This window comes from Rhinolophus hipposideros (assembly GCF_964194185.1).
Source record: "Rhinolophus hipposideros genome assembly, chromosome: 11".
Classification (NCBI taxonomy): domain Eukaryota; kingdom Metazoa; phylum Chordata; class Mammalia; order Chiroptera; family Rhinolophidae; genus Rhinolophus; species Rhinolophus hipposideros.
In genome coordinates this window covers 66,550,103-66,694,281 of record NC_138057.1, presented here as the reverse complement: position 1 = coordinate 66,694,281, position 144,179 = coordinate 66,550,103, and the positions used below count along the sequence as shown (strand labels likewise).

Below are 144,179 nucleotides of genomic sequence, written 5' to 3'. Positions count from 1 at the left end.
ACCTCTGTCCCTAATCTCTGCTTTTACACCCTCCAGGTGGATATTACATAATGTACTAAAATAAGCTGCTCCCTTATCTGGCTCTCCCACTGTTGGTAAGTTCCTGAAGCTCATGAACCGTGACTAATTTATCCTTGTCTCTCCAATGTCTCACAGCACATGGTTGTTCACTGGGCTAAAGGGGAAAAAGTTTATACACCAAATACCAATAAGCAGCAGCCAGAAAAAGAGTAGTGGGATGAAAAGTGAGCTCTTAGGGTTTAGCAGATTTGCTTAGAAGATGAAGAGGCAGTACTGCCATAAACTGAAGTTTTTAAAAAATCAACCAGCAAAATATATTAAGTGTGCACTGAGAGCGATCTGCCTGTTCATAAGAGAGCATTTTGAACTGAGATTCAGCCAACCTGTATTCTGGCCCTGGCCTTTGTGTGCGTCTGAGCAAGGCACTTCCCTCTCTAGGCCCATTCCCTTCTGTACAGTGAGAAGATTAGATCATGGGTTGTCTAAGGCCCTTCAAATCCTGATGTTCTAAGATTGCACTTACCTGGGACACTGAATAGTGCAATGAAGTAAGAAAACTAGCTAGAATGCATAAGCCTGCTCTCAGGAAAGGCAACTAGACAGAATTTGGAGTCAAACTCACTTGATTTGAACCCAGACTACAGAACTTACAAACTTTGTGAATTTAGGAAAATTCATTCAATCAGTAAGCCTCTATAAAATGAAAATGGGAATTCCTAGTTCCATGCTCAGTAAATGGTAGCTTGCTTTGTACTTCCTCATATAGCCCCATGGCTAGCCTTTTAAGTCAAGCTGACTTAAGAACCAGAAGAGTCTTTTATAAACACCACCACCCTTGTGGGCTGGATACCTCAAGTGCCCCTGCAGCCTGTGCTGAGCCCAATGTGGGAGTAGACAGCCTCCCTGACGTTTTCCAGGATGCCGCTCTGGGGCCTCTGAGCAGACTCCATTTGTGTTAACCAGGAAGTTTCTCGTGCCGTTTCTTTTGCTAGAATTCCATGATAAACATTCTTACAGATGACTTACCGCCTGTCACAACACCGCAGCTCCCTTTCCAGAAGGAATTCCTGCAGAATGAGGTCAATCACTTACTAATCGTGACTTCCATTTTTTTTTTCACCCCATTTGGTCTTGCTGCTAAGATGCTGAGCAACTGCTTCTGGCTACATCAGTGGGTGGCTTCCAGCAGCTGTGGGAGCAAAATGTTCCAGCAGTCTAAGACAGAGCCCGGAAGATCCAGGGAGATGAAACACAGACACCAAATCCAATCACAAGGCCATGGGAAAAATTCCAAATGAGTAGATACAATAACCATGGAGTAGAGTTAATGAGAAGTTCTTAGATACGCTTCTAGAGGATTTGGAGATGGATAGTGTGGGAAGGTATGGGTCTTCCCATAGACATCCTTCATTCATCAGTGGCCCATGATGCCAGGAATGATGTTTTTGTTCACTTGGCTGCCAAAATATTGGAGACCCTTAGAAGAATTGAGTTATGCACACCGTGGAGCTCATATAAGTCTGTACTTGGCAAAGTGGCAGCAGCTCCCTCTCCCCAGGCAGGTTGGATCAGAAGCCAGGGGACTTGAGGTAGACATCTCCCCTCCTCTCTTCAAGAGAGCCATGAACGTCTCGGAATCTCAGATTGTGTGCATGTGCACACCCTTGCCTCATGTTCTCATACGCCTGTATCTCATGAAGAAATTTGATAAATCACTTTATTTTTCATGTCATGTAGCTAATGCTTGACACGTGATGAATAGTAAGGGTTAAATAGGTTGAACTAAAGACTCTCAGTGAACCTGAATTAGGAAACTTTTCCGATTTCTATCTCCAGTAGATAATAATTTCCCTATGACTTCGTATTAAAATAAGATTTCAGAAACAGCAACAGAGGAACTCAATTTTATTCACTCAGTCAATCTTCCATTCAGTTATTCAACAGGCCTTAATAGAAACACAAGGAATAGCATAGCTCTGAAGCTGTATTACCTGAATCTCAACCCCAGCCTCTTGAGCAATTTACCTAACGACTCTGAGTCTTGATTTTCTAAATTCTAAAATGGTGATGATAACAGAACCTATCTCCTAGCTTTGTTGGGAGGATTGAGTCAATACACAGAAAATAGTGCCTGACATTGAATAGGATCTCAAAAGGTATTAGCTATTATTTCTGGCAGCAGTAATAGTAGTGGTGTAGAAATAGTGGCTGTACAGCAGTAATGATGGCACGAGTAGTATAATAGTAGAGTAATAGAGTAGCATAGTAGTGATAGTCATATGATAATAGAAGTAGCCATGTCATAACAATAGTAGTATCAGTAGTATATTAATAGCAATAGTATAACAGTATAGTGGTAATAGTACTAAGAATGACATAATAATGTAGTAGTAGTTGTAGAAGTAATATTATGACAGTATAACACTAGAAATACTGTTATACCATGTTTCCCCGAAAATAAGACCTAGCTGAACAATCAGCTCTAAGGCATTTTTTGGAGCAAAAATTCACATAAGACCAGGTATTTAGTATAGTATAGTATAGTATAGTATAGTATAGTATAGTATAGTATAGTATAGTATAGTATATAAGACCCAGTCTTATATTACAGAAAAATAAGACCTGGTCTTACATTAATTTTTGCTCCAAAACACACATTAGAGCTGATTGTCCGGCTAGGTCTTATTTTCCGGGAAACCCGGTAGTAGTACTAGGAGAGGAAGTAATAGTATCAAAGTACGATAGTAACAGTAGTTGTATTTGCCAGGCACCAGGCACAAGGCACAGGCCCTCAAAAAGCTCTCACTCTCCTCCCAATTCTCTGAATGTCCAAGACGAAAGGGGGCTTCAGATATCATCTACCGTAGTGCATGGTGCACATTATTTGTATAGGTGAGAAAACTAAGATCAAGAAAAATGAAGTGTCCCACTTGAGATCACCTGAAGAGCTAATGTCAGAGCTTGGGCTCAAATTCTAGTCCCCTTATTCTCCCTCCAGCACTCTTTCCACTGAGCCATGGGGCATTTATAATTCATTTACAAATCTCCTCTTGTCATCTACCCATTCACACACACCCAGATTCACTCTCCTCCAACCACATGAGAAATCTCGGTGCCCCCCAAACACATAGTCCTGTTCTCTGTTACGTTTGTGCTTTTGCATGTACAGTTCCCTTGACTTTAGAGACACATTTCTCCTTGCCCTTCTTGATTACTCCTATTCATCCTTCAAGACTCATCTTCTCTTTAAAATGTTTCCTAAGTCCTCTCTCTATCCTGGTTTTCAGGCTATATTAGGGCAGCCCTCTTCTTTTCTTCTAGAACTCCTTATAAGGTTTAACCTAGCATTTTACACAGGGTTGGAATCCACTCTTTAGGTGCAGGCATTAATCTAACTACTTTACATACACCAGTTCCTTGAATTCTCGTAAGAACCCCTGTGAGATTCTTATGATTATTTTGTCTTATCTATTTTCCAGGCCACATGCTTGTTCCAAAAATAATTATTGAGCACTCACTATGGCCATTCATTAGGCACATACTTGTGATGAAGATGACTTATCCCCTGTCCTCAAGAAGCTTACAGTCTAGTGAGAGAAATTGGTGAGGAAGTAGCTGATTATAATGAAATATATTAAGTCTTATAATAGGAGTGGACCCTGAGATCACATTGGAGGAGCACACACCCAGCTTCTGAGGACCCTTCAGAGAAAGCTTCCTGAGGGGTATGACATCTGTGTTAGGACTTGAAGAATCAGTTTGTTGGATGAAGAGAAGGTGGGAAAATGTTCTAGGATGGAGAGAAGCTCATGATCAAAAGAGACAAGGAGAAGAACATAGGTAGGAAAAGTTGGGGAAATAGGATGAGGAGAACAGTATTGCCAGGAGATGAGAGCTGTCAAAGAGGACTGTAGAGGTAGGGTGGTCACAGTGCAGTGCTCTAGGAGCCATATTAGTCCATTGGCTAGTATCACAGACCATGAACTCCTGGAGGAATGGATTTGCAACTATGTTCTCCATACCCAGCACAATGTTTAACTCATAGTAAATTCGTAATGAGTATTTGTCAAATGACTGCTTGAATGAACAAACAGTTGGGTAAAGAACAGAATGCTTTGGAGAAACTGTCTTTCTTTTATTTTTATTTTTTATTTAAGATTTCAGTTTTGTTTTGTTTTGTTTTCCCTGAAGGACAGTTTCATCCCCAAATACTGCAGTCACAACCTACTTGGGATTTGCTATGTCCAAAACACAACTTATCGGGCTTTTTTCTAAAGAGTTCCCCAAAATTTTCAGTTTCACGGAGTTAGACTGGGGGAACATGTGTTTGGCATTTTGCAGATGGAAGAAAAACAGGCAGATTCCAGAGAAGCAGCAAGCTGAGCTCAAGTGATAAGAGAAATGACTAGAGAAGGAACAATATTAAAAGAAACTTTTTGAAAATACTTACAAGTACATAAATCATCCTGTAGCCATGCTGTCTTGATTACAAACCAAAAATAGAAAACAAAATTTCTTCTGTGTTAATATTTCATCAGAACTGGCAGCTCAAAACCCCTGGGAGCCTGGAGTTTGTGGATCTTTCAGTTGGGAGCTGGAAGGACTGATCTCAGAGCATTACCTTACAGCCAGTTCTCAGGGAAAACCACAGCACTGAGTGAGGGCTTCCGGAACCCTTGTGGAGACCTCTCATTCCAGCACCAGGTTGGAGGAGACAGGGCTCCCTCAGGGGGTTGGCCGACAAAAGAAAGAAACAGTTAAAGGATAAAATCATACCAGGCATGGCGCCAAACCTCAAGTAGCCATGGGGGTCACTGGCTTAGGACCAGGCTGTCAGGGTTCTGCCAGTTGGTCATTTATGCAGCACCCTCTGTGCCTATGACTGTACTTAGTCAGCTGAGACCACAGTCTCTGCTCAACACTCTGCTGCTGGCATGGTGGGTAGAAAGAGAAGAGGATCTATAGATACATAGATGCAGATTCAAATGCTCGCCCTACCACTATGCATTGCCTAACCAAAGTAAGCTTTCAAATATGTTTCTGCATATTAAGGAAAAGGGGGGGAGGGAGGGAGGGAGAGAGGGAAGGACGGAGGGAGAGGGAGGGAGTTAGAGGGAGGGAGGGAGAGAAAAAGAGAGAGAAAAGAAAAGGAAAGAAAGAAGAGAGAGAGAGGGAGGGAGGGAGGGAGGGAGGAAGGAAGAGAGAAAGAGAGAAAAGAAAACGAAAGAAAGAAGAGAGAGAGAGAGGGAGGGAGGGAGGGAAGGAGGGAAGGAGGGAGGGAAAAAGGGAGGGAGAAAGGGAAGGAGGGAGGGAGGGAGGGAGAAAGGGAAGGAGGGAGGGAGGGAGGGAGAAAGGGAAGGAGGGAGGGAGGGGGAGGGAGGTAGAGGGAGGGAGGGAGGGAGGGACGGAGGGAGGGAGAGAGAGAGAGAGAAAAAGGAAGAGAAACTTGTAAGAACTAAATGAAATCATTTATCTAAAGCATAGTTCCTTGCACACAATATGAGTGTTAAATATTAGCACCCTTTCTTATATTCATTCACCGTCAATGTTAGGCTCTTGTAGAATCCCTTTTTTACTCAGCTTAGAGGTCTCAAAATTTGTGCAAATGGATATAAATTAGCCCTACGCCTCGTCCCCAAACAAATAAGGATTGAATAAATACTTAACACTTGGGAATTCCTTACCTTGGGGAATTATAACTATTTCTAGCAATTCCCAAGTGTTAAGCGATTCCCCAAGGGTTAAGTGGCGAAGGCAGGGAGGAATAACTATTCTTCCTGAATGCATGATGCTCACCTGGAAATGTCTTTGATGACCATGTCCCTCACTGCTTTCAAAAGTCTTTAACAGTTGGAGTTTAAACTTCAAAAAATTAGAATTTTAGTGGTGTAGACGATAGGTTTGAGGTCAGTCAGGCCTAAATGAAAATCTCAGTTCTACCAATTACTAGTTGTGTGATTCTGGAAGTGCTAATTAATCTCTGAGACCCAATTTCCTTTGCCTTCAATGAAAATAATACCTGTACCTCATAAAGTTTAAATATTAAATGTCATTACACACATGAAATTGTGCAACTCAGGAAGTGCTCAATAACTTCACTCATTCATCCATTCAGCAAATGTGTATCAAACACCTGCCCTGTGCCAGAGGGTACTCTAGGGACTGACGACGAAGTTGTGAACTGAGCAATATACCTGCCCTCATGAGAGTTTTATTCGAGAAGAGGAGGCAGGCAATCAACAGATAAGCAAATAGATTTCTCTTAGCTGCAACTGATGTTATGAAGAAAAACAAATAGAAGAGTGATAAGAGTTGTACTGGGGAAAAAGCAGTAGATTTGTTTCCTCTGTGCTCACACCCTTCTTTTTATTTTGTATCCCAAACTCCCCCAGCCCCTGACCATGGGCCTCCAGGAAGGTTATAGTCTGTTAAACTGAGTCATCTGACATCCTTTAAATAAAGTTGTGAACCAGTAGAAGAGTACCTGGTCATCCACAGGATGGACAGTTTGGGTGTTGCTTTGGAGACCCCTGCAGACTGACAGCTATGCTGTTTCCAGGCTTGTCATCACGGACACTACAAAGGCAATTCTTGGGGAATGAAACTTCCCCCCAAAGGGGGCCATCCTCAATAATGCCATGTTTGTTGCAGCAGAACATCAGCGACCTTGTTCTGAGCTGGGTCCAAGTTGAGGGGAAAGAAGGGAACGGCCAGCTGTGAAAAGATCAATTTGTTTTCAATCCACTCTTTCTTACCGTCAGAGAGGCTGGCTCCCCACATTGGCTGGGTCTATCAGGGACAGACGCCAAGTAGGGCACAGACTGAAGAAACACCTCCTGTTCCCACAAAGCAGGGGCATTCGGCCTTCTGTGCAGAGTCTGTGGCATAAGCCATCACAGGTTGGGGTAGCCAAGATGGATGCCTCAAGTCCAATTCACAACTATATTCAAATTCTCCTTTTACTCACATTTGAAAATACCCAGTGTTAGCCTGATGTGGGAGAGCCGGCACTCCCATATGCCATCGTTGAGCGTGTAAATTGGTGAAATGTCCTCGGAGCCCATTTGGCAGTATCTATGGAAACGGAAAGTTTGGTTGCAGCCAGTCCACTTCCAGGAATTTATCTTTTAGATAAATTCTCAGAAGTGCACCAGGATGAATGTATGAGGATGTTTACTGCAGCATTGTTTGGACTAGCAAAAGTCTGGAATCAACTGAATATTAAGCTGTAGCTACCAAAAAAAAAAAAAAAAAAAAAAGTGAGGCATGTGTAGATTTACATGGAAAGAGTTCCAAAAGAAAAAGGAGAAAAACAATACGCAATTTTGTATGCATGGCAAAATCCGTTTGTTATAAGTTAACCCATCTATCACTGCCTGTGTCCTGTTGTACCTCTGCTGCTACCTCTGTCTAGTCCCACTCCAATTCCAAGATTTGATAATTCTCACACGGCGAAAGGGCTCCCGTCGGCCCTACAGATGTGCGGGATGCTAGCCATGAATGATTACCATAGATAGGTAGGTAGAAGAGTAAAAGGATGAGGTAGCATCAATAGCCAGATGAGTAGCCCATTGCTTATATGGTTTATGATTTTTCCTGAGCTCCGTCTAAATGGGAAAGTAAAACCATGCTCCTACTAGTTTCAGTTTTTCAGTCTCTTCATAATGGATGACCCATTTCCTCCTTTCAGCACAGAGAACAAATGGGAAGGAATCTAAGAGCTCCCTCAAAGAAAGAACAGTTGATGTTTGTGCAGTCAGAATTTTCTCCCCTCCAACGCTAAAGCATGCCAAAAATTTCCAGTAGCAAATGTTATCAAGTGCACAATGAGTACCAAATGTGGAAGAAAAAATAAGTAATTCTGCCCACCCTGCCACTAATTAGCTGTGGAATTTTGATTGAGCTTCCTGCTCTCACTGGGCTTCAGCTCTCCCTGTAGTCCACGTGATATGGACTGTTTGTATTTGGATCAGCTCGGGGATGGCAAATACAGCACAGCTGTGCCACTTCTCCCCCGCTTCCCCTGACAGGCATGACTAATCGATCACAGCACTCTTTCCAACGGGTCCCCAGCTGATTCCTCTGAATCTGTCTTCATATAGAACTCTAAGCAGTCACTAACAATCCCAACTGAAATAAAAGATAACGCTTAATTGCCTTCTCTGGAAGAGACGATGGTGATCTCTGAAGTTTATTCCAGGTTTAACATCCTGTTTCCATAATTCAAGGATCCATTTGAATCCCAGCTCATTTATGAAGTCCACCTAGACTGTTGAAACACAAGTTAGTTTTCCCCACTTCTGAGTTGTACAGTCTAGTCCATATATTGTAAGCTAATATGAAGTTGACTCCTGGCTACTCTGCACTGTTATCTCATTGATGTTACCGGCACAGCCACGCTGACCCTCTGGGGAGACTTACTTCAATGACAGCAATTTTCAAACTGTGGTGCCCTGAACCCCCAGAGGTACTGAAGGATTTCCAAGGGCTCCAGGTGGCAGATGGTTTTAAGGAAATTTTCAGATTTTCAACTTCCGATTGCATTCTTTCTCTAGAATCTGAGCATAAGGAGTCTCCTTTTCATAAATGCCTTCCTTCCACTTTAGAAAAGGAAGCCATAACTCTTACTCATCTTGAGTTCCCTGGGGGTAAAGAAAATCTCTGGGGGAATCAAACAAAGGTACAATTCAAAATTCTGTTGTAACTATTGAGAAAGTGAATGACTAATGATCTAGTAACAGGTCATTTTGCAAGTCAGATGACTTACAATGCTTTGGTTACAATAAAACTGAAGGGGAACCTAATTAAAATGTCAATTGAGAAATCATTAAAAATGCTTTTGGACGATTATCCCTATGTGATTTTTGGCATAATCTGGTCAGGGATTATAACAAAAGTCCCTCTTCCCTCACCCATTTGTTTCAGTGAATAGGTACATACAATCAGAAAATTAAAACTAGAAATAGAATTCATATAATACCATCTCATCCTAGTAATGATGAATATTCCTCAACAGATATATGATCTAATTGAAAAACTTTATTCTCATTCAGAGAAGCATTTTCAACAAAGCCTTGTTTCATGTCATAAATATTTATCAAAATTTTAATAAATGTATAGTGGATTGATCAATTGACTACTTCTAGCAATTGTTACAATAATTCGATCTGGAAGAAATTGTTTTGAGCTAGAATTTTATACTTACAGAATATTAAATAAAGTTTAATATTAATTATATACATGTTTTGTTTCAGAGGAATATGATAATATGATCAATGAAATGTTTTCAAAACCTGAAAATATATCACATTAGGCTAAACTCTTGTGGAAGAAATGGGATGGAAATACACATTTAAGGAGAAAAAGGAACTATGTAAATTTTCAATTGTTAAAAAGATCTTAGTCATATATTTCTTAATGGGTTAAATGGTAGCATCAAATCACAGTGAATTTAGATTTCATTAAATCCATTTAAAAGAGTAATAAGACAGTTTTATTTTTAAATGACTATATTTTCAATATACTTGAAGTTATATCCTTTGCAAGTATTTAAACATACAATAAAAACATTTGTCAACTTAAAAAGGTGTATAGTTTTCCGAGAGGATTTTAGAGGGTACAAAAGCAAACTCTTAAAGACTGCTCTATTTTACTACAGTGAAGTCTCTTCAGTAAGTATAATAGAACAGATCAAAGAGTAAGTGTTGAAAGGAATCCAATGTGCTGATGAGATCATCTGTGTAAATGACGTGAGGGTGACACATTTTCTAAGTATAAATGGTACCTGTCATGTTTGGTTGAGATTGGACTAGCATTGGGCCTCCTTGTGAACCCAGCCCAGTATTCCTAACCTTGGACCCATGTTATCCATTATAACTGGGTGCCCTAACTTGCATTAGGAAACTGAAAGATTTTTAAACCTTGGGTCTTTATTAAGAGGGGGAAAAAATCCCCAAAACTCTAATCTTTAATTACAGTATGCGTACCGTGTTTCCCGAAAAATAAGACCTAGCCGGACCATCAGCTCTAATGCGTCTTTTGGGGCAAAAATTAATATAACACCCGGGATTATTTTACTATAAGATTATAGTAAATACAGTAACTGTATTAAACTGTATTTAATACAGTTACACAGTAAATCTATGAGATTTACTATGTAAATCTTTAGTATGTATAAGACCGGGTCTTATCTAACATAGTATAATATAAGACCGGGTCTTATATTAATTTTTGCTCCAAAAGACGCATTAGAGCTGATGGTCTGGCTAGGTCTTATTTTCGGGGAAACAGAGTATAATGCTGGTACCTTAGAGCCAATGCCTTGCATGGGTAGCACAAGAAAAGCATAAATATTTGTATTGTTTCTTAGGATGTCCTTTTCTTCTTTGGTCAATTCCAGATGCTCTCCTTTCCAGGCAGATTGCTGAGATAGGGTGAAGGCAAGGAGGTGGTAGGAGGGGGGAAAAGAAAGCATGTTGGTTACCTACTATTGTCTCAGTTTTAAGTGGACTGTATTTATCCATTGACTCATTCAGTAAGCATTACCTAAATACCCACTCTATGCCAAGTTCTGTGTTAGGATTTCCAAGGCCAAGAAGACACGGCTCTGCTCTTGAAGATCTCATAGAAGCTCTCATAAGGAAGAGACAAACTTATGAACAAAGAATTAAGATACTCTGTAGTAAGTGTTATGTTAGAAAAACTATCAAGGTGCTAGAGATCAGAGAAGATGGAGTGATCGATCCTGCAAGTAGTGGTGTTATTTGAGCAGGATCTTAATTAAGAAGTGAGAAGTAAGGGCAGTCCCAGAAAGCACAGCACACACTTTGACATGAAAGCCCATATAATCATGACAATTGAAGAATGGAAAGTATAATGTGATTAATGTAGAGGGTAGAATCGGCATTTGGGGGGGGGTGGCAGGAGATAAAGTGCAAAAGCAAGCTGGGGATAGGTCACAAGGAGCCTTGAAAGCCCTGCTGAGGCATCTGAAGTCTGAATTTGATCCTTTGAGCAAGGGGAAGGAGCATGACTGGATCAAAATTTTAGGATGATAATGTTCGGTGACCATGGATTAGAAGAAATGAAAAACATCCAGCTCAGCACTAATACAGACAGATTCTCCAAAAACAAACAAACAACCTTAGTTGACTTCTGAACTCCTTTTCCTTCCTTCCTTAAAGAAGCAGAGGGGTAGTGGATTGGGGGTGGGGGTTTATCACTTTATGAGGGGTGTAAATGTTTAACTATTACATTGTTTTGTACACCTGAAACTAAAAAAAAAAAAAAAAAAAAGAAAAGAAAAAAGAAAAAAAAAGGAAGGCAGGGCTCTGAATCCATGACCTACTATGCATCTAGGAAGAAATGAACCAAGAAAAATGTAAGACTTACTCATTTGTTTTATCAATATTTATCAGGTGCCTATGCTTATTCCGTTGCATATGTGTCTACACATCTTTTTTTCTCTACAACAAATTAGTCAAGTAGGAACTATGATTCCCCACTTACTAATGAGGGCACTTAGTCACAGGTGGGTTAAGTAACTTGCCCAAAGTCATATAGCAAGAATTATATAGGAAAATATAGGAGAATTAGACTATTTACAAACCCAAGCAGTCTGGCTTATACGCACTTAACCCCTGCTCCGCTCTCTGTAGGTATCACAATTACTATTTCACTGTTGGGGAATGTGAGAATAAAACCAAATCAGTGGGGACAATACCTCTAGGGGTGAATTGGGCCTCCCCTTGGCTCAGTTTCACAAGAGAGGGTTCTAGGTCTATGGGCTCAGAGGCCAAGTCAAGAAGAACGGACCGTGGGTGCTGTGTCCTTCTGTGGCCGGGCTCACTAAGGAGTCCTTTGGCTGCTCTTGCCTCTAATCCTGAGCTGGGACTCCCAGATCCAAATAGTGGTCACCCTCGTTCTTCCCGGAATCCCATTTCAGTGCATGGTATCTTCATCCACATGGTCCCCCATCAAGGATGCTGCTTCTTTCTACTTCAGTCCCCATATCCAATCAATCGCCAAACCCTGGCAAGCTTATCTTTAATGTCATCAAAATCTCCCCACTTCCCTCCATCCTCACAAGTCCCCCCCACACCCCGGTACAAACATTAAGCATCTCTTGCTTAAATGACTATGACAGCCCTCACTGGTCTAACTGACTCCAATTTGCCTTCTTTTTAACTCTGTTTCACACTGCAGCCAGGACGATATTTCTAGAGCATGGATCTGTCCTTGTCCCTGCCCTGTTGACACCCTGGAATGGCCTCCCTTCACCTACCTGTAGGAGTGAAGTTCAAAATCCTTCACCTCGCTTTCAAGGTTCTAAGTGAGAAGGAACCAACTTTGCGGCTCTCACCATCCCAACCCCCACTGTCCCAGGACTCTCCCTCCACTGACCTCCCTGAAATTCCATATGCTCTTTCTTCTCTCCACACTCTGGTAAGGGCACATCCCTCTGCCTCTCTCCTACTCCCTTCCTCCTTCTCCTCCCCTCCACAACTTTAAATCATATTCAAAATTCTGTTCCAGTATAATCGTCTCTAGCAAGCCTTTTCTCCATTCCCACTCATCTAGGTGCTCTTCTCGCTCTATGATGGAACTTATCACATTGAATTACAATCTTCACTTTACTTGTCTTTCTTTTCTTCTGGGCTATAAGCGTCTTAAGGGCAAACCCCTTGGTTCATCTAAATTCCTCACTGCCAGGACTGCTAAACACAGAGCAAATGATCAGTAAATCTGTATTTAAAAAGTGAATAAATATCCCTTTTATCATCTTCACCTCATAATGGACGCAATATGTTCTCATATTGCTGTACATTTGTAAACAGGGTGATTGCAAAAGTTAGCTAAACTTGAACATTGTCATTAACTCATTAGGGCCACCCCCAACCTCCCTCTCCCAGGGATGGTAAAGATGGCTTCATCCTTTCCATGGAACCATGTTCCCTTCCACAGGGGAACCAACTCATCCAGCTAATTGAAAACAGGGGCAGTTTTAAAGGTCTGAACAGGCCTTCTGACCATGGATGAGAACATGATGGATTTTTCATACAGCTTTTCCAAAAACAGAAAGGAATCCACTCCAAGCTCTGCAAAAGAATTCTTGTATCATTTTCTTTGGGGGGGTGTGGATTTTCCAACACAGTGGGCCCCAGGTTACTGAGTGGAAACCATTTTCTCTTCTCTCATCCTTAACCACACACACACACACGCACACACACACAGACACACACACTCACACACACACACACACACACACACACACACACAGACTCATGAAAGCAGATGTTTGAAGGTTTTCTGAAATAAGGGATTGACCCAAAGAAAGGTTGTGTTTCATAAGTTGTTTCAAGGGAAAGAGACATTGCTCTTGCTAAAGGTCGAGCAAGATGAAAAGGGGCAAAACACAGACTGGTCCAGATGCCCAACACTTTCCCACAGTGTGACGCACAACTGCTCAGGAGAAGTTTTGCAAATCTGATTCTAAAATGTATCCCAGCATCACTGAATATTCTTCTGTCATGATGAAGCATAGAACAATATGTGTCCTGCGGTAAATGCCTGTGACAGAAGCCCACGATATTTAAAACTGTGACCCCTTGGTCACATCACTGTTGAGCTTTTCTAATATTTTAATTTTTCTATATATATAAAATGAGCCCTGGATGAATATTGAATTCCTTGGGTAGGGAAGAGGAGACTTCCAAGGATTTCAATAACAGTTATGTTGTTTCTGCTGTTTTCAGGGCCCGGTTATGTCATGCTGGTGGAGCACACAGAGCTAGGTAAAGACACATTTTTTTTAAACCCTCCAGGACTTAACATCTAGGAACCTCCATTTATTAATTTTTGAAATGGAACTAGTAACATCTGCCCTGAGTCAATTCGAGAAGATTTCATGAAATAGCATGTGTAAGCCAGTTATCCCGTGGCACATGTAAACTCATAATAAATGCTACTCACCTTATTTTATAATCTCATGAGAGACGCACATGTGGAAGCAATTATTTAAGATCCAAGGCAAAGAGCATAATCAAGGAAGACAGAGCAGGTGGCATTTGGGTTGAGCGTTGGAAGATGAAATAGCATTTTCGATAAGATAAGGCTGTTTTCCTAGAAGTCTGTGTAACTGAAGTGTGTCACTTGAGTGTGGAAGGAAACACTTCCTGGCTCAGCTAGTTACTATTGTGTCATTTGTTAACATTATCAAATCTTTTCCATGTGGCTCTGCTTCCTATCCAAAAATAGATTACAGACGAGAAACTGAGATTAGAGTTCCTGGCGCGTCCTCATAATTTGAATACTAATGAAAGGGGGTGTTAAGTCCCTGTAGAATGACTCTACAGTGACTCAATCTTCTTTGAAGAATGAAAACAGCCATCAGTTCCCTGGGGATCGAGGGGAAGGACATAATTTTATTGGAGAGACCCTGGGATAAAGAGAGAGCTCCCCACATGGGTAGAGAATCAGTGCCCTCTCTGGCACATGTTGTTGCTGTGACAGACTCGAACATGTAGCAGAGACTGTATGTGAACTACAACAACAAGGACACGTGCCTAGAGGAAGTCCCGAGCCCAATGATGTGCACACAGGGTACTGATGGTACCCAAATCACTATCTACAAGTATAATAGCAACATCTCACCAAAGCCAGCCATGGGTAGTTCCATGTGCTGTGAACTCCCTGTTCCCATGTGGATGTTGTCATTTTTGGAAGGTCAGAAAAGCTGAATAAATGCACACTCCTTAGTTGAGCACACAGTACCTGTCATGATCTAGTCTAGCCGTCTCTCTCCCTCATGGATCCTTTGCCCCGCCCCCCTGCCCGAACTACTCACTGCTCCTGAAAGCTCTTCAGTGCCTCCCTGCCTTTGCGCATGCGGTGCCTGCATCCTTCCTCAATTGCCTTGCTTTGAAGATGTTTCGAAACTCCGTGTAGAAATAAGTCAGCTGCTCCTCCCTCCAGCCTGGGTTGGATGAGCCATCTAGCATGTAGCTGCCTCAGTCACAGAAGTCAGACTGCTGGGTTATAACTGTCCTGTTCCCCCTCCTTTGCACACTTGTTATAAGCTCTTCAAGAGCAGGGACTGGCTATTTAGGTAGCCCTGCCCAGCACTGTATGTAGTTTGCTCAAATAAGTGTTGTGGAATAAATGAATCAAGGAATTCTGTACAATATGGGCAGATTCACATTGAACAGAGATAAGAGGGCCCAGCTGACTCTACTTCCCAAAGACCTTCTATTTTCATCCTTCAAATGGGTTGACCTAGTCTAGCCCCCAGGGCACTATTGCTCATCACCTTGTCCCTCGCCCATCGTTGTCACGAGGAGGGAGGCCTCTATGAAGAAAGAATTAGTCATCAACTGAAAGGTGCGATCTGAGGAGTACAGCCAGATCTGTTACCTACCAAAATCCCCCCCCAATTCCTGACTACCTCTTTCAAATTCAAGAACAAGCCCCAGAGATCCCCACTGTGCTAGAGACTGTCTAGCTATTCATAAAATTTGTCTCTTCACCTTTCTAAGAAGCCTAGATAAATCTGTATTTCCCAGATTTCCTTGCATGTTCTAGCCAATAGAATGTCACTACTGTATCTAGTCTATAATCTCACCCATGCAATTCTCCTTGCTCTTTCCACTTCTGCTGGTTGAGTGGTAAACCCAGTCTCCATGGAAACCAAGATGGTAAAGCCATCAGATGGAAACATTCTGGTATCATTGCTTGAAGGAGAGCCAACACCCTAACAAGGCATTGCGTGAGCAAGATGTAAACTTTCATTTTGTTAAGCCACTGAAGTTGTGTGTGTGTTTTTCTATTACAGCAACTGTTGTTACCCCAATAAATATACCCTCTATTTTCATATACGTCACCTTGATCCTGTGACATTATTCATCAGAAAACCATAACAGCAAGGATTCTGAGAGGAGGGCCCCAATGAGGCCAGGTAACATCCGGAGCTTGAGACAGAAGTCAGGAGCAGTGCGGTCAGGTGAGAAATGCATGCTCAGGAGAGAGATGGGAGGTACTAAGAACTAATTTCCCATTTGGAAAAGAGCAGTGCCAAACGAGGAGTCCTAGATCCTTCCATCATTCCTCAAGGCCTGGGAGGTTTCAGATTAGCCATGCTTTCTGCAAAAGATTAGGTCTCTTCTCACTAGCGAGAGGCACGCAGCAGAGTGGGGAGGACCCCGTCCTCAAAGAAAGTGAAACATGGGTTGGAATCCTGGCTTTGCCACTTAGTAGCTCTTGCTCTTGGGTGAGCCAGCTTCACTCACCCTCTATTATTATATCAGCTCTCAAGTGGAGATGCTAATCTACACATCACTGTTTTAGAATTACATGAGATAATACTTGTGAAACACATAGCACACTACTTAGCATATTACAACCGCTCAATAATTAGCCATGCTTACTCTTTCAGATGAAATACAAATGCCTTCACGATTTCTATCATATATATATATATATACACACACACATATATATATTTTTTTAATTACTGAATCCTTCCCACTTGACGTGATTCACACAAAAAATAGCCGAACAGAAATATCCAGTCGCTGCCTTCCATAAAGGATGCCAACATCCTTTTGGCTTTTTTCTATTCCTCAGCTTTCTTCCTTGTGATGGAACTGAGAACAAACCTCTCTCCTCGCCTGCCTTGGGATGAGTTTGGGTTCTGGAAGGTGAAAGGCCAGCCCAGAGGCTCCAGGCGACTGTGGGTCCCTCGCAGCCAGAGCTTCTGTCGGTGTAACCAGATCTGACCACAGAGAATGTGACTGAGCGAAACCCCATCTGCTGCGAGCTTTCCCTGAATTCCCCGGAGGGACGAGAGCAGGATATGAGGCGGCAGAAAGGGGAGGCGAGGGTCTGCACGGAAATGGTGAGATCCCCCACGTGTAATGTGTCTCACCGCAGGCCTGTGTGGGTCTCCCCCGGCATGACATCATCCTGGAGCTCAGCCGGGCTCAGGTCCACACACACTGCTCCCCCCACGCAGCAGGAGACTGGGCTGTGCGTGTGTGTGTGTGTGTGTGTGTGTGTGCTGGAAGATGTGAGCTAGGGTGTCTGAGTCTCAGCACTATGGACGCATTCGTACCGGATAAGTCTTTGTTACGGGGGCCTGTCCTGTGCACCGTAGGCAATTCCACATTCTCTCTGGTCTCTACACACTAGTTGCTGGTAGCACTCCTTCTCCAAGTTAGGACAATCAAAAATCTCCACTCATTTCCAGATGTCTCTGAGGGGCAAAATCAACCATAGTTGAGAAACTGGCATAGACTGAAGAGTGAGATAAATCAGATCCCTTCTTACTAAAGGCAGGGGAAGGAATTCAGGAGAAAAACAAAATACTGTAAGTTCTCCAACTCCAAATCTAGTTTTAGAAATGAAGTATAACTGGGCGGGGGGGGTAGCTTTGTTTGATAGTTCAGATGATATGTGTTCAATTAAGAGGAAAATCTAGAACTAGAAAGTATTAACTATTTAGCATTTTCCATGTCCTAAGCATACATGGTGCTAAGCACTTTTATCTCACTGACTCCTAACAGCAGACCTGAATATAGGCGTTCTTATCCCCATTTCACAGCTGCAGACACTGAGGCTCAGGGCGGTGAACAGTCTTGCTCAAAAGCATGCAGCTTGTAAGTAGCTGAGCTGGGGTTTGAACTCAGGTCTGCATGAGTTAAAGTCCAAACTCAGAGACATTGGGTTATATCCGTCCATTATTTTGGAGTCTGTATGCAACACATAAAAATTTCAAAGTCTGACTTAAACCAATGGGTATTTGATGAGAACTGCATTCAGCATCAGCCAAGACAGAAGGTGGATGGATTTGAGTGGAAGAATCAGACTTCCCATGACTTTACTGAAACCGCGCTAACCCACATTCATAAGTCAACACGTGATAAGTCCTCAGGTAACCCCTACGTTGGTGGTACAGATTAAAGGCATATAAAGTAAAGAGTATGCTGAAGAGAAAGACTGTGTCTTAATGACTGTATTTCTAACCGTCTGTCCCTGAATGGGGTGGCCCATATGCCATGAGCCTCTCCAGTGAGGAGCTGGAGTTGAAAACGTGTACTTGGCAGTGGACAGTTCTGGGTTCTAATCCCAGCCCTGACACTCACCAGCTACGTGGCTTTGGGCAAAGCACAACTTACACTCATAAGCCTCAGCTAACTCCTCAGCAAAATGGAAATTGAAATACTCACCAGGTAGGGGGGAACCAGTGTACAGTGTCTCACAGCTCCTTGGCTTTTCTTTCATCACACCCGTCACTGTTTGTAATTATATGCCTATTTGTGCGTTTATGTGTTTAATGGATGTCTCAGCCATGAGTCTGAAAGTTCTATGAGAGTGGGGACTGGTTTCTTATTGACTGCCTTTCCAGCACCTGACACAGTACGTAACCCATAGTTGATACTCATTTAAAATGCCTCGAGTCAATATAAAATATTAATGTGCTCTTTCTCCCTAGATTTTCTTCTAAGGCAATGAGTTTCCTGACACTGGAAGTATTCAAGCAATGGAAAAAATAGACTCTATCCCTCTGTGTCCCTATCATACAGTCCTCTCTCATAGTGACTTCCACTACCGCAAATACCTGTTTCTGTGCCTGTCTCCCTCATAAGGCTATAAACTCCTTCAGTGCTGACAAATCACCTTTTGATCCCCGTGATTTGATCCCACTACCTGTACCCAAGGTGTGCTACACGTCCAAGTCCAATCAACATGTGTAAAGACATTGATGCATTAGAGGGCATCTGTTGACCAAGTTAGAACTCAGACACAATGATCACTCTGATATCTTCCAACTCATCAGATCTAGGCTTTAGCTGCTCTCACTGCTGCCAGTTCTGCTCACGCACCATCCACCAAACAGGAACAAAAGATCGGGCTTGTTGTTTCTATTGCTCCAGACAAGCATGTACCATCAATAATTCCATATTGAATTAAATTGGCCACTGTTAGAAGGAAAATTTTTGAGACAATTTTTCATATCCAAGCTTGCACTTCAAAGATAATTAGATTCAACCCTTCACAAAAACTAATATCTATAGATGCCAGCCACATGTCAGTGCTGGTTACTTATTGTTGGGTCAAGGTGCTGGTTAAATCCTGTTGGGTCATTCAAGAACTAGAGAATGATTGACACTTTAGGAATTCTTCTCAGTTATCCAAAGGAAACCAGATGTTCCTCTTGGATTGTTTGGGTTAGCATAAAGGGCTCAGAAGTCTTGGAGACAAACTCTTCACCCTCTGGTCTCAGCACCTTTGGAGGAGGGAACATCTGTGCACAAAGAAAGTAGTTAATTAAGCTATAGGTACCTCCTAGCCAGAGGGTAGCCTCCAAAACAGAACGCTTAGGCAGTGGAAAGTTTGCCATACCTGTAGTTCTCATTCCCTAGCATCGAGCAACTTCCCTGAAAACAAGAAAAGCTATTACTTTATTTATGATTGTTTTCCATGAGAAGGAAAAGAAAACTAACATGTTCTGTGGCTGGCCATAAGCCGGTAGCTTGATTTCTATTGCTCAGTAATATGTATAATAATCTGCCATGTTGGAGGATTAGAAACATTGCATTTCTTTTCATTTCTCTCAATCATGCCATTCTACTCTTAAGTCCTCACCCAATTGGTACCTGATAAAATTTAAACAAATAAAATAGAATAAAAGTAGCCAAGTAACGAGTAAAATTCAATCTTGACTGTCTTGATGAGGAGTTATTCCTTTTGCCAACTCGTTTACTCAGGAGTCCATGGGTCTTACGTGGCCCGGAACCTCTGGAAACCAGTTGTATGCCTCATTCCTCCCTGGCCATGGCAGATATTATTCAATCCTGCACCCCTAGAAGTGACCGGCTCTACTCCTTCCATCTCCAACGATGGTACTGGGGGGTCTTAGCAAGGCCTGGGAGCCCACTCGGGGAACAGTCCATGGCCATGACCTGCTGAAGTCTCTTCACTGCACTGGAAGAGGGTGCCTGTCCTGTCTCGCTGAACGACTCCTACAACTCCTCCCCCGCAGTCCCGTTGTATGTCTATTGTGTTAGTTCTGCCCAAGGTCACGAATGTTACCATACAATTTTGGGTCCAAGTTGAGGTCTTACGTGTTGGGTAGTTGTCATGATTCCCATATCCCTACATCCTTACTGAATAGGCATTATTCGCACTCAGCACTACTGACATTTGGGGCCAAATAATTTTTTGTTATGGGGGATTGTCCTGGGCACTGTAGATTTTTAGCAGCTTTCCTGACCTCGGCTCACTGGATGCCAGAAGCACCCCCCAAATTATGACAGCCAGATGTCTCCAGACATTACTAAATATTCCCTGGAGGAGAAGATGACCTTGGGTTGAGAACCATTGTCCTAGAAGTAAGCCCAAAAGCAAAGGGACTGTGTCACATTTGCAGCAGTGCTCCCAGCGTCTGCTAGTTCTGGGCCTGTGTATCCCATCCATATGTACGGAGTGAAGAAACGATTGAGAGAAAGAGTTAGTCAATGAAAGTCTTACCATGCCCTCTTCCTTGTTCCCCCATTTTCTTTTCCACAACAAGGGAAGTAAAGCCGTAAAATATGTTCTTTAGGGAAACAAGGAGCAGAGGATCCTGCACACGATGAAAAGAGATCTGGGTTCTATTCTCACATCTGATGTTATGCCTCAGTTTGAGGTTAATAATAGTATCTATTCATAGGTTAGTTACGAAGATGAAGTGACTATGTGTACTATTCTAAAAATGGTATCCAACACACATGCTCAATAAAAATGAGCAACCATGATTTATAAGACAACCGCAGGGGCAGAAGTAAAAAGTCCTCTCTCCTATGAAGGTCCCTTTAAAAGGCAACTATCCAGTGTCGTCTCAAGAACACCATCCCTTTCACCCATGCTTCCTGCTCGTGTCCCTGGCTCTCTATTGGCCTGCATCTGTCCTATGACAGTCAATATCAGCTTGTGACATCTCCTCGACTGGGCATCTTCCTGCCCTCCCTGGATTCACACAAAGCTTTGGTATCAGTAGAATACCCACAGATGGGAGAAAGGAATCCATTGTCTAACCATGGTTCCCAGCACTACAGACTGGACTACCTCACTACCCTCACAAAGACCCTCCCCACATCAACCTGGCCAGTCTTCCTATGGCAAGAGTGACTGTGGATGAAGCCACTTTATATTTAGCCAAGGTCTGGTCTAGAGTGTATCTTTGTCACAGCTTTGGTGATAGAGCTTAGAATGTACTGTGTTGAATTAATATGTAAGTGCCACTTTTGTAGGTCAGATATAGTCAAATACCAGCAATTTCATGTAAGTCACCTATTAGATTAACTGCAAACAAAATTGTAACTTGCTAAAGAGCTAAAGTACTTCCACTTCTTTAAAATCAACTGTTTCCTACTGATTTCCTCTCACTCGACCAGGCTCCCAGGTCTCTACCAGCTTACAGGAGTTACTGGTAGAATATACTTCAAAGGGAGCCCCTCAGCTGGGCTCCAATGCAGCTGTCTCACTGATTCATCCTGGCCCCTACCCCATCCTGTCCATGGGGATTACCAAGACTGCGCCATCAATTCCTTTTAAAGTATTTCCACGGGGAAAGTCTTCCATCATCTGCCTCAAACGATGAGTCATGGACCTATAGTCACTGAGCACTCTCCTCATACACCATTCATCTGCAAGTCGAGTCCAATCCTGGCCTGGGCAGGTGTTCCAAAGAATTTAGAAAGCTTTTGCACTTCCCCTACAGAGGCCATTCTCGGAGACAATGTCTGAAAGTCTTGGCATCTCACTCTGGGGCTTCTTCGGTCCCCAGATACCACAGCTCCATCTGATGAGATCAGGAGTGAAAAGGAAACCAAAGGGAAGCTGAAAAGAGAGACTGGACTTGTGGTGTTTGCACTGAAGCAGGGAGGGAGTGGGGACTCTGGCGTGCATCCACTTGTTCCTCTCAGTCACCTTTTTATGTCTTTTCTAGGTAGAAAAAGCCCAATCTGTGTGAAGACCTTTATAAACAATCAACTCCTCTGTTTTTTGTGGCTCTTACAGAAATCTGGACAAGCTGCTTCCTCCGTGAGAAACATTGTTCCAGGAATAAGCAGATCTGGATTTGAGCCTCAGCTGACAATTTTCAATGTGTGGGCCTCCTTTTCTTATCTTATTCTTATCTCTCACTTGTGCACAATGATCAATTAGCACTTTGCACTTGACAAAGTGTGCTGTGGACGAATCCTCAGAGTTACAGATGAGCAGCTACCCAGATAAGCCTGACACTTATTAGAGTCGGGCTGCCTCTAGAGTGATAAGGATGTAACGTTTAAGTCTAGTTTTACTCCTCTCTCTGGGCTACATCACTCCACACTGCTAAGCTCCCACATCAAGAGGCCACTTCACCACTATCAGACTAATGGTGGAGGTGGCAGCTCCCTCCGATTGCTCTTTCTTTCCCTGTCTTCCAGCCAATACCTAAAAAGTCATATTACGGAAGCTGCAACAAGAAGGTATTTGGAAATCTAATGAGATCAAATTACCATTTTTACCTTGTTACACACAAAACAAAGACATCATCCCATTTCTCCTTGTATTAGTTTCCTGTGGCTGCTGTAACAAATTACCACAAACTCAGTGGCTTAAAACCACAGAAATTTATTGTCTTACTGTTCTGGAGGGCAAAGTCCGAAATGAGTTTGACTGGGCTAAAATCAAGTTGTCACAGGGCTGGTTCCTTCTGAAGACTCCAGGGGGAACTCGGTCCCTTACCTCTTTCACCTTCTAGTAACTGCCAGCATTCCTTGGCTTGTGGCCACATCTCTTTAACCTCTGTTCCCGGGTGATAGTGCCTTCTCCTCTCCGGTAATCAAATCTCCCTCTGCCTCCCTTCTAAGGTGAGTTGTGATTGCACCCAGGATAATTGCTTCATGTCACAATCCTTAACTCAATCACATCTGAAAAATCCCTTGTGCCGTATTAGGTAGACACAGGTTCTGGGGAATTAGGACGAGGCTATTTTGGGGGTTGTTATTCATTCTACCATCATCCTGTCAACTCTGTGAAGTGAGTACCCTGAGTTTCATTTTACAGACAATGGCACAGAGGGGGCTCAATGAGTGAAGGAATTTGAAACATTTCACATATTAATAAATGGCATTGCTGGGATTAAAACCAAGTCTGTCTAATTTCAAATCACGGGCCGCTTCTGTTATATGATTGTACCCCATAAGACTGATAAAATAACACTCGTTACTTATGGTTTCTGCAGTGGAAACCAAAGAGCCCAGTATTTTACAAGAAACTTTCTGTCAAACCATGCTCTGGCTATGTGACTTTACACACGTCTTTTGACCTTTCCTCACCTCAGTTTCCTCACCTGTAATATGGGCATAGCCTAAGATGTGAGGACTGAAATAATTTTAATGCTTTCTAATTTATCAGTAGTTATAAGTGGTAAATTTGGGGGTAGGGAAGAAGTACAGGTAAGACTGCTCAGTCAGGACCGAGGTTGGCCCAGGGGTACTGCCCAAGAAAGAAAGTCAACCCCATGCCTCTCTGATACCAGGTCCTCAACCTCTAGGCCCTGCAGGCAAGTGGCTCTGAGGCAAGTGATACATCCAGCTGACTCTGAATAGGGGAGGATTTTGAAGCATCACCTGAAGAAACAGAATATATAAGACGTAGAAAACAATGGGAGAACAGGGCCCTAAAGCCCTCTATTAAATGATTAGGCAAATGTAGTTACACTTTTCAAAGGAAGTTCATTTTTCCCAGATAAATAATCTCTCAGACCAACACTAAACATCTCTTTAGAAAAAAATACTCATTTCAATGAGCTTGTGTGTGTGTGTGTGTGTCTGTGTGTGTGTGTGTGTGTGTGTGTGGTGTGTGTGTGTGGATGGGAGATGAATGAAGAGTGTTTGAGTAAATAGAGTAACCAGTACACTCAATTTGGTCAACCTGGGAATGTCGTGGCCTGTAACAAAAGGAGCTATATATTTTTATTTGCTTATCCATTTTTTTTTTAAATTAACCCTTCTTATTTTAGTGAGCATATTTCTGGAACATTGATGAGATGATCTCTTTTCCATCATTTAAACATGAGAAAATAAATGCCCAGAGTAGAACAAATGACTTGCCTCTAATAGCCAGTAGTTACCATTTTCAGATTACTTAGAATTTGGCAAGCATAAACATTTGCCTAAGTGTATTTCCTTTAATCCTGAGACTAACTCCAAGAAGCATTATGGTGCCCATTTTACAAACGAGGGACCTATAGAAGTTAAGCAATTTGCCCAAGGTCCCACTCTTTTTCGTAACTAGTTAGGGGTTGAGTTAGGATGAGAACCAAATCCATGTCAGATACATTCACAATTCCAGCATTAGAGATACAGACTTTTCACTGAACCCTGCTGTCATAGTATCCAAAGAAACATCACTGAAATCCTTCTAGTTTCATTAGAGCTTTATGCACAAACTTTGTAATCGCTCAGGGTGGTTTATCTGGCCATCTCTACCTTTGAGTAATTGTTGAGTTAAATATACAAGGAAGCGTCCCCAATAATAAAAAGTTGGGGCTGGAGTCTGCAACCTGCGTTTGGATCCTCTTGCTGCCACTTATTAATCTCGTATTTTGGACCAATTTACTTAGCCTCACTATGTCTCACAACTGCCATCTGAAAAAGATGGAAGTAATATCTACCCAATGGGCTCATCATGAAGATCACAGAACTCAATACATGCAAACTCCTTAAATTGTGTTTACATCACAGGAACTACTCGACGTGAGCCAGGGTTCTCTGTCACTGTCCACAAGAAAAATCTAAGAAAAACCAAGGAGAGAAATTAGGAAAAGGTACAAATTACACTTCCTCACAAGTATCTAATGTATCTAATTCAGCTGTGGCAAATCCATCAAAAAAAAAATCAATCTGTGTTGGCTTTCAAGCTGTGTACATCCTCTGCGCCCTGCATTAAGCCCAAGATAGTTTGACTCACTTACATTTGTCACTGCAAACCAGTAAACATGACCAAAACCACATCCCCAGCCCTCTGTAGGGAATACACTTACTCCAGACCTTCTAACTTAGTGTTGGCCAGTGTGTATCTTTTGAAATTTCCCTCTTTCCCTTCGACCTCCAGATAAGAAGCAGTCTTTAGAGAAGGTTAGCAGACAAGACAGAACCAGGTGGCTTCAACTTCCTTCTCTCCCCTGTTGCCCCTGCAGAGCCCAGAAATACATTAGATAGAAGCTGGGACTCAAGCTTTCATAAGCACAATGCATCTATGCAAAGTGTGAACTTTCATCTGGGATTTGGGGGATAAAAATCATTTATCATTTTTAAAATCTGCATAGGGTATCAAGTTTACTGAGCACGTTCTCTTCTACTCTCCTACTTGGTCTTCACATCAACTCTCGGTGGTACTTCAGGTAGGAATAGTAATCTGTCTCGCTAATGAGAAATCTGAGTTTCAGAGAAGAGACTTGATTTTCTCCAGGTAATTCACCTAGTGAATGGTCAAGCTGATTAAACCCAAAACTACTTGTGACAGTTTTATGCCTTCTCTACCTTTTCTATCATTTAGCCAATCACTTGGTCTGTCATTGCATGGGAACCATTTATTGACTTCCTAGTGCTTTAGGGTAGAAAGCCCAGATCTCAGTCTTCCAGGAGCTCTCACAATCTCATGGGGGAAATAGATGAGTAAAGCGGTGATAACAATAAAGGCTCTAAACACCTAATAAATGATTTCAAGAAAGTTGTATTGTTTACCTCCAAAATCTACCATAGATCTATGCCATTCTAAACATCATAATATGCAGAAATACTATTCAAAATAATTAACAAGTGATATGGCACACAGGCAGCAATCATAAACAGATGCTGGCTCTAAACAGACCAGTGAATAAGCAGAAGCCTACCCTCAAAGTGTTCATGGTTTTATGGGGTAAACCGGCAATTTATGCAATGTGCTAAAAATGAAAACCTAACACCTGGATGAGCATGGAGGAGGGGCCCTTTTCTCTGAATGTAAGAGCCCGGGAACTTTTTTAGAAGCCCTATCGGGTAAATCTTGAGAAATAATACAGGAATTTGACAAGTCAATAAAATGGGAGGAGGGTTATTTTAAGGAAGGGATTGAATGTGCAAAGTCTCAGAGGCCTCTGAATTGTTTCTCTGAGTTTTTTACTTAAAATATTGAAGCTGCTAGGATCCTGGGGATTGCTCATTGGGTAGCCAGTGATGGGAAGGGATTTGCTTGAAGTCACACAATACGTTGATGTAGCATTGGGACTCCAGCCCACTCTAAACAAAAACTCTTTCCACTCTGCCATACTGACCAGAAGATCTACTCATTGGTCCATTAGGCAGCTGATTTGCTCTGTTCCATCGAGAGGGATGCTGTCGTGGATCTTGCCACTCATTCGATGACCAGTGAAGGGTTTGAGATTTTTTTTGACCTTGTTGTCCAGGGAAAAGCGAGAAGAGAAGAAGAAGGAGAGCATTGAACAAAATCTCGCAAACAGCAAGTTGGGGAACCTTGATTCTAAAAAAATGCATCTGATTGAATGACTAGCCCATTGTGTTGGACCAGAGTTCCTTCATTGCTTTGGGAGAGAATTCTGGCAAATACAGAGTCACATGGGACTTTTGGACAGGAGTTAGCACTAGATGAGTTCCAAGAAGAGGAGGAGGAGGTTGGGAACAGTGAGGGAGTGGGTAAGCAAGGATGGGAAGCAAGGGGTCCCATGGGAAGTGGATGACAGACTTTTGAAAGAAAGGGACACTCGGTTTCTTCAGATAAGTGTTTGTCCTGGCCAATATTCCACTCATTGGCTGAGCTAACGGAGGAAAAACCTGCATTACATTTAACAGGCCTTCAAGGAAATAAGAATGATCTCACCTGAGGCAAATCCCCAAGCCCCTCCTTGGCCTGCAAACCACAACCTCCATCAGCAACCGGTGAATGAGAATTGCAAACAAGTAACAACAAAGTCAGCCTTTGGCTGAGAACTCCCAGCAGAGGTGGTGTTTACAAGCATAGTTTGTCCTCTCACGTGGAATAAAGTGCTTACAGTACTGAGAAGGATGCGATGGTAAGAGATGGGAAGCCAAGACACGAGGCCTCTGGCCAACAGGAGGATGAATGGTTGATTACGAATTCTGTAAACATCCTCGGCCGTAATGTCTAGTGTGGTTTGGTTGCTCAGTTCTGACTGTGACGGCCATCTGCATGGAAAGCAGACATGGTGGCCTCGAGTACGTCATTGCTCCTCTTTGGGTCCCCTTTCCTCCTCTGTGCAATGGATGTGTTGGATACGATAATCTAATTTCCCTCTTGTTTTATGGGTCAAAAAGAAAGGGTTTAATTAGAAAGCACAGCATGTCCAACACTCATGTTCCACCATTACTTCATTCATTCAACAAACACGTACTGAGTTTCTCCGACACCCAAGGCTCCGTGCTAGGCACAGAAAAAGCAGGCATGGTCACTGTCCTCTGCTAGCCTCGCATGTAGGAGGAAAAACTAGACGTACATACACATAGCTGTACCACACAGAAGCCATGAATGTCCTAACAGAGGTACACAATGCAGCGGTGCGTAAAAGCCTTTATGTGGAAGAAATCTAGGAAGCTCCATGATGTTAGATCAGAACTGGATGATATAAGTGGATGTGAGAAGGCGCAAGTGAGGATTCTAGGTAGAGTCGAGCTTTAGCAAAGGTTAGAGAACACACGGTGGGTGCAGACCCATTTGCCTGGAACAGAGGCTGTGAAAGGTCCAGGGATGGATGAAAACAAGTCCTTGTCTGGACCCCTCTTCCTTAAAAGCCAAGGTATGACTTAAGCCAAGGTATCTAGGTTTTGGAGAAAACTCTTTTTACAAGTAGCCTCTTTTAAAGATATACCGTGTTTTCCCGAAAATAAGAGCTAGCCAGACAATCAGCTCTAATGCGTCTTTTGGAGCAAAAATTAATATATGACCCCGTCTTATATTATATAAGGTCTTATATAAGACCCAGTCTTATATTATAGTAAAATAAGACTGGGTCTTATATTAATTTTTGCTTCAAAAGATACATTAGAGCTGATTGTCCAGCTAGGTCTTATTTTGGGGGAAACAGCATAAATAAAACTGGTCATCTCTTATGTTATTGAAATATACTTCTATGATAGTCAACTTCATGCTTAGTAATATTCTTGTTTGTTTGTCCCACTGGCCTGTTTCCTGCCGAGGGCCCACGTGGTCATATGTGGCTTTGTTTTCCCTGTGATTGGCTAGTGAACTTATAGGAGACCCCAGTGATTGTGGGGATACTATGAGGAGGGTGGGGTGGGTTTGGGACATTCCTAGAAGAAGCCATATTTATCACCCGGTCTTCCAGCATACTCCCTTACCTCATTCAAAGCACATATAATTGCAAATACAAATTGATGGTATATTATGTGTAAATGTACTTTACATGCCATCTGACATGCATTATATACTATTCTAATATTTTATTCCCTAACCGAAGAGATACACTTGGTAGACTTTGGAAAGCCAAGAGGCCTGGAAACATCCGCTACGGGCTGAAAGACACAGCCTCGTGCCACTGCAAAATGCTTTAGCTAAACCACAGAATTAAAAACTTCCAAAACAACTAATATTTGAATTAGTCGAAATGATTCAAAAGTTCAAGTGAGCTGTTTTATGACATGACTATTTATGGGCTTTCTTGCTGTCTGGGATGGTCACTTAAGCAGAGAATACTGAAATACCACGGCTAGAGTGACCACAGGATGACCTAATCTTGTCCCACTTCTTTCACATGGGGAAACTGAGGCCCACATCAATAATAACAAGTGTGGGGATGATGACATTCAGTATGGAAAACGGGTCGATAATTGAAACCTCCCTTAGTAGTTAATTTTTAAAAATCAAGGACCTCTAAACTAGCTCTACAGAACAAAGAAACATATCTTCCATATTCAAATACAGCAGTGATTTTTATACAAGCAGTGTTATAATCTAATATGGCATAAAACATCCTTTAATATCATCTCCCAAAGTTCCTGGGCAGTAATGCGTAATAGTAACAATTATGGAGCCCAGTGTTATCATCTCAATGCTTCCCAGGTGGATTGCCTTCATGGAGTTCCGGTTCTTCTCTGAACTTCAGTTTCTTCATCTGTGAAAAGGGAACGAGCACTTGGGCCCTCCACACATGATGGTTGCGAGGATGTAATGAAACAATGTCCATAAAGCACCTTGCACAGCGCCTAATACAGACTTCACAAAGGAAGGCCCAACAGCTGCTACAGGTTACTGCTCATTTTCCCTCACTATCACAAAACTGCTATGTGCTGTAACAAGCTTAAGCATGGGTGCCATGCCCTGGCTTCTTCCCCACTCCCTCAAATGCCTGCGTGTGCCCTGAGGATAGTCAATGCATGTTAACCACCAAACTAATGGATGACTCAGAGCTTGGAATGAATCCACAGCAGGCTGGAGAGTAAAGGCGCAGCTTATGTCTCAAAGATTAAGTTGTTACTGGAGGGGAGCAGGATTTTGCCACCCCAAAATATGTCTCTTTGGCATGAGGATATTTTAGGCTGATTCTTTTTAAGAAACAAAAGACTCAGGCAGGGCTTTTACAGCTCCCCGTGAACTGCCTAGAAGAATTTAGATAAGGGACCTAGTCCAGGAAAAGCAGTATCACCAGAGATACCCAGAATATGGAGCCTCCTGGAAACCAGAGTCCTCTGTGTGTTCCATGGGCTCTGCATGGCCCAGCAAACATGTGTTTACCAAACATTTATTTTTCCATCGTCACGTAAATTGCCTTCCTCCCGTTTGAAGCCCTACTCCTGCCCATTCTCCTTAGTTCAGAACGGCATATAAGCCCCAACTGCCTGAATATCTGTGGACCATATATACTTATGGAGCCCCTCATACTATCAAAAGTACGTTTGTTTTCCTCCTGTTAACTCATCTCACGTTCACTTAATACTTAGACCAGCCAGAAAAATTTAGAAGTGTAGAGAGTAATTTTTTTCCTCCCTGACATTACCTTTTTTGTTCTTTTCTTGTGGTGGACACCTTTCAGCGTTGAGGATAAACCTCAGAGAACTTTCCCCAGGAGACACAGCTTAGAGGACAGGACCAGGCCCTGTGGACGAACAGTGTCAAAAAGCTGCTGGGACAAGGAGCCCTCCAGGCAGCGGGGCATAGCTCTCTCCCACAGAGGAGAAAGGGGACTGATCTGTGCCCCCAGCGCTGTCCCCACCTCCTGAGAACTAATCCAGCGCTATCTCTGTGCTTGCTGGCCCAGAGAAACCCAAAACTCCCCAGGCTTTCACAGGGCTTTATCTCCTCTCTCCAGGAACTCGGCTCAGCCCATTTGCTTTCTCAGAGGTGCCACTGAGCAGCTGCTGCCCAGAGCCCAGGCGAGTCCCGGTTGCGTTTCCAGCCTAAGAGAGGTGCAGAGCCAGCCAGACCCACTGATCCTGCTCCCTCTCCCTCCAGGGCTTCTGTCTCCCAATTAGAAAATCCGTTTGGGGAGCAAAGCGAAAATCACACTTCACTAACAGCTGCTCCGCATAGGGAGCAGGAGGGAGAAAAGCAGGCATTCATCCTTTCGCCATAAATTGTATGCAAATGGGTTCTTTTCCTGGCGGAGGGCAGGGAGCGAGTGCGTCTTTCATGAGCTAACCCTGTTCCTCCGCTGGGAGGGCTGTTCCTTTAATTCGCCAACTGAAAAAGTGGGGAAGGATGTGTGGAGGCGAGGCGTCCCATTACAGAGGAAGGAGCTCACTATATAAGCCAGCCAAAGCTGGCTGCGCTGGCCACAGCCTGCCTACTGTCACACGCTCTCCGGCGCAGACACACACCCGCCTCTCCGCACAAAGACAGCTCGGGGTGGGGTGACCCTGGGGGGCAGCGCACGTGGGAGCCCCGCTGCTGCTCACATCCAGGTACTTATTCCATGGTGCTGGTGCAGTCAAGGACCCAGGTCTTTCCAACTCCGGAGAGGTAAGTCTGCTTCACCCCCATCACCAAAGATCATTACAATGTACTGTTTGCCTTCCTGGTACCAAGTGGGTTGTGTGCTCATAATTATAAAACTTTTGCTTTATCTTCACCGCTAGCAAAACGGGGTGTTGGTCTGGTCTGGATGCACCTTGACTGTTTTCTATCTGCCCCCTTCCAGTCTTGTAGATTTCTGTCTGTTTGTTTAAGTTCTATGAATAATCACACATGGAAGGAACTTCTTGTAAAGTTTTGTGTTTGTTTGTTTGTTTGTGCCGGTCTTCAGAAGAAAAGTAAGAATTTTCTTTGCCTGGCTGATTCACCTGTGACTGTTTTTGTGAGGGTTCAGGGAAATTGAGTTTGCTCATGGCCTTACTCTGGGATGGGAAAGGGGACGATTGATAGAGGATTCTCGAGAGAACAATACAATTTTATCTCTAAACAGCCCTTACCTGACAAGCTTGCAGTTTTACATCCATCCACTCGTTTGACAACATCCATCCTGGGGTCAGACATGGAAAGGGATGAGGGCTGGGGACAGGGGAGAAAAGGTGACTCCTAGGGCCAGATGAACAGCTACAGGCTAGAAGATGGGAGCGGTGGCCCCCAGCTTCCCTTCTGAAGCGGGGGGTGCTGGGGTCTCCCTGTGGATACCTCCTGATTCACTCATCCTTGGGCTGGGCACATGGGCATGTTTGGGGTGATTAGAGCCAACAGTATCCCATGTCTTTATAGAATCACCTCTCCCTCCTCACCTCTCATCACAAAAAGCCCTGAGAAGCAACTTCTCCAGGGGATGGGAGCACTACCTCCCCTGACTGACTGTGGAAAGAACACAGGGGTTCCTTTCTCCCCTCAGTGTTGTAAGGGGATTAAGAGCTCAGGTTTTGAAGCCCTTTAGTATCCCCACCACCACCACCACACATGTGACCCAGATAAAAATACATAACCTCTTTGAGCCTCAGTTTCCACTTCTCTAAAATGGGCATGATAACTTCTACTGTCGTTATGAAGAGGAAATGAGTGCTCAGTAACTGAAGTCTGGATCATCATTGCCATTGCCAAAAACCGCCATCACCTTGGACGTTAAAAGAGGCACTTAGCCAACCTTGGATTGTTTCTTGTGCGTTCCTCACTCGCCTGTCCCCACTCTCTGTCTCATTTTGCCAGGTCTGAGGGTGTCTCACTAGGCTGACAGGTCAGAGACTTGGCTGTATTTTACAAGCAGGAGGTTGTATTGGCACAGGGTGGGAGAGAAGGGAGCCGCCCCGGGGCTGGATGTAAATGTCGGATTCTGATTCCGAAATGCACAAGGTTTTGAGTTTGGGCATTTGCAGATTCTACAGCTGTCATTGTAAAGTACGATGCTGCTGGGGGATTCCTTGGAAATGCTTTTCATCCAAATAGAGAGCAGGACAGGGAGACCTCACTTGAAGAATAAATGCCTCTTTCTCATGATTTTGGTGGACCTTCCTGTCCCCCTCCCCCCACCGCCACTTAATGGAGCTTTCCCATATGTGCTTTAGAAATAAAACCTGCTGCCCACCCCAGCCAGCTTTCTGCTTTGTCCTACAATATGACAAGCCCAGCTGAGGGCTGAGGAGAGATTTGTTCATTGCTAAAGAAACCCAGGGAAAGTGTGCTGGCATAGGGAGCACTCAAGCCCTTTGCAGTAGGTGTAAGTGAGTGCCCTTGACCCTGGGCCTCACAGGGAGGTGATGGTGTTTGGGGGAAGAAAAGGGTGCACAAGATGAATTTTGCTCTGATTTGCTCGTTAGTATCCCTGGATAAAGATTGAAAGGCGTGCTGCCAAACCCTACAGTTGTTGAAGTTGTTTTATATGCTTTGTTTGAAAAACCAGCTTCCCTATCTCATTTCTCACTGTCCCCCCAACCTCTAAGAAGATACTGACCTTCCAGCCCTCGTCTTTGTCACCCGTAGAAAGAGGATGACAATCTGTCTCAGAGGGATCTTGTGACATTCAAGTGAGATAACATATGGCAAATTCTTAGCACAGTACCTGACACATAGTAAGAGCTCAATGCATAGAGCCTGGTCTTAGTTTCGTTGCTTATTAATTTACAAGGACTAGTCCAAGATTAACGTTCTAAGACAGTGGCTTTCAAACACTTTTAGCAGCAGAAATATGCATTAAATGAAATTGATGGCAAAACCCCAATATAGAACAGGTAAATGTGGGGCTGATTGGGTTGAAATGAGGGGTGGAGGTTCCAAAACTCACCTTATTGTTGTCAGCCCCTAGGACTTTCCCTCAGAATCCTGAACACACAAAACACAGTTAAACATCATGAAGCCAGGTGGCCTGCATTCAGGCTGCAATTTTGCACTTTGATAAGTAAGGATCTATGCCCCTCTGACTCCCTACCTCTAACAGAAGTCATAGCAATTTTCCAAGTAGCACAGTAGACAGAAGTATATGGGGGAAGTTTAAAATGCTTGATGAAGGATGATTATTTTAATTAATTTTAATGATAACAATAGCCAACACATGACGAGCGTACTCTCTATCCTAGGGTGTCCAAACTTTTTTCAACGTTTTTTATCAAGGGCCATATGCGGTAAAATACACAAACAGCCGGGCCACTCACTCGAGGTGAAGTACGTATTGCCTCACCTGGTTTATTTAAGTAAACTAAATACATTTTTGGAATTTGCTGCGGGCCGATAAAAAATGGATCGCGGGCCGCAGTTGGCCTGCAGGCAGCAGTTTGGACACCCCTGTTCTATCCTATAGGCCCTCTGTAAAGTATATCATTTCACTAAATAGCCACAACATGCTTTGAGAAATGGACCATACCCATTAAGACAAAGACATGGTTTTGAAAAATCCAAAAGAATGAGTGGGTTTTCCTGAGTTCCAGGAGTCAAGGGAGGGAGCCAGTTTCCAGACCCACGTCCTGTCCTCATGATCCCCAAATCAGAAGCACATTCCCCCCGCGTACCTGATGAAGGCTGCAGCTACTTGAACTGCCTGCAGAAGGAATAAACTTCCTTTCTGACTAAATCTGCCCCTCCAGCCAGACTGCGGCCACCCATAAATACAGCGGTAGCCTGATCGTATAACCAGAATGGAATTTGGAAAGGGAATTCAAGCTGACAGAATGAAAAACACATCCCCCTTAATCCTACCTTCCTTGCTAATGCTCACAAAGAATTTGCAACACCTATTCTCTCCTCCCTCTGGATTTCTAGACGTGGAGCCGTGTTTTCTTATAGGAAAAAAAAAATCCAGCTGGTTTAAAGCACAAGGCCCTGCACACTGACGTCACTTCAGTTTGAAAAGCAGAAAGTAGGTAACAAACATTTAGTTGACTCATGCACACAATCCCTTCATGATGATGCTAAAACACGCATACTCAAAATGGTTAATGTTGAGAGTTATGTATCACGTGTGTGATGGGAGGTTTTACCTATGGTTTCTCATAATTCTCACTCTAACACTACATGCAAGTTATGAATTACTAGCTCCATTTTTATGGCCAGAAAAATCGAGGCCTAGGGATGTTAAATGACTCATCTGAGGGTTTTCCGTAAGTGAGGAGCAGAGCTGGCTTTGAACGCAGGCTTTCTGACTCAAGCCCTACTAGTCTTTCCACTCAGCTGCATTGCCTCCTGAAGTCTGGCTGGACTGACCTCATGCAAAACCTTGACCAATGTCTCTCAGTGATTGGCCGAGATGGTAGAGAAGCCCCTGACAGGCATTGGTGTCTATTGGTTTTACAGAATAGCCCGGCATATATCATTTCATGGTGCTCAGAAAAGGTCAACGCATAGTGGTGTACTTTTCTGCCAGGAAACAGGAACGTTCAAATTTCAGCCCCAGGAGACAGAAGAATGACACTAGAGATAGCAATTAGGTTGTTAGTACTGATTTTCACCCCGGAAAAGTAGGCACACAGTTTGCCATGTATCACAAGTGGCAGCTCTGATCCGGAAAGCAGGGCTATACCTGTGTCCGTACCCTCTCTGCAAGCCAGGTGAACTGAGCACCTGGTTTTAAAAGGGCTGATTAGGAGATGAAGTTAAATTGGTGTGTCCAGCTTTGGGGAAGTGAATGCCAGGACAACCAGGAAAGGGTTGTGGGCTCTGAGCCACAAACTCCCCAGAAGCCTCAGAGATGAGGGCTATGGTTCCATAACTTCTCACTTTGAGAAGATTACAGGGAATCCTCTTGAATTTAATCCCAGGCTAATATGAACACTGTCAGCATGTGAGAAACTTGAGATGAAGTCTCCATTCCAAGGAGGAAAACCCCCTCAAATTCCAGGTAATAACTCCATCCAATACAATGACACTGTTGGCCTCACCTACCATAAAAGGAGTTTTGTACACCTTTTGACCTTTTTGCAGAGGAGAAAAGTCTGCATGCCACCTGATTGTAACCTGGTGACCGGACATTTTTTTTTTTTTTTTTAGTTATGTCCTTCAGCCTAGAAATACTTTTTGTCTCCTTCTCCCTGTCTCACACTTCCAGCCTCTCTTTAACTTAGCAACACCGTAGTTCAACATTTCATTGCTTCCTCTTACCCTCCGTCATAAGAATAAAAGCAAAATGCCCAAGTGGAAAGCAGATCATGAATGGAAACTCCCTTCTATGTGTATTATTTGTCTATTTGTGAATGGAAATAAAAAAACAAAATTATGTCATGCCAAGTTATCTCAGATTTTTGAAATTTCCTGAAATTCATAGGTCCTTAATAGTGCAGTTAGAGTAACTCAAATAGCTCTTGTTGCTCCTCGAACCCTCCTCGAATACCCTATGTCAAGAGCCAGAGATACTTCATTAGCTCTGGAAGTAGACACCTTTGCTTCAGAATTAACCACTGATCAACTCTTAACCCAGAGGAGGTGAGTTGGCTGCTATTACCTTGTACATGAACGTGTCTAAAAAGTTCTGGGACAGGCCTTGGGGATAATCATAATAGCTAACATTTACTGAGTCCTCTATGGGCATTATGCCCTTTAATCATCAATCATTGTTTCCAGCAAGTGTAACTGCCCCCCCCCAATTCAAACATGGGGAATTTGAGGCTGAAAAAGTTTAAGTAGACTCCCCAACACCATATAGATAGTGATTGCTGGAGCCAGAACTCAGAGTACTTATAGCCATTAAGGTAGCAAGTCATGCTCAGTACTGTAATTCTATTGGTCCTCTGACATCAGCGAGGGCGAGACATAGCAAAGCTAAAACAGACTCAAAAGCTTGCTTTCTAGATCCTAGTGTTCTCTTCGGCAGGGTAGCTACTTTTATAGTCTCTAACTTGCTCCTTTAAGTTTCACTTCCTGAGGAAACTAAGTAAAGAAGCAGTGTTGATTTCTAGTGTAATACGTTTCCTCCACTGGGCTGGAAGTTGCAGGAGGGCAAAGCCTAATTCACACCTCATCCTTCCTTCCAGCCTGAGACCTGAAGCATGGGCACACATAAGCAGGCGCTGCCTAACTGAAGGCATGCTTGCCCTGCAGGCTGGCTTAAACACCCCTCTCCTGGGTCCCCACAGAGTTATCTGCTGCCCTCACTGACCTCCATGCATCATAATTGCCCTGACAGTGGCCTCCCCCTCCACCAGACTACGTGCCATTGAGGTCAGGTACATCAGTGAGGCAGGAGCTATGTCTGCTTGAGCTCATTTTCTCTTAAGCCTACCCACCTGCTAGGTCCTCAGGACTTTATTCTTGAAGAAACTCTACTGTCCCAAAGGAAATGGAACAATAGCTCCCCACCGCTCTGCTTCTTAACTGTATTCTATGATTTATGAAGCGTACTCACATGCCAGATAAATTTTTAACAAAGTAGGATACTCATAAATTTATAAATGTATAAAGTACCTTTTCTGTAAATCACTCTCAGACTCTCCCAGCAACTATACATTACTTTACAAGAAGTAAACTGAAGCCTAGAAATGCTGTCACTTGCACAAAGTAGAAAGTGGTGGCTTTGGATTACTCCCCAGGCCTAACTCCCCAAACTGTGCTATTTTCACTGTGCAACTCAGCATTCAGGTATTATTCCCTTTTTTTTTTCACATAAGAAAAGAAGTTAGAGACAGCAGGCGACATGCTCTAGGAAGATTTACATTTCTAAAGGGTAGTTCAGTAGAGAGAGCAAACACTTAACACAAATAAGAGAACGGCCAGTGGTGAACTTTAGGCAATGGGATACTTTAGGGGAATAGGTGAGCTCAAATTTCATCCCCCAGGATGGGTCCAGGGGTAAAATCATACTTGGTAGTTAGGAAAAAAGGACGGCAGAGACTGAATTTGAGTGCGAGTCAGTATATCTTTGTTCAGAACTCTAAGCCTGGAAACGTAGCATGGGGCGATCCTGGCTGCACGAAGGAACTTTGCGGGCCGTGCAGCACAATATGCTCACATGTAACCTCGCTGCAGAAGTGACACACCGCAGCCAGAACAAGAGAGCCTAGAGCAGCCCTGGACTCCCTGCCAGCCACACACCCTCAGGAACACTGCGTCCAGAGGCCAGCATCTAGCGTAGGTACCAAAATACAAAATAACAACAACAGCAGTGAAGCACGTGAGTACATCCAGACAAGTAAGCCATGACTTTCCAGGGAAGAGACAGCCTGGGAGAGGCAAATACCTGAGGAGCTTTGACGTGCCAGACGGAGCCCGCCTGATGGGGCACTCAGGAAGTCAAAGTCAGCTCATGGGCATATACGCCTTTGGTGCTTCTCCTCAGGGAAGTGGCCTGCTCCCTGAGGCACTTATACCCTGAGTCCAATGGTCACACAGCGGTAGCTTCATTCAGAGAGGTCACAAAACAGTGACCAACTTATAGGTAGGTTTTGCTTTTTGTGTTTTTTGTTTTTTGTTTTGTTTTTTTTAAAAAAATATCTCCCCAGAGCCCACAGAATGTTAAAACCAAAAGGGCTCATCAGTAACCTCTAAGCCCCTGGCTTAGACACTGGATTGAAAAAGCCTCCTCTGAAGTGATTCATGGGCTGCTATGGAGAGATGGGGAGGCCAGATCAAATCTGCTCAACCTTATTTCAATTAAAGCCCCTCCACTTTGATCTGTTTTGTTCACTGAGCTTCCTCATGAAATGTCATTTGATGAAAGAGTTTTATGACAAAAAAAAAATTGTAAATTGCTGGGCTACTTTAATTCCCTTCATTTTAAAGATGGTGAAACTGAGACTTAGAGAGGAACAGTCTTTCTAAGATTTCACGCCAGTTGGCAACAGGGTCAGGACTCAATCCTAGGTCTCTCGACTCTTGCTCTTGAAAGCCAAAGACAATATAAAAAGAATCAAAGTTAATACAGTGTTTAAAAAGGAAAAATTAACAGAGTCTTATTCTTTGAACGGCTTTGGTACACATGGACGGAACCAAACAGTCTTCTGTATTAGGTATCGTTGCATAACAAAGTACCACAAAATGTGGTGGATTCAAACAACATACATTTACAGTCTCGCAGTTTCTGTAGGTCAGGATTCCATGCACAGCTTAGGTGGACGTTCTACTTCATGGTCTCTTACGAGGCTATAATCCCAGGTTTGGCCAGGATTGGGGTCTCATCTGAAGGCTCAATTGGGGAATGATTAGCTTCTCAGCTCACTCATGTGGTTGTTGGCTGGATTCAGTTCCTCAAAGGCTGTTGGAGGGAGGGCTTCAGTTCTTTGCTGGCTGTTGGCCTGAGGCCACCCTCACTTTCTTCCACATGGGCACCTCCAGCATAGCCATTTGCTTCCTCAAAATCAACAGGAGAGCAAGAGAACCTGAAAGCAAGACAGACATTACAATCTTGGGTAGCCTACTAGTGCCAGTGACATCCCATCACCTTAGCCATATTCTCACGGTTGGAAATAAACCACTGGGCCATCCCATACTCAGGGAGAGAGAATTACACAGGATGTGAATAGCAGGAGGCAGTGTGTCATTGGAGAATATCTTAGAGTTTTCCTGCTACTACTTCCAACGTTCCAATGTCACTGACAACTTCTTATTAATGACAAGTTCATCTAAGCCACTTGCACTTCTGCTGATGAGCAATAAATAATTATGGCAGCCACTAAAGTAGACGGTGTCTTATGTAATCTTCCTATCCATTTATAAGGTGGAGCCACGTGTTTTTCATTAGATGTCATTATTCATTGGTGAGCCAGGATTCTTGTTGAATATTACCCCAGGGCACGATCTTCCATGGCAAAGGCTTCAAATGTATTTCATTCAAGGGCAAGACATCCAAAGTGACCAAAACTGAAATTCATCCATCGTCTCCCTAGCCAACCTATTCCTCTATTCGCAGATATAAAGGAGGCTAAAATATAGGACGAATCCCTTCTCCCTTTGCACCTTTTCCTTACCCCACTTCCATACACCCAATCTTGTAGACTCTTCTGCTTTGACAAGTAGATCAGTTGGCTGATTCCTCATCCCCACCCTCATCACCCTGGTTCAGGCTGTGGTGTCTCCAAGATGGACCAGTGTCCCTATGGGCCCCCATCCCATCAGCTTTCCTTTTCACTCTATCGCTCAACCTTGGGTTGTAGAAGTCAACATTCCTCAGCCTAAAGATTTCCAAATGGTTCTCTTCTGGCCACAGGAAACATTCAAATCCCCAGCCTAGTGTTCAGTGTTGTCCATGATCTGGCTCTTGGTCTCCTAACAACCCTGTACTTCAGCTATAATTCATGTTCTCCACACCAACTATTTCATGCTTTGTGTGCCCTTCCAAATGCCATTCCCTCTTTCCTAGAATGCCCTCCCCTGTTTTTCACCTACTCATATTCTCTTTCCAAACTTCAGTTCAGGAACCACCTTGTCCAGGTAGATGAGATGCCCCCTTTACTGTCATCCCATTCCACCCCATGTTTTTTCTGTCATCACTGTATCATTCTGGAATTGCCCGTCTGCTCATAGGTCAACTCCTCCTACCCATAAAGTTCTTGAAAGGGGAATCTGTATCTGGTTTAACTGTAATAAAGCACAACTAAAATCAAATTAATTTCCAACAACAGACAGCAGTCCTTGCTGTGTCCCACATTTGGACTTCCCCTTCCTCAGAGTTTACTCAGAAAGACCAGACCTTGAAGTTATTTTCATACTCTGCCCTCCAGGCTTTCAACTGTGCAGAGTGATGTCAAAACACTTGACAGAAGGAAGCCAGCCCAGTCCTGGGACGGGAAACTGTCTCTGGGTACAGACTTCAAGGAATGTCCTTGCTTTCAGAGGTGGCCCCCAGAATCGAAGAAAGTACTGCCTGGGATTTTGAGAAACCAGTACCAAGGACAGAGAAGGCCTGTCTGGGGATTTAAGGCTGAGTCACTAGAGACAGGAAAATCTGGAGGTGATAATAAGGGTCAGTCTACGAGTAGTGGGAGGAAGGAAAAGGGCTCAAGAAAAAAATGGAGACAATGAGATATCTCTATCTTAGGACGTGGAGAAATTCACAGCTCGGGAAGGATTAGATAATGGTTAGGAGTATGGCTTTGGCATCAGAAAGTTCTGGGTTCAGGATTTACTATTTGCTTGTTAACGTGATCATGGCTAAGTTACTTGGCTTCTCTAAGTCTCATTTTCCTCATCCATATTAAAGGCAAACTAGTACTACCTAATTCATAAGGTTAGGAATTAAATGGCACCGTGCAAGTGCGTTGCTTAGCATAGAAACTGGCACTCAATATAAACATTTTGTCATGACTACTGTTGAAATGGTTCTTGGTAATAAAACTCCATGAAAGAAGCAGTTCCCAAAAGTATGTCTTATGGAACAGCATTCTCAGGAGATGCACTTAAAAAAGTGTTCTATGGCCAAAAGAGTGAGAGGAACGCTTGACATTGTGGCCTGTTCTTGGAAACTCGTAGCTCATGTCCATTCAATACCTAATTCCAAGGGCTGGAGGTACAACAGAAAACATGATTTTAATTCATGGGGCTTACATTATGGGGTGGAAGCAGGCACACTATAAAAACAAATCAGATAAATATATAGTATAATTTCAGGTTAATAGTTGCTAAGAAAAGATACAAAATACAATAATGGAACAGACGATGACTGGTGATGGGAAGGGTCTTCCTTTAGATGGGTGGGACATGGAGATGACATTTGGGCAACGATCTGAATGAAATGAGGAAATGAGCTCCGTAGGCAGTGGCGAGGAATTAGGATTTTACTCTGAGTGTGATTCGAAGCCAATAGCAGGTTTGGGGTGGAAGAGTACATGATCTGAGAAATCCTGTAGCAGTTCATCTGTTCAGCTTTGTTTGACCCAGTATCCCCACACTTATCTGACCACAAATACCCTTTTCCCATAGGACAGCTACCTAAAAACATCTTGGAATATATAGTCTGGTAAATTTTGCACTGGAGCACAAGGCTTTGTAGATTTCAAAAGAACTGTAAATTTGCTCTCCCTCATCTAGACCTACATTAATAAGCCAAACAAACCATTTGGGCCAAAACAGGCATGCCCAAAGCAGGAAAACCTAGCTCTAGAGGAGAGACAAGCAGGATATCACCCTAATTAACAACTCTTTTTGGCTGAGATGATCAATGAGCACAGCCAGGTTTCAGCAGACTCTGGAACCCCATCGCAGGCCAAAAGAAACTTGCCAACATCTGCCTAGAAGCTAATAAGCTTTTGCAAACAGTACACCTTGGCTCAGCATCTCCAAAGGGGAAGTGTGTAAAACTTGAGCTCCCGCCAGAGGCTCTGGGAGAAAGACAGAGGTCAAATACTTCAGTGCTTATACATGGACGGCCACCAGATTGCGGCTGTAGATCTAGGAAATGGAAGGTGAAGGGCTCTGCTTGGGCTCAGCTCTCTTTTTATTGAGCTGTGCTAATTTAAGTTTTCACCTTAGGAAGCTGCTTGATGAGTCAACCCAGTGTAGTAGTTAAGAGCACATATTTTAGAGTCATCAATCAAGGTCCAAAAGCTGGCTTTGCCTCTCAGTCCCGTTGCTGAACCTCCCTGCGTATCAATTTTACTTCCAAATAGCCATAATACCTGTCTCATAAGGTTGCTATGACAAATGACAAGATAAACGATAGCACATATAACAAAAACAGTTAGCATAAGACTTGATACAAAACCGGAATACAGTAGGCTTTCAACAAAATGTTAGTTTCCTTCCTGTCCAGTTTAATCTATATTTGATTTTATAATACTAATTGTCATTTACTAACTACTATATTCCAGCAAGACTCAGCAAACTATTGGGTAGTGGATTATTTTTGCAGATAAAGTTTTATTGGAACATAGCCACGCTCATTCATTTATGCCATGTCTATGACTAATTTCTCTACAATACAGTTGAGTTGTGACAGAGACCATCTGACTGAAAGCCTAATTTTTACTATCTGATCACTTAGGGGGTTTACTGACTCCTGCTAGTCAGGGTGCTAAATTTATATACATACGAGTAATGTCCAATAACCACAAACTAGCATGTTCGATATTGCTATACATATAAAGAGATGGAAACAGAAATAGTAAGTCCCCCTCCAAAAGCATATGCCAAACTCTAGACCTGAAGGAAGCTTAGAAGACTCATGGAAGAGTTATTCATTGGTGTGATTCATCCTGCTTTGCCCCTGCCTCTGATTGTTATCTCTCTCAGGCTAAATTGCTTGACTTTCCTGCCATATGCTAAATGAAATGACCCTGTCTAGGAGGGATTTTCCCAGATTTCCTTATTTATTTGTTTGTTTATTTGTTCATGTAAGTCCATTTTTTCAAAAGTAAAAGTTGTAATATCTAGACCCTCTGAAATGCTATCATGCCTTGACTAATTTCTTGGAAGCCAGCCTTTTATTTCCAGATAGTACATAGCCTGAGGCCCAATTTTCCAGAAAAGAGAGATTTTTAAGCTCCCCTGTCTGCTGCTTCTCACTTTATCTTCCTCTCACTTACTCACTTTCTCTCTGGGCCAGATTCAAGCAGAGTAAGTTATTTCCAGGATCTTTAAAGATTTGCTGGAAACATAGACATTACAGTGCATTTAGCTTTGTGCTTCCTCTCAAGTTAAAAATGTAAATAGTCCTCTGTATCCCCAACTCCCCAACACCATTCTTCCAAGAGGCCCCATTTGAGGACTCCAACAACTCTATTTCCATCCATGATACTGGGTTTCCCTTTGATATTTATTGAATAAATAAATATCAGTTCTTTAAACTGAACAATGAATATTGCTTCGAAAGATAGTTTGGTATAGCAGAGCGAGCACTGGGTTTAGAATTATAAAACTGGGTTCTTAACTCTGAGTCAGATAATTACTGATTAGGCAACTTACTTAACCTTCTCAAGCCTTCAGCTCTTTTAACATGAACAATGCTTCCTAACTCATAGGGTTGGTGTCACAATTAAATGGCATGGGTAAAGTGTCAGGGAGAGGATAAGTGTTAAACCATTTGCCTCACTCTTAATTTGAACAGCTAAAGAGTCTTCATCCTGGAACTTGTCATAGGTATATCATTAGCCCCATCTAACATACAAGGGAATGAAAAGAGAAAGGGTCTAGGAATTACTATAAATCTGTACTTCCCCCATCGTGTTCCATCAAACCTAATCCTGGGTCATACTTCAAACACAAAATAATCAAGTAAGTTTGGGAAGTACTCTATAAACTCTCCCCTCGTTGGAAATTTCCAAAGAACACAAACACATGAAAGACCCTAGAAAACCCTGAAGTAAAGAAAGCTGTGTACTTTGGTTGAAAAGAGCATTTGGTTTAAAATACAATTTTCCAAGCATGTTTAATTAAATAATATTCCCCTTGCATTAATACCTGTCAGCATGTCGTAGATTATACTTTAGAAAATGTTGCTTAAAGTTAAAAAGCTAAATTAAACCAAAGTCAAGGGTTAGAAACATCTCCATATTTCAGGCTCATGTGCAGCTTTTTCTGTTCTCTCTCTAAGTCATAAAGGTCTTTCATGGCCAATATTTACTCTGGATCTTGACCACTGGATCCTTTTGAAGTTAATCCTTGTAACTTAGGCACACAAAAACCACTGTATGACATCATTAAAGGACAGTGCAAAGCTGATGGATAGGAAAGGGGTCTCTGACTCATGAGTCAGTCCACCTGAATTAAATTCCTGCTCCCCTTTCCAGTTACATGACCTTGAGCTGTGTGAGCCTGTTCCCTCAGCTATAAACTGAGAAAAATAAAGGTAGCTACCTCAGACATCTGGGAGAGTATTCAATAACATAATCCACATAAGACATGTAAAGCAGTTCCTGGTACAGATGTGTTCCATCAGTGTTAGTTATCACTGTGGCTTTTACATGCCCATTTTGAGAGAGAGAAAATAGATGATAAAAGTATGTCTGCCTTGCCGGGGATCACACAAATTCATTACTGGAGTAGTCTTAGTTTTCTCTGAGAGTCCAGTTTCCTCCTCTCAGCCTTAGAGGCACATTTACATTTCAGGAGTCAACTGCTATCAAAGTGTATCAAGATATACTGAATTTGATCTATATAGGGTTTTATGACTGTCAGTGACTCCATCTGGCTCCCTCTGACACAGGCCTCAGTGAAACAGCGTTGCATTCATTTGAACATCAGCACATTGGGTTGGAAAAGATTGCCAAAGCTATCTAGTCTTTCTAGATAGTCCACATGTCCACAAATAGTTGGCACACGTCACAACCCCCACCCGCCCACTGTGGTACCCATGGCAGACATTGCTAAGCCAAACACAGCCACAGAATCTTTCTCAATGCAGTTCCAGGAAGCTGTATCAGCTAACTGAAGTTGACCCATAAACTAAAACTTAATTGCTATCCCAAACTAATTCAACTTCTTAACCAATACACGAACCTCTACAATATTAGTGTCTATTTTTTAATATGTTAAATGTTGTAGAGTTTCATAATGGGGAGGACAAAAAAGGAAAAGGAGAGAAAAGAATAGACACTAACAGTTGGACAGCACTTATTATTAACATTCTAGGCCTTTGTAACTCTGTGATCACATTCATTGTATCCAACAACCCTGGAAAGATCTGTATTTACAATGGAAAAAGCCACAGTTTAGAAAAGGTATAGGACTTTATCCAAGACTCCCCAGCAGGTAAGCAGACTCTGATCCCAGGTCTTCCTGACTGGCAAGGCTATGTTCTGTCACCCATTACAGTGCCTTCTTCAGTTTTCAAAGTATTTTCGAGCCTACATCTTTGGCATTCGGTGGCTGATAACAGCTTCACAAAGGCTACCATATCACGGAGCCATTCAAAACGTCTCTAGTTGGAAGTTGAGTTATGAGTCCATCTATAACCTGTCCTTCCTAGATAAATCTCTTTCATTTTTTAACTGTGGAGCAAGAGCTCAACTTACCAGTACTTGTGGAAGAGTCAACTAGATTTCTTAACTCTCTGGATGAAGGCCATAATGGGGGAGGTCATTGTTCTGTTGGGAAATGAATTCAGATCTATTATTGAAACAATTTTCCAGGAACCTGTATTATTGCCACTTGGTCAGACCACGTTTTATTTTCTTTTCTGTCTAGGCAAGAAATAGAAGAGAGAAAGCAAGTGCTCTGCAGAATTTTTATTTCAAAAATTGAAACCAGACCTTACCAGGGTAGTTTGTGGTCTGAACATATCAATGGATCTAGTCATATTTCATCTGAGCTTTTCTTAGGTATACTAAACCGCAAATATGAATCTTGTTACTGGGCTCGATGGAAATATTTTATGGATTAAGATTTGTGGGCTTAATTCGGTTAGTAATGAAACTTCTGTGTGGGGGATGGGGGTGAGGAAGCCATGAAGTACCAACAATGCTTTAGCCAAATAACTAAAGAAAGAAACACTCAGTATTTGGGGGTTTTGTGTGTGTGTGTGTGTGTGTGTGTGTGTGTGTGTGCTTAATGTTGGCCATTTGACTTGGGCCTAAAATAAAATCCAAACTTAACTTCAGCAGAAATGTTGCTGAATTAACAATAGACCATAGGGAACCAAAGAGACTCTGGAATTGGAGCCACGTGCACTAGCTTCTGTCACAGGAGAGTGGATGTGACTTGCCCAAGGTCACCTGAGTCATTCCAAGCTCATCTTTTAGCTCTTCAATCTGTTGCACTTTCTCCTACATGGCCCCCTGAGAGCCTTAAGTCTCCAGGAGCTTAAAAAGAAGTAATACATAGTCAAAGTACAAAAGGAGAGTGACCCACATATAACAAACAACAAATGCTGCAATGAAACTAGAAAGATTAGTGACAAATTTCCCAGGATGTGTCCTTCACACCAAAACCAAATTTTCACACTGAGTATATTATAGACCTGGTCAAGTGCACCTTCTGCCAAAGGTCCAGTTGAGTTTACTTTGGTCATACAGACAGCTTGTCTCAAAGCAGACAGTCCTGGGCTCTCAAGAACCCTTGGGGTGTTGAGTAGAATCTCGTGGGACAGAGCCTGGCCTGGATTGGTCACTTTTGTAACCCCTGTGCTTAGCATGGTATCTGGCACGTAAACGTAGTCACTGAACAGCTAAAGGAATAAAAAGGAACTAATTCCAGGAGTGTAGCTATCTATGATGAACTCCTTGATACACCTTCCTTAGAAGAGGTCACAGGAGAACTAATTACATTAGAGCCATCAGTATGTGTCCGTTCGTCAATTTCATGGATACGAGCACCTGCTCTTTGTAAATTCAAATCAAGAAATATATTCAGCTTTATTTTATTCAAATATCAATATATTGTACATTTGTTACATTCAAGACACAGAGCTTGGCACTGGGTATTGAGAGGTGAATGACTCAGACATAGTTCCTTTTTTAATGGAGTTTACAGTCCACGGTCTAACTGCATTAAAACTAGATAAGGACTAACTGTGCGTACACTAACTGCTTACAGCCTGACATAAATACAAGATAGAATTTGCAATAAGCTCTAAAAGAGGAAGCTTTACATCCATAATAAAGCCACCCTGAATCATTTTTAGAATGACCTATGATGGAAATAATAGCAGATCAAATACTCAGAGGAAGGAAAAAGTTACCTGAGAAAATTTCTGATAATAGATTTTTGTTTTTTGAGCTTTATCTTGAAGGACAGATAGATTTGTCCACTCCAAGATGGCAAAAGGGCTTTCAAGGAGCCTTCAAGGCATCTGGAATCCTCTCCCCGTGATAACTGAGATGTGACAGCGTCTCCATGGAATCGGTCAGCATGCTTCATCTCCGGCGCACCCACAGAACGTCTGGCACCTTAAGGCCCTAATCCCAGGGCATTGATAGTATTCACTTTTGAGACAGGTGTTTGGAAGTTATATAGACAGAGATTGGCTCTGGTCTTGAAGCATAACTCCTTTCCTTGGCCCTCCAGCTCAAAAGGCTATGTAACATGATGGTTAGAGCACTTACTTTGTACTCAGATGGACCTGCGTGCAAATCCCTACTCTACTACTTAATAGAGAACTGAACTTGCACACACCACTTAATTATGCTATGCCTCAGTTTCCTCATTTTGTGAGAATTTGAAATTGGATACTGAAAATGCTTAGCACAGGCTATGATCATGCAGACAAGTACTGTTACTGAAACTTGCATGTGCATATTCTAGTTCTGAGATTTCTGGAAACAGAGAATGGGTCCTTACTCTGCCTAGTCTCTCTGGCACTCAGCACATAGTAAGTCAACAGCAAGTAGCTCTTGAAAGAATCTTAAGATGTTCACTCTTCTTACTGGTTCGGCAGCGTGTACCATGTTCTCAGTCTACAGCGATACTTAAGAATATCACAGGGGCCCAGCCGGTGGCTCAGGCGGTTAGAGCTCCATGCTCCTAACTCCGAAGACTGCCGGTTCGATTCCCACATGGGCCAGTGGGCTCTCAACCACAAGGTTGCCAGTTCAACTCCTGGAGTCCCCCAAGGGATGTTGGGCTCCGCCCCCTGCAACTAAGACTGAAAGGACAATTTGAAGCTGAACCACACCCTCCATAACTAAGATTGAAAGGACAATTTGACTTGGAAAAAAGTCCTGGAAGTACACACTGTTCCCCAATAAAGTCCTGTTAAAAAAAAAAAAAAAGAATATCACAAATATGAAATCCACAATACATGGATTTAAAATCAATTGCATTTTGTGAGTTTTCAGGAGGAAATGGTAAGCTTTACAACCATAGAGAACCTGTCTATCTTCTTTATTGTTGTATCCCTCAGACTTAATTTTGGGCTGAGTACATGATAGGTATTTAGTAAATATGTGCTGAAAAGATGGATAGTTAGATGGATGAATGGGTGAAAGGAAGGAAAATTAAAGAAATGTTCCAGAACCAAGAAATCTGGAAATCTCTCAACACATGTTCTCCGAGACCCCATTGCTCATATTTCTCTCTGGGACCATTAAATTGACGTCAAATTAAGAATTACTGAGAACCTTTCATATGCACTCAGTTTTAAAGCCCTCCCAGTGATCTGGGGAAAGAGATAAGCCTCAATCAAGTTTCTGGATCCAGAGGCGGGATCTATGGGTTTAGTATCAGCTTTACCACTGATCAGCCGGTGGCTCTCTCTGGGTGTTTCAAATCCGTTATTCTCTTTCACGTCATGTACTGCCTCTCCTGAATTGCATGCGGCTGCCTGGAGTGGTACACTCGCAACAGTTCTGTAGTGCAGCTCCATGGAAGTGTTTTGGTATTGATTAAAAATGTCTGCTATGTACACTAGAAGCATGTGTGTGGGTGCCACAGATTTGCCACTCCTGGACTCAGTGCTCTTTTACAGTTGCTTCTAAGCCCTGCCCAAGTCTGATTTTGATTCTGCAATCTGCTATCTGTCTGTGTCTATGGAAAGTGTTGAAAAGCTGAGCCAAACATTTCCCATCCGGAGCAATGTCTTGAAAGACTAAACCACAGGCAGCTTGTTGTGGAGAAGCCCTGGCTGAGCGGCGTGGACCAGCATCCCAGTAGCAGCACAGCCTGTTGGCCAGTGCACTCACCTCCCAGAAAAGAGCTCCACCCCACGCTCATGGACTTGATTGTCTTGCTACTGAATTAGAACAGATAGGCTGGAAGGAAAACCAGGACTCTAGCCACAGCCTTCTTACTCTCCTAAGAATTTCAGAGTATTCCCTGTCTCTGAAACACTAAGAATTATACGCTTCTATGGAAAAAGCAACATTGAGCAGGCAGGACTCCCCCAAAATTCCCTTATGGCGTCCTCATCCTTCAGAGACTAGCCTTCACTAACTGTCTTGTCCAAACAAAAGACACCAATCCTCCCACAGTAACAACACACACCAGTTATTAAGCTCTCCCTCCTGTTAGGCACTGTCCTAATTATTTCCATGTATGATCTCATTTTTTTTCTCACATATCTAAGGTCATAGCTACTAGATGGAGCCATACAAAATTGCCACGATCCAACTATTTTTAATCTACACTAATGGCAATTCCATATGGTTCAAACTAATAGCAAATGACAGAACCAGGATCCGATAGTATTTGACTGACACTAGAGCAGAAACTCTCAAACAGAGCAGAGTCTCCTTGGATATTTGTCAATTGTAGCATTTGTCATTCTTTCCTATAAATATCTGTTTACATGTCTGTTTCCTTTACTGGACTATTTGAGAGCAAATACTCTCCATCATCGGTCTCTGGAGCACCTCCCTACCCCTTGGGCTATCCCATCGCCTGGTCTTAGCACTTACTGAACTCATCTTTGTTGACTGCAAGAATAAATGATTTTTAAAATACATTAATTTCTCAGGCCTCTGGGATGATTGTTGGCTCTACTAGCATCCTAACTGGGCACCAGTTAAGCCACCGTGCTACCTAAGTGTTTTTCAGTGCTGGAATTCAAACACCTAGGGCTTGGAAGGGTTTTGGTTTGGCAATCAGAGTTTTCTCAATTCTTTTAAGACACAGGTTGTGCTGGACTCACTCGACTATAAAGATCAGATGTCCTTGGAAAAAAAAATCCACATTTAAGGCTCTTTCCTGGCTCCTCTCTCTTCCTGACACATTCCAAGAAGGAATTTATGAATGTTGGGAAGGACAAGGGGTGAGGAATTTCTAGAACCTTGAAGAACGCCCTTGTAAGCAACTCCGTGCTTAACTGACTGTGCACAATAAAATTCTCTTGGTGTGAGCTGTCGTGTGCATGGACAAAATGATATGGAAAGAAATGCATCCGAATTGCTAAACAGAGAGCATCCTGCTTGTTCCCCCAAACCCAGGATATTTCACATACGTGCCTAAGTCAACAAGATAAATATACGCTTTGAGCTACTAAGAAATGAAGTCAGAAGTAGCTAACTCTGAAATATGAGTCTTGCCAGTTGAAAGTTTTGTCTTTATCTAAAAATGAAATTGTTTATTCTCCTGTGACTAAGGAAAAATCCAGAGATTGTTGATTCCTTTGACTAGCTATGGTCTTCGTCCTGTGATGAGGTGCCTCAAAATAACCCTTCGTTTATTCCATGCAGTTTCCAAGAGTTTAGCTACTAAACAGCCCTACTGAGAAACAAGAAAAACCAGGGAGGAAGATTTGCTAACAAGACAAGAGGCACCTTAAAGTATGAAATTATTAACCAAAATACCTTTGGGACATAGCTGCTATAATACTGACTATGGTTTCCTCGCCGTTAAATGAAGTGTTACCTCAGAGTAATGTTCTGCATAAAAATCTGGAGAATAATCCTATACAGACAGCATCTAATACCAAAGAAATTAAAACATGAACTAATTATTATCATTAGTAACAAAGTCTTAATATTTTCACACTCCCCTCCAGCACCCCCCAAAATAGCCTTTAGGACCATTGTTTGTTTGTTTGTATGTATGTATGTATGTACGTATGTAATAAGCACAATAAATGTGCCGAGTATTTCGAGACCCAGGGGCTAAATACAGAAGCCTATGTTTTTCTCAACAGATGACGCTGTGAGCAATTAGACTCCTAGCCTTAGAGAGGCATAGCAATGCTTACCGGGCGGGCTCAGCACCTACTCTTCACACCAACCCATAATGCCCTCCTTGGTATGGTTCTACCAACTTTGTGTGCTCTCTCCTTTCCACTCCCCTAGATGTATTTTATATCCCAGTAGAACTAGAACTTCAGTATTCCATACGTGTCACCCCACCTCTGCGTCTGTCAGGTAGCCACAAAGGGAAGCTGTTATTCTTACTCTCACCTTCTTCCCAGGTTTTCCAACTCCATGGCCTTTTGCTTCACTTCTGTAGGCTTTGAATTCTACCCACCGACTACCGTTGTACACATCCACTCTTTAGAATCCCACCCATCCTTCATTTGCATCTCAGATACCTTCTCTTTTGAGGTGTCTTTCTTGAACACCTCAAAAGAATGTAGTCTCCCTCCACTTTGAACCTTAATAGACTTAGGTTGCTCAATCCCTTTTGTTACCTATTACATTATTATTATAGTCATGATTCTCCCTGATTCTCCCTGATTAGTGTCTTCTTGATTCTCCCATCCCTTCTAGGTGCAAATTTCCTTCCTGATCAATTTTCTACTTGATCAGCGTTATTATTATAGGTTCTATTTTCATTAGGTACCATATATTTAGCACCTACTATGTGCCAGGCACGGTGCTAGTAACTTAATATATATCTTTTCATTTTATGCCATCTCCCACAACTCTATGAAGCAGACAAATGTATAATCCTGTATGAGGTAAGGCAAGTGAGACTCAGAGGGCAAAGTGAATGTCCACAGGTAGCAGTTACTACCATAAGGAGAAGAGTCAGATTCTAACAGAGGTCTACTTCTCTCCAAAGACCAGGCTGTTTCTCCCACATCCAGCCGCTTCACCGACAGAGGTGTTTAGACTGCTGAAGGAAGTGGGCTGAGTTCCTTCCAAAACACTGAAGCAAAATAGTGCAGAGTCAACAGAAGAAGGAGAATCATGTTACTTTTGACACGTTCTACCAGCTCCCCAGAGGAGGGAGAGGCAGAGCATGACAAGACGTTAGGTGTGGCCAGTGCGGTTTCTGGAGCAGCTTATTTTTGGTTTGATTTGAGGAGAAGAACCTCATGAAGAACTTGGGAAGCTAAGGTATACAGAGAGAGAAATGAGAAAAACATTTCCTATCCCAAGGGTAGAACGGGCGGAAAAGATGCTGACCTGGGGCAAGGTGATATCCCGTCACGTTTGAGGAAGACGACAGCCATGAAGACCATTCCTCACTTGTACCTGGATATGTTTGAACATGTAAGGGATGGAACTTATGGTGCACATATTGCTTGTGTTTGGGTGAGATACTTCAGAGAACCCCCTAGTCTCCTGCACCTGTGTCTGAGGTACCCATCCATTTTCATTAGCTGTGAGACTTAACAATATCGTTACGTTCTCATAGCCTCTTTGACCTCTCTGAGCCTCAGTTTCCTCATTTGTACAATGGCCTTAATATCACCAAGCAACCCTCTAAAGCAGTACTGCTCAATAACTTTCCTGCAAAGATGGAAATGTTCTTTATCTGCACTATCTGATATTATGAACACTAGTCATATCACTATTAAGCACGTGAGGCAGGCGTGGTACAACTGAGGATGCCATTTTTAATTGTATTTAATTTTAATTTTAATAATCGCTTGTGGCCAGTAGCGACCCTATTTGAGGGCACAGCTTTAGACCAGTGAATCCAAGTTTGCTACCTCTTCTTAAACCTTCTCTCTTAAGGGGAAGTCTTTATGGTAGATTTTTCTTCCCCAGGTTAACTATGTTTTGAGAAGTAAATGGGAAAGCCAACACCTAAAGAGTCTCACAAAAACAATTCGCAGTTGTTCACTTGGCTCGAAATTTTTGTTTTGATAAAGATAGAAAGCAAAATTTGGTCCACATGTGTGTTTTTCTGCATTCGGCATATACGAGTATGCTGAGACAGGGTACAGAGTAAGGCCACAGCCTTGGAAACAGCCACTTTGTCCTGGATCTGTGACCTCCAATAATCTAGGTACTGAGCCAATCCACAGGCTGGGTCTCTTCCTGCTGCCTTCCTTGGCAATCACTGCCTCACCAGGTCCTTTACTCTCACCACAACAATAGATCGGTAGGTAGATAGATGGATAGATGGAGGGAGACTGAGACCAAGATGGAGACGGAGACAGAGACAGAGACAGAGGTAGAGGTAGAGATATCTCCCAAGGCATATTTGCCTGGGAGCTCTGAGAGATAGGTCTCCACTTCACTGCAGAACTCTTATCCTAATTTTAAAAAGCAGATCTTGCAGATGCCATGGTAGTTTCAAGAGTTATGAGAAAGAAAATCCTGGAAAAAATATTAAGTGCAGTCCGTCTGTTTTACTACAAAGCTTCCCTTTATTGAACTCTTGCTGCTGCCAAGGACTGTACCATTCCGATTACACACGTCATCTCGTGTACTTTTCACAACAGTCTTATGAAGACACCTGTATCACATTTTATTGATGACATGACTCTGGCTTATGGTAGGAGATAAGACATCTCTCAAGGAAGAGGCAGTGGTTGAACAGTGACTCTAACCCAAGGCAGTTTGTCTACAAAACTTGGGCTCTTCCACACTATTCTATCTCTTCACCACTATTCCAGCACCTGGAGCTTGCTATATTCTCAAAGAAGCCCTTTTGACTGGATAATGCCAACTAGAAAAATATTTCTCCTATTGTGCTGAAATTTGCCTTCTTGTCACCAACCTTCCACGGCACCCCCAACACGCATACACACATTAGTGTTTGTTCTGTCCTTTGGGGCCACAAGGCACAAGCCAGCTCCTGCTTCCCCAGGGTTTATAAATGGCAACCCTGCCTTCTCGTTTTCAACTATAGGATGAACGTGCACAGGTCTACACTCCTTCCTCCTCCAAGATATTGTCCAGATTTTCCATTGCCTGATCATTTCATATAAAGATAAGAATCTGCTTGTGCTTTTTGAAAGAGTCTCTGTGGGATAAGTTGTTCATTCTCAAATTGTAAAAGCCCTACTGTCAGATTGACCCTTCACGTCTAACCTAAGTATCACAAACTGCAATCTACAGCTCTATCCTCAAAGGGGACATTAACCAGCCAGTTGTCTGTAAGAGAATATTTTACATTCTTAAAGGTTATTATTTATTCCTTATCTTTTGCTTCTCTGGTGTAAATATTTCCAGTTCTAGTACATTTATCTTTATAAGATTTACCCTTACCCATTAGTGATTTCTGTAGCCCCTCTTTGATCTAGATTCAAGTTGCTGCTGACTTTAGGCCTGAATTCAGTGAGGTCAAGTTTAAGCAAAAAAGAAGCCATTGGCCTGGATTGGTGCTAGGTTTTGTTCCTCAGAGTGCAACAGAATTGCAGCTACATTTTAATGTGTGCTTCCAATGGGCCTGACACCATGTTGAGCTAATCCATAATTCCCTTGGAAAGGATTTTGAACCCCATTTCACAAATGAAGTCATGGTTTAGAGAGGATAAATAGCTTGCCCAAGTCACAGAGATAGTGAGTGGCATTCGAACCCAGGTGTGTCTATTTCTCAAACTGAGGTATTTTATACCACACTGAAGATATAATGGGTCTTTCCCAAAGTATGAAAACATCCATTTGCCCTCAGACCACCATGCGCCAATGGGAAACACACAACTACACAGCCCGGAAGAATCCTATTTCTTTCCTCCAAACAACGCGGCATGGGGCTGTGCCAATGCACGTCCCTGACAAGCACAGTGACAAATCCTTCCTCAACCCATACTCTGGTCATGATTAGCCTAGACTCATTGTCTTAAAGTCTCAACCAGCAACTCTAGTGGTCTTTTAGATGGAAACTTAAGCTACTTAGCAACACACACAAAAGTGTTGGGTAAAAGTCCAAAACCATTTCAAACTTGGCCCGTGGCCCTTGCTCATTTAAGAAAAAAAAAAGAGCAAGAATTGATGGGAAGAGGATGGGAAGGAAGGACGTTGTGGAAGGCAAGGAGAGTTAAAGCAATTACAACAGAGTATGCAATCAATAAATATTTGTACAGTAAACGAATAAGATGAGTTATGCTGGTCTGAGAGAAGAGACCTTTCTAAGTTCTCTTCGTGATAATTTTTATTCAGTGCGCTCACCTGCATCACAGATCCACAAATTCCTATTAGGAAACTAATTTGAATGAGAAACTCAGAAGAAGTTTTTGTTTCTTTTTTGTCTTTGTGTTTTGTATTGTTTTGCTTCGTTTTTGCCTAAGTAGATGTTCAATGGATAGTAGGTAAAATATCAAATATCAATATAATTAGGATGTGGTAAGGATAGGAAGTTTTTGATTAAAGGTACAGCTGGTGCTTTCTAGGTCCCTAGACCTCTGTTTAGTCCTACAGAAATTCTTCTTGGTTCAGTTTTTCCTGCCACAGTTCTTCTCCAGGTTTTGCAAAGACTCTCTGTCATCATAGAGATTATGTTGATGCATTCTATCGTTAGGATAAGATCTTCCTAGGACAAAAAGTTGGAAAACCTCTTACAGAATAAGCAATCCAAACACCACATCTAATTGACATAAATAGCCAACTTAGAATGTACACGTTTAAGAACAATATGGGCATAAGAAAATGTCAATTTGTAAAATGATTGATTAAAAACCAAATAGCTGTCAATTATTTTCTTGACCTACATTCAGGTGTATTTCCTAATTAAACAGGACTATGAATGACTTCATACAATATATAGGTCATTCTCACAAGCATCCATGGCATATTTTAGTCAACATTATAACCACCTAAAGATTCACCACGTCTTCCTATCTGTACTCAATAATTTCTCAACTGCCTTTGACAACACCCCTTGCCTCTATACTTGATATCCCATACAGGTGAAGAGGCATAACACAGATGAATTAGACAGCTTAGCAGAGTAAGAATGGCCTCACAACAGCAATTCTCCTCCAATCTCTGTTTGTATCTAATCCTCTGTACTCTTTTAGAGACTGCGGTGTATCAGCACTACAGTGAATATTGCGGGAGTATCAGGAGAGCTTCAAACAAGCAGACATAAAATAAAAACTCACTTGGAATTACAGATATTCAATAGGTTCAATTACCAGTAAATACTAATAAGCTTGTTGTTTTTCTTTATGTACCTATAGAAGAGAATTCCTTCAAGAAGATCAGGAACAACTGATTTGGATTCAACTCTGTGCTTCCGAATCCCCAAGTCTGCCTGAGAGTGAGACAGCCTAGGACCTTTGAACCCCAGAAATATCTAGCCAACCCCACCTCCACCATGGGGGCTGTGACTCAGCTATTGGCGGGTATCTGCCTAGCTTTGCTCGCCATCCCTACTGAAGGCGGGGTTCTCAAGAAATTCATTCGGCACAAGCGACAGACTGGGGTGAACGTCACCCTGTCGGAGGAAAACCAGCCAGTGGTGTTTAACCACATCTACAACATCAAGCTGCCTGTAGGGTCCCAGTGCTCTGTGGATCTGGAATCAGCCAGTGGGGAGAAAGACTTAGCCCCACCCTTGGAGCCCAGCGAAAGCTTCCAGGAGCACACCATGGATGGGGGAAACCAGATCGTCTTCACACACCGAATCAACATCCCCCGCCGGGCCTGTGGTTGTGCCCCTGCCCCTGACATCAAGGAGCTTCTGAGCAGACTGGAGGAGCTGGAGAACCTGGTGTCCTCCCTGCGGGAACAGTGCACCACAGGAGCAGGCTGCTGTCTCCAGCCTGCAGAAGGTACGAGCTGGTGACTGGCCCAGCCTGTCACTGCGCAAATGGGAGAAGTGATGAGCATGGCAGGATCCATGAGTTGTTTCCCAAGTGGATTCCCTTGGGAACTAGCCTCGCAAGGCATCACTGAAAAGAGATTTTTACAGTCAAATAAGTATGGAGAATGTAACCATGTCTATTCTGCTCTTGGCGACAGATGTTTCTTAGCAGAATTTACAGGCCTTTGAGAAGTCTTACTTTGGGAAATCCTGTTTCTCTTTGATTACTTGTTTCTAAAACTTGTTTGACATGAAATCTACCCCAAGCCTATGAACACAGTACGAAATTCCTGACCCAAAGATCACATTCTAAAAGATACTGATACAGCCCTGTACAATAGGGAAACTGAGGCCCAGATGTGGCTACATTGGGACTTAAACCACAGTGTTCCACAGCCTGGTGTTCTCACAGGGGTACAGTGCTGCGTATGGTGCTGCAAAATCTGTGGGCATTGGCAAAGTGCTCAGTCAAATGGCAATAATGATGACGGTCACAACCAAGGACTGAACCCCTTTTATGGACCAGGCACTATAATTCATTATCTCATTTAATCCTCCCAACAATCTTGTAAGATAAAATTAAATATTCCCATTCTGCAGACATAGATACTGAGTCTCAAGGACATTAACCAACTGGCAAGATGACACGAAGGGTAGTAAGAGATAGGCAGTTTGAACATGTCTGTGTGTCTCCAGAACTCACAGTTTCCAAGTAATCCCTGCCTGCACCCCTTTTGAAGGAGTTTTGCCACTTTGGAATTATGCCTTCATCTCCATTTCCTAATGTTTATAGAATTACAGGAGTTCCAACAGCTTCAAATGAAAACGTCTATTTCTGCCACTCAGAAAAAATTACCAGAAATTACTTGGACAAATTATTTTCAGAGTAGACCTAATTACCGTAAGTGGGAAGTACTGTAATAGAACGTCTAAGGTAAAAAAAAAAAAAAAACAGAAAAAAGTTTTATTTATGCATAAATTAGTTTATCTTCCCCCTCTGTCAGCTCCCTGACAAAATTTGGATGGGACTTACACAATAGGATTAATTCTAAAGAGTAAGTTGAAATAATTGTTTAGAGCAGTGATATTCAATAAAAATATAATGTGAGCCATATATGTCATCTTAGATTTTTCCAATAGTCACTTTGAAGAAATGAAAAACAGGTAAGAATAATTGTAATCATCTATTTTCTTTAACCCAATAGAACTGGAATATCCATGTTCTGCCTGGAATCAATATAAAAATGATTCACGGATGTTGTACATTTTTTTTCTTTTACACTAAGCCTTTGAAATCTGGGGTATATCTTATTTTACACGTACAGCACATCTCAATCCACACGAGCCACAATTCAATTGCCTGGTAGCCCCAAGTGTCCAGGAGCCACCACACTACACAGCATATGTCTAGATTCTCACTTTTCAACCCAGCTTTTTTTCAGTTGCCTTCCTTCCTGCTGTCAGGAAGGGGATCAAACATATTAATACAATTGTGTTTAGATGCAGAGAAAATAGAGTGAGATTTGGTTCTTCTTGGGATCCGTGGAACTCACGCTAGTTACTCCTGCTAGGTAAGCCGAAACATTACATAGCCTTTGAAGGGCTGAAGTTGTGTCAGCGCTGACACACGCACCACTGCAGCCCTCAGGAAGGAGAGGGGAAAAAAAGATAAAGGTGCATGAGTTTTGTGGGGGCAGCGCCAAATTGCAAGTTGTCCTGACAGAATTAGAAAGGTACTCATTAGCTGCCTCGTTTTGGTTATGGAAAATTAGATAGTTTTGGTTACATAAAACCCATATACCAACTTGAGTCAACCCAGAAACCTTTGAAAGGTAACATCACGATGAGCACTGCATGTCCCCATTTAACCCTGATAAAGGGAAGTGGGTTATTGGTCCAACTCCACCGATGAAAAAACTGAGCTCCAGAGGGTCTAAATTCCTTCCCAGATGCAGCCCAACTATTGAGTCAAAGAGTCAGAATTGGGTTCAGTTCAACAATCGTTTCTTGGACATCTCTTTTGTGCCTGACTTTGTCTGGGCACCAAAGTAGCAACATAGCCCAGTATCATACATTTCACTGGGATTATGGGACTATGTGAAAATCTGATGAAAACTATGGATCCTCTTCCCAGGGGAGGAAACACACACACACACACACACACACACACACACACACACCTGCACACACACACTATCTTTGTATAGTAGGCTGCAATTTTAGAGAATACAGGTTAAGAAGTCCTGGCTAGTACAATCAGATGTGAATCCCATCCGGTTTCACAAACTGAGAAACTAGTTTTTAAGTCAGATGGGGCCTGAGGGTGGAACCCGTGCTCTGGCTGAATTTGAATCTGGGTTTCGCAGGTAGCAATGGAGAAATCGGGCTGTTGTACTCAACTTGAGGACATCTCTTCTCTTTGCTGCAGGCCGCCTGGACACCAGGCCCTTTTGCAGTGGCCGGGGCAACTTCAGCACGGAGGGGTGTGGCTGTGTTTGTGAACCTGGCTGGAAAGGCCCCAACTGCTCAGAGCCCGAATGTCCCAGCAACTGTCACCTGCAAGGCCAGTGCCTCGATGGGCAGTGCATTTGTGACGAGGGCTTCATTGGAGAGGACTGCAGCCAGCTGGCCTGTCCCAGTGACTGCAATGACCAGGGCAAGTGCGTGAACGGGGTCTGCATCTGTTTTGAAGGCTACGCCGGGGCTGACTGCAGCCAGGAGGTCTGCCCAGTGCCCTGCAGCGAGGAACACGGCCAGTGCGTGGACGGCCAGTGTGTGTGCCACGACGGCTTTGCCGGCGACGACTGCAATGAGCCGCTGTGCCTCAACAACTGCTACAACCGCGGACGGTGCGTGGAGAACGAGTGTGTGTGTGACGAGGGCTTCACAGGCGAAGACTGCAGCGAGCTCATCTGCCCCAACGACTGTTTCGACCGCGGCCGCTGTGTCAATGGCACCTGCTACTGCGAAGAAGGCTTCACGGGAGAAGACTGTGGCCAACTCACCTGCCCAAATGCCTGCAATGGCCAGGGCCGGTGTGAGGAGGGCCAGTGCGTGTGCGACGAGGGCTTTGCTGGTGTGGACTGCAGTGAGAAGAGATGTCCCGCCGATTGTCACAACCATGGCCGCTGCATTGACGGGCAATGTGAGTGTGACGATGGCTTCACGGGAACTGACTGCAGTGAGCTCAAATGTCCCAAGGGCTGTAGCGGCCACGGCCACTGTGTCAACGGGCAGTGTGTGTGTGACGACGGCTACACTGGGGAGGACTGCAGCCAGCTGCGGTGCCCCAACGACTGTCACAGCCGAGGCCGCTGCATCAAGGGGAAGTGTGTGTGCGAACAAGGCTTCCAGGGCTATGACTGCAGTGAAATGAGCTGTCCCAATGACTGTCACCAGCACGGCCGCTGCGTGAATGGCATGTGTGTCTGTGACGATGGCTACATGGGTGAAGACTGCAGGGATCTGCGGTGCCCCAAGGACTGCAGCAACCGGGGCCGCTGTGTGGACGGGCAGTGCGTGTGTGAGGACAGCTTCACCGGCCCCGACTGCTCAGAGCTCTCCTGTCCCAGCAACTGCAATGGCCAGGGCCGCTGTGTGAACGGGCAGTGTGTGTGCCATGAAGGCTTCATGGGCAAAGAGTGCAAGGAACGAAGGTGTCCCAATGACTGCAACGGCCGGGGCCGCTGCATGAACGGGCAGTGCGTGTGCCATGAAGGCTTCACGGGCCTGGACTGCGGGCAGCGCTCCTGCCCCAATGACTGCAATAACTGGGGACAGTGTGTCGCCGGCCGCTGCATCTGCAATGAGGGCTACACTGGGGAAGACTGCTCTGAGGGTGAGTGCCCATGCTCAGCCTAGCGAGGTAATGGCCATGACTGAGTGTACACCTGGTATGCGTTGGAGAACGAAGTGTCTATCTCTCTCTCTCTCTCTCTCACACACACACACACACACACACACACACACACACACACACTCTTTGAAGGGACCCTGGTCATCCCCCTGTTACAGGGCGACCTATTTGAAATCTCAGAGGCTCAGAGAGGTTATGAAATTGTCTCAAGGACACGTGCTAATACATCACAGAGCTGATACATGACCATACCACCTAATTTGTCTACACTGAGTTTAGCACCCATTGCCCAGGATGAGGTAGATGAAATGAGAACCTCCCTTTTGCTAAGCTTCAACCCTCTTTCGTACTTCCCATTGACACTGAACCAATAATAAACTAAATCCCTCTATTCAGATGGAAGTAAAAACTCCACTAAATTGAATGGACAGTGAGATTATTTAAAACAAACTTTTAAATACACTGTGCTGAAGACTAACTGCTGATCACCTATGAGGCAGCCTGCCTCTTAAATCATTTTTGCTGTGCTGTCTTCTATCCCAAGGGTTATGAGCTCCTTAAAGGATCACTATCCTTACAATTAGCACAAGGCATGGTATACAGTAAGTGCCAGTAATAAATCAGTAAATACTGATTGAGTAAAAACACAGTGAACACCCGTAATGCTCATGTTTAATAAACGTCTTCTTTGTGCTTCTCTCATCCCCCCATATTGTAATTGTCATAGTGGAGAATTTCTACCGTGGTTAAAAAGCTATTGGTAGATAAGAATAAATAAATGGCTCTTTGTTTAACGTGGCAAAAACAGGAAAGCCTGAGTGCAAAGAACCCCGGCTGGCAGGCGGGAGATGAGAGTCCCAAATTTGATGAGAGAAACAAAGTTGGGCAAGTCCCTCTGCCTCACTCACATTTAGAAATCGAAAAAGTTGGACCAGATGAGCCCAAAACCCCCTCCCAGTACTAAGGAAGTCTGACTTGAAGTTCAGAGCAGGGAGCTAAGCTTAGGCTGCACTTTCTCATGCAAATGGCCTGAATCTGAACGAAGGTCTGGGGCATGGCACAGTCAGAGGGGCTGGTTCACAAAGAACCTTAAAGACCACACTGCAGACATGAACGGTACCCTGAAGGCAATCCAGCCACCAAGGCTTTTAAAGATGGGTCTCCCCAGGGTGTCCTGCTGAGAGCTGCATTTTAGAAAACGGAAGGTAGATCTCAGGCCTCTGTGACTGGCAGTGGAAGATACAGGTCGGGGGAGAAAAACCTAGAAAGAATTTATAGGGTACATTACTGACCCCAGCGGTCCTTTCTTATACCCAACAGTGTCCCCTCCCAAAGACCTCATTGTGACAGAGGTGACAGAAGAGACTGTGAACCTGGCCTGGGAGAATGAGATGCGGGTCACGGAGTACCTTGTCATGTACACGCCCACCCACCAGGACGGCCTGGAGATGCAGTTCCGCGTCCCCGGGGACCAGACGTCTGCTACCATCCGGGAGTTGGAGCCGGGCGTGGAGTACTTTATCCGTGTGTTCGCCATCCTGGAGAATAAGAGGAGCATTCCCGTCAGCGCCAGGGTGGCCACTTGTGAGTGAGCACAACCGCCCTGGGCAGCCGCAGCTGCCCTCCCCTCTCCCAGTGCAGACCGGCTCCCAGGGGTCACTGCCGCACCTTTGTCCCCACAGCTCTCTAGCTGGCCTTTCCTAGTTACACCAGTTAAGATCCTGGGATCCAAGTAAGCCCACTGAATATTATTTTTAAAGAAACTCCTCATACACTAACTCTTTTCACTCTTAATCCTATGAGATAACAGCCATTGTTAACCCATTTTACAAATGAGGAAACAGACTCTGAATGAGTGGTTAAGCATCTCATCCCAAGTCACACAGTTAATAAGTGGTAAAATGGGATTTGAACCCTGGCAGTCTGGTTGCATATTTATGTTCTTATTCTATTCTACTATTATCTTCCTGCGGAGCTCACTGGTGCATGTGCGCTCTCTCTCTCTCTCTCTCTCTCTCTCTCTCTCTCTCTCTCTTTCTCTCTCTCTCCCCATATATATATATATATACATACACACACATATATACATATATGTGTGTGTATGTATATAGATAGATAAGTCTAGATATTTATAGATATATATCTGTATATCTCTATATACATATTTTTTAAGTGGAAATATTACAGTTTAAGTTGTTCCTTTAAGAGTTCAATGTCAGTATAATTTTCTTCATAACCTAAAAGCAAGTTGTGGCTAAAAATGGGTCCTTTTTTTGCTGAGTAATCGTAACATTGTGTGCCATGTTAAACTTGTGCTACCTGCCAGGAAGCGTGCCCAGCATTCTACATGGAATATATCCCTCAGTCCTGAAAACATTCCCAAGGGGCAGGCATACTCACCTCCTTCTCCTGAGTAAAGAAACTGAGGCTGGGGGCATTCCGTGCGACTTGCCCACACATGCAGAATTTGAAATGGTGGAGCTTACAATCTAGTCCACGTCTGTCCAGTTCTAAAGGCTGTGTGCATATTAGGTTTAGCCATATGAAATTGCCAATATTTAACCATATGTCTGGTCCTAATATTGGTTTTCATGCTGCCTCGCAGTGGGCAGCTCCCCAGAAGAACCCTGAAATAGACTCCAGCTCGTATGATCAGCCCTGACTGTGGCAGGCCCCCGCCCTTGGGTTCAGAGGAACAGGGCCATGTCACCTCCACCACACATGTAGCCATCCTTAGCTCCTCTCTGTACTCTTCCTGACAGACTTGCCTGCACCAGAAGGCCTAAAATTCAAGTCCATCAAGGAGACATCTGTGGAAGTGGAGTGGGATCCTCTGGACATCGCTTTTGAAACATGGGAGATCATCTTCCGGAATATGGTAAGGGCACAAAGGAGCGGGCACACCAGGAGCTGAGAGGTGGTCAAAGGGCTCTGCAGACTTTTATACCAACTCTAGTTCCTTGGCTTCTGGTGGGGGACATGACCCTAATTAGCCCCTGTGTGTCTGCATATACATTGTAAGTGATTTTTAGTGAGTCAATAAGCATAGCACTTAGGGCTGAGAGCCTAGACAAGTAGACATTAAGTCATTTTTGGGTTCCCAGTGTTCTTCACAGTCTTGCAAGTCTCTACTCAGAGAAGAAATAGTCCCTGTCTCAAAATGCCTGTGGGCCTAAAGCACAGGTGAGGCAGAGATGTGGGTTTCTGGGTTCAAGCCCAGGCTCTGCCACTAACTAGCTGTGTGACTATGGGACAGCACACCTGACTTCTGTGACTCTGGCTTCACAGTCCAGCAAAGGAGACATTAAGGCTGTGGCTGCAGAATTGCTTTGTGGCTCTCTGCCACTTGATTTGCGTGTCCAAGTGGTGGGTACAAAAGTTTATGAGAGAGAGAAACACACTTGAAAAATGTCTTTGTCATCTCTTTACCGTCAGCACCTAGCATACTGATGAAATGCCTAGTAAGTGCTTCGTGAATAGACGAAAGAATAAATGAGGAATGCATGAATGTGAAATGAGTGAACCTCATAAATGAAGAGGCTGGCACCTCCTCTAGGTCTTACCAAGGTGCCCCTACCTTTCAGAACAAAGAAGATGAGGGAGAGATCACCAAAAGCCTGCGGAGGCCAGAGACCACGTACCGGCAGACTGGCCTAGCTCCTGGGCAGGAATATGAGATCTCTCTGCACATCGTGAAAAACAACACTCGGGGCCCAGGCCTGAAGAGGGTGACAACCACCCGTGAGTATCACCTTTAAGACCACTGACACAATGATAACGCTGACTGTACCTCATGCCACCTCTGCTTGATAACATGCCCTCTTATACAGCTCCTGTACCAATTAGCTTTTGCTACGTGAAAAACAAGCCTGAAACTTAGTGGCTTAAAACAATACTTCTGCACGTTGATGATTTGGGTTGGGCTCAGCTGGACAAGTTTTCTGTTCTTGACTGGGCTCACTTATGCATATGTGTGGGCTGGGGGCTGGTTGGCCTAGGATGGCCCCAGCCAGGATGGCGCCTTTCTGCCCCACGGGTCTCTCAGCATCCAGCATGCTAGCCTGGACCTGCTTTCATGGCAGCGGAGCGGGCTGAAAACTGGCACTGTATCACTTCTGCCAAAGCAAATCTCAAGGCCAGTCCAGATTTACGGGGTAGGGAAACAAATGGGGCTATATCTTGAGGAGAGGAGCTGCAACGTGATATTTCAAAGTGGCACAGACACAGCAGGATAAATAACTGAGACCATTGCAAACAAGCTACTGCATCATCTAACTGAATATTAGCACAAGTCCTGTGAAAGAGCTAGGGCAAATATTAACGTTGTTATTATCTTTGAAGCCTAGAAACTGAGGCTTAGAGAAGCTAAATCAATGTAACTAACACCACGTGGTTGATACTCTCAGGACCGTAATTGTAAGCCAGCGTCCAGTTTTATAACTTGAACTCCATCACCACGAGCATGGCGTGGGCTCCGGTTTACGTAGAATGTGGACTCCACATCTTCAACAGGAACCAAAATAAAATGTCACTCACGACTAATGACATCAGAACTTCTTGGAGGAAGGCTAGGGTTTGGCATGGCTAGACCATTTACTGTGAGGGAAATTTGGAGTTGTTCTACCAGAAAGCTAATTTTTTTAACAAATAAAGAAATGAAATGATTTTCACTGCCATTTGGGAAAACGTCTTTATCTTTTTCAAAACAGCCTATGTGCCAACTGCTTAAGGAATTGACTCTTCTTGGCAGGGGGTTGCTGGAAAAGTTAAATCTGTTGACTAATGACAAGAAAGAACATCTTGCATTTAAATATTTGCACAGTTTGCCCAGCTCACAGCCAAGTCATAGGACTGTCTTCTTCATAAGCAATTGTTTTCCATCATCTTGACAACGTCCCTCTGTGGTAGGTAGAAGGCAGGTACCGACAGGAAAAAAATCATTAGATCACCAGAAAGGCGTAAAAAAGATCAAGCACATGCTTATTTGCTATAGAGAAGGCACACTGAAAATACAAAAGACATTTCTTTCATCAGCCCTTTTTTCTTTTTTAATCTAAATTGGGGATTGGCTGCTTTATTTTCTTCGTATTGCAGGACAAACATCCTAACATTCGAAATTCTATAATCACATAAATATCAACACCGAGACTTAGATATTTACCTGTTTAGTTTGCGGCTACCCAAACTTTTTCCAGGTGTAAAGGATCTTAAAGATTTGGTGCCAAAACATTTTTGACTCTTTCCCTCTGATCTTTATAGAGGTGGTCTTACAACCATTTTGGTCATGGGAATATTTTTGAGAGGCCCCACATTTGGAGGAGAAGAAAGGGCGTGGGCTTTGGACCCATGCAGTCCTGAGTCTGAATTCCAGCTTCACCACTTCTCTAAGACTCTGACCCACCATCTGGAAAGTGGGTTTATTGTATTCTCCTTGTGGAGCTGTCATGAGAGTTGAGACATAAATGACAAAGCACTGTGCTTGGCCCATGGTAAGCACAGGAGGAGGGGAGTCTCCTCTATTCAAGGGTCCCCAGTCTTGGGGACCAGTGTCCTTGACTGACTCCCAACTTCTTTAATAGAAGGGCTGCTAAGGAAGGCAGCAGGTAGGGTTTGGGTGCTTGCTAGCCCCTGTGAGAACACAAAACAGGCAGCTTCCCTGTTGAATTGTAGCATCGTTTTCATTGTGCGTTTTATGAGTTCATGATCTGTGAGCTGAGAGTGATGTATTAACACTGAGAATTCAAAAAAATAGACTCTGCAGGTTTCTCACAATCAGCTATGAATTATTCCTTCTTCTCATCCCCTGTATAAAACCAAGTTCCTTTCATTTGCTATTGTTTGCTCAACCAATGCTGAAAACACAACTTAATTATTTTTTAAAATGAAGAAAGAAGGAAACATGGACCGAATGTATAGTAAGTCTTAATTTTAGACATTTACTGAATGCCTGGAATGTTTTATTGTTTACAGTAAAATTTTTTACATAATTTTTAAGAATAGAGTTAAGACATAAATGACAGAGCCTGACTCTATGCTGGGGATGAAGAAAGGTCAAAGACCCTCTGTCTGAATGAATGGATGACCCTATCTGAATTGAATAATACAGTTTGAATAAACTGTAGAGAAATCTATTACAGAACAGTGAGAAAAATGCAATATTAGAATACTCTTCTTTTTAATTGCGGTAAGAACACTTAGCATGAGATCTACCCTCTTAATGAGTTTGTAAGTGTACAATATAATATTGTGGACCAACCACACAATATTGTTCAACAGATCTCTAGAACTTAATCATCTTGATTAACTGAAATTTAAATCTGTTGGGGAGGGAGTATGCGTGTATCTGATTGCAGCAGGACCAAAGAGGGCTTCTCGTTAGGAAGTGAGATTTTGAAGGATGAACAGGAGATTTTTCAGAAGGGGGTCGAGGGCAATCTCAGGAAGTAGAAACAAAGGAACAGCAAGTGCAAAGGCCAGGAGATAGGAAAAAGCATGACTTATTCTCAGAGCCTTGAGCCACCTGCTATCTGAGCATAAAACTAAAGGGTAGATGGAGCAGGAGGTGAGTAACTGGGCAGGAGGAAAATCCAGATGAGGATACAAAGATAGGTAGCCATGGCCTATCCTGCCTAATTTTTTTTTCATGAGAAGTTCCTGTCCATACGCTGCCAAGACAGTCTTTGCTTCACAGAAAAACAACAGAGACCAAGTCAATGTTTTTAAAATCAAGTTGCCCCTGAGCTCGTTCCTTCAATTTATGAGAACAGTAATGATAATAATAACAGAGTAACAACCACTTATCATGTAACTGCCATGCTTCAGGCTCCATGCCAGATGCTTTGCAACCAACCATTATCTCCCTTACTATTCGGGGGGGTGGGGTGGGGCAAAAGAAAAATCCTGCAAGGTAGCAGTCATCATCCCTACTTACAGCTTGTCCAACAGGAAATTGAGACTCAGAAAGATAATGAAAGGTCAAGTGGTCAGAATTACACCTAAATGTACTCAGATGGATCTGGATGGCTGCCAGCCCTCTCTCTGCCCCCACCCCCACCCCCCCGCACTGTCCCCAATCTCTGAAATGGCTCTGTCCTCTGCTCATCACAGGGTTGGATGCCCCCAGCCAGATCGAGGTGAAAGATGTCACAGACACCACTGCTCTAGTCACCTGGTTCAAGCCGCTGGCGGAGATTGACAGCATAGAACTCTCCTATGGGATCAAAGACGTGCCCGGCGACCGCACCACCATCGATCTCACACATGAGGAGAACCAGTACTCCATCGGGAACCTGAAGCCAGACACCGAGTATGAAGTGTCTCTCATCTCCCGCAGGGGCGACATGTCCAGCAACCCTGCAAAAGAGACCTTCACAACAGGTAACGGGCCTCCCGCTCTTTTCAGTACCAGCAAAGAAAGGAGTGCAAGACTTCCACCCCACCCTGTGTCAGGGTGTCTTCCAGGCTCCTTTTATTTATTTTTTTTTTAATTAATTTTATTGGGGTGACAATTGTTAGTAAATTTACATAGATTTCAGGTGTACAATTCTGTATTACATCGTCTATAAATCCCATTGTGTGTTCACCACCCAGAGTCAGTTCTCCTTCCATCACCATATATTTGATCCCCCTTACCCTCATCACCCACCCCCCACCCCCTTACCCTCTGGTAACCACTAAATTATTGTCTGTGTCTATGAGTTTTTGTTTCTCATTTGTTTGTCTTGTTCTTTTTGGTTTATATACCACATATCAGTGAAATCATAGGGTTCTCTGCTTTTTCTGTCTGACTTATTTCACTTAGCATTATACTCTCAAAATCCATCCATGTTGTCACAAATGCTCCTATATCATCTTTCCTTAATGCCGAATAGTATTCCATTGTGTATATGTACCACAACTTCTTTATCCATTCATCTATCGAAGGACATTTTGGTTGTTTCCATGTCTTGGCCACCGTAAACAAAGCTGCAATGAACATTGGCGTACACGTGTCTCTATAGAGAAATGCTTTTATATTTTTGGGGTAGATACAAGGAACTCATGAAACTCAACAACAAAAAAACAAACAACCCAATTGAAAACTGGGCAGAGGACCTGAAGAGACATTTCTCCAAAGAGGACATACAAATGGCAAATAGACATATGAAAAAATGCTCAACATCGCTAATCATCAGAGAAATGCAAATGAAAACCACAATGAGATATCACCTCACCCCAGTCAGAATGGCTTTCATCAATAAGACAAATAGTAACAAGTGTTGGAGAGGCTGTGGAGAAAAAGGAACTCTCATACACTGTTGGTGGGAATGCAGACTGGTGCAGCCGCTATGGAAGGCAGTGTGGAGGTTCCTCAAGAAATTACAAATAGAATTACCATATGACCCACCAATCGCTCTCCTGGGTATCTACCCCAATAATATAAAAGCGATATTGTCATTTTTCTTGAATGGCAGGAGGCTTTCGTATCTCAGCTTGAATTGTCAGACGCCCCCTCTCCTGGTGCCTGGTATTTTCCACACAAATGTCCCTTCCTCTCCGCTACAGGCCTGGATGCTCCCAGGAATCTCCGTCGCGTCTCCCAGACAGACAACAGCATCACCCTGGAATGGAGGAATGGCAAAGCAGCCATCGACAGTTACAGAATTAAGTACGCGCCTATCTCCGGAGGTGACCACGCCGAGGTCGAAGTCCCAAGGAGCCAACAAGCCACAACCAAGACCACACTCACAGGTGAGCTCCACACCTCAGACCCAGCCCGCCCTGGGGACATGTCCCCCTGTTGCAACCCGCCAGCCGAGAAAACAGTGCAGTTCCCAGCAATCCCTCTCACTTGAACATCAATGAGTCAGTCTGTAGAACATTCCAGACATTGAGAAATTATAGCCTCCAGGGACAGCTCAGAGCATTTTTATGATACTGTGAAAGCCTTTCCAGTTTGGGGGCTGAATTTCAACTTGCATATTCTGCCTTAGGTCTGAGGCCAGGAACTGAATATGGGATTGGAGTGTCTGCTGTGAAGGGAGACAAGGAGAGCAGTCCAGCCACCATCAATGCAGCCACAGGTGAGGTACTCCTGGATCCCCACCACTGGGCCAGCACCGCCAGACTCCATGGGGCCGAGGAGGCAGAAAACCTGCTTGAAAAGATAGAGTAAATGCCCCAAGGGGAAAGGGGCCCCTAGGATCATCGAACCCAGATGTCTAATTGAAAAGTAATGTAAGCGTACCACATCTGAATGATGCCAACCGATGCTGCTCTCTTCATACAGGAAGGGGAACGAGATTTTTTTTGGGGGGGCGGGGAGGAATTGGAACCAGACTGTATAAGACATCTATAGACTTTTTAAGTTGGTAACCAGTTCCATGTTGTTGTTTTTTTCATACCATTGACTAATCAAAACACATCTGGGGGCGTTTTCTCTGTGGAAAACTCCTAATATATATTGTATATCCTGGTCATGCAGATTTATAAGTGACAGGAACTTAGGTTAAGTCAGACTTTGCTCTTACCTCTGGCTTCCTGGAGCCCCAGCCTGTGGGTAAGGAGCGTGAGGAGCCACCTGATTTGAAGCCATTGATTCTTTGTTCGAACTTTATTTTTGCCCCTGGAAAACTTGTAAAAAAGAAAATGCTTCTCTCTACTTCTCTGCCAGTCTCCTCCTTACCTCCCCCCAGACACTGTGAAGAAAATGGAGGCTCGTATGCAGAGGGCATAGATCGTGCCTCCTTGAGCTTCCTTGGTATGCAGGAACCCGTGCTGACTGCTTACATACTCTTTTCTTTTATCTTTTTAGTTGGGTCATTGTAGATTCACATGCTATTGTGAGAAATAATACAGAGAGATCTTGGACTAAGCCCCTGGCCTGGTTTCCCCCAATGGTAACAACTGTGTAACGACAGGACAATATCACAAGGAAAGTGACATGGATACAATCAATCAACTTGATTCAGGTTTTACACGTTTTACATGCACTCATGTGTGTGTGCTTAGTTCTATGCAATTTTATCACATGTAGATTTGTGAATCCCTCACTACAGTCAAGGCACAGAATAGTTCCGTCACTAGGAACTCTCTTGCTGTACTTTTTATAGGCCCAGGCCCTCCCTCCCTCCCCCCACCCCTAACCCTTGGCAATTATGAATCTGTTCTTCATCTCCGTGATTTCGTCATTTCAAGAATGCTACATAAAAGGAATCATGCAACCTTTAGAGGTTGGCTTTTCCACTCAGCATAATTCTCTTGAGATCCATCCAAATTGGTTCTTATGTCAATAGTCAGCTCCTTCTAAATGCTTTTAATTGAGTAACATTTTGTGGTATGGATATACACTATATTCTTTTTGATCTTCCAAAAATCCAATGAGGTAATGTACAACGGCATTTACAAAGGTGAAAACTGAGATGCCTGAAGCCACGCAGCCTTGTATGGCAGCCCAGAGCCAGCTGAATTACAGCCCCAGAAGCAGCCTGCCTCGCTGAGTGTTTACCTCTCTGTTTTCTTCCCAGAAATGGACGCACCCAAGGACCTTCGGGTTTCTGCAACTACAGAGACCACCCTGACCCTGCTCTGGAGGTCCCCGCTGGCCAAATTTGACCATTACCGCCTCAACTACAGCCTTTCCTCAGGCCAGACAGCAGAGATGCAGCTTCCCAGAGACACCACCTCCTATGTCCTGAGAGGCCTGGAACCTGGGCAGGACTACACCGTCCTCCTGAGAGCAGAAAAGGGCAGGCACAAGAGCAAGGCCGCGCGTGTAAAGGCTTCCACAGGTGAGGTCAGCCCCTGAGCTCCCTGCAGACCGTCTGTTCACTGTGAGTTTTGCAGACTCAGAAGCCAGGATGTCTTCATTTGCAAAAAACAGGTGGAAAGACATGCTACTTTCTCTATTCATGAAGACACTAAATACCACTTCTCTTTTTCTCCTCTCCATTGATTCAGCAAATTCCCTTGCTGGGTGATCAACAGTAGGTTTTAGATATTTCTTCCTGTGAGAATTTAAAGCATCAGTGTTTGTGTTTGTCTTTGGTTCTTCTTCTTCTTTTTTTTTTTTTTAATTTTGTGCATTTTACAGAGTTTTAAAAATTGTTTATCTTTCCTTCCCTTTAGCCTAACAGTTAATTTACTTTTCATTTTATTTCTTTTTCAAGATGACCAAGATGTTGGTAATCATTCTTTGGTTGTTCCCATTAAATGTTTTCATTACAGGTCTTTTGCTTTCCTCTAAGGTTACCTGAAAACTTGCATACAGTCCTTGGAGCCTTCCACAATGCCCGTCTCATTTTCTCTTTCTTCTTAGTTATGAAGAGGTGAACTTCGTTTTTCTGTATGAAAAATATGGACATATAATTTTGGCCCCCAAACATTCAAGATATATAGGTGGGAAATGTTCATGCTTTGGGGTTTGACAAGTAATAGTTTTTAGTTTCAATTTAATTAGTAAGAATTTATGGAGAACCCACCGAATACATTGGGGTGTGCTAATATTGGCAGGAAGAGTAGGGCACAGGCTACACACTATTATTTTGACTCGTGTGCTCCTGTTCACAGACCTTGGTGAACACTAGATATTCAGAATATTAGACAAAACTCAATCAAGGAAATTGAGTGATGGCGGAGGGGCGGGGCCGGTCAGGAGCAGACAGAGAAAGTGTCACGGCAGAGACGTTACTACCACTGAATCTTCATAAGAAGTAAAGGGGCTGAAATGGTGGGCAAATTTAGAAATGCCTGAAGAGTCTTGGTTACTTCTGAATACGTTCACCTGCATATAACAGAAAGCTCAAATGACAGTCATGTCAGCAAAATAGAAGTTGGTTTCCTCTCATAAAATAAATCTGAGGATAGGTGATTCAGGCTTAGTATAGCAGATCCAAATTATCAGGGCCTCAGGCTCTTTTTTCTCTTTCTGTTCCACTAATCTTTGTCCTTGGCTTCCATTCTCAAAGTCACCTCCGTGTCACAATATGGCTACAGCAGAACAGCCTACATGTCTGTGTTCTAGGCAGCAGGAAGGAGGAAAAACCAAACCCAAAAAGGAGGACCTCCTAGATGAGTCTTTCTGGAAACGTTTCTACTCAGGCATCATTTGCCATTCCTAGCTACCAGTAAGTCTAGGAAAGGTCGTCTTCTGGTTTATGGTTGTTTTTAAGAAAGAGAGAGAAGGGATGTTTGGAAGACCAAGAACAACCTCTTTGGAGAGTCGAAAGTGAGCCCCGTAGTCAATCCTAATGACTGTGCGTGGACTGCTTCCCACCCAGGTGTGAGATGACCATCAAGGAGACTGTGAAGGGGAAGCTTAATCATAGGTGAGAGAGGGACAGAATAGAATCAGGAAGGAATCAATCTATGGTGCAGATCTGAACGTTTTAGCTTTATAAACATGAGCTAATTAGAAGCTGTCAAGTGTCAACAAAGAACAAGAAAAACAAAAGAGGGAATTCCTTCTTCTTCACTTTCTCCTCCTTTTCCTCCTCTCCTTCTTCTCTTTCTTTGCTTTTGCCTGAGTTTAACAAATGCTGTTGTCAAAGAGCATTTCCTACTCCACTCAGTCATATTACCCTCTGGCTACAGCCACATTATCTCCTGTCTTCAGTGGGGAAGTCCAGGCCGCAGCAGCCCAAGGGGATGAAAACTTTCACATGAACCACAGCTTGGTATTGCTTTGTCTCTGACAGCGAGCCCCATTTTGGCATCCCAAGGGTTCAGTGATGTCGTTTCCCCAGCCATGCCTCCTTACGATTGTTTCAAAGAAATCATGTTGTATATTTAAAGACATTTCTTTATTACAGGGAAAATGTGCAAGTCCCTTTTATGGGTTCTTCCCCCTGTGCTTCCAGAATATTTCTCTCTTCGGCTTTCTCTATAGAACTATTTTATTTTATTAAAAGTGAGGTGGGTGTTTCTTTCCTTCTGAATTCTGTCTTCCCAAGTCTCCTACATTTACTACAGTCAATAATAATACTACATCTGTGTTCTGTGCTAAGCTCTAGAGATGCTAGATCAATTAAGACAGGTCTGTGCTCTAAGGAACTCACTATCTAGTAAACAGACAACACAACACTCTGTTTGCTATAATTGGGGGTGCAGAGGGTACGACAGGAGCACAAATGCCTTCTGGGCATCAGGAAAGGCTAAAAACGGTAGGAAGCTTTTGGATTGATACATAAGAGGCAAACAGGTTGTGTTGTAGAATATGTAAAGAAGTAGAAATCCAGGCACCTGGCCTTGGTCAACATGTGGGAAGAAAAAAGAAACAGAAAAAGTGGAAGCTCTTGGGTAAATGTACCAGGTAGCTACGAGTCTTGAAATGTCCAAGGGCTCTAGGTTGAAACCTCGGAAGAAAGGGACTCCCGGTTCTACATCACTAAGTTCTTAACGGCAGAAGTCTGTACAGTGCCATTCATACATAGTCTGTGAGATTTATGGAGAAGGTGTAGAATTGGCAGCCCCAAAGTATTTGTCCCAGGAAATTCCAGGGTTTTAGCCGTGGAATTGAGCCAAAGTGAAAGCCTTTCCCTTCATGCAGCACCAAACTAAAAGTATGCATAACCTAGCTGTCCATCAAGCTATGGCATGTCCATCACACCTGAAATAAAATCCAAAAACCTGACCACAGGCTATGTGGCCCTAAAGAATCTGACCTGTCCCATCTTTCTGACTGTGCTCCTGCCACTGTCCCTTTGCTCATTTCACAATGGTCACCTGGCCTCACTGTTCCTTAAGTATGCCTGCCTTTACTCATCCTATTCCTGCTGCCTAGGTACCACTCTTCTACCAGATCCTCACATAGCATCTCCCTCATTGCATTCAGCTCAAATATCATCTCAAAAGACTTTTCTGGCCACCCAGATAAAATGGTGTCCCGTCCTGATTTACCATTTGGTGCTCCTTCAGAATTCCTCATGAGACTTATACGGGCTCCTATCACTCAGTAGTCGGTTTATTTGTCTATGGCCTGCCTCTTACTAGCAACCAAAATAGAAGGTCTCTGTCTCCTTTATCCAGGGCTGCATCCCCAGTGCCTTGAATACAGCAAAGCATAAAGCCTGTGCTTTATGAGCATTTGGGGGCCCCAGTTGCTCCAGAGGCAGTATTTACATAGAATCCTCTGGTCTTCTCCCTCTGCATTAACAGCCCAAATTCTCTCCCTTGAGGATTAAGGAGAAGGGAAGGGAAGTCATTCCCCTGCAAAGTCTTCAGTTAAGCTTAATCGGGATAGAAAAGGGAGGAAAAAAAGAAGGATGGGAGGAAGGGAGAAAAGGAAGGGCTGATAAAGGAAAGAAGGAAGGAAGGAAGGAAGGAAGGAAGGAAGGAAGGAAGGAAGGAAGGAAGGAAGGAAGGAAGGAAGGAAGGAAGGAAGGAAAAGAGGAAGGAAAGGAAGAAGGGAGGGGGGAGGGAGGGAGGGCGACAGGGAAGGAGAAAGAGAAGGAGGAAAGGGAAGAAAGGAAGGAGCGTACTAGCCCTGTCAGCACTGAAAAAAATGAGTGTTTGTTGGGCATATTCTCCCAAACCATTCTGTCTCTGCATTTGTACTCTGATAAACTCAAGGAAACCCTTCTTAAGGTGGAGACCATGAATTTGCTTTGAGCAGTAGGGGACATAAAGCAGGGAGGATATGTAGAAACACAGACAATAAAGCATCTTTCCATACCAGTGGGGGGGAGGGGAAAATTTCCCCTTTCCCTTCTTAGTTCTTCTGCCTGGTCAGATAATTCAACTGACATAAGACAGATTACCAGGAGTCAATAACTAAATTTAATTATGCATGTACATAAGGGGAGGTCCACAAGAATATGGGACCCTAGGACAAATTGGGCAATTGAAGCTTATATGCCACCTTGAGCTAAAGTGAAAGGAAGGTTAATGGTTTGGACTTCAAAGGAGAGGAAGGGAATTCACTAGAAATGTTTGGTAAACAAATGTTTGCTGGGCCATCTTTAACAATGGGACAGAGAGGGCTTCGTCTATCACACCTGGTTCACATTAAACCATAGTTGTCTATGATGATAGCTCCCTTCCTGGAGCAGGTACTCTACCTAAATTTTTTTTAAGCTGTTCGGGGGAAGGTCAAAGTTTCTTCTTAAGTTTCTTAAAAATCACCAACTTCAAATAACAAATATTCCCAAAGGGGCATAATTGGAGGTGGCGAACTCTGTTCCCCTTTGCCATCTACAACATGGTGGGAATCTAAAGATTTAATGTTGACAAAGCTACAAATTCCAACCAGGCCAGCTGGTCAACCCACTATCAGCACAGAAATGGGATGTTGAAATAAATTCTGATTTCCCAGGCCCACTGACATTGTTTGAAGGGTAGATGCCAGTGCACAGCTGTAAGAAAAAGACAACAGCCTTTTCATAAAGAAATGCCAAGAAATGGAGTATGGAACTATACAAGGGAAACACTGGGCTTCTGGGGCAGTAAGCCCACAAATGGGTCATGTGCTAATGAAATGTAGAGTCTGCCTTTATTATGACAAGCCTCTTAGTAGTCACCTCAACTATTGTCTGCTGTCATATTATGCCCTCTCTTGTCATATCATTTCCTCTCTTTTTGTAATTTTTATCCCTCTCCCTTTAATTTATCTACTGATTTTTTTCATGGAAGTTACAACTTTCACTTATCGGACTAGCATTTGGTTAGTGAAGGGATGTGGATGGAGAAACAATAGCACCCACTACAGAAACAGCTCACTAAGTATAAACTGATGCTGTTTCTTGATCTGCCTACCCCTCCCCCAGCAAAAAGCGGTGAAAAAGAATAGCCAATATCTTGGTGGAAGTGCCATTACCATGATTATTACTGTTTACTGAGCAACATAACATTAGGTGAAAATTATTAACTGTACGAACAAATAAGAAGGATGTGAGGGGCATTGTGTAATAGTGTTAGTGGCATATAAAAAAGCTGATTCAAAGAGAGAAAAGATGGTTCTCATCAGGAAGAGACACTTGCCATTGTGGATCTCCTGTCCTCTCTTCATCCATCTTTATCGCAACGGTTTAGCGGATAATCCGTAATCACCTCCTCCCTACCAAGTTAGGTCACTCTCACATCTCTTATAACTGGGTACCTGAAATTGCTTTCATGGAAAAAATTTGTTTTATGTCAGAATTAGAGACACAGCTTAAAAAGGCAGTTCCCTGGAGAGGAAAGACAGTGACTTAATCCGCATAAAGGGGAAAACTCAATGTCAGCTCAGTTTCTGACAGGCAGTTATGACAGCAGTAAAAAGAGAGAGAGAGAGAGAGAGAGAGAGAGAGAGAGAGAGAGAGAGAGAGAGAGAGAGAGAGAGAGAGAAAGAGAGAAAGAAAGAAAGAAAGAAAGAAAGAAAGAAAGAAAGAAAGAAAGAAAGAAAGAAAGAAAGAAGGAAAGAAAGAAAAGAAAAGAAAAATTTCCAGGAGAGTGGGATAAGAAGAGGAATTTGTGGGCCATAGGTTTGATATCCTTAACCTTATTGGTGTCCTTAGATTGGTTTCATCCTGTCTTTTTATGCATGAGCGCTGTTGGAATATTTGAAAAGGACATACTCCTGAGTGTATTTGTCTTAAATCCCAAGAGCAAGGAAGTAACTGTTACACCTGGAGTGCTGCTTCTGGCCTCACAAGGGCTACGGGTTTAAGGATAGCTGACTGTCCCTTTCTTTCTGCCAAACTATGTCTATCATTTTGACTTTTGGGTCCTCTCTTTCTAATCGAGATCATATTTGTGCGGTTAAACTGCTATAACATTTTGGGTGTGAACTTCAGGACATGAATTTGGGTTAAATGAGGAGTCCATAGAATGTAGTTCAAGATCAGGTATCCCAAACATATTCTGTACAGGGCCAGATAGTAAATATTTCAGGCCATGTGGTTTCTGTCACAACTACTCAACCATGCCTTTACAGCACAAAAGCAGCAGCCAACAATACTTAAATGAATAAGCATGGCTGTGTTCCAATAAAACTTTATTTATGACACCAAAATTTGAATTTCAAATATTTTTATATGTCATAAAGTCGTCCTCTTGTTTGGATGCTTTTTCCAATCATTTAAAAAATATAAAAATGGTTGTGAGCTCGCTCATTACCAAAATAGGCAGCAGGCCAGATTTGACCTTCAGATTGTAGTGTGCAGACCCCTGTTCTAGACCAAACAAGATTTGAAGGAATATAAGTTTTGCCAATATGAAACAATTAGAAAGAGCATCCCCCAGGACCTGGGAAAGTCTGAATTCAATGTATTCTTGAAAAGAAATGTTTTCCCCCTCATGAAGGATATCTTCAATCCAATTGCAAGCGAGGATTCAAGTTAGAAGTCTGCATGAATGGACACATGCGAGTACAGCTCATTTGAAATTCGCTGCCAGAGTGAGACATAAATAGAGAAGAAAAAATTGTTCTTTTAAATGAGCTCAAAGCAGTTCTTCCTCTGTTATTTACAGGATTCACTTCCAGAGAGAGTCCTTTTTCTTCCTAGATCATGCAAAATCCACTTAAACTCAGCCCTGAGTAAATTGTCACTTGGAAGACATATTCAGACAAGAGAGTTTTTATTGTGCTTTGTATGTTCCAGAGATGAATGAAGATGGCACATCCCATTTTAACTGAGCTTAATAAGTTCTGTTTTTCCCAGGCTTTCTTTCTGTTTAGAAAGGGACAGTTTCACCAAGACTCACTGCCTTGCTCAATGCAGCCTTACATGTGTTGGGTGAATTTATCTCTCATCTTCCTGAAATCGTTTATGTAAAGTAATTTGACAGAAACTGACAAAAATCCCAACATAAAGAGAGGATGAAACAGACCTCCCATAGGAGATTAAGGAAGTATGGACAGGAAGAGAATCTAAAAGCAGCCAATTTTCTCAAAATACAGAAGGCTGGACAGCTCAGACCAAGAATAGCCGAAGCCTGTTTCTTCTGATCTCATCCTTCTTACAAGAGACACTTTTCCAAAATGGAAACCGAAGTCCAGAGCAGTAGTAACATAGATGGGTAGAGTTGTCTAAATCCACAGGACACTGGTCTGTGGGAAAATACCATTTCCAAGAGGCAAACCCAAAGAATGCATGCAACAAAGCAAAATAAATATATTGATTTTTCTGTTGGTGTTTTTATCGTGACAGCACTGTTCGGGGATGCGGTGAGTGAAACGCGGCACTCAGGCCCCCGTGGCCTTTCGGCATTGGCAGCGGGTTTGCCGTTTTGGGGTTCCCAGGAGGAAAGTGTTTTTGAGGCATGGTTTAACTGACCCCATCTCTGTCATTATTCAGACCACTCCCCTGAACTGGAAAACCTGACCGTGACCCAGGTTGGCTGGGACGGCCTGAAACTCAACTGGACCGCAGCCGACCAGGCCTACGAGCACTTTGTCATTCAGGTGCAGGAGGCCAATGGGGTGGAGGCCGCTCAGAACCTCACGGTGCCCGGCAGCCTGCGGGCTGTGGCCATCCCGGGCCTCCAGGCGGCCACAGCTTATAGAGTTACCATCTACGGGGTGATCCAGGGTTATAGGACACCCGTGCTCTCTGCTGAGGCCTCCACAGGTACCTCTCACCTTCTGTCTATGGCTTCTGTTTTTCCCCGCAGGAAACCGCCCAGGGATAATCAGATGCAATTTGCCTTTCAGGGGACTTGTTCTGCCCCAAGTTGTAGCACTGTGGTGTCTAAGAATGGAAAGCCATCAGGCTATGCAGCTCAGATGCAGCTTTCACCCTATTCCCCGTGTGAACGACACCCTTTGGAATTGTGCAGAGCCCAGCCTGGGGACCATACACACAGCCCCGAAGACAGGGAGCTTTAGTGACACAAACAGGCTCCCTCCTGGGAAGGGATGTTAAGGCATTTTATCTAAAAGGAAAAAAAAAATTAATCACACAACTCATCTCCTTGTCTGCTGGAGGTTAGGGCAATTCCTTAATGAAATAAGATAACAAATATTTTCCTGCATCTCACCCCCTTTGTTCTATTTCACAAATTTAGGAAGCTGCATGATTCATGTGTATCTACTTTTATTTTTTAAAATAATCTAAAGCTTGTTCTTGTGTTCAAGATTCCCTGGATTGTGGAGTGTGATTTTATTATTAAACTGCTTCTTTGTCCTTCTCCAGGGGAAATTCCCAATTTGGGAGAGGTCACCGTGTCAGAGTTGGGCTGGAATGCCCTCAAGCTCAACTGGACTGCTCCAGAAGGAGCCTATGAGCAGTTTTTCATTCAGGTGCAGGAGAGTGACACAGCAGAGGCAGCCCAGAACCTCACAGTCCCAGGAGGACTGAGGTCTGTGGACCTGCCTGGGCTCAAAGCAGGCACTCATTATAGCGTCACCATCCGCGGGGTCACTCGGGACTTCATCACAACCCCTCTCTCTGTTGAAGTCTTGACAGGTATTCTAAACTAGTTCATTAATTTGCTTCCTCCCTTCGTCTCTGCTCAGGAGTGATCAAGGTTCTTCCCTGCCCTAAATTGGGTTCAGCCCCTACCACCTTGGAGAAAACTGGTGAATCACCCCTACTTCCGTCCAAATGTCTTAGCCCTTATATGGCCAAGTCCTAGTCAAAGCGTGGTAGCCAATTCCATGGAAAATTCCACCAAATCTTCCTTTACACAAGTGAGAGGTGACTTTTCTTTCAAGGCAAGTTTCAGTCATAATATTTAAGAACTTGGAAAGCACAATTTGCAAGTGGAAAAAAAGTTGGTCTGAGCTCATTTTAGGATCACACCAAAGGACTCCCCAAAGCCCCATTTGTAAGTCAAAAATGGAAGTTGTGAACAATTCCCAGAGCTATCTTTCATTCCCAAAGGCTGATTAGAAAAACCCCGGCTTGAGTGCCAACAATTAGAGTGTGTTCACCAGCTGTTGTAAATAAATTACGCATCTGTAATCAACACTAACCAGACAACTCATCCCAACCCTAGCCAAAACGCTAGCTTACCTGAATCTCAGCGTGCGATTGCCTTTTTCCGTAACTCAGCCTCTCTGTCCTTATGCAGAGGAGGTTCCAGATCTGGGAAACATCACAGTGACTGAGGTTAGCTGGGACGCGCTCAGACTGGACTGGACCACCCCAGATGGGATCTATGAGCAGTTTGTCATTGAGGTCCAAGAGGCTGGCCAGGCCAAAGAAGTTCACAGTCTCACTGTTCCTGGCAGCCTGCGCTCCGTGGAAATCCCAGGCCTCAGAGCTGGTACCCCTTACACGGTCACTCTGCATGGCGAGGTCAGAGGCCGTAGGACTCGACCCCTTGCTGTGGAGGTCATCACAGGTATAGGACCGGGGACGTGACTGAGCCAGCCCGTATCTATAACAGAAAATTCTCCAGGTGGCAGGAGCCTTTCTTGGTGTTGTTCACAGGCAGAATGACATAGTCGTAACTCAGGGAGGTCTAGGCTGGAATTCCACCTTACTTATTGAATATTCTTGGGTATATTATTTTACATCTCTGAGCCTTCTTTTCTCACCTTTAAATCAGAGATAACACCCCAGCTCAGAACATTGTCAAGAACAGTAAATGAGATTATGGAAGTGCTTAGAAAAGTGCCCATCCTATAATAAATATTGATCAGCAAATAGCTAAATTTATCAGCTAGCAACACATCAGAATAAAAAGAGCCTAAACAGTAGGGCTGTAGCACAGAATAAGGTCAAGACTTTCTAGAGAAATCTTATTAGTGGCCTCAGAGTCACTAACTGCCATCCAATTACTAGTCAGATCTCTACGGAATAACCTCTGAGATGATTGAGTCAGCTGCTGAAATGATCCAACACTCTCTCTCCTTAACAGACACTCGAGGGAGGGACATTTCCAAGAAAGGACAGCCACAGTTTGACTTCAATGTTTTTCATTCAATGTGGGGAGGAAAAACAATTCATCTCAATTTTCCCCTGAAAATATGCTGCTCCATCTGTTATAGAAAACTCCGTGCTGTTCATGAGGTTTCTAGAAACAGCTTTAAAAGGGATTATGGGTAAATGGGCCAGATTTTTGGTAATGGGGTTTTTATGCTGGTCCCTAAGCCCATGACCACCTCTATAGACCCTGTGTTTTGATAATGCCACCCAAATAACTTAATTAAAAAAGAATTTTGTTTTTCTTGCTTCTATAAACCAAATAAATTTGGTCCTTGCTAGAAACTACACACAATTCCAAAAATAAGAAAGGTGATATTGCAATCCACCTAAGCTGGCCAGGTTGTCCTTGTCCTATTTTTCCTGGAGTAGCTGCAAACCAAACAAGAGCAAAAGGGGCCTTTGAGATGTATGGAATCTGGGTGCAGGTTGCTAATGGTCCATACCTGCCATGTGTAAAGTTTTGTTTTTTGCAGCAGAACTCCTGCACATGAAATCTTACAAGGAGCCCCACATATGACAGCTACATGAACAGCTGTTCTTGGTGAGCTGGAAGGAGAAGGGGCTGCCTCGACAGCCCCAACCCAGTCCTTCCACAAAACACAAGTGTACGTGGAAAACAGTTTGAAAACAGCCCCTCTAAATGGCAGAGTTTGCTCTGACTCTCACAGTACCCCGAATCCCGGGACCCCTGACAACAAGACCCTCACACCTTTTTTTGGCTCAAATCCCTGCCATTATTTCTGTCTCTAATTTTGAATCCCCGGCCACTTCAACCTTAAAAAGAGAGGCTGGGAGATCTCATTCAGCCCTGAGAAGCATTCAGGAGGCAGTGTGTTTTTCCATAGTTGAATCTAAACTTCCCAAATTGGCAATAATGACATTAAATTTCTTTCCTACAGTGTAGAAAAATAAAGGCCGGGGCCTGCTCTGCACCATTTGCTGAGCAAAACATAATCATTTCAATTAAAATCGGGCACTCAGTTCATACAAATGGCCTTGCTTCGTGATGTAGCCATTCTTCATTCAGACACCAAGTACTAGCAGAAAAAGGAGGGAGGGAAAGAAGCAAGCCAAAGCTCCAGGACAGAGCCTTTGATCCTTGAAAGCTAAGGAAAGTCCAGAGATAAAACATCAGACTTGTCCAAACCTGAGACGGCATATGCTTTATAAACGCAGTCAGAAAGCATGTGGCCCGTAATAAGATGACCTCTCCAATGTTAAGTGATGAAATGAAATGTAATTTCCTTCCATATCACCGAGAAGTCCCAAGGGGAAACCTCAAAACAATGACATATTGTTAGGCTGTCACTTACTGGGCACTCACTGTGTGTCAGGTATGATACTCAAAGGTTTAGAAATAGGATATTTTAAACATCACACAATCCAAATGAAATGGTACTGTCACTTCCTTTTACAGGTGAGGAGAGTGAGGCTCAGAGATGAGCTGGGTGGCACGGTCAAGATTACACAGCTAGCAAATATCAGTGTTGGAATTCTAACGAAGGCCCAGCTGCCTCCAAAGCCTGCATGTTTAACCATTCCTACCTCCTTTATCCTGACCCACAATGCCACCGTTTCCAATGGCCCTTTAAGTTATGGCTGTGCCTGTTCAAAGACCTCCTGGTAGGCTGTGCTGTGGTCCAGATGGCACCACCACCTCAAGGGTGAACAATGCAAATGTTCCCCTTTCTGACCATTTTCAACTCCTGAAGAAAGCTGCAGCCAGATTACCACAGTTCAAATTAGAAATGCTCAGAGACCAAGGATAGTCCCCCCACACACACACCCAGACATACACACACAATTCTCTGGCCCCTTTCTCTCTTCCCTTTGAGCTGGGCTGTGGGGGCATTTGGTTTTCTCATTTTGGGTTTACAGAACTGACAAATACCTCTCTGTCCTTCTTCAGAGGAGCTCCCCCAGCTGGGAGACTTAGCTGTGACCCAGGTTGGCTGGGACGGCCTGAAACTCAACTGGACCGCAGCCGACCAGGCCTACGAGCACTTTGTCATTCAGGTGCAGGAGGCCAATGGGGTGGAGGCCGCTCAGAACCTCACGGTGCCCGGCAGCCTGCGGGCTGTGGCCATCCCGGGCCTCCAGGCGGCCACAGCTTATAGAGTTACCATCTACGGGGTGATCCAGGGTTATAGGACACCCGTGCTCTCTGCTGAGGCCTCCACAGGTACCGTTCTCTCCCTGTCCATGCTCTCTCCTCAGGTTCCCTGCTTTGCCCCCAATGGGTTGTGTAGGGAGTCAGCTTCTCTCCATGTCTGAACCCTTTCCATGCTCCTCTAATGGCTGGCTGTGCATGGTCAGAGACCACCTTATGGGCTGTACCTAGATGCTTTCCCCATCTCGAGAATGAACAATGCAGATGTTGCCTTTTCTGACCTCTAGCCTCCAGCCTCTCCCAGACTTTATCTGTCGAATTCTACAGCTTTAGTGATATAGAATTGTTAACTGATGGCTTTCTGTTTCAGGAGGCAATCTGTAGGTTTTAATTCTCTTCCCCAGTGCTCAGAGACAAGTAAAAGCCAGCCTGTCCCATGTGTGAGGCCTGGTGGAACACAGATTATTTGCTTTAGAGAGTTTTTTTGCTAGTTGGAAAGGGTACTTTACTACCCCAAATCCCTCAAGGGTGTGGGCACTGTGGTTCTTGCATTTAAAAGATATGTTTTAATTTAAATGTTTCTTTAAGATGCACTGGGTATAATAAGACAACTGAATTACCCTCCTCCGGGCAGTTCTCTCAGATACTGAGTCATTGTTAGAATACCAAATTAGCAAATAGCTAGACCAAAAGGGGGGGAAAAGAATCACACAATTATGACTGGAGACACTACCAAAGAAAATGCCATTCATTAGCAAAAGTACACACAACAGCATTTGAAGCAAGGAATGTCCCAGCCTATGAATGTCAAAGATCTGATACCCCTTTTGCTCTTTACCTCGAGTGGCTCCCTGGAGTGTTGGCCTTTGGATGGCAAACCCCCAGCTGTGACCCAGGAGGTGCATTGTAGTTTACTCATCACTCTGCCAGGTGACAGCACATTCAGTGTTTCCCCAGGAGCCTGCTCAAGTGAGCAGCCTTCCCAGCACTGTTTTCCGGTGCTCATCTTCCTATGTGCCTCCATTGGCTTGAAGCTCAGTAGAGGCTGTGTTGTTTGGTTTTGCATATGCCTGCCCCCTTAGATAATGATGGCAACTAAATGTTCATGCAAAACCTCTATGTCCTAGTTGGTTCTACCAAAAGCAGCTCCACATTTCAGCCTCAATTATGTCAGGGACTCTCACTGAGATAAACATACAGCACAGGCAACTGCTGCATGAAGGGTGACCTGAAAAGGCCTAAAAAATGCAGCTGAGGCTGCCCTGGAGTAGCCGGGCTCTAATCACATCCACAAACCATGTCTTCCCAGAAGGCAGATCAATCACTCTTCATTTCTGATCTTTCCTACCGATCTTGTGGTGTTGGTGTTCTTAGTATTTTTGTTTGTGTTTTTCTTTCTTTCTTTTCAGTGATAGCAACATTCTTGCCTCTGATGAGTCATTATAAGGGGAGGAAGGGCCATAATTCGATCTGATCTGTGTTTCACCAAATTTGTTGGGATGGGAAGGCTTTCTCGTCCTTGCCAGAGAGACAGTGTTAGCTTTCCAAAGCCTGCTTCTGCCTACCCTCTGCATGTTTCATTCCTGTTGCTCGGAAAAGCTCGGGTAGGAACATCTCCAAGACAAAATGTTATTTCTTGGCTCAACAGGGTTGCCTGACTGGCTTGCCTTGGCTCAGCTCTCCTGGTTGGCAATGCAAAACTAGCCGTCTTGGCCCACATAGAAAGCAGTTAAGAGAGGACAAGCTATTTTAACAGAATATGAGAATGGCTGGCCCTTGTCAGAAGTATAAAGAAAATACCAAGAATTACACTGACAAGTTGCCAATTTCCTTTAAGTCCCCAAATCAGAAGCCTCCAAGGTACCACCTTGGGAGGGTAATGGTGTCAGAATTAGTCTTCATTTGAATAGACAGAAGCTCTCTCAAAGCAAAAGATGCCTGTAGGAGGGAGCCAAGTAATCTTGGTCTCCTGAGTGCAATTCTGGAAGCTGCCAGCACTCATATCTTTTGAGTAACGGCCAGCATCGCCAAGCTGGGGATTCTGGAAGCATCCAGGCTTAGGTACCGTAGGGCCTGCCGCGGTCACTCAGTGCGTCTTCGCTCCGGCTGGATCTCAGCCAGCCTGGTCACATCAAATTGCCACACCTTCCTATTTGTATTTTTCTTTTAACAAATCCCCTTTTCCTCTCCCACTGGCACTGATTGGTAATGCGGCTTCATTTTCCTACAATCCTGAACTGTCAGATCTTTCGGCCCAGCTACCATTCTATTAACAATGTTTACTTTAAAACACAGCCAAAGGATTAACTCAAATTTATTTGTTTCTTTTATTCCCCCTCCCCCCTTCTTTTTTCAGCCAGAGAACCTGAAATTGGAAACTTAAATGTTTCCGACATAACCCCTGAGAGCTTCAATCTCTCCTGGACAGCTACTGATGGAGCCTTCGAGACCTTTACCATTGAAATTATTGATTCCAATAGGTTTGTGGAGATGATGAAATACAAACTGTCTGGTGCTGAACGAACTGCCCACATCTCAGGGCTACGCCCTAGTAATGATTTTATTGTCTACCTCTCTGGACTCGCTCCCAGCATCCGGACCCAAACCATCAATGTCACAGCGACCACAGGTACAGGTGCATTCCCCCATTTCTAATGCCCTCTCTCCAGAGTCTTCTTTGCAGGGTGCAGCTACTCCTGCTCGCCCACTGAGGCACAAGCCATAGTGCAGTAATGCCTGGCTGGAGTACTCTTTAACGTAACTCTCTCCCAACAGCAGCCCAAATGGTGGATTTCCATTAAGGCTTTTCCTTGTTTTCTCACCGACCAGGACATTTGCAGCATAAAATGTAGTTTGGTCCAGATTGCCACAGAGAATGTGGAGAAAAGAATTCTCCCCTTCAGTAACAACAACAACAACAATAGCCATAATAAGCAATGTCCCCTCACTTGGGAAGGCACTTACGTACATCAGTCAAAAGAGATCTTAAAAATCATATTTTTTTATTAGCCTAGCATCTTTGTCTTGCTGGTGACTTTGACCTCATAATACCCAAATATGACAATGATTTAATGCAATTGTGTTGGTGCTATTTTTTTTTTCAACTGGGAAAGTAATGAGAAAGAGCAGAGATTATGCCTCAGATGAGTGCAGAAGGAAACCATGCCATCCAGACCACCTCAATTCCAGTGCCACCTCTAGGAGCAGGCTGCCTCGCCCCAGAACAGTGAATGGTAGATGACAAACGTGAAAGTGACATATCACGTCTGAACAAGGAGGTTGGTTAGCAGGAGAGTAAATGGCTCGCACTTTAAATTTGGGGTGCCTCCGACATACCTCCGGCATGCAGCAAAAGAGAACATTTTATATGACTTTAGAAAGGAGTGCCTTTTTACTCAAAATAACATTCTTAGCATATTTTGGACAGATAAGGTAAGACATCACAAACTGAAAAAGAAATAGTTATTTGTGGAATAAACACAAGAGAATTTCTTCTTAGGGTTCACAGCCTCATATTCTGGGGAATTCAAGAAAAGGGTTGACATTAAAGCATCAACATTATCATTCAAGTCACCCGTGGTCGAGGGAGGGTCTGTCCTCATTCTAGGTGACACTGCAGATTGTTACCAGGGTGGTCTGCAGAAAAAAGCCGAGGGCCAGCAGTATTTGGTTCTCATCTCAGCTAGCTTAAAGTATAACAAAACCTACGGAGAAAACTAGTCACCCATGTCTATTTGTTTCTCATGTCTCAACTGGTTTCCAGCAAAGGACATGTTCCTTTACTAAAGGCTAAAGTGTAAAACTATGGATTTAGTTGTATAAGTTTTGTGTTGGACCCTATAATAGTATTTTAAATGGACACGCTTTCATATTGTTTTCTTCTTGCCTGATCAGCTGAACATCTGCTTAGCCACCTTGCTGTCTCAAATGTGACCTGGGGCAATGTGTCCACCTCGTGGAAAGCTCAGGAGTCTGCCTTTGATAGCTTTCTTAGAGAACTTAGGAATTCTGACCACCTCCAGGAGACAGTGGTGCATTCTGTACCTGGTGTCTTGCAGCTCTCTCATCACCAGTCTTAAAGCTTCTTCATGGGTTGATTGGCGGGCAGCGCGCTTAGACCCTGATGGTCCAGACAACCACAGGTATTTCCCATGATGGGTTCTTCACTCTCCACTGAACTTCCTTTGAGGAGCATTCCAAAAAAATCTTTGCCATCCATTTTCATCCTCCTTATTCCTCCGGATCTTTCTCAAATTTGATAGAGCTGTCCAAATCAGAGCTTTAAAGAATAATAACAACAAAAAAACTCTTACCCCAAATTAAGGAACTTCAATGTCAACCTCTTTTTCCTAAACATTCAGTCACATCTGGAGTTTCTCTGTTTGTTTGTATAGAGTTAACCTGACTTGCTTTGGTTGAATTTTCTAAACCATCCTTTCATCTGATCTTGAATAATCATTTCCAGTTCCACCCATCATCATCTTCCTGTGGTCTTTCTAATCAAAGTTTGCCTGTGTCATATTCAAAGAGGTGTGTGCATGCTGTTTTTGGTGTCTTGGTCGGAATGCTGTATATTCTCTTTGTCTCCACCATGATTTTAAAAGTGGTGCCACTAGCATGCCGAGAAAAGACCCTACAACACACCCCAAGTGCCACATGAGAGGATTCAGTGGTCTCATCTCATTTCTCAGATTTTTATTTGCCTGGATTCCTTGCAAACACACTGCTCTCTTTTGACATTTACTCAATCAAGCATGTTTACTCGTCCTCAGGTATCTGTCACAAAAGGTCTGCGTCTTCCTTTCATCCATCATCTTGTCCCAATGTAGGTGCATGTGGTGAATAGTCAGAGCATTAAAGTTTTGAGAACGCTTGTCTTTCTTGGGAGCAGGCAGCATGTCAAGGAATTGTTTCAAAGGGTTAGGAGGGTAAGAGAAAATTGTCTCTAGCTTGCATGGAACACTAACTACCGTTTTCTTTCTGAGTTTTTTCTTGCATCTCTCACTTTTCAGCTTGGTTACCCTCTTTGGGAGACAGCTGGCAGTAAACCTTGAGAACCCAGGCCTTACTCGGCATGGTGAATGTGTTGGCACTGCATGTCTCTGTCTAGCAGCAGAAGGAGAGCGCTAACATGCATCCTTAATTCGGGAGATTGCTTCCACAGCAAAATATAGGGCAAAGAGACTCTCATGTGGAGGATGTTACCTTTTGTGGGGTTAGGGTAATTTGCCAATGCTGTGGCTGAAGATTATACCATCATGGGTTCTCAACCTGACTGCTAGGTAGGAAATTCCATGCTATTACCTATGCCTGTATTCTGTTTCTGAGTCAGATCCTGTTTTCTTCCTAAAGACTTGAAGGCATCGAGTTAGGCTGTGCAATTATTCGGCTGGGCAGTTCAAGTTTATCCAAATGAGTCCCTTCCTTTCTACAAACGCTGGAGCTGCAGACAACTCCCAAGTCCATGGGAGAATCTGTCTGCTGCCTCCCAACCCTAAAACCTCATTCTAGTATCTCAGCCCCCCAGGACGGTTGCCGCTCTGTAAATCCATTCTGGGTTCAATTTACTGTAATGTTAGTATTATTTGATAAATGTACATTTAGGAGGCCAGACCATATACATCCCAGTTAGAAGTAGCAGTACAGGTCTCCTACATTAAAAATGGGTTGCTTTCATCACTGATTGTCTAGACTTTAAGGGACAAGAGAAACTGAACCTCAGTGGAGCTATCCATCTTTCCGAGTTATCCAATAAGTGAATTTCCTAATCAGAAAATACAATGCCTTACTTCAAGATTTTCTTTAATGTTTGCATACACCAGGAATTGTTTAATGAAAGCCATTTTTACCTTTACAATGTTTGGGGGTAAGATGTGGGTTTTTGTACGGTGTATGTATTTAGTTTTCTCAATACTATAGAGCATTTCTCTTGCGTGGATATTAGCCTTTAATTTGTACAATCCAAGTAGATATAAGGAAGACTAAATAAGGAAGGTAGCATTTTCTAAGTCATGCTCAGTGGAACACCAGCTCCTTGAGATGTTCAAAGAATATTCTTCATAAAGGTTATCCATTGATCAGTAAGTTTATGAAATGCCGGTGTAAACAAACTTAAGCAGGATTTTTTTTTACAAAACCAGCATTTCAGAGCCTTTAAAATGCTAGCATGCTTTGTGAATCTCTAGGGTGAGATATCGTCTCCAGTGTTTATCATACATGCTTTACCATGAAGCTGTCTTTTCTTGGACCATCATACAGAGCTAGTACCCCACTACAAACCTTAGAAAATGTAGCCTAAATGTCCTTTATGTGAATCCTACCTACTGCACTCATGGCTTATTCACTTTTCTTCGTACATGACTAGCAAATGGTCATGTCAACACTTAAAAAGAACACACATCCATGCTTGCAGATAAAGCAATATGGCCTAATACACTATCTTTCTGTCAATATTTGGAGGGATTGATACTTTCATGTTCTATGGCTACATTCTGGAGAGACCCACTGCTTCCTCTAATAACGTCTCTCTTTCTCTCTGCCCGTGTTCCTTCCCCTTCAAAGCCAGAGCCACAGGTGGGCACGCTAATCCTTAGCAATATTACTTCTGACAGCTTCAACATGGCCCACTCGAGCTGGGCCTTTTGCAAAGATTGTTATCAATGTTAGCGATTCTCATTTGCTGAATGAGCCCCAGCAATTCACAGTCTCAGGAGACGCACAGCACACTCATGTCACCGGCTTGGTGGAGAGCACTGCTATGACATTAGTGTGACAGGGACCACCAGGGACCACCATCAGACCCCTCACTGCCTTTGTGATGACAGGTACTCATTCAAAGGTTCTCACTTGTCGGTTTAGAATTCTGAGACAGGAAAAGGGGAAAAGGTGATAGACATTCCACAGGGAAATGGAGCCCAAAACAGTCTTCACTCCATGTATAAACTTCTACGTAAGGAGAGAACAGATACTATTGCAAAGAGAGATCTTTCGCAGCCACTGTTAGGAAATGTATTCAACAGTTGTATAAAGCTTCCAAGGATTTCCTGCCTGATTTTATAGGTTGTCTGATCCACAATTTGGAGATTTTGGCTGAAGAGTATATTCCAAGTTAATAAAGGCCTAGGACAGGAATTTTGTCTAGAAATCATGCTAGGTAAGTAAGGCAGTCAGTCTATAAACTAACTGCCATAGAAATATAATAATTTATCCTTTTCTTCTAAAAAATACATTTTTTAAATGGACTTTACCACAGATTAATGAAGGCTCAACCTAGGACAGCAGATAAATCCCAAGTATAATTGAACTTTATCCATTCATTAAACTTGACTTCTAACTTCTCTTTGAATTACATAAGGAAACGTTTTTCTATTTTCTTTCCTGGGATTATCCTAAATCGATGGCAAACGCTGAAAATGGTGTGGATTTACCAAATCTCTAGTTTGAAAAACCTCAAAAAATATTTAGAAGTCTCTCGCCTTCCACTAATGATAATTTTCAGGAGACTAACTTTGCCATCTGATTTTCACATTAAACCAGACCTCTGCCAGGGTCTAAATTGCTATAAGTAAACTCTGTTAATGATGTCGTTTAAGTATTTAATTGAAGGCAGCATGGTGTCCCAGAAAAGTAAGGATTTTGAGATCAGGCCTGAGTGGTTTCTAATCCTCTCCTGTATCTTTTTAGTTCTATAACCTTGTCCGGTTCTTAACTGCTCTGAACCCAAATTTCCTTGTGTATGAAGAGAAGACACCCACAGATCCCTCTGGGGACTAAATGGATATGATGAATTTGAACTGCCTGGCATTAGTAGGCATTTTACAGATGCTGGATCCTTTCTACTATCTCCCAACACAATGAGGAAAGTGGTGTTCTTAAAAATGAGCAGCAAGCTAGATAGAAACAACAGACCTATGCAATCATGACTTTCCTGCCATTTTTAAAGAGAATCCTGGACATGTTTTAATGTGAGATCAAAAAGTGGTTACCTTTTCTGTCCCGTTATCTAATGTGAATTCAGTCATGCTGACAGTCTTCAAATGCAGACCCTGACAATTCCTTAGTGAGGCGTGGAGGGGCAAGCGTAGCCATGACACGAGAATCTCACTGCCCAGGAGGGGAGAAATGGCCAGCTACAGATCCCATCAGGCCCTTACTTGTAGCCTCTTGCAGGACCTCCCACAGAACAGAGAGAAGAAAAGGAGGCTGGGAGAGCTGGCCTTGGGAATCCTAGATCCAGTTACAGCATTGTCTCAACTAATCCTCGAAAAGATTGCATTTTAAAAGAAGCATATTTTAAAAAGAGGAAAAGAAAACTGAATATGAGGGACTATAAATAACAAGCCCTTGACCGACTAATTAGCCTGAACGCCCTCCTTTTTCATCAGAACACCGCTGCTTTGATGGCGTGGAGGTACAGAGAAGCCTGCTATCAAAGCCAGGCGCCACTTATCTAAACAAAACTCAGCAACAGAATTTGAGACTCTTGTCTTGCAGACAAGGAAGCCTGTTTGCACAGTACATGTGATTTCAGCTTTGCCTTTGATAGAGTTATGATTTGGGAGAGATCTTTACGTGGTGAAAAAAAAAATGCCTCAGAATAAACACCAAGTGTTTCAAAATAAGTACAAAAAGTTCAAGCCATAGCAAAATTTAAATCTCGGCTTAGGGGAGGAAGGCATCTCCTTCATTGTTCATTCAGTCACCAAACATTTCTTTTAAAAACAGTTTTTCTTTACATCCCATGAATTAGACTGTGGGCCCCAGTGTAAGATCATTTATCTCTTTGAAAGTTTCCATTTAGCTGCAGTGGAAAAGAAGGCTGTAAACTAGATGCAGCTCGGCAGTCTTGGCCGTAGAATCCCCCATCCTTATGCCCCCGCCTATAAAAAATAAATGCATTCACCATTACCGTGCTTTGTTTTTTTAGAGGGGAGGCATTGGACCTTCTCCACTAATCCTGTGTATGCCTCAGTCCTTGCCAGCTCTGATGGGGTTGACTAATGAGATGTTAGCTGAGGGTGTGGAAAGAACATTGAACTTGGAGTCAGACAAGCTGGGTTGGATCTTACCTTAGCCCTAGTAGATCCGTGATCTTAGACATGTCATCAACTTGTCTGTTTCTTTAGTTGTGATGGGGAAGGTGGGCAATATCTACCTTACAGGGTCATTGTGAGGATTAAATACGATGATGGACTTGAAGCCTTGTCAATGGCAAAGTACTGAAGCTTCAGAAACTCCGCTGATATACGCTTACTCCTTCTGGGAATGCCCATGTGTGAAAAGTCCCCTTGGCACCTAAGAAGTAAGAGTGACTGAGATATATTTGAGGAATGAATGAAAAAATGATGGTGACAGAATTTACTGAAGACATGGCCTAATCTCCTAACTTGATCCAGAAAAGTAAACATCAAAATAATTAGCGAATCTCAGTATTCTTTGCTGGGTCACAAACGTAATTTGTTGATTTTGATGCGTGAAAAATCTTGCTTCCTCATTTTATCTCAACTTGCGAGCATGTGTGCCACTAATTGGCCAAATCGATTTGATTCAAAGGGTGAACGAGAAGTAGAATAGAAACATAAGAATGTAGCAAAAAAAGTAATGTATTTCAGGGGGGAAAAAAAAAGGATGATTTGCTTCAAGATCAGAAAACAGTGGGAAGTAGGGAAAGGGTACCAACCTAATACAAGACATCCAATTTTATAAGAAGTTGTTCATGGCCTTTGCAGTCAGACTCAGCTAAAAAGCCTTAGTCTGTCACATACTAGCCATGTGACTTTGGCCAAATCAATCCATCTCTTTGAAGCTCAATTTTCTTACCTGTATAATGGGAATAATATGTATCTCATACGCTTATCATGAGATTTACATAAGATATCATCTGGCAGCCAATAAAGTCTTACTAATATTCATTTTCTGAGCATATAAAACACTTAATGACTGATGGGGTAACTATCAGTGTTTGTGGAGACTTGTGCTATGTCAGCAGAGTCAGTGCTGCTAACCTGAGTTGTTTTCACTCCTCCCTTCTTTCAGAGGCCCTGCCCCTTCTGGAAAACCTAACCATTTCCGACATTAATCCCTACGGGTTCACAGTTTCCTGGATGGCATCGGAGAATGCCTTTGACAGCTTCCTAGTAACGGTGGTGGATTCAGGGAAGCTGCTCGACCCCCAAGAATTCACACTTTCAGGAACCCAGAGGAAGCTGGAGCTTAGAGGCCTCATAACTGGCATTGGCTATGAGGTTATGGTCTCTGGCTTCACTCAAGGGCACCAAACCAAGCCCTTGAGGGCTGAGATTGTTACAGGTATTTTGATTCCAGTGAGCCATTTTCTTCTTTTCCTGGTCTCCTACCATGTAATCCGTCTGCCAGATCACCATGGTTTTAACACCCTTCTCCGTGTTCTTTATTTAATCCGTAGATGTGGCCTGTTCTTTTATGTTCCTCCCCACCCCCACCCCACATTCTCCCTTGTCTTATGTCTCTAATGAGCACTCCCCTTCTCCCACTCCAGAAACGAGAAGGTCGAAATGGTTCCACTTGGTGTTCCAAATCCTTTAGACTTATCCGTAGTTCTTGTGTGATTACTACATATCACCTTCCCCCGTGTTCATCCTGGCTGGTCCCCCAACTACATTTCAGCCTTCTCAAAAGAAATATACCAATAAGTATATTTCAAAAACTTAGTTACAGCGTTTGCCATCTCAAAGTTTCAACTGTGATCTTGACAGACTTACCAGGTAGGCTCGTCCCTGGAAAACCATTTATGAACTTATTATGTTGGTAATCACTAATATCGTGGATATGCTTCAACACAGACTAAATCCATAATTTTCCAGACTAAATCCATCAAGACTAAATCCATAATTTTCTCAAGACTATTAATTCCTAGAGAAATAGAGCATTAACAACGTTCATGTTCAAAAGTCTGTGTTTCCCAAAGTCTTTCTAGAGATGACTAGTTCCATAGACTATTCAAAAGGCCCTACATGGTGAAGAAGTTCCATGGTCAAATAAGTTTTGGAAACACTGATTTAAACGTAGTTTAACAGGATCCCTGACCCTAAGGCTTTACAGAACATCCTACTGGGCAAGTGTCTCTCCAAGAGGGACTTACCCAGGCAGTATTTCCCAAACCTATTTGACAATGGATACCTTTTAAGGAAGAGGCTCGAACAAGAATAGCTTGCTGTGAGTACACTTTGGGAAACTCAGCTGTAAATTTATCTTGACATTGAGTTTTGTCTAGTTCACGCAATCCAAGATAATACCTTGAGTCCAAAGTATGTAGCACAAGAGGTTCCAAGTCTCAGTTCTATCATCTTAACACTTAGCTAATGGTTAAAAAAAAACAAGCAAGTCAAGAGTAGGAGCCTTCTTTAGTAAAACAGCTCCAATAAAAAAGCAGAAAGACCATAACATTTATATCATTTTAAAAGCCATTTTGCTCATGATCAAGGGAAATATAATCAGCGGTATCATCATGGGCAGCTCTACAGATCGTTAATGCTGGTTTATTTGTCTTTTCAAAAAGAAAAGAAAAAGATCTCACAGAGGATGGGCACTCAGCCACTGGAAGACAGAGAGCAAATGTAAACAAGTTACTGGCTTTGAACTTGTTTAATAATGCAGAGGAGGGGCTATTGCTGAGTCCAGATGTGGATTTATAGAATGGCTTTTAGACAAAACTCACATATGCAAGCATCCACTTGGTTTGTAATAAATGTGTCAACTCCATCTTTCCCTTTTCCTAGGCCTGCTAGCCTTGTTCGTGTTGAATAATTTTATTTGCGGTATCTCAGGACACTTCTATCTCTAAGAGCCGAGCATCACTACGTACTAATATCCCCACTGGAGAGAAGATTGCACAGGCTGATAAATGATGTGTTCTTTCTTCCTTCCATCACTTTCTCCCCTTCTAGAAGCTGAGCCAGAAGTTGACAACCTTCTAGTTTCAGATGCCACCCCAGACGGTTTCCGTCTGTCCTGGACAGCTGATGAAGGGGTCTTCGACAGTTTTGTTCTCAAAATCAGAGATACCAAAAAGCAGTCCGAACCACTGGAAATAACCCTACTTGCCCCTGAACGTACCAGGGACATAACAGGTCTCAGAGAGGCCACTGAATATGAAATTGAACTCTATGGAATAAGCAGTGGAAAGCGCTCCCAGCCAATCAGTGCTATAGCAACAACAGGTACCGTACATAAACAGGAGAAAACAGAGGAAAGTCATGACGGGGACCTTCTTCTCACAGGGTTGGGAAATTACAGGAGCTTTGGACACAGACAAGCTCATGTTCAGATCCTGGCTCTTCCAATTATAGACTGGGTGACCATGCACAATTTGGCTAAGTCTTTATGTAAAAAGCATGTGATGCCATTTAGTTAATAGTGTTGTGAGATTAAGTGAGATAATGCATGGAAAGCCCGTAACAGAAGGACTGGCACATAGCAAGGGCTCAGCAAATGAGATATATTTATATATTCACTATTGTCCTTAATGCATCATCTTCATTCATCAATCACATCTTTTTCATCCCAAAGACTGTTCCTTCTGCTTATTATCTCATCATTTTTTATCCAGAGATATATTCCCTTGTCCTGTGGTCAAATGTTCGAACTTGTCCTGTGGTCAAATGTTCGAACTATGCAGGGATAATGGAGAAGTAGTACCTCCATCTATAAAAATTAATATTTATAAAATGTTATATGTGAATAATCAGTACCGTAATCAAGAAGGAGAAAAGAGGAAGCTGGCAAGGTTAAGGGTTGCTCTTTGTGAAGCTCACTAATTTTATTTGATACTTACAGACACTCTAAAAGGCACTAGAGTGGGGAATGAAAACCCTTTTCCATATGAGTTGTTTCAAGGAAAATAAAGAAAGATGGTTAATAGTGTGACTTTATAATAATAATGTGAAGGCCAACATCACTCTGGAGAAGGAAAAGACCTATAACAGGTGGGGTGAATTCCTTCAGAAAACTGAGGGAGATGGAGAAAGATAGCATTAGCTAGAGATGACTGCTTCAAAGAGGAACCGGAGGAAAGAATACAAAATCATGAGGACAGGTAAAAGGGACCTTAGAAATGATGTAGCCCAGCCTCTTCTGTTTGAGCATGAAGAATCTGAGGCCCAGAAAGGTCAAGGATTTGCCTAAGGTCACACAGCCAGATTTGGGGTAGATCCCAAATGCCAACTTATTTTATACTATTAAATACAAGCAGGCTGGACGACAGAGAACCAATGAATATACAGACTTGCCATCTCTGACAGGCATAGATAGAGAATAACACCAGCCGAAACCTTCTCTTTGTCCAGAGAAATATATAGAATATTTGTCCAGGGTATTGTATGATGACCAGTTTCAGGACCTAGTAAGCTCCAAGAAGCCACCTATAGAAATTGTAATCAGTGTTTGTAGATGTGAAGGACACGCCGAGATCTAAGCAGCAATTCAGTCAGAGGAAAAGCCCTGTTTCTAAATGTGGACACCCGATCCCTGGGATGTGGGGCCGTGTCTCCTCCTCCCCGTGGCTGCCCATAAAACAGCTTCAGATCAGAGGCAGAGCCTGATTTTGACCTTAGTTTATAAACACTGTTTTTCGAAGTTTACTTCTGATCACTGATTTTGTTTTGTTGGTCTTATTTTCTAGAGGCCCTGCAGTTCTGAAGCCAAAAGGAGAATGAATAATCATGATTTTTTAAATTTTTTTTTTTAAGAACAAAAGGAAAGGCAGACCCTAGTTTTTAGAAAGCCCTGTCTTTGATTTCTTTCTCTGGGGCCTTGTATTTCACAGCCCAAGAGAACAGTGTGTGTGTGCACACACCTCTGCTCAGGTATTTTGAGAGCGTAGGAGAGACGACTGTTGAGCTCAACAGACGTCTGATTTCCACCGTCACCTCATCAACTTTATAAAGTTTCCCTTTTGCTTTTTCATCTTTTATTCTGTCTTTCCTCCCTCACACTGTTGTAAACCCTTCCCTGTAATGTTCTGTTCCTTTTTTTCCTTATAAAAGCTGCTGCAGGTTCTCCTCTCATTCCCTGAGTACAAGCTGCCAGCCCCCAGTGCCCTGGTGGCAGAGAGAGTGGGTAGAGGCAGAGTACCCTCATGGTTAAGCCTGCAGCCTCTGGGCGATTCCTTGGAGTCTAATCCTGGCTCTACTTTTTACCAGTTTTCTGACCTTGGGCAAATCTCCTTTCTTCTTGGGGCCTCAGTCCCCTCACCTGGCAAATAGAATGTAACTCAAAGGTCAGCCATGAGATTTAAACAAGATCATGAACTCAGAGTGTATAGCAGAGTTCCCTTGCCCACTGTAACAAAATTAGCTATTAATATATTATTATTAATACGATATGATATATAATATGATTTATATGATTTAATATTAATTTTATTTTTAATGGGTCACTTGGTTCAAAATTCAGAAGTTCAGAAAGGATATCGAGTGAGGTCTCTATTCTAGTATGTCCCTTCCACCCGGTTGCTCTCTCTAGAGGCAGCCAGGACTATCACTTTCTTCTGTATGATTCCAGAAATATTCTATACAAGTAGACAAAATTAGACATAAATCTGCATTCTCTTTTTTCACCCCTTTTTTTTTTGGCACAGTGGTTAACATACCCACTCTTCCACACGTTGCTATTGTTGTGTGTGTGTGTTGCTTGCTTATTAATAGATCTCAGAGATCATCGCGTACACCTTATTTAAACCATTCCCCTACTGATGGATACTTGGGTTATGACGTTTTTGTTCTATCTGTTTTTCCCTCTTCCCCGCTGTGGTTTGAGCCACTTCTTCACAATAGCCTTGCCTCCCCTCTTCTTTGGGAGGCCCAAAGTTGCCAGGAGCTTATTTGTCTCTGGGAAGTAAAACGACAACATGCCTCTGTGCACCGTCTGGAAGGTCCCAGAACAGACAGAAAATAGTTCAAAATACCAGCAACAGAGTCAGGTGACTCCGTCACTCTCTTCTGGAGGTTCCCCATGACCATTCCTAGACACACACCCCCGGTACTCACTTCCACCCCCAAGCCCAATGCAGGTAGTCAGTGCCCCTTCTCCCAGCTCCCAGAATGTACCACCTCCCACCCTGCCCCACTTTTCTCAGACTTTCAACTCCTCCACTCGGTTCCAGTTCAGAGGCACTTGAAAACACACACCACAGTGTTGCAATGACATTGTGTCTGGAGGCCTGGGTCAACGGGTCTACAGAGACCCTTGCTTGGGAGTCCTCCCTTCTATGTGAATCAGGCTCTTCACACAGAAGGAGACATGCTAAAATAACAAATAGTCTTCCACACCTAAGTAGGTCTATTCAAAAATGTCCCATGGTAATTCCACATCGACCCTGGAATTCCACCACTGCTGCACCCTTCCTTCAGGTTACACGTACCTATCTTCCTGCTGCCACTCTTTATCAAGCACATTTGTCCAGAGTGCGTGACGGATGAGGCTACTGATTCTCATGGTTTCAGGGCAGAGCCGATAATGTTGCCATTTTGCAGATGAGAAAACTGAGATCTAGAGAGGGAATCTGTGGCCACAAGATCCACCTTCTAAATTGTGCCAGGACCTGCACCAGTGAGGTTTGCAGTCAGTGAAGGTCAGAGGGGACAAAGCTAGCAGCAGGAGGGCAGCAGTGGCTGAGTTCACATACCCTCCTAGGGTGTTTTCTCTCTGCTGACCTCATCTAGACCTTTCCTGGGAGCTACTTCAAAATCCAGTGTGGCCCGTGGAGGAAAGAGTCAGATTGGAAAGAAAGTAAAGAGAAGGTGATCATGTTTACTGAATTCTTACTGCATGCCAAATTCTGTGCTAGGGGCTTTAGGTGCATTATCTCTGGGAATCCTCAAAAACATTCCAGACGGTGGGCACCATTTTACCACCGGACATATAGAGCAACTGAGGCTCACAGAAGTGAAGGGAACTGCCCCAGGTTGCCCAGCCTCTCCATGGTATTTGGACAATCAAAATTTTGCAGGCTCCAGAGCCCCAGTGGTTCTGAAGCTTTCCCAGAAAGGGGCAAACCCCAGGCAGCCACAGAGTCTTGGGGTGGCTACTAGGTTGCAGAAGAAAGCTGTAGGAGGAGAGCAAAAGATAGACATGGAGAGAGGAAAGGAAAACACCCTCCCCAAAGTGCTCTGTGGGTTTCAGAACGTAATGATCAACGTGGGTTGGAGAGGGGAAAAGATGAAGTGAGCTCCCTGGAGCCCTGAAAATTGTTTCCTGAATTCTCTGGTTAAGCATGGTCAGCTAAAGAGGGCAGAAAGCTAAGCCAAAAAACACACAGAAAAAAGCCAAAAGACACTGGGTTTGGGGTGGAGGTATTTATGTAGTACACACTGGCCCCAGGGCACGGCTTTCCCCACAGGTAGGCCCAATGTCCATTGGGCGTTTGCTTTAGTGATGGGCCTGAGGTTGTTCCCTGGCTCTGAACCTCCATCCAGTTCTGGGAATGGGTTTGCCGAGGTCAGTTTCCATGTGAACATTATTTCCAGGATCCTGGGGTTGTACTCAGTTCTATTGCCACTCCTGGGACCAAGAAAGGTCAAACCACAAGAATGTTCATTGGAGAACTGGGCCTCACTTTACCCCTCTGTAAAATGGCTAACCATACCTTCTTCTCGGGGTTTTCTAAATGAGGGTTAATCCTTATAAATTGCAAAGAACTGTACAATTGCCAAGTCTTGGTATCTTTTAATAGAAGGAACTGGCAAGCAAAGATTCGAAAAAATGCTAAAAATCCAGAATTAAACAGAGGGCATATTCTAAGCTGAGAAACCACTCACGTACATTTCCTTAGATGTCAGCTGCAGTGCTAACATTCTCCTTGAATGAAACCACATGGCAAACCTACAGCCCTGGGCTCTGGCCTGAGTGAAAGAATGGTTGTTTCTATCGAGTCACAACTTGACCACAGATCACCACAGTTTTCATCCTAAAGGCTTGGCCCAGATGCTGGGATAAGGAATCCAGAAAGAATTTTGATGAGCAAGATAGTAAACTGTTTCTGCTTTTCTCCTGTTGTTCTTATAGCCATGGGCTCCCCGAAGGAAATCATTTTCTCAGACGTTACTGAAAACTCGGCCACTGTCAACTGGATGGCGCCCACTGCCCAGGTGGACAATTTCCGGATCACCTATGTGCCCATTGCAGGAGGTAGGGGACTTGGAGAGGGGTCAGGGAGGAGGAGCCTGGAGGGTTTGGGTGGCATAGTGAAGAGACCCTGATAATTCCCACCTTCCCAAACATCAGGGCCATCCTTCTATTTGAGACCATCTGGATAGGCTTCATTTGTAAAGTGCTGTGAGATCCTTGGAAGAAACTACCTTGTGAGGGTCATTTTATGAAGCCCTTTTCCAGCCCTGAAATGCTAAGTGTCTATGAGAAATAAATCCCCAATATTGTTTCCACATAATGACAGAAGACAGAAAATACATCGGCCTTTTCTCTGCGCACACTCATCTGAAAAGCTGGTCTTGACCTGGATATATGAGAGGTTTTTGCCCTGGGTCCCAAAATCTATCTCAGTAAAGGATGGGAAGTTGTGACTGAGTAGCATTGGAGGTTCTCGTTTACAGCACGTGGGCTGTAATAGAGACCACAGAGCAAGCACGGTGAAATCTGTCTAAAAATATTCCGTCAGGTAGTGAACTCCCTGTTAGTGGAAGTGTGTACAAGAGAATGATTGATAACCTCTCCAGATGAAGGCTGCAGCATTTCCACGGGGAGTTTGATCATCTGATGTCCAAGCTCCTCACCCAGCCCTGAAATTCTCAGAAATACAAATTTTGGACTTTGTAATAAATACAAGAGTACAAATTTGACTATGACCACCTTCTTAAAGAGTAGAATCTCTGCTAGTAAGGAAGTCTCTACATTCCTAAGCTAATACAATGGGTTGACTATATCAGATATACATTACACAGTGAGCCTTCCATATTCTTTGCAAGAAAAATAAATAAAATGTGCACAACATGCCAGGCCTCTATTGAATGGAAACTTAGTGTTTTTAGCACATTGTGACTTCATGTTTTTCCCTTGCCTGGTTTGGTTTTCTGCCTGGATGGAAAAATACATTATACAAAAAGTAAGACCTCTTCTCTTCTGTCAGAAGAAAGGAGCAGATGAGAAGAAGTCAAGAAAAATGGTATCGGTTAAAGATAGAGTATCATTTCCAAATCCGATAACCCATTCTCGGGGTAAGAGTGAGTACGTTTCCATGAGGTTCACCTCTCCTGATGCTACTTTTACTGTGCTTCAGGTGCACCCTCAGTGGTCAACGTGGACGGAACCAAGACTCAGGTCAGGCTGGTGAAACTCTTACCCGGAGCAGAGTACCTTGTCAGCATCACCGCCACGAAGGGCTTCGAGGAAAGTGAACCTGTCTCAGGAACGTTCACCACAGGTGCTGTTCTCACCTTCAGGGTTCGTGCTCATGGGTCAGCAGCTGGGAAATGTTTCTATCAGCAAATCCTAGTGGGAGTGGATTGCATTGGGAGCACCAGAGGACTCGTTTCTGGCCCATCTCCAGCCTCTTACGGGCTGGGAAACCTTGATTTCATCCTCAACCTCTCTTGGCCCCCGTTTCCTGGGGTGGTGTGGAAGAAAGAACCCAAGTTTGGGAGACATACTGACCAGGGTTGAAATCCCAAGTCTATCACTTTTAGATACCTGAGCAGTCAGTTCATTTCTCTAGGGTCTGGTTTCCTTGTCTGTGAAGTGGGTACAATCTGCTTCCTTTGCTGTAAGAATCACGTGAAACGATATAGGTAAAACATCTGTAAATGTGAATGACTGTACAGGTTAATCCATCTCCTCTCCGTCCCCACCTGGTGCCAGGTGTATCGCAAGGGTCCTTTCAAGCAGGTGCTTCGCACAGACGTGTAATGGTGACAGCTACAAAGTAACCGCGAATGTATTCCAGGCACTCTTACTACATCCACTGCATTCAAACCTTACATTGGCTATTATCATTCCATTTTACAGAGGAAATAACTGAGACCCAGGGAAATTAAATACCTTGGCCAAAGCCCCACAACTAGTAAATGCTGGAAGCAAATTTGAACTGAGGTCAGCTCACTCCAAACTCTGCGTGCTTCTAAAATGAAGGATTATTTTCCTGTTATAACCTGATTTGGACAGCACACTATACGGAGGGGGAAAGAATGAATTGCATTGAAGGAGAATGGAGTGGAAAATTTCTCTTTAGGCAGCCATGTCTCCAAACAATTTATCCTTTGATATGTGAGCAATTATCCAGTCTAATCCATTCAGGGATCCAAAGAATGGGCCTCGTAGGAAATTTTAAAAATATCTTAATAGTTGAAAAGAGTTGATAATATGCGATTAAAACCTCCCATCTGAACCCAGAGTCTGGTCCACCCTGCCGCACAGGCCCTTCTTTTCCCCGTAGAAATCGTTCATTCATGGATTTTCCACAGCAACAGATGGCAAAAGCTGGATGGCTTTTTTTCCTGATGCCTCATTGTTCTTGTCAGTTAAAGGAGATTCTGTACAGGCATGATGTGAAGCAGGGAGGAAATTGGAGCGGATGATGTGGGCTCCCCAAATTGCTCTGCCACCTCCTGACTCTCAGGCCAGTCATTTCATCTCTTAGGGCTCAGGCACCTCATCTGTGAAATGAGCTGATGACAGCTGCCCTCCACCCTCCCAGGGCTGCTGTCCTGGAATAGCTGAGTCGTAAATGCAAACACAAGAGGGAAACAGTCATATTTAGGTTGGTTTCTAAGACAGGGCTGTTGGGTAATAGCAGTGGTCAGTTAAATGGGCCAAGGCCCTGAAAATCGCCATCCTTTCTCTGCACAAGTCATTTGCAAATCATATCTAAGACTCCAAATCACATTAATAGTCATATAAATAACCGCAATTATCGAGCACTGCCTCTAGCACATTTCACACACATCGTCTTGTTCATCTTTAAAGCAGCCACTCTATGACAACTGAAGAAGGTGTGGTTTGGAAAAGGGAAGTGACACAGAGCACACAGACCCTAGACAGAGAAGCCGAGGTAGAACCCGGGCCACTGGCCTCTGGAGTCTGGGTCCCTATTATCTATAAGCCGCCTAAGCAGAGCTCTCACTCAAAGCTCAGAAAAGTCTCAGCCAGCCTTTACTCTGTATGTTTCGTCTGCTTTCGTAAGTTCTTTCCCTTGGGAAAGTGACATGAGCTATAATGATAATCCTTGCCATGTGTTCAGCCCTTTCCATTTTATACAGCATTTTTCTACCTATAATATCAGATGAAAAATCAAAATAACACTGAGGATAAAGCCAGACCGAATTACTATCCCCATTTCACAGATGGGGAAATAGAGACCCAAGGAATCCCAGCCAGCCATTGAAGAAGTCATTACTCAAACTCAGGTCCTCTGTCTCCAAGGTCAGGAGTCTAAACCTTCCATGCAGCAGATGCTGTGTTCCAAACCAGGAGCCCAGGAGCAGTGTACACAGCAGAAGAGCTGTGGGCTGAAGTCCTACCCCATGACTGCCTACCTCTCCAACACGTTACCATCTTTCTTTGCAGCTCTGGACAGCCCATCTGGCCTGGTGACAGCCAACATCACCGACTCAGAGGCCTTGGCCATGTGGCAGCCGGCCATCGCCCCCGTGGACAGCTATGTCATCTCCTACACAGGAGAGAGAGGTAAGGTTGTGTTCAAAACCCTTGCCACTCTGAGGACTGTCTGCTCTGCTGGAAATCCTCCCCGTTCTCCCTTCTCCGGGCCACATTTGGTGCAGGGTGACAGTAAATGCACAGCAGGGCTAGAAAGGTCGGCAACATCCTTGTTTCCCGATTGCCACTCATGGGCTGGAGCTGGGGCTGGGTGGCCATGGTGTGGAGGGATCAGGTCAGGGGGTGGCAAGGAGGCCCTGCCCATATTCCTGTGCTTGTTGTCCAGTGAAAGAGCATCGATCTTGTGGTTACGGCAAGGGAGTCCAGTCAGCCATTTAAAGAAAAGCACAGGGAGCAAACCCAGCCTGTACCTGTTTCTGCTGCCTCTTTCTCCTCTCCTGCTAGTGTATATGCCTGTCAGCATGAGCCTCCCTCTCTGGGAAGCCCCCGCACCTCTCACAGAGAAGGGGTCCACAAGCTGGAATCTTCAAACAAGCTACTGCAGGGTGCTCTGGGGAGCCTGCGCTTCCGAGAGGCCACAGAGGAGGCCAGTTGTAGCAAATGTGGCTGAGAAATTGGAAGTTATTTTTCCTTGTCTTTGCAACCATTCTTTTCCAATTGTACTCATTTGTCAGATTAAACACTTGTTGGAGGCACCAGCAAACCACAGCCACCAGAACATTAAAACCAAATACAAATACGAGATGGGCGAAAGAGCGATTCCTTTCCAGTGAATGAATCCATACTTTTGTAATGAGCTACTCTAGAAAAAAAAATGTTACTGTTTTACTGTCTAAGCATATGTAAGTTTTATATTTTATGGTTTAGGATTGCTTTACTTTCAGCGACAATATGAGAGAATCATCATCAGCGTCTGAGGTCTCTGAACATTGTTTTAGTTTTTATTAGTTTCAGGTGTGCAAAACAATGGACTAGTTAGACATTTACACCCCTCACAGTGATAACCCCCTCCCCCAATCTACTACCCCTCTGACATCGCATACAGCTGTTACATTTCCACTGTCTCTATTTCTTATGCTGTACACATATGTATTAAATTATAGTTGGCATTCATTATTATTCAGCTTCAGCTTCAGGTGTACAGTGCAGTGATCTGGCATCTAGACCATCCCTGAAGTGGTCTCTCTAATAAGACAGTGTCCATCGGTGAACATCTTAACTCAGCTACAGCAACCACCTAAGGCACAGAGCAAGGAAGGGGTGGGGGAGAGATTTGGGGGGTTATTCTTTTTAGTCTTCTATTCGTAAATACTCATATTCTCAATGTGCAAACTCTTCCGAGCCCTGGAGAATGGTGCTGTCTCACCTAAAATAAATCAGATTATAGTTCGTAGGAATCATGGAAATTGTGGATGCAGGCTAGGAAAGGGCCTGGTCCAGAAGTGGGAGGGGGCTTCATGGATGATGAGGTAGGGTGAGCAACTCATCTCCATTTGCCCAGGACTTTCTCAGTTTTAGCACTAAAAGTCCCACACCCTGGGAAGCCCCTTAGTCCCTGGCAAGCCAGGATGGTTGGTCACCTGTGATTAGGAAATAAACATATGCACCGGGGTACTGGTCTTTTGTTTCCACCATTAGACCTTACCCACCATAAGCCTCTGAGTGGGTCTCAGAGGCAGTTACCAGGCTCTGGTACGTCTGCCTCTTAATTTGTATGGTCCCCCAGCCTACGGATTTGGCAGATTGTAAAATGACATGTACTTGTATGTAAGTGAAAAGAAGGGGGAGAACAAAAAATGGACAAATTAAATGTGGGTAGCCCGAGGCTTGGAGATGTTACCTGCAACTCTCCTGCTCCTCAGCTGCAAAGCTGTCGCAGCCTGCACCTTGTGGAAAAGTCTCCTGACCCCCAGCTCCCCTGCCTTCTGATTTGGTGCCTGGAAAACTCCATCCTCTCTATGACAAATCTTTTGTAAAGGAGGTGAGTGCTCAAGAGAGAGAAACGGGCGTGAGTCATTTCAGAAATCAAACTTGCTTTTCTGCAGGGTCACTGACAGTTTCTGGTTAGAAGGAGGTGTGTGCACTGTTAGCTAAATCCACTGGTAGCTCAGATCGGCAGAGGTAACTGCTTCGGTGTGTGTCTTTCGTGTTTAGTGCCAGAAATTACAAGGACAGTGTCCGGGAACACGGTCGAGTACGTGCTGACGGACCTCAAGCCTGCCACGGAATACATGCTGAGGATCTTTGCAGAGAAAGGGCCCCAGAAGAGCTCAACCATCAGTACCAAGTTCACAACAGGTACAGACGCCCACCCACAGCCTCCATCTTAAGGAGTCACCCTCTCCGACTCTTCTCTCTTAAGTCAGATCCTTGCAATGTGATGACATCAGCCTCAGCTGAATTCACCAGTACCCACTCAATCAGGACCTTAAGAAACACGCCATTTCCTTTTGAACTGAAATGCCCTCATTCTCCCTACAGGCTAGAAAACAATTTTAAGAGGAGGGCTTTTTAAGTGGAAAACCAGTCCCCACTGGCCCTGAACCCAGTATTTAATGATCCATGTACTAGGCGGGGAAATATTTTTAAGAGGAAGATTTCTCAGGCCAATTTTCCTGGATGTTCACTGGGTTCTGATATGTGGAGACCTTTCTCTAAACTGCAGCAAGCAGGGAAATGGAGGAAGCATCCTCCCTCTAAGGGTGAGCGCTGATATCAGCACCCATCTGTCCCCTCGTTTAGGAAGAACGGGCATCGGTAATTACGTTCGCAGTTGTGTCTTTCTCTCCAAATCCAACCAAGGCCAGTCAAGCCCATTTGGGGCTCGGGGAAACATGGCCTTTAGGATAAGATGGACCACAGAGAATGTGTCTTACACTTGCTGACTTATTTGATGTGAAATGTCTTATCTTCTCTAGACCTCGATTCTCCTAGAGACTTGACTGCTAGTGAGGTTCAGTCGGAAACTGCCCTCCTCAACTGGCGACCACCCCAGGCATCTGTCACCGGTTACCTGTTGGTGTATGAATCCGTGGATGGTACAGTCAAGGTATCTTTTCAACTCCCCTCTGCTAGTTGACACATTTACAGGATGCTCAAAGTAGGGAAGAATTATCTGGGTGTGTTTCTCTACCCCAGTGCAACTGGGAAGCTGAAAAAGAAAAAGTAACAGGGACTTCATGCCTTGCCAGACCTGAATCAGATGATCCAGCCTCTTGTTTTAACCAGACTCTACTTTTGATAGCCAGCCAAGGTCAAGGAGCACCGTTCACAAGGTCTGAGGACATGCTACGAGCTATTTTCTTGGTCCTTTAATGTTTTATTGAGCAAAAATCCAAAGGCTTCTTCTGCATTCGTGCCGTATATATTATCTCCAAGATGGCATCATTCCATCACATATTCAAGTATATATTACCACATTCTTGTGATATCAACTGTCAATATTGTTTATAGAAATTGTTAATACTATTTATGTTCTCTACCCATGAACTTTTTACTTTGTAATTCGATGTAATTTTAGATCTTCACACAAGTGAGAGATTTTCTAAACTTGTTATTGAATTTTTTATTTCAGTCATCATACTTTCTATTTCAAAGATCTTTCACTTATTTTTTGCACATTCCTCTGTTTCTAGCATATTGTTTGTGTTTCGTGCACCATCTTCTCTTTATGAGAACGCATGTTATTGTTATTTTATTCTACCGCCTGCATAGTGTTTCTTCTAAGTTATTTATTTTTGTCACTGCTGATGGTTTGGTTTGGGTTAGGTCTCCATCTTTCACGTTGGAGACTTCTGCTCAATGTCTGTTGGTCCTTTTGTGCTGCAGCCAAGAATGAAACAGCTGGTTGGGAGTTCCAATCTCATAGACAGGGCTTGTCAACCATGGGGCTCGCTGGAGAGTGACTGGGCAGGCACCCAGCAATTTTTATGGGAGACTCCCAAATATCAATACCATTAACCTTTTCTCTTGAGCTAATCAGTCTCCCCAGAAGATCCCCCAGCTCCTTCAAACCAGGCTACCAGGAGTCTACCTGGAGAAGGAGCCTGGACTCCCACTGGGTACAAACCTTCAGTTCTGTTTCCAGGATAGCACCCGGGCCTCCCCTACAGCTGGGCCTGATGGGTTTGACTCCAGAGTCTCTTCTCTGGTTCAGCCTTTCTAGAGAGCAAACTCCATCCTTCTATCTGGACTAGGAAGAACTGTGAAGGGATGGGGAGAGCTGGGGATCTGTTTCTTATACAAAGATTTTAAACAAATTATCTTCAGCCTTGCCCCCATGCTGACCGTTGAAGGCATCTTTGCTTTCGTGTACATTCCATTCCTGAACTTGCTGGTTCTGGGGCACTCATCAGCCAGCCTCTGACTGGCTCTGCCCACTTACTTAGTTAGCTCCCAGCTTTCTCCGTTCCGCCACAAACGTTCCATCTATCAAGATTCTGTTGACATCGCATGTGTGTTCCTTTCTCCTCTGCCGTTTCCCTGGTATCTGTGGGTTCCTGCTCTGTGTCCCTTTGCTCTTGTGTTAGTGGGCATCAGAAGCAAGTAGAGATGAACTGGCATGGGCAGTGTGCCATGTGTAATGAGAAGTAGACGCACATTTCTAGTTATTATCACAGCCCTTCCTGGAGTTTCTATAACAACAAACTAACTCACTGTGAACAGAGGCAAGTCCCGTGCCTTCTCTGGGTGTCAGTGTTCACACCGATAGAATGAGTGCATTGGTCTCACCAAACTCGAAACTTCCTTCCTGGTCAGGCATTCCAGGATCTAGTGTTTACCTGAAGTCATGAGTCTCCTTTCAGTGTATTCCAATTGCTTAGAAAACAGCTTTGCACAGCAGCCCGGAGAGCTGATAGGTAATGGAATCCCCAAGTAATTTAAGGAGCTCAGCTTTATACCTGATCCTTCCCCAAGGACCAGACCTGTGGGCCACACAAAGGTCACTGGGTCAGTGGTATCAAATGAGCACTCACCCTGATTTACTTTGCTGCATGTCCAATCCCCAGCGTTAAGTGTTTCACTCAAGAAAATGAGCATGGTGTAGGAGGAAGGAGTCATGGACAGGATGTTGGGAGACAGGATGCAGGACCATCCTCTTCCAGCAACAAATTATGAACTGAGAGCAAGTCTCATAGCTCCTCTGAAACTCAAGTGCCCCCACTGGAAAAATCAAGACAATTTCACCTGCCCAGGTGGGAGGATGGGAGAGAACCTTCCAGGGGCCCCCACACTGACTCATTACTGCCTAAATCCAGCGGGCTGTATTTGCAGGTTGCAAAGAGCACTATTGTGTTTTGTTAGCTAGGAATGTAGGTTGAATTCCAATCCTAGCCACCAAGGTCACTTGCTAGAAGGTGATTTCACAGGCATTGGAAGCTGGAAAGGGGATTTGAAAAGAAAGAGGATTTCCTACACATTGAAACTGATCACCGCCTCTGGACGGCAGTGCAGAGACATGTCACAAACTATAAGCATAGCTAGAATAGGTTTCACAACAGCTGCACACATCTGCCTGTCCTGGATATCTCTGTTCTAGAAAAGAGACATGCTGGGTCAGCTCAAGCCTTCATTATGCCAGGCCCACCGAGCATTGTAATCATCTGACTCAAGAGATCCCCAAACTGACTACACCAGAATCAACTGGGGAGCTTCTTAAATATGCACCTGGCCAGGCCCCCCTTCCGACTTTTATGATTCAGTCAGTCTGGGATGGAGCCTAGGCATTGCATTATTTTAAAGCTTCCCAGGGGCCTGTGAAAAAGAGCCATACTTAGGGACCACTGATACAACTGTGTCAAAATCTAAACCTTTTGCCCTTTGTGTAATTCATCTTGCTACCAGATTAAATTGAGTTCGTGTCATTCACTTGCTCAAAAAAGCTTTCAGGAATCTCCGTTCCTTATAATAATAAACTTTAAATGCCATAGCTTGGCATGTAAGGCCGTTTGTAATCTGGTCCTTGCCCACATCTTCTACCACCGAAAACCAAGTATGGTTGAGGTACATCATTGCCTCAACAGCCCCTTGTGGCCTCAGGACCTTTGCTCATGCTGCATTCTCCCAATCTCTGACATTCCAGCAGTGAGCCTGGCACAGAGTGAGACTCAGTGGATTCTCGTTGAATGAATAAATGAATGGGTGGGTGAATGAATGAATGGATGCATCATCTGTATTCTGAGGAGTTACGTGACCAAAATATCCTATTCTTTCTTCTGCCCTTAGGAGGTTATTGTAGGTCCAGACACCACCTCCTACATCCTGACAGAGCTGAGCCCATCCACTCACTACACGGCCAAGATCCAGGCATTGAATGGGCCCCTGAGGAGCAAGCTGGTCCAGACCATCTTCACCACAAGTAAGGAGCTCAGGGAGCAGCTGAGCTTTAGGGCAAACTTCGTGAGCTGAGCCAACCCTCCACTTCTCCTCAGACTTCTACATTAAATTTTTCCATCAAATCTCTGAAAGGAATCAATTCCCTGCCACTACCTGAAAGTCTGAGGAATGTGGGTGGAGGAGATAACAGGGCTCGTGGTGAAAGGGAACGAGGGTCAGTAGTGAGAAGATCTGGATTCAATCCCCATCTACACCAATTGCTCTGTGTGACTCAGGAAAGTCATTGCTATTCTACAAGCCTCAGTTTCTTTATCTAGACAGTGGGATTAGTAGTCATCCCTTCATCACAAGCACCTTGTGAGGTTCCTTGTATTGTATTTGAACTCCTAACCCACTGTGTGGTCGGAGCTCATTATAAGCTCAGGGTCCCTTTCTTTCTCCTTTAGCATGTCAGCATTTACAAAGCCTGTCTACATTCAAAATCACAAGCAGTCCTCCCTCCAAGCATGGCAGGGATTATCATGCCCAGTGTTTTGGTGGAGAAACGGACACTCCCAGGGACTCGATGAGCTGCTCAGGGCTACACCCTGACGTAGAGCAGATTTGGGCTCAGGCGTTCCAGGACCAGGGAACCATCCCCACACCCTACCACGGGGTGTCTTTTGCAGATGGCAAATGTGCACGGTGTTCCATTGGTGATTAAGGGGAAGCATTCATTCCTGAGGAAGGGAGTCAGCCTTTGGAGAAGCTGAACCTGGGACACACAGATTAACCCCAGAGCTGTCCCCTGCCCTTCTCACTTCACTGTGGTCAATCTGCACACACCTGCCCAGGGAGCTGCAGAGGCAAACCTAATTCTTTGCCAGAACTTACCACCAGGTGCTGGATGCAGAAAACAATGAGTGTGCCCTAGAGATGCTCTCAGACTAGAGCCAGGAGATAAAGAAGAGAACAGCCAATGATGCAGCGTCAGGTGAAGATAAAATATGTGAGGAGGTCAGATCAGAAAACAGAACTGCTGTGGCCATCATTTCTTGGTCCCACCTGCTAAGCCCAGCCCCAAGATTGTCCATTTCCATCAATGTTTCAATCGTTTGCATTATTGCATTTGGAAATTGCCCGGGCATTCTTGTTTTCTCCCTCTAAGATCCCAGGGCAGGCAGTTAAATGCCTTCTCTAATGTCCCAAGAAAAGAAAGCGGCAAGGTCAGGACTAGAACCCTTGTCTTTGGCTTCAGAATGCTCAGAATACACTGAGAAGCTTTGGCCTAATAGAGTACCCGGATCTACAGTACGGCGCCCACTGGGCGCTAGAGCCCCAACCACCCTGACCAGTACCTGGGCGTTCATCAGGTGCTGTGTGGCTGCTCCAGGCAGATCAAGGCCAACCTGGCACATGCCCCTCACAGGGGCTGAGCTCTCCCCCCACTGACATCGTTGGTGACTTCCATCAATAAAAGGGACTGAGACGGCTGGGTCCTTTATATTCATAACCTCTAAGCCTCATTGCACCCCCACAAAATAGGTTTTGTCCCCTCTTGCACATGAGGAAACAGGGCCTCAGAGAAGGTGAGTCATCTAGCCAACAAACAGTGAGCTGTAATGTCCAAGCTCCTCTCCCAGTCCTCCTGCTCTGACCGTCATTCTTCCTCTTTATCCTGCAGTTGGACTCCTGTACCCATTCCCCAGGGACTGCTCCCAAGCAATGTTGAATGGGGACACGACCTCTGGCCTCTACACCATTTATCTGAACGGCGATAAGGCCCAGGCTCTGGAAGTATTCTGTGACATGACCTCAGACGGGGGTGGATGGATCGTGAGTATCACCGAAAGGATCGCAGAGCTCCCAGGCATGGGGGATGAGAGCCAAGGGCACAGCGGGGAAGGGGAGGGGTGAAGGTGGTCCCCGAGCCCTCTGACCCCAAGGTGCATGAGGTTTTGCAAGATAGTGCTTGTCACGTGGAGAATTCAGGGATTCTCTCTGAAACAAAAGAATGGGAAAGAAGCTGGGGATATAAAGCCAAGAGAAAATAATTTTCTTGTAATTTATCTCATCTGATCCTCAGTTCTGTGATACATAGAAATGACAGTGGTCATGGAACTCATTATGCATATTAATTAGCATGTGCTATCTACTAGGCCCTGTGATAAGTGTTTTATATGAATTATTTCAACCTCATGACCGTATGAGTTGGGTAGCATTTTTTCTAATTACTAAACTTTATTTTGTAGAGCAGTGTTAGGTTCACAACCAAATTGAGCCTAAAGTCCAGTGAGGGCCCACACACCCCCATGGCACATGCATAGCCCCTCTCCCACTTTCAACACCCTGCACCACTGTGGTGCGTGTGTAACAAGTGGCGAACCTACACTGACACAACATTGTGACCCAGAGCTGGGTGGTATTTTCAGTCCCTCTTCTTCAGGTGAAAACACCAAGGCTCAGAGAAGGGAGGTGACCTGCCCAGAGTTAATGGCAATTAGTGACGGACAGAGCTGGGGACTGGTGCTTTTCCCATAGTCCAATGTTCTTCCTCTCAAAAAGATGCCTTCTCTTTCTCTCAATAGCTTAAGTGCACCCAGATTCATTGGTTATGTTTATAGGTGTTCCTGAGACGCAAAAATGGACGTGAGGATTTCTATCGAAACTGGAAAGCCTATGCTGCTGGGTTTGGGGACCGCAGAGAGGAATTCTGGCTTGGTAATGCAGCCCTGCATGTTTGTGTCCCAAATGCCCATTTCTGCCCTCCTTGTCATTTGTCCTAACCCACAGCAACCTATGGGAGAGAAATGGATTACGAGGAAACCATAGCTCCAGTAGTAGATGCAGAATATCAAATTTTCAATGAAACCGACTTTAAATTTTCTGGGTCATTAAAAATAAAATTCAGATCAAGGGAGAGAGCCAACAGTCAGGCCTGAAGATTAAGCCTACCCATAAGTCACTCACTGCACCATTTATAGAATCGTCCTCACTGATCCCTAACTGCTTCTGTCCTGGGCTCCTGGGCTGAGATGGGTTCTTTAGAGAGCCGTAACCTCAAAGCACGCCTGCAAGGTACAGAATTCCCATCTTGCACAGGGGAAATCAGAGCCTCAGAGAGGAATCTAGCCAATACTGTAAGCCACTGAGATGCATTTTGAAATCTCCCAAGCCAACCCTACGATGCCATCACCCATCCATCCACACAATTCACACTTTTTGACAACCTACCTGCCCAGGTCACTGTTCTACACAACCAGTGCCTGGGCTGGAGAAGGTCTACCCCGTTATCATCTGTTATGTTTTACTCGTAAGGAGCTTTAGCGTTTACAAGGTGCTTCCCCCACCTTATCTCCTTTCATCGTCACAGCCCACAGAAGCTTGGCAGGGCAAACCTGTCGATCGGATTTTACCTGCAGCTCAGCAGCATAGTCTATCTGTCCTGCTGTTGCACCAGCAAGGAGCAGACCAAGCTGCAAGCCTGGGCCTGTGTGACACGACCCTCCTTAGAACACACTGGCCACGCTCCTGCAGGCTGGGGTAGAAATCACGGCCGCAGACTCTTGTGCTTCTGCGTCAATCGTTGCCTGTCATCCACAGGGCTGGACAACCTGAACAAAATCACATCCCAAGGGCAGTACGAGCTCCGCGTGGACCTGCGGGACCATGGGAAGACGGCATATGCCGTCTACGACAGGTTCAGCGTGGGAGACGCCAAGACTCGCTATAAGCTGAAGGTGGAGGGGTACAGCGGGACGGCAGGTACGAGACTGCACACTTAGGGCCTGCAAAACCACAATCCCTTCTTGTGTGTTCAGCTAATTCCTCCATTCATCCATTTGTTAGATCAACAATGATTTGAATCCCTACTGTGTGCTAATCCCAGAGCACTACAATTGAGCAGAGTCGGGTAGATACTTTGGTCACCAAAACACAGACTAGGGTGGGAATCAGGACAATCAGGATCGCTTTGTAGCTGCCATCACTTAAAAAGTATGTCTTCTTATCCATAGTTAGATATCAGTTTTAGACAGATAGAAAAACAGTCTTTCGGGGGCCTTAATATTCCTCCAACACAGTGTTTCTCAATTTAGTGCGTACATGCGACCCCCAGGGGATCCTGGGATGGGCAGGTGCTGACAACCAGGAGGCAGCATTTCTTCCAAGCTCCCTGGTGATGCTACTGTTGGTGGTGTTGCTGGTCTGTGCACCGCACTTTGAGTAGCAAACCGTCTACTCCCTCACCTGACTGCTTGAATCTCTTCTCACACATCCCTACCACGTGGTCCCCCAGCCTCAGCCCGCATACCCCCAAGGCCAGAAGCTCATTGCCCCTCCAGCAGCCCTTCCGTTCCTTGTCTAGTACATAACCTAGTTCAGGTCTTGAAGATGTCTTTGACTTTATCTGAATTTCCGGCTCCACATTGATGGAGAAACAAATAAGGAAACTACATGCATCCTGGCCTGCTTGGTAGTATTCTCTCTTGCAGATATTTCCCAGGTATTACTCCCATTTAACTCTCAGAAAAACCATTCCAGGAAGATATTCCTGCTCTATGGAGGAAGAAACCAAAGCTTAGAAAGAGTTGGCGATATGGCCAAGGTGAAACAGCTTGTAGAAGGTGGGCCCCGGATACAGCCTGGCCATAGACAGGTGTTCTTGGTAACAAGAGGGGATCAGGTCTGAGAGTATGACCACCCTATGCCACCCATGCCCACTTTGGGTGGCATTCACGTATGAAAACAGAAGACAGAGATGCCATGGGACATTTCCAACCTCTCTGAGCCAAGATAGAAAACCTCCATAAGGGAAGAAAAGTCTCTACTTCCCCCAAAGCCAGGCTCAGTCAAAGGAGAGACCCAGCTCATTAGAGATCAGGCTGGTGGTAATGAAGAGAGAGACCCAGGGTTGAAAATTGTTTTCATTCTTGCATTGCTCAAAGAATTCTTACATTTTATTACCTGGCAAAGGGATCTCTTTGGTTGAGATGGCTTCAGGCAAGAAGGATATAGTTACATGGCAAACAAAGACACTGAGTGAACGTCAGGAATGAATGAGTCTCCTATTTCTAAGGACAGGCTATGAGGTGTCCCTTCACTAAGGTAACCTTTCAGGAGAGCCTCTTGCTCATCAGTGTCCCAACCTGCCATGCTCACGCTCTTGGCAGTTTCATCAGTTAAAAAGGCACCTGATTCCCTCTGACAACTTGCTCCAGATATCAGGGGAGATTAGGTAGGCACCTTGACATTTTTGTGCATAGCGTTGGCCAGGCTGGGAGTGAGGGGCACAGAGAGAAAGGGCACTTAAATGTGCCTAAAAGTCAATGTGTTAAATTAGAAACTAGATTCCGAAATAGCCCTATCTATCAACAGGCTTCTTGTCTGAGAATCAGGGAACACTGGTCCCATACACGCTTTGAAAAATAACACAGGCTATTAGGTGACATCTAACAGCTGAAGGGTTTGACTATAAATATGGCTCTAAATATTTGTATTTTGGGGAGTACACATTCTTACCTGCAAATTTCTCATCTTACTCTCTGAGCTCCTTTATGGAAATGGAATGCAAAAAAAATCATAAAAATAACAATAATCACAACTATGCACAACACTCTACCTGTTTAGCATACACCTTCCTGTCTGTTGTCTAACAGCACTCAGAGGGGGACAGAACCAACGTTCCTGTTCCATTTTATAGATGAAAAAACTGAGGTCCAGCAAGAGGCTTGACTTGGCCGAGGTCACAGCTAGGGAATGAAAGAGATGGGATTTGAAGCGGGACCCTCCAAAGCTACCCACAGCCCTCTTTCTACCACACTATGCTGCTTCTATCAGAAATGAGTCATACAGTCCTCTGCTTTTTCTGTCTGACTTATTTCGCTTAGCATCATACTCTCAAGATACATCCATGTTGTCACAAATGTTCCTATATCATCTTTTCTTACTGCCGAATAGTATTCCATTGTGTATATATACCACAACTTCTTTATCCATTCCTCTATCAAAGGACATTTTGGTTGTTTCTATGTCTTGGCCACCGTAAACAAAGCTGCAATGAACATTGGAGCACACGTATCTTTATGTATAAATGATTTCAGATTTTTGGGGATAGCTAAGTGAAATAAGTCAGACAGAAAAAGCAGAGAACCACATGATTTCACTGATATGTGGTATATAAACCAAAAACAACAAAAGAACAAGACAAACAAATGAGAAACAAAAACTCATAGACACAGACAATAATTTAGTGGTTACCAGAGGGTAAGGGGGTGGGGGGAGGGAGATGAGCGTAAGGGGGATCAAATATATGGTGATGGAAAGAGAACTGACTCTGGGTGGTGAACACACAATGGGATTTATAGATGATGTAATACAGAATTGTACACCTGAAATCTATCTAATTTTACTAACAATTGTCACCCCAATAAATTTCAACAACAAAAAAAAAGAGTCCTCAGGTGACACTCGTGTCCCATCCAGTCCCATGTATGATCCTAAGTCTGGGTCCAGTGTTCAAGGTCGGCTCACCCCAGGACATTTCAGTTGTCACCCCTCATTCTGCCCCTCACAGGCCACAAGAAACTCCAAACTGAGATCTCTCAGAGCCGTATTTTCTCTCTCCCAGGTGACTCAATGGCCTACCACAATGGCAGGTCCTTCTCTACCTTCGACAAGGACACGGACTCAGCCATCACCAACTGTGCTCTGTCCTACAAGGGGGCCTTCTGGTATAAGAACTGTCACCGTGTCAACTTGATGGGGAGATACGGAGACAATAACCACAGTCAGGTGAGTGGACAGTGAGGGCCCCAGACCAGGAGATGCTAGAGCAGTTCAGCCCCTCCATCCTGGCTGAGACGAGCAGGCAGAAACCTAAGGGTGAGGACGTGATTCTTCCCAGCAAAGCGAGGAGAAACCTCAGTGACACTGCAGGTCGGGTTAAAATCACAGAAACAGCATGTGGTAACTCTCAAAGGTCCTAAGGAGAACCATCAGTTAAGTGGGTTCCAAAACAGAAAGCTTTCCTCAGACAAAATCTTTGTCTGAACTCCAAAGGGAAAGCAGATAAAGTAGAGCCCGTCCAGGTGAAGCAGGGGTAAAGGCAGGGAGTTCTTTCCATCTTATTAAATTGCCTCCATTATACTTCCATTCTGAGCATAATTGTGTCACCTTTACTGCCTTGTCGCCTAACCCCATGCAATACAAAGTCTTTCCGGGGGGGGGGGGGGGAACAACCTACATGCCAAAAGGAAACTTCTTTTTCCATCCTTCCATCCAATTTTAGAAGGAGATGACATAAAAGACCACAAAGGAGGAAGGTATGGGAGCCCAGTCCTAGCTCTGGCTCTGCTCTGGCCACTGTGTGGCTTCTGTGAAATCACTTTCCCTCTCTAGTTCTGTCTCCAGAATAGTACAAGCAGGGCTTGCTTCGGGCTCTGAACCTCTATCAGCAGACAGAACGGGGGAGAGGAAGGCAGCACAAGGACCAAGTTGTCAGGCTGCAGTACCTCCCCATCATTGAGAATTACAAACACATTTGCTCATGAAATAAGCCAGCCATCCTCAAATCCCACCTCCTCATCAGACTCAGAGACCACCCGGTCGGTATCTGTGAATGCTAAAAAATTAGAATCAAATAAAGTGTCTATTTCTTTTGCTTCATTTCACCAGCCATTAACTTCATCCCGGCTATGTCCCCTCCCATCTGATAGAAAAGAGGGGTCAGTGAGTGGGGTAGAGGCCTCATAGGAGAACTCACTGATACTGACCCCCACCCCCGGTGGGACCAGGGGCCTTGTGGGATTCGACATGCAGACTCTACCATCTGTAGACTACCAAAGAGTCAAACATAGAACTAGGAGGCGCAGACACACATGTAGTCTTTTCTTAAGGAAGCTTTTTGGCCAAAATTCCAAGGATATTTCTCTCTACTTGAGATTAGGGAATTAATATTCACTGAGTACCTACCGTGTGCTCAGTACTGGGATAGCTCCTTTACCAGCTCGTTTAATCTTCAAAGCCTTCTTTCAAGATTGGCATTATCAGACCTGAAGGGAAAAGAAATGATAGTGGAGCTGAGGCCCAGAGAGGTTTGCTAACTTGCTCAAGACCATTTATCTCTCCAGTAAGAGCCCTAAGATTCAACCCTACACGTCAGGTTGCAAAATTTGTGTTCCACCCATGACCTTTCTGCCATTCCACACCAACCCCTATTAAAATACTCAGTAGGAATCCTGTGAGTAATAGACTCCCCTTGCATGTAGAGACTCAATTCTCTAACCTCCAATCATGACCTGAGTTTCTTTCGCACCTATTCCTAATGATGGCAAGTTTCATTGGCCACCATTTTGTTTCAAGATCAAAGCTCAATGCAAAATCACATGGCTTCTGACTAGAGTAAAAAAAAAAAAAAAGAAAGAAAATTGATGCAGCCATCTGGCCTCCTTGAAAGTTTTCACTGCACAAATCTATAGACAGAGAACAAGAGACAGCTATGAACTGCCAAATAGTCAAGATGAAACAGAACTTGTTTGGTTCTGCCAACGAAACAGCAATGGCCAATGAACACCTTGTCTAATGGAAACCACTCTGGATGTCTTCTCTTTTTTACAGGGTGTTAATTGGTTCCACTGGAAGGGCCACGAATATTCAATTCAGTTTGCTGAGATGAAGGTGAGACCCAGCAACTTCCGAAATCTCGAAGGCAGGCGCAAACGGGCATAAATTCCAGAGACAACTGGGTGAGAGAGGAGTAGGGCCCAGAGAAAGAAAATAATTTTACCAAAGTATCCATACGACCCATCCAACCATCAAGCCACACCTGGGCATTTGGCGGGAGTTGACACTGACCATGGATCATGGGGGCTGATGGCAGCAGCACTGGCTTCCCCGCTCTGCGATCCCTTCCTTCGCACCAAAGACGACGGTCTCCAACAGATTTGTTTTGTTGTTTGAATCAGCACAACCCTTCCAGTGACAGTCTCACAATGGGTTTTCCTTCTCTTGGGTGGCTCTGGGAATGGGGGAGGGGTAGGCTATACAGTGGTAGTTTGTTTTAGAACCAGCTGTATTTTACACAAAGCTGTATAATTAATTATCATTATTTTTGTTACCAATGATTCAATGTGTGTCATTGGAAGCCGTCCCCCCCCCCTTTTTTTTTACATTTGATACAGTGGAAACCAGAAAAGCAATACCGTTTCGATTTTAAGGATAAAATTAATATTATTAATATAATAATGATGATAAAAACTAAGGATTTTTTAAGGAGATCTTCCTTCCAAAACACATGTGGACAGTACCTGATCGTATTTTTTTTTTTTAATAAAAGCACAAGTACTTTTAAATTTGGCTGTTGTTTTGCCTTTCTTTGTTGAAACTGAATTCCACCAAAGCCAACGTATTTAAACAAAGCAGGGATGCTGGAAAGGAAAGGTAAAGAGGGGTAGTGATCTGGTGAGAGGAGAAGAAAGAAAGGGAGATGAAGGGCTGGAAGGGAGGGAAACACTTTTTTGGACAAAGATGAACAAGGTTGGAAAAAGCTTACAACTTAAGTCTCAACTCCTTGCTCAACATTTCCAAGACTAATAGTTTACGATTTAAAAGATGCTTTTATACCCATTTTCTAATGTAATCTCCTAACAATTCTATGAAGGGCGAGGTGAGAATTGTTATCATACAAGGGCTAAAACCCCCAGAGGCACAACTGCCTGAGTTCAAGTCTTGGCTCCACCATTCCCTCACCTTTGTGTGCCTGGGTTTCCTCACCAGTAAAATGGGGACGGTCACACTTCTTCATTTCATAGCATTTCTGTGAAAAATAAGGATGTCATCCATCTGAGGTCCTTAGCATACATGAAATGCTGATATACATGAAATGCTAATAAGTGTCAGCTGTTACTATTAGTTTATATATAACGGACTGGGGTTCATAGAAGTACCGGAACTTGCCCATGGCTACTTACCCAACGAATAATAGAACTAGGAATGAAACTCTGGACTTCTGGCCCCAATGTTCTGCTCTCCCCCAGGCCCGGGACTTCCCTGAGGAAATGTGCGCCATGGTGACAAAGTACAGGTTGCAGAATGAAGACGTTCACCTGGCTCCTTCATCAGGCTCCTACAATCCCCAAATCTTAGATCTGGAAAGAATGTCTGTTAGGAATGAATGGCTCCTTCTCCCCTACTCGAAGCCCTTTAAAGAAAGGGAGCCCAGTGTCCCCCAGTCTCAGCCTGAATATATGTAGTGATGGAGGAACTCACTGCCCAGCACAACATATCTGTACTCAGCGAACATGAGTCAGAACCACACCGCACAGTATCCATACCTTTTAAAACACGGGTGTTGGTGGGGGGTGGGCAGAGCAACTCCCAGTTCATTCTCTTAGGAATTTTCAGCAAATTAACTGATTTAATGAAAATGTTTGGGCTGATAGGCCTCATTCAAATGGAATGTGATGGCTCAGAAGTGAGGAGAAGAGGAATTTACAGCTCCTGCCACATCCTTTGCCTCTGAGTTCATCATGCTTTAATGAATGCTGTCATGTTATATATACAATTTGCTGTTCCAGATCATAAGACTTGTTGCCTGCAGCTCAGCCATAGCAACACTCGCCTTGCTCCATAAACCCAAACAAACGGGTGCCCTGTAACAACCAAGCCTTAGCAGGAAGCTTAACCCTCTGTAGGCTGCAGCCTTGGGAGTCTCTGAGCTCCAGCTCCAACCCCTCCTAAGAAAGAGAGATACAACTAACCTGGTAAGGTGTTTCCCAGAAGCTGCACAAAAATCAAATTCTGAGTGCTGAAGAAGCCACATCAAATAGGTGTTCTTAATCTTGGCCTTGGAAAGGTTGTAGCTGCACCCAGAAGAGCCCGAGGCCATGGCATTCAATGCTTCACAGCTGGTTTCAAACTGCCTACACAACACGAGCTCTGGTCCAAAAGCTGGGGTGGAAAGTGCAGGCTCAACATTTCTCAAACACATCCCTCAGTCTAGTCGCTAACTCTGCGGCTTTGTTCAAGCAACCCCCTGCCTCTTGAAAGGTCTCCTGATATTCTATTCAACCCTCAAAGTCCAAGACCAGTTTCATCCCCCATGAAGTGCTCAGCAGTGCTCCATGGAGAATTCATTTCCAGAGTGTTTGGTCTTCCCTGTGACCCTCCCCATCTCCTTTCTCCCCTTCTCCCTGCTCTGTATACTCCAAGGCCCCCTGTATGAATTATATCGATGGACTCCCATGCCCTCAGGCTTCTGGCCGGGTTTCAAAATGGGCAGCATCCACAGGACATGGAAGGGAGGCACCTGGTGGGATGGTGAGCTGAGGGTCGTCAGGGCACTTATGTTCCAGCTCTTTCTCTGCTGCATCCTGGTGGGCTGACAGTTTCACTCCAAACAGAATTACAGTGCCTATCAACTGGCCATCTCCATAGAAATCTCTCTTAGGTTTCAGATTACTGCTTCCACACTTGCCCCCTCAGGCCTAGGGGCGGTCTCTACACTTCAACTACTGTTAGACCAGGCTCACTGACACTGTGGTTCTCCCCAGTCTTGCACACGCCTTTGGAAACAATCCCTTCACTGAAACTCTTCTCAGGGACCCTGGCGGGTACACCCACTCTCAGGGATACCTCGGCTCTCGGTACCACTGACATAGCTGCCTGCTTGCGTGACCCCAGTGTTTCTACTCACGCCTCTCCCCGCAGTGAACATTCGTCATTTAATGCCTTCCCGATACCCAAATTCCTTTCTAGTTTTGGAGCATTGGGTGAGGACCCTGCTGCCCACCATGGAAGCCACAGAGGAAAATGCATTTTCCTCCTCCCCATGGCAGCCAGAGCGTAGGCACATAACTTGGGCTATGCCCACTGGATATCTCCAGACAGACTTGAGCAAGAAATGCAAACCAAGGAGCCTGTGAGGCTGGCTTCCCCACCACCACCATCACAGTGTCTACCACACAGCCCTGTCCTTTGGGACTAGGATCAACCCCACCCTCTCCCCTACTCGGCTTGCCCCTCCTAAGCCATTCTCCTTCCCATCATGCTTTGCCAACCCCAGAATATCTGGAACTCCTGTGGGCTATGCGGGTTGGTTCTCTTCCCCCAAGATTCTCACTTACCTTTTCATGTAAAAGTCAGGACTGAGCACCCTCATATGCACAGCACTAAGTGAACAAAATAACCGTGGCCCCATCCTCTTGCAGCCTCCATGCCAGGGAGAGGCTGGCAACAGCCACCACATTGGATAAGCCAAAGTGTCACTGCCAACGGAGGGCACGCTATGGAAGCAAATGTGAGACGCAATGAGACCATCTAAAGGGGACCTGACCTGACCAGGAAGGCTTCCCTGAGGAAGGGCGTTTGAAGAACAAACTCATCGGTTAGTAGGAGTTAACCAGTGAAGGAGGCAGCAAAGGCAGAGGGCAGAGTATCTCTACAGGTCTTGATGCCCAGGAAGCAGGGGGCCACGGCTGCAGCAGGAACCCGCTTCTACAGGATCTTTGGGTGCACAATAAGGATTTTAACCTTTTTCCTAAACGCCATGGGACACGACTAAGGAATTTCCAGCAAGGGAGAATTATGATCACATCTGCTTTTTAAAAACTATCTTTCTGTGGCAGTTTCCATCTGGGCCGGAAAGTACAAGATGGGAAAGTCCTGTGAGGAGGCCCCTGCAGGAGTCCAGGTGAAAGGTGATGGCGTTTGCATAAACCTGGTGTTCTGGAGAAGGAGCATATCTCCTAAGAGTTGTTTAGAAGGTAAAACTCATAGGACTTGGGGTTCCAGAGAGCTTCTCCATGCCCACACTCCCGTTCCTGAGATGTCCTCAGTTGCTACAGGGATCGTTCCTCAATGTGGGTGTCACTCCAATTAGGCCAGCCTAATTAGGGATGTGGGGAGCTGGAATCAAGTCCCCATTAACTCCTGGAATAGGGAGAGCTGTAGGGTCCTAGAGCACTAGGGTGTCACTCCTTGGAATTTGGGTGGGGTGGGAGGGGGAATCAGGAGAGGTTTGCTTGAGGTCACTGTGGTTAGAATGAGGACTGGTGACACCAAGAGGAGGCTGTGGCTAGATGCAAAGGGTGACGGTGGTATAGGGTCTTGCCTCGAAGGCTGTGTGTCTTCTGAGCGCAGCTGAGAATTGCTGGAGGTATTTAGGCAGGAGCGACATAATCAGCATTGCTCTTTAGGAAGCTCACTCCCGCACTCGAAACTCATTTGCCCCCATCTGCCTGTGTCCCCTGGCCTCAGTTGGCTGCTGGGATCCTCTCGTGCACCCCGCCAGGATGTGAGCTGGTGTGGTATAGCAGTGGCCAGCAGAGGGCACAGTCGCCACGTACGTGGTCCTCCCTCCCCAGGGAGCTCCCAAGATGGACTGAAAGCTCAGACAGGAAGCAGGGAAAGAAAGGCTCTCTCCTTGGTGGTGAACACACAGTGCGATTTATAGATGATGTAATACAGAATTGTACACCTGAAATCTATGTGATTTCACTAACAATTGTCACCCCAATATTTTTTTTTTAAAAATCAAAAAAAAAAATCGCTCCAATGCCAAGACTGGAAAATAGATTTCAATATATTATAGGAAGCATACACACACACACACTCACACACACACATATACACACCACAGACAGTCAAAACAAGCTCTCACATCAGCCCAGTAGTATGTGCAGTTACAGGTTAAGAAATGGTCTCAGAGCAGTGAAATGACTTCTCCCAAGTTCCGGCCTTGAAGTGCCAGAGCTGGGACTAAAACCTAGGTCTTCTGAGCCCAGAGGGCTCAGGGCTCTGAGGAACTCCCCCTGCACACTTATTCCTTCATCCATTCTCCCATCAGGACACATAGAACACCTGCCCTTTGCCAGTTCCCTCCTAGCACTTTATAGTTTGCAAAGCCAGTGTGACCATAACAAATTCTTCAACGCAATCTTTGCAGTCAGAGCTGAGCTTGAATCCCCAGTTTCCCAAATACCAAATGATCTTGGTCCAGTCGCTTCATTTTTCTGAGAATCCCTAAAAATGAGGATGAAGAAGACCTACCATGATGAGAATTTATGAAACTTAAAAAAGAAAATGGACAGTGCCCGGCCTGGAGAAAGTGCTAACACAGGTTTGTTTCTCTAAAGTGGAAAGGAGGTTGTCCAAAGCTGAGTGTCTGGGTTCAATACTTACGTCAACCAGCAGATGGCAGTCTCCCCTGGCTTTAGGAGGACACTACATGCAGGGCTCCTTGTGGAAGTGTCGTGGACTTTCAATGCCAATTAGGCTCCCAGGCTCAGATACTTTCGAGAAAACACTTTCTTCAACTCCTCTCTACTCCTTCTCTCCATAAGGGGCTCAAACTCTGCCCAGGCTGGAAGGCCACTTCTTCTGTTCTTGTCTTCCCCCTCTGCCATGCAAAACCTCCTGTCAACAACCACAAACGCTCTAGTTTATCATCTCTTGCAAATAAATACTAGGATGGAAAACAGGAACGTAGGGGACAGGGACGGGAACTCTGGGCCACGTGTCCAGCCCCCACTCAGATCCTACAAGGACCTCCTGGAAAGGATCAACACCCTTCTCTGGCACGTCTAATGGCTCCATCATATCAACATTTCACCACGGATTTACTTTTGTTTCCTCCTTCCTTATTGTTGGTTGTGAAGGCTGAGTTCATTACTGTCCTATGCTTGTTCCTTTGGCTTGCCCCTGGCCCCTTCTATTCTCTTCCCCTACCGCTCAACTTTGCAGTACAGAGGCACATCTAGAAATGGGGACTAGTTCCTGTTATCATTGTTATTGTTTTACTTTCTCTTCACTTTTAATCCTGGTTTGAGTGGTGGTCCCTCCGATTCTCCTGAGCAGCTTGGGCAGCACTGAAAACAAAGTCAAGGGTCCGTGTTCCCAATAATTGCCTCCTAGAGTGAGTCTGTACCCCAAAGAGTTGTAGAGCAATGCTCTCGAAATGCTGAGTCATGTCGTCTCATCCCACTGCTTGAAAGCTGGCCTTCTGGCTTAGAGCAAAGCCAGGTGTTACAGTGGCCTTCAGAACTCTGAGTGACCAGTCCCCTGTTTTCCGTGACCTCAGCCTCTCGTCAAAATGCTCCTGCAGTTCTTCAAACCCAGCAAGCACTCTCCCGCTTCAGACCCTTCATCTGCGATGCTCTTTCCCCCAACACATGCATAGCTCACTTCTCACTTCCTTTAGGCATCTTCCCTCCCAATGTCCCTTTCAATGAGACTTTCCCTCACCATCCTACAGAAGCCACACACACCTGCAAAAACACAGACACACAAATGCACACAAGCCCAGTGCCCAGTACTCTTCTCTATTTTTCTCCATTGCACATAATTCCTCTGGACATACCACTGGTTTACCTATTTCTCTGTATGTTTTCTAGAATCCAGCTCCGTGACAGCAGAGACTTTATCTGTATTTCCCTGCTGCTATGGCTCCAGCTTCTACAACAGAACCTGTTCGATCATTTCTCAGTCATTACATGTTAACTGAATACATGGCCAGAACTGGAAGGACAGGTGAGCAGTCCTTTTTAGCCTCACCTTGTCTTCTATTTAATTTGTGGAGTGTTGATTCTGTTCCCAGATCATCATTTTAAGCAGAAACAAACTCAGAGAAGATGTGATTTTCCCAAAGCTGCCATGAAATCGATGTGGCTTTGAATTCAGTTCCTGCTCACCCACATCATTACCTCAACAGGTCAGAGTCTAATAGTATGATTTAAAGAAACAGCAAAGGAATTCCTCTATCGAGAGCCCCCGACAGCTGCCTCTCCTGTGGTGGGACAGGCTGTGGGCTGAGATTGTCTTACAGACAAGGAGGGAGAAATCCGCAGGACATTCAGAGAGGAAAACACCATAACTATCAGTCCTTTCAAAGACGGAGCATGGTATATGTCCAACCAAAATCTCTTCTCTGGGGACTTTTCACACCTGTCATCTCTTGGCGAGCATCCTCCCAATTTTGGACATCACCCCACCGCACTGAGAACCATCATTTCTCAAGGACTGATGGGAAGGGATCAAAATTAGCTGACCTGTGAAGCTTTCTTTTTACAGGCATTACCTTTAAAAAGGTTACTAAAATGACAGGGAAAGAGACAGAGAGAATTCTCCAGGTATGGTAAAGCATCACTAACCTGGATTCACCTAGTCGTGGGTTCAAGAGCTTTTCCAAGAAGCGCCTCCGTTTCCCAATGTAAAATGAGGCTGGACCATCTCTAGAGGCATTCAGCTTCTCTGTGTATGCATTTCCCTGCACTCAAGGCCTTCCAAGCAGTCAGCATAGGAAAGAGGGGAGCAAGTCCCAGCTAGGTAAATGGGGTTTGGGAGAGAGACGCACAGCGGACCCAGCTCAGTAGAGGCCATAGACCACACTCCACGCTCCCTTCAATTGAACCTCAGAGTCAAGTTTGGAAAGGCATCTGTTGCTACCCAAACATGCCAAGGTAGCCAAGAGCTTCCATTCAGTGCAATACAAGATTAGCTCCCGGGCAGGCTCCAAATGCCACGAGGGCACAGATTGCTCTGCTGTGTGCACACGACCCACAGTGCACAGCACAATAGCTGCACAATTAAGATTTCCTTATTAAGAAATTAATTTATAATAACTGCCTGGAAGTTATTGGGAAAGATACCAAGGTCACAACCAAGCGCAGTAAAAAAAAGAAAAAAGAGTACTACTCAATTAATAGATCTCTTATTAATATTGGTATTTGTCATCCTTAGAATGGTGCATATTTTGCCAATCAGGATAGTGGGAAGACTAGAAACACCACCTCTTTAGAGAGAGAGAAATGGAATAACACGCAGGGATATATCTCTGTCTCAAAATCACTGAAGGTCTGTCATGGAAGGGAGAGAGCAGACTTGTTCTGTTGGCTGACAGAGAGAAAAAACTTGGTGAAATCTACCTGGGGACAAATTGTACTCAAATAAGAAAAGAACTTCTAATGACCAAAGCCACCCAAAGGACAAGCAGGCTGTCATCGGAGCAGTGGGCAGCTGATATTGGAGGAGTCATTCGTCTTGGTGATGGTTCAGACCTTACAGAGAGTGGTGTTACCGTGTCCCTTCCAGTCCCAAGACGGACTTAGCTCTGCACCTCTGGTTCAGTGAGTTCTTTCACACAAGTGTCCAGCAGCTTCTGTTCGAGGTTTTCAGTCTCCAGCCTGAGTCTAAAATGCAACAAAAGGAAAGGCGATCATGAAGGAGTTCAGACACCACGAGACACAGATATTATTCTTAAGAAGAAGGTGGCCTCCTTGGGGAGACAGTAGATGACATAAGTGTTCTCCCCCCCAGGAATGTGCTGGGAGGAGTCTTACTTGTAAGCTGGCAAAACCCTAAATTTCCTAAAACATCTAGGTTTAATCAGTTTCTCTGAAACAAGCTCTTTATAGATAATGAAATCTGCAGCCCCCAAAGGACTCTGACTTACTGCCAAAGAATCTCACTGCCTCCTGGGCCAGGATGGCTGAAAGAGGTGGCTCAGGGCCAAATTTCACTTTCTAACCTTCCCTTAGGAAGTTACCAGAGGTCTGCGTAAAGGGCAGTTTCTACAAAGGAGATCTTAAGTGTATCTCCGATGTTATCATTCAGGTCCCAGTCACCACTTCATTCTTTTTCCTACTTAATCTAAATACCAAGAGCATTCAAATGGAATTTAAATGGCTTCGTGAGCAGCATATAATACATGTTTTTAATACTAAAGTTTGAGGTTGATTATAACAAGAACGGTAGACATGGAGTCGAGAAATAACCTCCCCGATCAGACTGTGGGTGTACTGGGTGCGGGGAGGCAGGAATCATTTCTTAGCAAACGCTGTAGCGGCAGGGCCTGGCAAGGAGGGTGGCAAAGTGCTAAATCAATGATCAGTCAATGATCAATCGATGGATGGTTTCCAGCTCTGGCTCTGCTGCAGAACCCATGATGTTACTTTGAATACCTTGGTTACTTAACTTCTCTGAGCTCCAGAGTGTTTCATCGATAAATCAGAAATAATAACAGCTACCTCATATGATTGCAATAAATGCAATAATGTGTTCAAAGTGTCCCAGAAAGTGGCCGGCACATAGTAGGTGCTTAGGAAGTGGTATGCCCCTTCTACTTCCTAGAACCCTACTTCACACAAAGTAAATAAATGATCAGTAAACATGTGCCTGGATGATCGATAGCTGGAACTACTACGCATGCTCTCAGTTAACTGAGGACGAAGCACAAATGGGTGAGTTCATGTGTCTCCGCTCAGGTAGCTGCTCCATGGAAGAGTGTGAGGCAGAGGAAGAAAAGGAAATCTGAAATTTAAATATATCTCTGCTAACTGCGAGAGGCAGCTGACATGTGTATTTGTCTTTCGTTGCTCTTACCATGATTACTACTTTGCCATTTCAGCTCCAAAGAGCAAAGTTCCTGGATCTTCTAGAGCATTCACAGAATTCATGGCTTTAACAGATTCCCATTCATAGAGCTGGACATTATAGATACAGTCAGCCGTACCCAAAGTCACTTATGCCTAAAGGAACCCCTGGAGCATCCAGTCCCCACCCACTGCTCCCAAAGAGTTTATTTTACAAATGAATGTATACTTCATGCTGTAATCAGGAAGTGAAATTTATACCATCCAACATGTCCCCTCACTGCCATTGCTGCAGGGAAAGTAAGGACAAATTCATCGCCCACTTTCTCCGATCATCACGGCTCAGGTCTGTGGCACACTCTACTCCTTCTAGTTCCTTCCACTGCTTCCTGCTCTCTTTTTCATCCCAACGGTTTGGTTTTACTTTGTTTAATCCATACACCATTGCAAGTCTTTCCGCAAAAAAAGGTAAGATAGAACATTAAAAACATAACTTTTGCACACAGATTCCCAATTTGAACTTCCCTAATTTGAAAACAATACCTGACTTTTCCCCCTCAGATTTGCCATCTTTAAATAAGTAATGATGCTAAAAATAATAACATCAACCACTTACAATCGCTCTGGATATAGGCCAGGCACTGTTAAAAGTGCTCCACGCATACGAACTCATTCAATCCACACAAAAATTTCATGGTGTAATAGCATATGTCCATTATGCAGAGGAGGAACTGAGGAACAGGAAAGTGAGGTGACTTAGAAACACACTGTTGAGGAGGCACTGGATTTAATGCAATTAGGATTAAAATGGAATGCTTTAATGTAGAACCCCCTCATACGGGAACTGTGAGGACAGCTGTGAATATAATACCCTGCACATGCTGGCAGTAGAGTCAGCCCACACCGTACAGACACTGACTATAATGAGAAGGGACACAGACAATAGTTTAGTGGTTACCAGAGGGTAAGGGGGGTGGGGGGTGGGTGATGAGGGTAAGGGGGATCCAATATATGGTGATGGAAGGAGAACTGACTCTGGGTGGTGAACACACAGTGGGATTTACAGATGATGTAATACAGAATTGTACACCTGAAATTATGTAATTTCATTAACAATTGTCACCCCAATACATTAAAAAAAAATTATATTTTCCTTCCACCATTAAAATTCCACTATCAGAAATTACAGAACCTGACTATAAAAGCAATGGAAGTCAAGAGGTTATTTATTGTTGTAACTGGGTTACTGGATAAAAGATCCATAAGCCAAAAGGGCACGCACACTAATGACTCCCCGGCTGCAAGGCAAACACATCACTCCACCAGCTCTTCCTCACCTCACGCTTTCCCTGCAGCGTGGAGAATTGAGACAGGGATTGTGAGGGCATTGTGAAGGGAAAACCTGAGACCCGGCTCCTGACCCTGGTCTGGCGGGTGGCTTACACTGTATTCAGGTAAGCTGGTCCTGCTAAGCTGGTCCGATGGAGAAGTGGTCGCTCTCACCTGGGGCTTGGAAAATTATGGCCATGGTCAATAGAAGGTACTGCCTGCTGTTCTGCATTCCAGAGTCTCCAGCATTCCAGGGACCACTGCAGGCTGCTTCCCCTTTGCACCAAGACTCAAAAAAGCGGCTCTTTAAGGTCTTAAACATCCCTTTGCCGTCAGTTTTGGAATGAGCCGCAGCCAGGTAAAAATGCATCTTTATCGAGGTATGCACTAAAGTAAGCACTTCTCCCAACATTTAGTGAAACCATCAGCGTGGTCACGCTAGAGGAATGGAAACCAGATACAGAGAAGTGCTCTAAAATGGCAACGCAGGACCAGAGGGTCATCTAGTCAGTTCCCAAGAGAGCCTCCTGCCAGCCTGACATGGTCTGCAGAAGTCACACTGGACACTCTGGTCTGTCCCTGAGTCCCCACTTCCTGCTGCCTGGTTAACTTCTGCTTGTTGCTTACCCTGCCTGCTGCACTTGACTCTGATATCTTCCACCCCAACACATGATAATCAACCAAAGTTTCAGTACTTCTTTGGCACCTGCTTCCTGGACTGGCACTGGAATTTGATGCTCTTCTTCGTAATGACCCAGCCCAAGTCGGGCACACGTCTTCTTCAAACAGATCCCATCACCCGGACACTCTCATGGACTTCTCGGCCTTAAGCTACCCTGGCCAGGCTGCCAGAGAAGGGTCATAAAAAGAACAATATCCTAGGATGAAATAACCCCAGGTTGGCTCCTTCAGATAGGCTAGCAGGAAAGTCCCCGCTGAGAAGATGACATGTGAACCTAGACCTTTGGGAAACAGTTGACTAAGTAAACCGCCTTCAGCAGCCCCTTCTGGTGTTCCACGTTGCCCCTAACATCTGTGCAGCAGCAATGGGTACATGCTCCTTCAAGCATGTGCCTCGAAGTCTCTCCATTTCTCTGCCCCAGGGCTTTCTTCTCAGCCTGGCAAGCCCTCTCAGATCGAACCCACAGACATTTCCAAAGTAAGGGGTGGGGAGTCACTGAAGACCCTCAACCAATGGGGGACAGGAGCTCTGGATGAATATGCCAGGCTCCTCTCCTTCCACAGGATAATCCCGAGGCCCCCTGGACTCGCCTCCTCACAGGGACCCCGTGGGAACCTGACGCATAGCACATCCTGGCCTTTCCTTCCTCCCTGTCTCTCCCTGTCCACGTCCTCATTCCTGCATCCTGGATCGCAAGCTCTTGTCTCGGGCTCTGCTTTAGGCCTGATAAGCTGAGGAGAATGCACGCCGTGGTTAGAGTGAGAAATAGGAGTGCTCTGTAAGCTCAGGTCTGTGAGATCAGATGGTGAACGGGCCATGGAAAACCTTTAGATGTCAGACCACAGCCTAGTGGTCAAGAAGGTGGAGCACAGCCCGGGAATCCAGCCAACAGGCCTGCAGGCAGCTGTGGAGCCTGGGGATCTTGCCTCACCAGGGCTGGATAGAGGCGTTGAGCCTCTGCCAAGCTGGCTGATTCAGGGAAGGAATTGGGACAGTCAGGGAAGGGACACTGAGGCAGAAGGCTGCTCATCGAAATGGGGCCACCAGGGAAGCCACAGGGGAAGTTCTGACTCAACCTTTATGCAAGTGCCCAGAAGTCATCTCTAGCACATTGGATAAGGCATGAAAATAACCGCAGCTTTTCCTGAGCGGCTCATTTTCAATCTGCTAAGCAGTTTTCATAATGAGCTCATTTAGTTATCAAAACAACCATATAAGTCATTCTCCCCATTTTATAGATGAGGAAAGTGAGCCCACTAAGCACTAGAAACAAGAGTGGAATCCAGAGTTGTTGGATTCCAAATTTCATGCTCTGACCAACCACTGCCCTGCCAGGGTTCAATGGTGCTGCAGCCCAAGTTCAAAGTGAACAACTGAGCCTGCAGATGTAAGCTTGCTGGCTACAGGTGGGAGGGGCTGGGAGAGATAGAAACTGATCTTGGTGTCAAAATGCACCCCCGGCCTGGATTCATCAGCATCATCTGGGGAGAGATGCGCCCTGTGACAGCCTCACAGCAGCAGTGACCCTGTCCTGTACATTCACACTGCAGCTGTCCTTCCATTCCTCAGGAACGTCTCTCAGACTTATCATCTACTTTCAGGACCTGAAGGGGAAGGACTCCAGGTTCGGGTGGGCGGGATGCTTATTTCCTTGTCATTTAAAAAAGAACCACAGCCATGCTTATATCTGCAAGGGATGCTTTCATCTACAAAACATATTCCAGTGTTTGAAGTCACCATGCTGAGGATGAGTAGAGCAGACTGTGTGACTCCCATTTCAGAGCAGAACAAACAGTATCAGAGATGAGAGGCAGGACAGGGTGGGAGAAATCCCAGCCACTGGCCATGGCGCAGGGAATGCCCACTCTAGCCCACACTCTGCCCCTGCTTGGCCTTGACTCCACACAGATGCCCTCTCCACACTGGACACTGACTGTGCAGGCTGCATGTTGGAAAGGGAAGAATCCAAAGAAGGAAGGAAACTGCCTTCCTGAACAAGCCCACAGAGCAGAGAGCAAACCTACCAATAGCACTGGACCGTGAGCAAGCAGTCCATTTTAATAGCGTCCTGCCTCCGAGTGTATGGAGTTGTCTGTTCCAGGAGTCACCCAACCCTGGTCAGTACAATCCTTCTGCAGTCGAGACAGCTTTCTCCTCTAACTCAGCGCAGCAGATTCAGTATCATTTGGACCTTCCATCTGGTACTCTCCAAGCTGGACTTCACTTGGCTTCTGTGATGTCCATTCCTTGCTCCAGTCCTTGCCCGTTCCCTTCTTCATTGCTTCTGAAATCAGTGAGAAGACAAAGCTGGGAACCACCCAACTCTCCTCCCTGTTGGAGAAGAGCTAGCCCCATCAGATAATCCAAAAGCAGATCAAAGGGCACCAGACCAGTTGCAGGAGACCCGGTACTGACCTTAGCTTGGCTTCTAATTTACCAATGCACCTTGAGCACGCTCCTTTGGCTCCTTGGTCTGGCTTTTCCATCTCTAGAATTATGGGAGCTCCCTCACTGTTATGAAGCATGCTGCTAACACTTTAGGATTCTAACATATAGACGTAAGGCCCAAGAGAGAAGGATGACAGTTAGTCAAAAAGATTTCATTGAAGGGGAGAGAATTGTCAAAGATGAGGTCATGTTTCTGAAGGCAAAACATCGGACTGTTTCCATATTAGCAAATTCCCACTGTTTGAGAGGTCGTGAAAGAGAACTGAGAGGCCACAGACTCTGGATTTGCGTAGACCTGGGTTCAAACCTCACCTATACTCCTAACTGACTGTGTGATAGCAGGAATTCACTTCACCTTTGTAAGCCTCCATTTTGTTGTTTGTGAAATGGTAAATCTCAGAAATTTGTGGTAATTAAGTGAGATGACGGAAATAACACACACTAAGTTGTGGCAGAAAATTTCCTTGACTCTCACCATGCTAGCCTGAGGAAGAAAGCTATCTTGGGAAAGCAGGGGGAGGGAGGGCGGCACTTCATTCATTGATGTTTCTATGCATTTATCTCAACATTATGTGTCAGGCATTGGCAATACAGAGATGAATAAAACATAGCCCCTGCCCTCAAGGAATTCAGCGTCTAAGTGGGAAGATCGGCATCTAGACGTGCTCACTACCTCCTACAAGTGCAAGAGAGCCAACACTTCCACTTCTAGAAGAATGCCACAGAGAGACAGATGGTGCTCATGGAAACATGACAGAGATGACCACTGCAATTCTGCCGATAAATTTAAAAATCAGAAAAAATATAAATGTTCAATAGGAGATGCAATAGGAGATGCAAATAAATGTTCAATAGGAGAGCAAATAAATTACAGCAGATGAATCACTAGAATCATTAACATGTAGCCTCATTAAGAATGACTGAAAAATGCAGTTATCAAAGTATATGTATAGTTGGGTACACTGATTTGATTTTAAAACAAAATATTTTGCATTTTTCATGGATGTGTGCATCTGTGTGTATAAACGTGTTTTCCAAGTGGACTAAAAGAAGCCACATCTGGTTGCTTCTGGGGGAGGGAGGAAGAAAATGGTGTAAGGATAAGGGGACAATAATTTCATCGACAATAATTTCAATCGAAGGGGACGATAATTTCATCTGTAATGTGTCTCTCATGTTTAAAGAGACTAGCAACAAATATGACAAATTAATTTGGATAGTGGTAATGCATGTGATATTATTCTTAATATTGTTCTTATTTTTTAAATTTCTCAAAATAAAAGTAATCAACGTGTAGCAATGTGTTGAACAAAGAAGGGTGAAAGTGCCCTCTCAGTTAGCCTAAGTTGACCTTAGAGTACATGTTTGAAGGGCATGGTCAGGGGGGGCATCAAGGCTGCTAGGAAGTAGCCAGCAGCAGGCAAGGATCATGACCCGTGTTGGTTAATCACATCGATGCTATCTGGGAGTCAGCATGACACTTGGTTTGAAGAAATGACGACCTAGTTTTCACGCCTGGATTCACCACTTACTAACAGAACACGATCACAAATGTAATCACACATCAGCTCTGAAATGTGTTCCTTTCTCTAATGAATTCAGTTCTTCATGCCAATTAGTGGATAAAATGTGAACTTTAAATGCCATAGCATGTATACTTCATGTCAGCTAATAATTTAAACAGACCCTTTAGGAACAGCTCAATCTCTCTAGGAGAAAAGATCCAATCTCGAAAATGATGGTTTCCTGTTTGGCATCCCAAACTCTAATCCAAGATCGTGCATGGGCATGGTTTACAGAACCTTATGATGGAAGCAAAACACTGGGGCCCTGAGGCCAAAAGCCAGTTGGATGGTAGAGGCAGAAGTAACACCTGTCGTCCACCTGATTGTAGACTGACATGTTAGCCCTGCAAATGAGGTCTGCAACAAAGGAAACCTGAGGTCTGCGCTCTCTCCCTATCTCTCTGTTGCTGTCTCTCCTTGGACAAAGTCTAGGTGCTTCCTGGCTAACTCAGCCCCACCATTTCTAGACCTTTCTGAGATATAGTTGAAAATCCGTTTGGGCTCAGCCCAAATAGCTTATTATCTCTGCAGCCTACCCTACAGAACCACGTTGGTCCTGCTATGATGGCCCTTCTAAGCAGGACCCCACCCCAGCACCCCGCTGTCCACAGCACACAGGGACCGAGGGCAGCGGCTACACTGCCACGTTTATGTTGAGGTGGCTGCCCTGACACTGACACAGCATCCTGTGAGCTGGCTCTGACTGGCAGCTCCCCAAGCAGAGACAAGAAGCAATAACCACCCTCTGTTCTGGATGTTTCTTTCATTTACCTAAAGTACTTCCCTTTTCTTCATCCACTGCCCTCACAGGATAGTTCAGCGTCTTCTCCTTCTTCTTTCCCAGACTTCTCCTTTCCCTAAAACCTTAGGCTGGTGAAATGGTTAATTTTATGCACCAATTTGGCTGGACCATGGTGCCCACACATTTGCTCAAGCATGTCTGGGTGTTGCCGTGAAGGTATTTTTTACGGAGATTAAGATTTAACTCAGTAGACTTTAGTAAAGCACATTGCCCTCCATCATGTACATAGCCTACATCCAATCAGTTGAAAGCCTGAAGGAAAAGACTGACCTCCCTCAAAAAAGAGGAAATTCTGCAAGCAGGCTGCCTTCAGACTCAAGCCACAATATTAGCCCTTCCTTGGGTCTCTAGCCTGCTGGCCATCCTTTCTTTCTCCATTAGACTCAGTGTGCAAGGCTATATGGTCTTACTGAGGAAGTCAAGTACACGTCCTCTGGGACGATGAACTTGAAGGAGAGGGAAGGCCGCAAGGAAACCATGGCTAAAGGGAAGAAACTTAAATTTGTTAATAAAAACTTTACGGTGACGGAAAGACAACTGACTCTGGGTGGTGAACACACAGTGTATCACAGATGATGTGATACAGAATTGTACACCTGAAACCTATGTAAATTTACTGACCATTGTCACCCCGATACACTTTAATAAAAAATATAATAGAATAAAAATAAATAAATAAATAAACTTTTATCACCATCACCCTATGGGATCTTGGACAAGGCTTTTCAATCTCTGAGCTTCTGTCTCACAAAGTTGCTCAGCTAATCGGGACCTTACTAGCATCATTAGCAGAGGTGCTCATTTGGGGAGATGCTGCCATGCAGCAGTTACAATACAAAGTTCAGCTGGGATTGTGAATGGTGGTGTTTGAGGTTTTGTGTGTGTGGGAGTTGGATAGTAAGTCAGCGTCGAGGGGCCACGTTTGGGGCTGTATGTGGTGGATGGGTGCAAGGTAACTTTGAGATGGCTACATTGTAACCAGGTTGTAAGATCCAGGGGGAGAGTAGAGTTGGGACTAGCAGGTATGACAGGACCAGTGACTTGGGGGCAGTGGAATGACAGAGAGAAAGAGAGAGAGAGAGAGAGAGAGAGAGAGAGAGAGAGAGAATGACAGCTACTTCTTCCCATATTTCTTGCTCCAAATGATGGGAACTTGGTAAATTTGTCTTTGATGAAAAAAATAAAAATAAAAATCTGTGCTGGAGCCAGCTTTAACCTTTCATCCTACCAGGTAAGGAGCAAACATTCTGGCAACTTCACCCATAGAGTCCGAGGAGGATGGGAAATTCCCCTGGAAGCCCAGAATACACTGAGGCCAAACTCTGGGCTTTTTCTGAGCAAACATTTTGAGAGAAACCAAAGTGATGATGATGCGAAGAACCACGGGGGCTGTCCCCTCGCACAGAAGCAAGGCTGATGAAAACACAGGGATTAGTACAGATGAATCATTGTCAGTCCTCTCCCTGAGAGCACTTGCTCGTGGCAAACCAATAAATACCAGCTCTCCGAAAGCGCTGACAAGTCACCCACTGGGCCTGGGAGCAAGAGATGGCTTCCGAAGTTGGTGGGAGGACAGAGCGGGGAGTGGAGACACGGGGGCGTCGTCCCCTTCCAGAATTCATGTTCTTCCTTTTGGTAAGATCATTTCCTACTCTTTCAGAAGTGTGGGTGATTCTAGAATCTAGATGAATGGTGCCCGCAATCCTGACCTTCCGTGGCTCCCGTGTGGGTGGGAATTCATGGCCCTCTGTGACTCCTGCCCTTGACAATCAGGAGCAGGGTGCTCTGCCCACTAGGAACTCAGGAGGCCAGAAGGGCGGCTGCCTTGCTTTGATTGACAGTGAGGACAACCTAAAGGTCTCTGGAGTGCTTCCTCCAACAGCATCGAGGGTGAACAAAGCTTTCAAGGGGCAATATTCCATTCAGCCTCTTGACCATGGTGATGGATAAACAGCCTACACATGTGTTAAAATGCACAGAGTTAAATATGTACAGATACACACAGCAGAATGAGAACGAGTAAAATTGGGGAAACCTAAACATCAGTGGATTCTATCAATCTTAACATTTTGGTCTCAATAGTCTATCAGACTATAATTTTACAACATATCAGCACTGGGGCAAACTGGGTAAAAGGTACATAGAATCCTTCTGTTTTATTTGTTATCTTAAAAGGCTGGTTTATTGAGATATGATTCACATACCATACGATTCACTCCTGTAAAGTATACACTTCAATGGCCTTTAGTATATTCACAGAGTTGTGTAGACATTACCACGATTTTAGAGCAATTTAATTATCCCCCCCAAAGAAACTCCCCATCTTTTACCGATCACTCCCAAATTCCCCCTTACCCCAAGCCCTAGATAACCACTAATCTTCCTTCTGTCTCTATCGATTTGCCTGTTTTGGACATTTCATATAAATGAAATCATACAATAGGTGGTCCTTTGTCATTGGCTTCTCTCACTTAGCATTTATTGTAGAATGTATCAATAGTTCATTTCTTTTTATCAATGAACAATGTTCTATTGTATGGATATACCATATTTTGTTTATTCATCAGTTGATGGACACTTGGTTTGTTTCCACTTTGGGGTTGTGATGGATCATGTTACTATGAATATTCACGTACAAGTTTTGTATGGGCATACATTTTCAATTCTCTTGAGTGTATACCTAGGAATGGAATCACTGAATCATATGATAACTCTATGTTTAAGCTTTTGACCAACTTCCAGACTGTGTTCCAAAAAGAGCTGCACCATTTTACATTCCTACCAGCGTATATAAGGGTTCCAGTTTCTCCATATTCTCACCAACACTTATTATCATCTCTCTCTCTCTTTTTAATTATAAACATCCTAGTGGTATCTCATTGTGGTTTTTGTTTGCATTTGCCTTTCCCTGATGGCTGTTGAGGCTGAACATTTTTTCATGTGCTTATTGGCCATGTGTGTATTTTCTTGGGAGACATGTCTATTCAAATCCTTTGCCTACCTTTTAATTGGGCTATTCATCTTTTTATTATTGATCTCTGTATTATGTCTTACAATTGCATATGAATCTACAATTATCTCAATACAAATTTTAATTTAAAAAAGAAAGGACATTGAGGGAAGCTAAAAGGACATTCAGGAAAGAAAATGAAGTAGTGTTTCACCAAAGAAGTAGTGTTTCGCCAAAGAGGACAACCAAACACATGAAAAGATGTTTGATAACATTAACTGTTAGGGAAAAGCAAACTAAAACCACAATAACATATAACTACACACCCATCCAAAGGGCTAACATAAAAATTAGTGACAAAAGCAAATGTTGCTGAGGATGCAGAGAAACTGGGTCATTCATATATTGTAGGTGGGGGTGTATAAAATAGTACAGTGACTCTGGAAAACAGTCTGTAAGGCAGTTTCTTACGAAAACAAACAGGTAACAACCAGACAGCATGGCAATTGAACTCCTGGGCGTTTATCCCAGATAAATGAAGACTTCTGTTCACAAAAAAGCCTGTACATGACTGTTCATCGAAGCTTTATTTGTAAAAGCCCCAAAATGGAAGCAACCCCAATGTCCTTTCAGAGTTGAATGATTAAATAAACTGTGGCGCATCCATACTATGCAGTGCTACTTGGCAATAAAAGGAACTAATTATTGATACACTGAACAACTTGCACGAGACTCCAGAAAAACAAACTGCATGGAAAAAAACAATATCAGAAGGTTACATACTATATGATTCCGTTGATGTAACATTTTTAAAATGACAAAATTATAGAAATGGAGAAGAGATTCATGGTTGCTAGGAGTCGGGATGCGATGGGGAGAAAAAGAAGGAGGTGGGCATAACTCTAAAAGGGTAACACCTGGATAGGTCTTTAGAAATGCTGTGTATCTGACTGTACCACTGTCAGCATCCTCACTGTGATTTGGTACTATACTTTTACAAGATGACCAATGGGGGGATATGCCAGATCTCTTGGATCTCTTTATAACATTTCTCACAATGGTGAACCTACAGTTGTTTTGAAATAAAGTTTCATTAAAAAAAAGAAAGAGGCAGTGCCTTCATGGATCTACTTAGAGCTGTACCAATTATTTATTATGTGATTTGGGACAAATTAACATTGTCAGTTTTCCCTCTGTAAAATGGGGTCCACATCTACTCATACGATTGTGGGAATGGTCAAATGAAAATAAAAGTGAAAGAGCCTGCAATTACCAAAGCAATTACTACTGCTACAAGTCTTCCCCGAGTATGCTCTGTCCTCAGTATACATCCCTTCCTTAGTGGATGCCAGGGTCAGTAATGTCCGCTCATCATTATTTGACTTCTCCGTTGATAATATAGCCTCTGTGAGAAAGGTAGCAGAATATATGAATTCATACTCAGGCAGGCTTTCAACTCAGGCTTTCAACATGAAAGCTTTGAAAGGCTCAAGGTTGGAAGGGAGCAGGACAAGAACTGGGCATTCCTCAAACACTCCCAGACAGAAGGGGCAGGAGACAGGCCATGCTGGAGTCAGGTCATGAGTTTTATGGACTTCTAGTACCTGGAAGTGGGGACTTTTGATCTACCTGCCTAAGCATAAATTTGCTCTTAATCTTCTGCCCTTGGGAAGGTCCACTTTCCCTGCCCGCTGAATAGGAATAACCACAGGTCCCTAAAGCTGGGATGAGGACCATGCGGTGATTCCGTGTTTCCTAAACTCCAGGCACTCCCACACCAAATTCACGTAACACCAAAATTGTCACTTATTTACTATTTTTTTCATTAAACCTACTCTCTTCTTTTCTTAAATAACCTTGTTTATTAAAGAAAACAAAAGCACATTTGTTCATATTTAACACCTTTGAAAGTAAGCGTCCTTCTTGCACTCAAGTGGTGTAGGAGGCTTTGATTAGTAAATTATTTTTCTTTGTTAATGGGATGTATAATAATAATGTTTTCATAATCAGTAACATTTTCGATGCTATTAAATATGGAATGTCACTTCTTTGAGTGGAAAACCGGATTGATTATTAAAAATAGAAGGAACCATTTAAATGAATAGATTTTGTTAAATTACATTTTAATTAAATTTCCAACATAATTAAATGTCAGCTAGTGTGCTGCCTGCAATATGTTAGCCTGAGGCATGCCACCAATCTATTTAAAAAGGGAAACTCACTGAGCAAAGAGGGTTAGAGGTGACTTACTAGCACCAAACTGCTGGGATCTTCGTGATAGTATGCCATTCCATATTAGCAACACTCACACTATCCAGCACCAAATAGTGTCTCAATTAGCAGCAACCGTCTGCTTTTCAAAAGCACTGGGGAAAAAGCAATGCGTACCTCAGCAGACAAGATCTGTATCACTTCTGGGAACTGGAAGCGATGCCCTTGCTATTCCTAGGAGCAAGGAGAAGGGCTTGCTCCTCCGATCTCAGTGGCTCCACACTGAGATACTATGCAGCAGTTAGAAACGTCAGCTAGAGGTACATTCATTCATGGGGATAGAGTCTGAAAACGTTGAGTAAAGTGGTAATAAGAAACTGAATGATATATATATATATATATCATAGCATCATATAAGGAAATAAAAAGTTTGTGCATTCATCATAAATACTACATATCTTCAAAAATATACACATATCCTTACAATGGGTATAAAGTGGATGGAAGAAGGGACCAAGAATGCAGGGAAGAAAAATAGTATTAGTGAAATAAAAATTAAACAAGAGAGGCTGTTTGGACCAATGATGATACTGTACCCTGAGATGAAGTATTTGAGTAACACAATTATCGATATAAAAATATGACTATATTATGTATAGGTATGTAGGTATACAGTATGTATACCTACTGTATACAGTAGGTACTCAATGGATATCAATCGCTTGCCTTTAGGGTAAACGACAAAGGAGTGTCTTCAAAAATTCCACGTGGTAGTGATTTCCCAGTGGCTGTCCCTAGGTAGATGTCACCCCACTCCTTAGCAGTCCCCTGGATTGGTCCTTGTCCCCCGACCCCTACTCCCACACACATTTCAGACTCTTCTAGTTCAGGATAACACATCACTAATAACACCTGAAGCCAAGCTGACTCCCCGAAACAAGACCCACACACCCTAGGAATTAATCCAGGTGGACGCTGCTTAGGGATTGAGTCCCACCATCCCATTATACAGATAGGAAACTGAGGCCCGAGAGGGGCAGAAATGTGATGGAATCACACAGTTAGTAAGAGGCAGTTCCATAACTAGAAGCACGTTGCTTTCCTTTCACCTGTGCGTCTGTCCTCCCCCTCCCCCACGCGGTCTGCTGTGCCCTTTACCTGACCTACCGTTATAGAGCAGAGGCAAGGCCACTGAGAGAGAACTTCCTTCTTTGAAGGGGCAGATGTTTTTGTCTAGGGTGCTGCTCACCAGCCACTGGGAGATGGGGACTTTAGGAGGTCAAGAAATTACTATGAAGGCAATGAGTGCCCTAGCAGATGAGACAGAAGTCATAACAGCCAATGGTATCATTTCTCAACGACATTATCACTAAAGACGATCTATTCCCTGGAAGATAAATGATAGAAAGTCATGCCTGCAGGTTGCCTAGTGTCTTTGCCCCAGACAGAGGGTGGGTGGCAGAGGTACTGAAACTGGTGGCAGGGGCATGAGCCATTTTATGAGAACTGTTTAGTATTCCCAAAGTGGGTACTATTATCTTCATTCTACGGATACGAAGAGACCCAGAAAGGCTAAGTAACTTGCCCAAATTCATAAAGCTAGGAAGAGGCTGACAAGGGATTTCAACAGAGCGTGCCTGTCTGCAATGCCTTAGTTTCCCTCCCCCACCCCCATGCATTACTTCCTTGTACACCAAGAAAATAAGAGGTTTCAAGAAGAGAGAGCTAAGGTTTGGAAAGGAGGTGAATCCTGGAGGAGTTCATGTGCCTCCATCATCTGACACAGGTCTTAAATGAAGGACATGATTTTCCACAGGTGGATGGGAGAACGGCATATCAGGGAGGGAGAATATATAGCAAAAGTTTCTGGCTAGGAAAGCACTCAGTGCAGCCAGCGGGTGGTGGGGCGAGAACCTGGGCATGTGACAGGGAACACAGACAAGTCAGGGGGGGAAGGATGGCTCTGTACAGACAGCGGGAAGCTCTGGTCACCAGGGCAAGGGTTCTGCGAGCACCACAGTGAGCAATGCAGGGATCATGGGAGGGTTTTAAGGTGGGGCAGGGCTAGAGAGGGTCCTCACCCTCCCCAGAGCCTCTGTGGCTGAGGGAGGGAGAGAAGAAGGGAGGGGTCAAGAACACAGGTTTTGGGCCAAACTGATTTGCATTTGAGTCCTGACCCTGCCATGAATTAACTATAATCTTGGGCAAGAGGCTTATCCTCTTAGATAACCCTCAGAACAGGCCTGGCACATAGGAAATGCTGAGTATGAGATAACAGTGATGATGAAGGTAATGATGACAACACAGAAGGCAGAGGAGGGAGAAGAGGAGGAGGGGGAGGAGGTCGGGGAGGGGGAGAATTTGTGGTAATAGAGGGAGGGCTGCTTCGTGAGTCAGGACTTACTGAAAAATAGAGTCACTACATCTGTCCAGCTAGTAGGATTCTGAGAGGAAGTCTGGAGACATGATCAGACAAGGACAGAAATCTCTCTATGGCCAAGACTCTTGTTTTCTGCTTTGTCTGTTCTGTAATTGTTCCAGGCACCTTGTAGACCTGTAAACAAAACAACAATAAACGTGTATTGAGAAACCCCACCTGCTAATGGCCAGGCTTGGGCTAGAGGCCCTAAAATGAATTAGATCTTGCCCCTGCCCTCAAAAAATTTACAGTCTAGTGGGTGGAGGCAGGGAGGGACGCAGACAAGAAGCAATGACCTAAAGCAGAAAAGCCCACCTCTCTGAGTGCGAGGCTGAGCTTCAGGTGAAGAGCTGGGTGCTAGGGGTGGGGAGAGGTGGTGGGGTGGGCGGGATGAGAGCACTTCAGACCAGAGGCATCCAGGGAGAGCAGAGGCTTCCACTCACTGAACCTGAGAGATGACTAGAAAACCCAGTCTAAAGAGAACAGAGAAGAGACAGTCCCAGAGTTCTAGATGGCAGGAAATAACCAATCGTTTTCACTATGCCTTGGAACGAATGTACTCCAAGTGTTTTTCCATCTTTGTCTCTTGGCTCAGGATTCAGAATCCTGAAGATCCATTCTTTAGTGTCATGAAAGCAGGACATCAGGAACTTCCATTGTGGGAGCAGGTTTGTTTGCAGAAAGAAAATTCAGTCCGTGTTGTCAAAAAAGGGGGGAAAGATATAGATTGCCCAAAGAAAATGAGTATCAGCTATAGTTCAGGCAGATACAGCTAGTTTACCACCCAGGCTCCTCTGATTTGGTTCAAAGAGCCAAAGTTCCCAGTTTAAAGTCCTCCTCCCTTTCCCCAGACTTCACTGCAACTAGGAGTAGATCCTAGAGTAAGATCCAGTTTGGGCCAATGAGAGGAAGGCAGAAGAATCCAATGGCTGGAGCTTCTGGGTAAACCCTTTGAAAGGAAATGCCCCATTTGGTGGTTGGTCCTTCTTTTCTTTGCACCTGAAAAATAG

At 44.1% G+C, this 144,179-nt stretch overlaps 1 protein-coding gene across 2 annotated transcripts; it reads left to right on the top strand.

Annotated features, from left to right (window-relative positions):
- The first annotated feature begins 30,802 nt into the window (after positions 1-30,802).
- On the top strand, positions 30,803-119,752 carry TNC (tenascin C). Of its 2 annotated transcripts, XM_081065941.1 has the most exons (28): positions 30,803-31,038; positions 56,063-56,656; positions 59,117-60,526; positions 61,865-62,128; positions 63,307-63,422; positions 64,129-64,285; positions 67,652-67,921; positions 69,089-69,274; positions 69,517-69,606; positions 71,050-71,313; positions 78,796-79,068; positions 79,633-79,905; positions 80,513-80,785; positions 83,282-83,554; positions 85,839-86,111; positions 93,518-93,790; positions 95,407-95,679; positions 100,523-100,645; positions 101,751-101,894; positions 104,033-104,152; positions 106,238-106,381; positions 107,002-107,132; positions 110,309-110,441; positions 112,083-112,234; positions 113,023-113,119; positions 114,002-114,163; positions 117,027-117,190; positions 119,015-119,752. In XM_081065941.1, exons 2-28 carry the CDS (start codon positions 56,200-56,202, stop codon positions 119,123-119,125), a joined length of 6,606 nt encoding a protein of 2,201 aa, XP_080922067.1. In that variant the 5' UTR covers positions 30,803-31,038; positions 56,063-56,199; the 3' UTR covers positions 119,126-119,752. The 2 variants fall into 2 exon arrangements, with proteins under 2 accessions (XP_080922067.1, XP_080922066.1); XM_081065940.1 differs by lacking the exons at positions 78,796-79,068; positions 79,633-79,905; positions 80,513-80,785; ... (2 more) ...; positions 93,518-93,790; positions 95,407-95,679.
- Positions 119,753-144,179: the final 24,427 nt, after the last annotated feature.

Coding starts and splice junctions, on each gene's coding strand:
- TNC (XM_081065941.1), top strand. CDS start 56,200: ATGGGGGCTGTGACTCAGCTATTGGCGGGTATCTGCCTAGCTTTGCTC. Junction 62,129..63,306: donor CAGCGCCAGGGTGGCCACTT/GTGAGTGAGCAC, acceptor TCTTCCTGACAG/ACTTGCCTGCACCAGAAGGC. Junction 67,922..69,088: donor AAAAGAGACCTTCACAACAG/GTAACGGGCCTC, acceptor TCTCCGCTACAG/GCCTGGATGCTCCCAGGAAT.